The sequence below is a fragment of the Canis lupus genome, chromosome 11 (genome assembly GCF_003254725.2).
Source record: "Canis lupus dingo isolate Sandy chromosome 11, ASM325472v2, whole genome shotgun sequence".
In the NCBI taxonomy this organism is placed as follows: domain Eukaryota; kingdom Metazoa; phylum Chordata; class Mammalia; order Carnivora; family Canidae; genus Canis; species Canis lupus.
Window position 1 is genome coordinate 11,533,175 of NC_064253.1, and position 144,179 is coordinate 11,677,353.

At 41.6% G+C, this 144,179-nt stretch overlaps 2 protein-coding genes and 1 long non-coding RNA gene across 5 annotated transcripts; 2 read left to right on the plus strand and 1 right to left on the minus strand.

Moving 5' to 3' along the window:
• Positions 1–17,369: 17,369 nt before the first annotated feature.
• LOC112650535 (60S ribosomal protein L10a) lies at positions 17,370–41,405 on the plus strand. The gene is made up of 3 exons (XM_049116002.1): positions 17,370–23,666; positions 38,562–38,665; positions 41,174–41,405. The coding sequence occupies exon 1, from the start codon at positions 18,338–18,340 to the stop codon at positions 18,989–18,991; it is 654 nt and encodes a 217-aa protein (XP_048971959.1). The 5' UTR covers positions 17,370–18,337; the 3' UTR covers positions 18,992–23,666; positions 38,562–38,665; positions 41,174–41,405.
• LOC112650533 (synuclein alpha interacting protein) lies at positions 38,557–112,920 on the plus strand. 3 transcript variants are annotated; one of them, XM_035696860.2, is made up of 11 exons: positions 38,557–38,665; positions 51,419–51,491; positions 73,259–74,127; positions 75,776–75,955; positions 81,523–81,636; positions 89,460–89,585; positions 92,948–93,117; positions 98,698–98,784; positions 99,364–100,432; positions 101,713–101,783; positions 111,910–112,920. In XM_035696860.2, the coding sequence occupies exons 1-11, from the start codon at positions 38,609–38,611 to the stop codon at positions 111,992–111,994; spliced, it is 2,901 nt and encodes a 966-aa protein (XP_035552753.1). In that variant the 5' UTR covers positions 38,557–38,608; the 3' UTR covers positions 111,995–112,920. The 3 variants fall into 3 exon arrangements, with proteins under 3 accessions (XP_035552753.1, XP_035552755.1, XP_048971953.1); XM_035696862.2 differs by lacking the exon at positions 101,713–101,783; XM_049115996.1 differs by lacking the exon at positions 73,259–74,127 and having other exon boundaries at positions 38,598–38,665.
• Positions 102,521–103,961, minus strand: LOC112650536 (uncharacterized). Its single transcript, XR_003130263.3, has 3 exons — positions 103,853–103,961; positions 103,391–103,521; positions 102,521–103,248 (listed from the first exon to the last, which is right to left on the minus strand). It is a non-coding gene; the product is annotated as an uncharacterized LOC112650536 (long non-coding RNA).
• Positions 112,921–144,179: the final 31,259 nt, after the last annotated feature.

The window sequence follows — 144,179 nt, forward strand, 5'->3', positions numbered from 1 at the left end:
CAGAGAGAGACAGAGGCAGAGGGAGAAGTAGGCTCCCCAGAGGGAACTTGATGTGGGACTTGATCCCAGGACTGCAGGATCATGACCTGAGCCAAAGGCAGACGCTCAACCACTGAGCCACCCAGGTGTCCCTGTAAAACCAACTCTTGATTCAATCTTTACTCCAGTTCATAGCCACAGTAACAGATTAAACTTAATTCCTTATGATATAATTTTTTGGTGAATTTCTTTAAGATAATAACCCCGCATGATTTTTTTTCACTCTTTCTCTGAAAAAGTGGATTGGCCGTTTCCTGTTACCAATTTTCTTTTAATAATGAAAACCTCCTGCATAAAGCCACCACGCTGAGTTCTCTATCACCAGTAATTATGAGTAGAATGTGCCTTATTTGAACCTTGCCTTTAAAACCCTAATTATTTCTTTGTCTCTTCTCAGAATATTAATTTAGCACACTGGTTCTCAACTCTGGCCACACTTTAAAAATACTTGAGGAGTCTTTTAAAAATACTGATGGCCTGGCTGTGCTCCCAGAACATTTAAATAAGAACCTCTGCGGGGTGGTGCTTGAGGTAACTCTTTCGAAAATTTCCCCTGTGATTCCAGAGAGTACCACTGATAGATAGTACACTGCAAAGGTGTTACAGCTTCCAGCAGTTAGCTTTACAACCAAAGAAAAGGTAGGATATGATTTTTCTCCCCTTCCTACCTTGTTTTTATTACGTTGAAAACTTCTAAGGTTTTCCCTCCTATTTAGACGACTGGTCAAATTTGAAAAAGTAATGAGAGCATACTACATCTTTTTCTTGACAAGAAGGAGGAATATTCTTAGTGGAGGGGAACTCATTTCTGTATTTTGAAAGCTGTTTCTTTAGTTTGTCTTCTGCCTTGTGTTTGCTCTCTCTAGAGAAAGTATTCTGTCCTTCTGGTGTTTTCTGAGACATTGAGGACCCCTGCAGACTCCTCACGCCTCACCCTTCTCATCCCCTCTCCTCTGCCATCCCATCATGCAACCCAGACACACAAGTGTACTCTCTGTTTCCTAAATCGGTGGTGCTTCATCTAGCCATAATGCTTTTGATGGAACTCTTCCCTGCCCTTGACTGTCTTGCACATCTGCCTATCACAGCCCTCCTGGCCAGCCTGGAGCACACCTCCCAACTTCCAGAGCCCTTTCCACCCCCATCAGCTGAATGTTCTCTAGAAAGATCAGCTGCCTTGTATTCTTCCCCACGTGGATTTTACAATTTGCTCACACTAGAGAGACAGTAAGTTCTTCATTAGGGAAAGACAGAAAATAATGTAATGGCAGGGAGAATCTCAAAGTTGCATTCAACTGTAATAGAAGAGGACTCTAAGTGTCATCTAAGTGTCAAGTTGTGTTTTCTTATGTTGTATTTCTGCATTCAGAGCAAATTAAGAATGGCACTGTCTGAATTCAGGGGTCTATCTCAGCTGAAAGACTTGTAAATACATAAATACGTTTGCTGATTTACATGTTTTAGAGGAAGGAGATGTAACAGGTAATTGTGTAAGTTCCCATCAAACACAGAAGATAATTTCTTTTTTAATTCAGTTTCAACTGATGGATTTTTTAAAAAATCGGGCTGGCAAAAATTTTTAATACCGTTACTTTCCTTCAGTGTACTCTGGCTCTGATAGTTCAGATTGGTGCATTCCTTTCGTGCCCAAAGAATAATGCCTTACAAAGGGTTTATAAAGCTTGGAGTTTAGCTTGAATCATTGTTGATTACTAGGAAGGTCTTATAAATTATCTTTCTGTATTTCAGCTGAGATTCTGACTCACAGGTTATCATTGACTAATCTTAATTGTATGCGTTTTGGGCAACAATCACGTTATTTTAGTTTTTTTGTGCTTATGTGCACCGCAAAGCCTGGAGGGCACAAAATATGTATGACGGGGTCCCAGCCTCTCTGTGGCAAAAAAGTGGACCCCAGATGAGAATGTGGAATGAAGGGAAAGTATGAGATGAGCTCTCTTGCAGTGAAGTAGGGAGATAGATTGGGTGGTACCAAAAGATTTCGTGAGGCTTAACAGAAGCCAGAACACCAAAGACCATGTAATAGCTAAGACATTCAGTATTTATTCTTGCTTATATTGTTGAGTGCGGTTTACTTTCTTTAATCCTGAAGAGCCTTGTTAGACACATTAACTATGGGTCTAGTGCATCAATTACAGTAACCCAGATCTTATTTTACTCTATCTGTGCTATCGTGCCAACATTTTTCTACCAATTCAGCATATTTACTTGGGTGTTTTCTGGGATGCAAAGTGTTACCCTTCTTCATGTTTTGTTAGCCTGTCTAAATTCTGTTTTGTGATATCTTCTCCACTCATTTTATGTCTTCTTTTCCTGCACTAAGAGATGGACTTTTTGATTCCAGAGGGTTAGTTTAGAATGTGAACCAATTAAAGACATCTTATTTCTTCTGTAGTGGTTTTGCTCTTAACATAACCAGTGAGCAGCTTTTTATGTTTTGCACTTAATGTCATTAGGACCCAGACAGGCCTGAACAAAGGGCAGTGTGCAACATCTTCTGTCTGTTTGGACCCAGCTGTAACTGGGATGTTTGTACTGACCTCATCGAGAAAAGCTGGCTGCTTAGCAAACTTGGCCAACTGTAGTTTGAACCAAAAGAGTTTGTATACAGTATGTTGGCTGCGTACCAGAAGACCAGATGATTGCCTTGCTCAGAAAGAAGGGTCTGTCAGTGATGATGACCTCTTGTTTCCCAAAAAGCAAGACACTGTGATCTCACCTACTGATACCTTCTCAGAGGCAGGCCACATCTGATTCATCTAATGGCTCTGTTGGAAGCAACGAGATCTACAAATGATTGGCAAAGTGCAATTTTCAAAATCTTGGATGCTCATTGTTTGTTACTGATGTTTTTAGAAATATATTAAATTAGTACATTTTGTTTTCTGTGAAAGTCACTTACTATCTCGTCTCTGTTCCTCTTATCAGATTTCACCCAAACCCTTCCAGAAAAGTGAATTCCTTGTATATCCCTTCTACCTTTTTATCGAAGATTACACCACTGCCTGTAGAAAAATCTCAAAGATCTTCACAAGGTTTCTAGGGTTTTTTTTTTAAACTATATGTTTATATTAAGCCTTCTTTTTAAAAAAGGCCAAGATTTAATGGTTTCTTTTAAAATATTAAGGTTTTTATTTTTAATAGGGTTATAATCTACTTTTTTGGCTAAGTTGTCTTCTCTGATTACTGAGTTTTCTACTTCTCTTCCTGAAGGACAAATTACAAATAAGGGATTCCAGCAATTTTTTGATTTGCAAGATTCTGTTGTATAATAAACAGTAGAAACCTTCCTTCATAGTTCTCTATGGAGGTAGAAAAATAATTACCACAAAAAAGGTTGTTGGAGTACTTTTAAAAAATGCTTTTAACCTCTTTAAAATTTCAGATAGCTTTTACAAAATACATTTAGTTATTGACATTAATGCATTATATATGAATATAAACAGTATGTGTTATTGGTTTAATATTTAACCTTATGGAATCCTACTCTAATGAAAGCCAAAACTTGGAAAGTAAATATTGTTTTCCTTGGTTTATTTATTTTTTATTTTCTTCTTCCTCCTCCTTGTCTTCCTCCTCGTCGTCCTCCTCCTCCTATCCTCGTCGTCGTCGTCCTCTTCTTCATCCTGGTTTATAAGTCTAAAAACAAAGCTTCAGAGATTTGTTAAAACTTTAGATAAGTTTGCTCAATTTTGATGTCTTGGTTTCTTTGGTTTGCTAATTAATGTTCTCGTTTACAAAATCAAAGATCATTCTTCACTTTCTTTGTGATTGTGCCATATATCAAAATTTTTTTGTCTAAGAAGTACTTTATTTTGATCATATTATATCTGATCATTTAAGGAAGGTAAAGGACATTACGTTTCTCACTTTTGAAAGAGCTAAGTTTCTTATTTATCAATGTTTGATTATTTTTGAATGTTTCTTGTTACTTAGCTTAAGGAACCAAATATTATTTGAAAGTCACCCCTGATCCTATCTTAATGAAATGTATACATTTCCTTTGAGAACTTTTTGAATTTTGCTCCCCAGTTCAGATTTTAAATACAGAAAAATAAATTGGCAGGATATCTTTTACACCTAAAACAACTTTTGAGATTTCATAGTCATGGGAAATATGGCAAAGATACATACTTTCATCTTATGAAAGAGAAGTACTAGAAATAATTAGTTTGGGCAGCGCCGGGTGGCTCAGCGGTTTAGCGCAGGCTTCAGCCCAGGGCCTGATCCTGGAGACCCCGGATCCAGTCCCACTTCAGGCTCCCTGCATAGAGCCTGCTTCTCCCTCTGCCTGTGTCTCTGCCTCTCTCTCTCTCTCTCTCTCTCTCTCTCTCTCTGTGTGTGTGTCTCATGAATGAATAAATAAATAAAATCTTAAAAAACAAAGAACTAATTAGTTTTGTTTGAAATGTTACTATTGTAAAAGTTCATGGGAAGAACTGTGTAGGGACGCCTGGGTGGCTCAGGGTTGAGTGTCTGCCTTCCTCTCAGGGTGTGATCCCGGGTCCAGGGATCGAGACCCACATGGGACTGCCTGCAAGGAGCCTGCTTTTCCCTCTGCCTATGTCTCTGCCTCTCTCTGTGTGTCTCTCATGAACAAATAAATAAAGTCTTAAAAAGAAAAAGAGCTGTGTAATAAGCATAGCGTCTTAGCCTTCTCTATGTTATAACTACAAATAAGTTGTTTTTAATATAAATATTTCTGATTTTTATGCTCTCTTGGGAAGTTCCTGGATATTTGTCAATTCCCCCACTTCCCATATTTTAATAGACATTTTTTTAAGATTTTATTTATTTATTCATGAGAGATGCGGAGAGAGGCAGAGACATAGGCAAAGAAGTGGGCTCCCTGCAAGGAGCCCCAAGTGGGACGCAATCCTGGGACCCTGGGGTCACGCCCTGAGCCAAACACAGACAGTGAACCACTGAGCCACCCAGGTGCCCCCAATAGACATTTTTTAAAATTTTATTTATTTATTTATTCATGAGAGGGAGAGAGAGAGAGAGGCAGAGACACAGGCAGAGGGAGAGGCTCCATGCAGGGAGCCCGACGTGGGACTCGATTCCGGGTCTCCAGGATCAGGCCCTGGGCTGAAGGTGGCGCTAAACTGCTGAGCCACCCAGACTGCCCTAGACATTATTTTTTAGAACAGTTTTAGATTCATAGCAAAATTGAGAGGAGGGCGCAAAGATTTCCCAAATACTTGTTTTGACCCCAAAATGCATGGGGTCTCCCATGATCAGCATCCCCCACCAGAATGCTGCATTTGGCACAATTGGTCACCCCATGTGTGCATATCATTGTTATTTAAAGTCCATAGTTTACATTAGGCTTCACTCTTGGTGTTGTACAGTTTATGGGTTTGGACAAGTATATAATGACATGTCTCCACTCTCATAGTATCACACAGGATACTTCCCCTGCCTCATAAATTCTCTGTGTTTTGCCTGTTCCTTCCTCTTTCCACACAGCTTTCTCTTGTCTACTCTGAACCTTGTGGGAAAAAAAATCAAGCTTTTTAATCTTCACAGGTGTAGGACAAGAAGAAAAATCACTGTGGGCAGATGACAGAACCTAAGACAGTTTTGGGTTCCTTGAAAAGAAGCTATTAGTCCATCCTTCCAACAAATATTTCCTTTCCTTATCTTTGTTCAAATGAGTTACAGACTACTCAAAATCGCCCCACTTTACGAATAAATATTTGGTTAACTATAGCTGATATGCTGTGGCTCTAGCTGAGCAATCTATTAGAATTGTAGGCTGTTGGGAACTTTATTGTGGATGGTTCTGGCATCATCAGCCAATTCCAGTTACTCATTTTTAGTGGATACAGAAGCCCACGTCCACGGGAACTCCTTTAATACACGTGAACAAGGAGGTATAGTGTGGGCTCTGCTTTTAGCTCTTTTTTTTGTGATCAGTTGTATTGCCCTAGATGTTTTCAGAAGTTATTGTTCTTGTCTCTTGGGTTAGTAATTAGCATCAGTGGAATTTTAAAGCTGGAAGGAGTGAACAGTTACATACGACAGCGTGGATGAGTTTTCCAAACATTATGTTGAGCGAAAAAAGCCAGAATACTGTGTGGTTCCACTATGTCACGTTAACAAGGCTACTCACCTGATGATGTTGGAATTCTGGAGAGTGGTTGCCTAGGGTCAGGGAGGGGACAATAACTGTACTGGGACAAGAAGAGAGCTTCAGTTTGTGAAGATTCATTAACTTATAATTAGGATTTGTGTACTTTACAACCAAAAGCTTAAAATAATGGTAACAATCATGAGATATAATCCAGAGGCTTGGGAAGAGAAATGTATAAAGCATAGACAGTATGGGGTGGGGAGTGGTTTAAATGGGTGTCTGGTGCAACCTACCTAGCCCATTTGAGTTCCCCTAGAGACCCTACTACATTGACCAGATTACTCAGCTACTTGCTGACAACATTTATTAATTCATGCTACACATACAGAACATGTACTATGTCCCAGATAGGGGCCGAGATGCAGAGATATAGTTGGGAAGCAGACTGATGCAGCCAGACTCTGTCCTCGCAGAGTTCAGAATTCAGGTTTTCCAGCTTGACTCCATTGCATGGCTTGGCCCACCCAAGTAGACATTTGAGTTTGTACTTCCTTGATTCACGTTAATTTTCCTATTTCAGAAAACTAGATATTTCATTTCTTAAGGCTCAGACTAGAATTTCATTCCCACTTCTACTTGTTGCATGTTTCCCTGTGTTCAAGGAAGAATGTTTTGAGAATCAAGGGTCGTCCGCTCTTAACAAGAGACACTGGTCATGTACTGAGGCTGTGCTGAGAGGAGAGGGAACTCTTGCCCAGGCCTCTGGGCTTGGGGCTGGAGTCATCCCCATCATTTCTGGATGGGTAAACTCACTCCCATCACTTGGCTTCCAGGCTTGTCATTTGAGCAGGCTCTCATCTGCATGTCAATGAGGCTGAAAGCCCTTGGAAAGAATTAACTGGTCTGGGATGTTGATGCAACTTTTCAGCAAAGGCAATTGAAGGGAAAGTTGCCCTGACTGAGCTGATTGTCTTGGAGCAGATATATAGTGAAGTAATCATGTTAATATTATGTGACTCGGGTTATATGATATTTTCAATGATCAGCCTAGTAGGATTTTAAACATGAGCAAAAACACAAACTAATCAAAAACAGTAAATGAAACCTCCCTTTTAAAGCAGATCAACTGGCCTTTTAGTTATTTTTATACTTTTTTATTCAGATTAAAGCCTAGGACAAATTCATATTTCCTTCAATTTATGAGCCGTGTTTTCTATTGCAGTTTTAAACCAACAATATTAATTTCCAGTTGTATTTCTTTTCCTTTAGGACTAATTAAAGAAAACATGTTTGTTTTTCTAGGCATCACTCCCAAATCTTCAAGTGCCAGGATATAAATTCTGGTTTTATGTTCCAAAAGAATGTTTAGGTTTTGAGATCATATAATCTTTGGTAGAATGAAAGTTTGTGTGTGAGGGGGTGCATGTGTTCTTTGTTCACAAGTTTAGCCTCATACCATCGACATTTCTAGAAAGGTAAGCAAATTCCACGCAAAAACTATCCTGTTAATTCTCCACAGGTTATTAAAATAAACACCCAACAAATTCAATTTAGATTTAAAACTATGTTTTAGAGGCCATACATTTAATAGGTAAGATATCTATATTCTCTTATTTGTGTTATTGTTCTTCACGTAGAAGGTAACTTCCTCCAAAAATTCTCTACAGAGCTTGATTTCCAAGTTGTTTCAAATTGCGAGGCAGTAATAGGAGATTCTTCATGATCTTCCTTCTGAGGAAAGTTGAAGCAACTCTGTGCCAATAATAGTATACAGTGAACTCCCCCCCACCCCCCGCCTTTCTATAGACTGATTGGGTTATATACCCAGTGCATGAGGCCAAAATTATGTCTAGTCAAAATGACCCTTGAATGCCTGTTAAATTGCCCATGAAATCCACCTTCCCAGAAGCCCAGAGCTTTGTTTGAGTGTCAGACGAGGTATGACCACACTCTAGGAAAAGTAACCCTAGAGAGGCACCTGGCTTGGTAAGATCCCTACACCATGAAATACATGAGAACCCAGTCAATGGGTGGGACAGCTGATTTCCTGTCTTGAATCCCTTGTTCATTATCAGGCCTAGACTCATGGAAGTGAACAGAGAGTGGAATTTCCTACACTAGGTCAGTTGCTTTGCTTTCTTCTCTCTTTTCTCTGTGGAGTTACATGTAAGCTAAATGTGCATGTGGTGACATCACCGTATCTATGAAGCCCCTCCAGGGCTTTTCTGTGCATAATACACCAATGGCCATGTCAGTTGTAAACACTTGAGAAGAACACATGTAATAAGAGATTTCCGTGGTCTCTACCTCAGCTCTACTGCTAAATAGCATTTGATTATGGTTTCGGATAACTGCTTTTGAAGGTAGGTAGCATTTATGCATGTTTGAATATATAGAGATTGTATTTAGTACTATGCCAAAGTGTATTTTGGCAACAGTAGAATGTTGTACAAGTTGGCTTCCTTTTTAAAAGGTCATTACATAGTTTATATGCCTAACGTTCAAGAAGTTCTTTTGGATCAGCCTGAAGTCATTGGACATATTTTACTTAAAATGTTATTCACATATACAGACACACACAGAGACTTCCTCACATTCCTGATATAGGCTTTTCTGGCTTGACTAGGTCTTGGAATTGGAAGCTCCAAGATTTTTCTCCTGCTGCTCAGGGTTCAAAGGTCATTCCCTCCTCAGAGTTTGGTGATGTTGGGATAAGCTTTACAGCTGACTTGGGAATCCTCCTCCATCTCCCCTTTCTTCCTCACATAAGCCCGTACTATCATCACATGCCTCTGTCACCAAGCCAAGGCCTGTTGGCTCCACCCTCCTCGTGTGTACTGAGTCTGGCCCTGGTATGGCAACAGACAAGCCACTGGAAGGGGCCTGGCTCATGGTACTCTCCCACTTGAAACTGCTTCCAGGCTTCCCTCCACATCAGAGTAGATTCCGGACTCCTTACATCTCTGCCTGCCTCTCCAACTCGGTCCCCGGTCTCCTTGGACTTGCTCCCATGTCCTCCATACTGGCCTTCGTGGGGTTATTCTCACTTCAGGCCCTTTGTACTCTGAGTTCCCTCTCCTTGTAATCCTCTTCCCCCACATTGTGTGTGGCTCGATGCCTTCTAGTATGCAGAAAGAGCCTTTTCTTGACATACCACAATTAAAAGAGCCCAGCCTAAGGGACACCTGGGTGACTCAGTGGTTGAGCCTCTGCTTCAGTTCATGTCATGACCCCGAGGTCGGGGATTGAGTCCATCCCGTATTGGACTTTGTGCAAGGAGCCTCTGCCTGTGTCTCTGCCTCTCTGTGTCTCTCATGAATAAATAAATAAAATCTTAAAAAAAAAAAAAAACAGGCCCATCCTTCCCACAGTCACCTTCAGCCTGCATTAAAAAAAAATTTTTTTTATTGCACTCATCTAAACCTGAAAAGATTTTATGTCTACTTAGTTACTTGTATGTTGTCTGATTAATCCTTTGGAACGGTGCTGTCCCACGTGATAGCCACTGGCCACTTGTGGTCATTTCAGTTTAAATGTAAGAAATTGAAATGCAAGAAAAAGAAAGAAGAAAGAAAGAAAGAAAAGAAAAGAAAGAAATTGAAATGCAATTTGAAATTGAGTTTCTCCATTGCACTAGCCACCTGCCAAGGGCTTAGTAGCCACCTGTGGTGAGTGGCCACTGTATCAGAAAATGCAAACAGAGAACTTCCCCATCTTTACAGGAAATTCTGTTGGATGGCACTGCTTTCAAATATGAGTTCCCTGAGGGCACCAGGCCTACTTTGCTTGTTCTCTGCCAAATGCCCAATGGCTGTGTCCCATACGCAATGCTTAGTGGATGAGGGTGAAAGAAGGAAGAAGTGGGGGGAAGGGAAGAGCCTTATATTTTTCAGGAAGAGGTATCTTTGTGTCTCCAATCCTTCTGCACTCCAAAATTAAGTTGCATGATTAAAATAATTAAAATATGTTTCTTAAGGGGAAATATTTAACCATCATAATGGACCCCTTTTAGTATTCCTCTGTTTATCATGTTTCACCTAATCTTAGGGCCTCACTTTGGGGACTCCCAACTACAAATAAAGGCATGACTGCTGGGAGAAAACATATTTTTCCTCGTCTTTTTTCAGTACAGTAAACCATTTTCCTGCCTTTATCTCCAGGATGTATGTACAGTTTTTTTCCCCCCTCATTAGAGCTCCAGTTCCAAAAGTTAGAAATATGGAATGTGTCTCCCTGCAGGTTATTTGTGTGATTTATCTGAATTTACCTTTCTGAAAGTGTCTGGACAGGGTATGGACCTGCCACCCTCTGTATCATGCCAGACTGGGGAGACTGGGTGCAGTGTGAGGTGAGGCCTGTGGCTGAGTGCTGATTAAAAGCAGCACCTTCCCTCTGGCTTGCTTCAGAGCTAAGACCCTTATAAATTGTTCCTGTGAACTTTTGAACTCAGAGAAACTTCTGAATATATGTAAGAAGAAGTAAGATAATCCAGGACTAAGAATTTGTGTCTTCCTCATAACAAATCACATCTACAGAAAAATAAGGTTGATTCTTGGCTTTTTAAGATTTTCATGTAATGTAATGTTTTAAAACTTATCCAAAACCTTTAAACATACTTCAGAGAAAGTTTTTAAAATATATTTTAATACACAATTGTCTAGATAGGAAATTGTTCCATGTTGTAGACATGAAAATGATTTTCAAATAAGGATGGGTTCAAAAACAATAATTTTTCTTTTTGCTTTAAAACAGCTCATTTAAGCCCACAATAATGTACTAAATCATGTTCTGAAGCCTAGATAACCAGAAATTTAATAGATTTGAACTGTCACAATAATGTCAGAACTTTTAAATTTTTGAGCAAGTTTCATGTTGAGTGTTCTGTTGCTCTGAGTAACAACATGAGGTGTTGAATAAAACAAAAACACTTTGCAGATCTGTGCCTTTCTTCCTCCCGAAACTTCCTTCCTAACGAGTTAGTGAATACTTTCATTTAATTAGACATACAAGAGAAATATAACAGCTATTAGTTGAAAGTTGTATTTATTTTTATTGGAGAAGGTAAAGCATAATATGCCTTTAAAAGCTGAGTGCTAAGCAGTCGGAATCTACGTTTGAAGATAAAGATTTGGTCTCTAAGCTGTGTTACTGGACACAAATAATACTGCTTTCAGCCTCTCAAGAGGAGGGGGATCTCATGCTGCAAAGATCCTATGTATGGAACATGCTACAGCTTGGGAGAACCAATTGGATTTTCAGAACCTCTTTATGTACACAGGGCTGATTATTTGCCCTTGTGGTGGGGCTCTTTCATGCTGAAGTGGGGAAACGTTATTTCAAGAAGCACCTGTAACCACTTTCTCAAAGTTCTTGGATTTTAACAATTTGATGTCGGAATTGCTTTTGGCTCATTGAGTCCTAAAGATTTAGTAACATAGCCAGCCTCTCTACTCAGAAGAATATCCCACAACAGGCAAATTCATAAGAATGCTTGGAAGGGCTTCAGGTGTCTCTAGCAGTCCCTGTTGAACAGAATGTCTGGAACCACCTTGGAGCTGTGCATCTTCTGTCTTCCTGACAGGCTACACAGCTAGTCCCAGAAACATTTTCAATTTCTTTCTTGTGGAGGCTGGTAATAGGGCTGTATTAGCAACTGAATGGAAAACTGAAGCTGGTTCCCAGCAGTTCCAATATCCTGCACCAAGTATATTGTCTTCTTAGCATAAAGTGGAAATAATCTTAGGCTCTTGTGGATTGTAATTCTTTCTCCACCATTTACTTGCTCTGTGAACTGATGACTGTCACTGAACCCATGTCTGTTTTCCTGCCTCTAAAAAGGGGGTAATTGCACCAGCTTTGCAAAATTGTTATAAGTTTTAGAAGTCAGGCATGTAAAGTGCCTGGCATGTGATTAATTGCTCAGAAAACAGTGCTGTCTCTTTAGTTTCATGAAATTCATTAGCTGGAACTCTTCTTGGAGGAGAGAACTCTGTTTTTGGATTGCATTCACTTAGCACTTAACTTTTATTTTGTGATGTCTCCAAGTATACTCCATGAAAAAAAAAAAAGTATGATTATTTGTACCAGAGCTCCTCATTATCTGAGAATAGTCGGGTAGTGGAATGAAAGACTGTTTAAAGTGAAGTCACTAAAAACTGAAACATGTCTTCCTGGTAAACAGTAAAGCAAAATTAATGAGATTTAGGTTAGAATGAACTCGCAGTTGATTCTTTCAACAAAATTACACATTCATATAATATGACATCCATCGTTTTGTGTTTGGTTTTGCAGTATATAACAATGGTCATTTTTACTGAGAGAGTGTGTGTGTGTATGTGTGTGTGCGCGTGTGCGTGTCCTTGGGATTCACTGATTTATCCAAAGCTTCTCTTTATCATTTGATAGTCAACTCATTCTCTTGTGAAACATCTATTAGACCACCATCCTTATTGATGTGTTTCTGAAATTAAGACCTGCTTCAGCTTCTCTAGTGACCTGATGTAGATTTCAAAGCATTACTCCTCAGAATCCTTGTTTCTGATTTCAAGAAGTCTTTTGTAAGCTTTGCCATTTAACTTCCAATCCACTTACATTGTGTCTGTGTTGAACTGAAGGAGGGTTTAAAACCTCCCATAGCCAGTGTAGGGTCAACTTCCAAAGATGTTGATTTAATGGATACAGAGCCTTGCTACTTCTGAGCAAGGGAGGGATACTTGGGAGGAGGAGTTTTAAAAACAGTCAATTCATGAATATTTTCATGTTATGATGACTTTTGTATCACTGCACAACCCTAAAACTGTGGGAGGTTGGATAACCAAGCATCCCTGTGTAGGATGATTGTCATCCCCTGATGAAGAAGAGCTGTATCACTGACCTAAAGGTCCCCAGCATGATCTTTTTCAGCATGTTTGCTCATGCTGTCTCCTGGGTTTTCCAGAACAGCTTTTCCATCAGTACCATTTGATCTTCTGCTTCCACATAATCAGTTCCTAAGGACAGTCCAGACATAGAGAAAAGGGAAAGATCTTGCTTTCTTAGCCCTGTATCAGCACAATCAACTTTTAACCATCTATAAAACTAGCCAGTAATGATTTTTTTTAATGGCCTTTGTCACCTACTACTGGAGGATAGATGCAGTTTGGGGACAACTAAGAAGAGAATGTGTGAATGTTCTGAATTCCAGCCGCAGAGTCCTGATTTCCAAATCATGAATGACCTTGATGTGCTGAGTAATTTTGCTTATCATTGGAGATACATAGTTGATCTATAACTGAGAAATAAAAAATAAAGGCAGTTACAGCTAACATCTATTAAGCACTATTATAAGGACTTTGCCTACATGGTCTCATTTAATCTTCACAATATCCTCAAAGGTCAAATGTGCCTATTTTACAGATGAAGACACTTGGGTCCCCATCACTTAAAAGCCTGGGTGAACATTGGGTGAAGGTAGAAATCTAGCAAGAGTATGGGGTGAATATGGATGTTTTTGCCCAGCAAGGTATGAAGATATACCAGTATGGATCACCACTGTGGGGTGATGTGTTGTAAATTCAAGAATCTGGTGTTTTCTAACCCCAAAAATGGAACTTATGGTGGAGAGCCAGGTTTTTCCTTTGTTAAGCTCAGCAACATGCAGGTGAGCCAAGAACTCAGTTGGAGTTTGACAAATGAAACAGAGATCCAACTGAGGCTGAATGGAACATGAACCATACTCAGTGGCCTTGGCAATTCCTCCCCACCCCCTAATAATGTTATAGCAAACACATGCAAATAAATTAAATCACGCAGCTGCATGTGCTCCAGCTAGTTTCACCTTGCGAGGATAGACTTTGAAAAGCTTGACAAGGGTTTGTGACTCAGACAAAAGACATGTTTAAGAGGGAAGGAATCTATGTTTAAAACATTGTGTTTCCAGGTATCATGGCTTCTGTTGTTTGTTTCACTGACTTGGTTGCACAGAATGTCAGCAATCCAATTAGTCCCTGTCCATGTTGTCTTGTCTTGCCTTTTCTACCAGTTGCCATTGCTTCCCAGAAGGGTCTTGGTCAGAAGTGACAGCTCTTCCTAGACCATGTGTAAGGTGGCTGGGATTGATCAGGACCCTAATGGTTGAAACTAGCTCCCTTTGCCATACCTCACCTGGAAGAGTTAGGCCCAGGAAAAGGGAAAATAGGTATAGAACTAAAAGTAAACACAAGCATTGAAATTGAGAATCCCAACATAACTTAGATTCAGAAGGAAAAGGAAGAAATTTTACAAAATCCCAATTTTCCATAACCCCTAGAACAGTCCTGGAAACTGATGAGTTAAAAAACATTTCTTGATTATTTTAAAATGGTCTGAAGCTGAAAATTTTTGTAAAGAAACACTACATAAAATGTATCTTAAAAAAATAGGCGGCCTCTATATTCACCTTCTTATGCAGGTATTGATATAGATGTGAAACTTTTGATGCACAGTCTAAAAAATTATATTCAAAACATGTATTATTTGTACAAACATCTCCTCTGCCTCCTTGTAATGAGAATGGGTCTCCCTGTATGGGTGCATGTCTTGCTATGAAGTCATCTCAACGAGGTGCTTTGGTATGAATGTATGGTCAACAGCCAACTTTAGGTCAGGTTGCTCTAATGTCAAAAAATAAAATTTTTCCCACTAATTTCATTTCATTTATTTGTATTACTATAATTTATTTAATTTTCAATAAATTCAAAATATGCAGCAGGCAGACAATCCAGAAGATGTTTTCTCTTTCCAGCACACCATTAAAAAGTTGTACGGCATTAAGCGAATCACTGGTTCCTTTTAGATGTAACTTCCCTAATTCATAAGCTGATAAGACCATGCTAGATAATCACAATTTTTCTAAGTACTTTTTAATTTTTTTAGTTTAGTTTTATTTTTTTTAAGATTTTTATTTATTCATGAGAGACACTGAGAGAGATGAAGAGACATAGACAGAGGGAGAAGCAGGCTCCATGCAGGGAGCCCGATGGGGGACTGTATCACGCCCTGAGCGAAAGGCAGACCCTCAACCACTGAGCCACCCAGGTGTCCCTAGAATAGTTTTAGATTCACAGCAAAATTGATAGGACTGTACAGAGACTTCCTGCCCCCACACATGCCTAGCTTCCCCCATTACCAGCATCACCCACCAGAGTGATGCTTTTGTTACAGCTGATGAACCTACATTGACACTTCTTAAGCATCCAAAGTCCACAGTTTTTACCTTATACTCTTGGTGTTGTGTAGTTTATGGATTCGGACAAATATATAGACATATATCCCCAATTACAGAATCATACAGACCTTTTTCACTGCTTTATAAATCTGTGCTCTGCACATTCATCCCTCTGCCCGTACCTCATAACCCTGGCAACCACTGAACTTTGTATAGTTTTGCCTTTTTCATTGTGTCATATGAACAGGATCATACAGTATGTAGACTTTCCAATTTCTTCTTCCATTTAGTAGTATGCATTTAAAGTTCCTCCATGTCCTTTGATGGCTTGATAGATCATTTGCTTTTAGTGCTGAATTATTTCCCATTATCTGGATATACCCAATCTTATTTATCCATTCGCCTACTGAAGGACATCTTCATTCCTTCCAAGTTTTGGAACTGTGAGTAAAGCTGCTAGAAACCTCCCTGTGCATATTTTCACTTGGGCATTGTTCTCAACTCCTTTGGGTAAATATCAAGAAGCATGATTGCTAGATCTCATGGTAAGAATATGTTTAGTTTTGTAACATACCGCCAAACTCTCTTCCAGTAAGGCTGTACCATTTTGCATTCTCACCAGAAATGAATGAAAGTCCTTGTTTCTCTACACCCTCACTAGCATTTGGTGTCATCAGTGTTCTGGATTCAGTTCATTCTAGTAGATGTATCATAGTATCTCATCATTGTTTTAATGCCATTTTCCTGACACCATATGATATGAAGCATTTTTTCATATGCTTACTTGCCATCTGTATATCTTCTTTGGTGAGATGTCTTTTAAGATCTTTGTTCCATTTTTTAATTGGTTGTTTACTTTTTGTATTACTGAGTTTCAAGAGTGCTTTGGCTCTTTTGGATAGCAGTTTTTTATCGGATGTGTCTTTCACATGTATTCTCTTCCAGTCTGGCTTGCCTAATCATTCTCTGGAAACAGTCTTTCACAGAGCAGAAGTATTTGATTTTAATGAAGTCCAGTTTATCAAGTATCTCTTTTATGGATTGTGCCTTTGGTGTTTTAGCTAAAAAGTCATGACCATACCCAAGATTATCTAGGTTTTCCCCTATGTTATCCTCTAGGAGTTTGACAGTTTTGCATTTTATATTTACTGTGATCCACTTTGAATTAATTTTTATGAAGAGCATATGGTTTGTATGTTAACTTTGGGGGGGGGCATGTGGATGTCCAGTTGTCCCAGCACTGTTTGTTGAAAAGACTTTCATTTATAGATTGTATAGCCTTTCTTCTTTGTCAAAAATTAATTGACTATATTTGTGTGGACCTATTTCTGGACTCCTTACTCTGTTCTATTGATCTATATATTCCTTTTTGCCAATACCCCACTGTCATGATTACTATAGCTTAATAATAAGTCTTGAAGTCTGGTAATGTCAGTCCTCCAACTTTGTTGTTCTCCTTCAATATTATATTGGCTATTGTTCTCCTTCAATATTATATTGGCTATTCTGGGTCTTTCACCTCTCTATATAGATTTTAGAATTAGTTAATTAGTACTGACAAAATAACTTGTTGAAATTTTGTTTGTGGTTGCATAGAATCTACAGATCAAGTTGGGAAGAACTGATACCTTGACAATATTGAGTTTTCCTATCCATGAATATGGAGTCTCTCCATTTATTTATTCTTCTTTAATTTTGTTCATTAGTATTTTATAGTTTTCCTTAAATATATATTTACATACCTTATTAGATTGATACCTAAGTATTTCATTTTGAGGGTATTTGTCTTTTTAATTTCAAATTCCACTTGTTCATTGCTGATATGTGGGAAAGCTATTGACTTTTGTATATTAACCTTGTATCTTACAACCTTGCTATAAATGCTTATTCTAGGAGTTTTCTGTCAATTATTTAGATTTTTCTAATCAACAGTCATGTCATTGGTAAGCAAAAACAGTTTTATTTCTTTCCAATCTGTTTAACTTTTCCTTCCTTTTGTCTAATTGCATTAGGTAGGCTTTCAGTGTTGAAAAGTAGTGGTGAGAGAGAACATCTTGGCCTATTTCTGATATGAATAGGGAAGCTTTAAGCTTCTCATCATTAAGCATAAATCTTAACTGAGAGTTTTGTAAATATTATTTAAGTTTATGAAGTTTACTTCTATTCAGTAATTCCTAAAATAATAGTTTTCGTTGATATTCTCCAATGAAAGGAAACACAGAAGAGAATAGTAGTAAAAGAGGTACATGTAAAACATTTGGATGAGACATGTGAACTTAAAATCATTCTCAGAAGAACATTCTTTTTGGTGGTTTTCCCCCCCTTTGATTTCTGCCTGCTTTGTTGCCGACCTTGGTTAGCCTTGTTTGGTGTGTTCACTGTTGTTAAATCTCCATCTTTTACTAACTGTCTCCAATTCTCTTTTTAGACTATTTCAAAACCATGAACCGTAAATTTTTTTGGAATAATTACTTCGATTTTATGATACATGCCCTGCCCCAAAATGCAGTTAGTTATGTCTGATATTTATTTTAACTGTATTAAGCTATGATTTGTTTTGTGGTAAAACTTCCTGCAGTACTGGTACAGAAAACTTTGAATGCCTTCTGTGGCTAGACTAAAGTTAGCTTCTTACAAAAATATCCCTGCTTGGTTTCACTGGACTTTCATTCACTGGACTTTTTATTCATTCAATAAATTCCTGAGTGCCTTCCATATGCCACAATATGTGCTGTGCATGTGGCTTCTGGTGGACAAGACAAAGATCTCATCATGAAAGAGGCAGTTATATGAGCGTATAATAATATTAAGTTACTGTAAGTACACTGAATATAATTTGCTCAGGAATTTTGCACAGAGGGAAAGGCAGGTAGGTACTCTGAACTTAAGGTCAGGTGTAGATTTGGACACTTCATTAAGAGTTACTTCCTAAGTCACCCCCAAGGTAAGTCTTTAAAAGTATGTTTAAAGGATAAATACAACTCTCTTTTCCGGTTACTGCGGCGCGAGCTACCATGAGCAGCAAAGTCTCCCGCGACACCCTGTACGAGGCGGTGCGGGAGGTCCTGCACGGGAACCAGCGCAAGCGCCGGAAGTTTCTGGAGACGGTGGAGCTGCAGATCAGCCTGAAGAACTATGACCCTCAGAAGGACAAACGCTTCTCGGGCACCGTCAGGCTTAAGTCCACCCCCCGCCCCAAGTTTTCTGTGTGTGTTTTGGGGGACCAGCAACACTGTGATGAGGCCAAGGCAGTGGACATTCCCCACATGGACATTGAAGCGCTGAAGAAACTCAACAAGAATAAAAAACTAGTCAAAAAGCTGGCCAAGAAGTATGATGCCTTTTTGGCTTCAGAATCTCTGATCAAGCAGATTCCACGAATCCTGGGTCCAGGCCTGAATAAAGCTGGCAAGTTCCCTTCCTTGCTGACCCACAATGAGAACATGGTGGCCAAAGTGGATGAAGTGAAGTCCACCATCAAATTCCAGATGAAGAAGGTGCTATGTCTGGCAGTGGCTGTTGGCCACGTGAAGATGACGGACGATGAGCTTGTGTACAACATCCACTTAGCTGTCAATTTCCTGGTGTCCTTGCTCAAGAAGAATTGGCAGAACGTCCGGGCTTTGTACATCAAGAGCACCATGGGCAAACCACAGCGCCTTTACTGAGACCATTTAATAAATCCTAGTGCTACCGTTAAAAAAAAAATAAATAAATAAAATAAAGGATAAATACAGTGAATTAGTTGGCATAAAACACAATAACCAGAAACCACTCTAGATATTTCAAACAGCAGGAAATGAAAATAGGTATTAGTTACTACATTGCTGGAAGAGCTAGAACACTAAACTAAGCAAGATGAAGATCTCCAGTCCTGAGATCAGCAAAGGCAGAGAAGCCCCACCACTCCAAGGGTTGAAGGGGGCAAAAGAAGGAGGTCTGTTACATTTTCAATTTAGGGTAGTTATGCCTTCTATCACAATTCAGAATGATGCTAATAATGCCTGCCTTGTAGGAGCTGATGACATGTAGGAGACACTGCCTATTGGAGGGTGTGTGTGTGTGTGAGAGAGAGAGAGAGAGAGAGTAAGAGAGAAAGACAGATAGACACCAAATTCCTTCTCTCTACCCTCTAATCTTTTGCCTAGGCTTGCCCTTGGCCAGACCTACCAGGAAGCCAGTCAGCTGGCAAAAGAGCTTAGGAAACACAACAATCTGAGAGAATGGATCTGAGAATAAATAGGCATATGATTGCACTATTCATTGGCAGATGAAAAGGCAGAGGTGGGGATTTGGACGTTTTGAGGTGGTCCCAAGAGGAGGAGGATATACACAGAGTTTTCAACATAAGCCCAGGATGTGGAACAGCATGGGATATGCACAGAATTTCAATGTCCTTAAGATTTCCAATGTGAGTCAGAGATTCATAGGAGGCCCCCAACATGATTGGCTCCTTGTGACTGGTAGAAGAACTGGCTGGCTGTCTCCTAGGCAGTGGGAAGACACTCAACTGTTTTCAGTAGGCCATCTTTATGTTTTAAGTCACTTGGACAGTTGTGTAGACACAGAGAATGATTTTGAAGAATGAAAGTGTACTAATATTTTTGCCTTTACCTTTGTCATTCTCTATTCAAGCAAGAAACAGTGAGAGAAAGCTATAGTAAGAAATAGAAGAATGGAAAGGATCAAAATGTAATTGACAGGATGATTGAATGTCAAGAGAGGGAATGGGAAGGACCAGGGATGATATCCAAGTCTCTAACCTTAGCTGAGCAGAGGGTGATGGTGTCCCAAGTAAGGCTGTTTGAGTTAGAGGCCTGTGGGACATCCAAAGAGGGATACCAAGGAGCAGGTGGCTGGCTGTACACTAGGGGTCAGCAGTTGAGCAGGAAGTGGACCAAGACTTTGGACCCACAGGGAGAAAAATATTGGACCTGTAAAGGAAAAAGAGAAAGAATGTAAGGCAGGTCCAAAGGTTATTGAATTTAGTATTTAGGAGTTGATCGTGTTCTAAGTCATCTTTAGAGAAAAAAGCAGTACAAACTCAATTGTGGTGAGTTAAGTCAAAGGACACAGGAAAGTGATAAGTGTAAAAATAGATGTCTCTTGCGAGAAGTTTGGATGAGAGGGGAGAAAAGATGGAGTGGAACCCAAAGCCAGTTATGAGTTTTATCTGTAGTGTTGGTGAGACTTGCGGATGTGTGGTCAGGTGCATACAGCCAGAGATAGGCTTTTTCTTCAAAGGACTGAGTAGAGATAGAGACACGGGGTCTCAGGGCTGGAGTCAGGCCTGGAGAAGGTTGGGGGATTTTTCCACAGCTGCTTGCCAAGGAATTGAGCCCTGTGCTGCAAAAACCATGCATTTAGAAGCCCGGCCTTTGGCAAAAAGCCCATGTAGCACCTTCTACTTACAAGAAGAAAGCACCTCTGTGACTGCATGATTTTAGGACATAAATATTCACTGAACTAGTGGTTGTAAAACACTTTGCCACCTTCACCTTCAGACTTGGTTCACAATTTCACTGAACCTATGATCTCATACCCATGTATGTAAACAAAAATGTACACATGCATACAGAGATGTATACATTTGTATGCACTTGTATACGTACGCGTGCGTGCATACACACACACACACACACACACACACACAGCTAGATATATTTCAGTGTCCCTTGAAAACTCCATATTAGGAGCCTGAGACTCAGAGCAGATTTGCCTCGAAAAAGCTTTTGCGATCCATACATGATTGAACTCAGGGCTTCTGGCCTCAGATTCCTAGGGACAGCCTTTGTCATTCATAGATTGGCCTGGATATTGACAGATAGAGTCACTGCCGCCTCCACTCTACTTTCTGGTTGACTGGGCCTTTCGGCCTCAGATATCTGGGGACTTCTTCTCTGGCCCCTCTGGTGAGGTGCTGAGAGCTTTCTCCATGCACCATTAAGCTGCTTCTCTTATGTTGGCAGCTTCTCTTATGTTGGCAGCTCCTCTACTGCCCGCCTTCTGTACTCTGATGTCATGCCTTCCCCAGATTCTGCTCACAGAACTTTTCTACCCTTGGTTCTTTTTCCTTCTCATACACAGCAAGGAAAGGTACCACCGGGCAGGTGGACTTTTTCATCAAGGCCTAGTTCTCAAATTCTCTCATCTTTCACTGCGACCAGATTTCTTCAATCATTTGAATCCAGTATTTCTCCCCATTCTGACTCGAGGCCCTGCCAACCCATTGCTCTTTGGAGCCACACCACCCTGGGATGGATTCCTGATTCAGTTACGTATCAGCTGGAACCAACTGGGCCAGTTACTTAGGATTATTGGAGCTAATAATACCTTGTAGGTTATTGTGAGGATTTCAGGAGAAAAATGTGTATGAAGGATCCAGCTCAGTGCCAGGCTTAATCAATCTTCACTTGCTTTCCCCACCCCAGTGGCCTGGAGCTCTTACCCACATTTCCCAGCACTTAGCACACTAATATAATTAGCAACATTAATGTATCTAAAAGGCAATTACCATTTAATTGCTCTGACCCCAACCAGCCTGAAGTTCCATTCCATTCACTCTAATTTGGAGCTAGGGGTTTTTAGTCCTACTGGGGCTGGTCACAAAAATCACTGCCTTATAGAGAATTGAAAATAACTTCAGGCAGCCATTGATGACAAGGCACAAGATTTGGTAATTCTCTCCATTATGCTCTATATAAAAATGCAAATATCAATTTGCTCCTGGCCAGTGAACAAATCAGACAACTTCAAGCAGCAGCTCTCTGTGACTTGGTGAATTATGCTGCTTGGTTAGATCAGCCCTGCTTTCCAGAAGGCATGCCCTGCCCCATATGTGCTATATGGATCTTCATTGAGAGAAATCAGTGCCCTTGTGGAGATTCAGACTTAGAATCAAGTTTCAGGCATCTCTTCTTAGAAGACATTTATTTATATTACATACTCAATTTAAAGGAATAAATGCCCTTCCCTCAGCCTGCAAAGTTTGTTTATCTTAGCGCTACTGTGAGAACCTAACGTCCAATTGAAGGCGGCATGCTTTTTTCTCCTTCTCTGACCCAGCATTGCCTAAAGTAACAGCAGTCTCTAATCAAGGGGAACCCAAAGTACTTTGAGACTTTTGAATCCCATCTTTAATATTAGAGCTGCACATGTGCATTTGAGGAAACCTAGATTGCCCTAAGCCACACGGAAAGCATTTACATCTGAACCACTTTACATGTGATTGCGAACCCCAGGAAAATCTAAATAACTTTAGCAGTTGGCGATTTGGAAAACAGCCTGGGCCGTATAAATTTCCCCTTAGTTCTTTTCTGTTAAATCTTATGCCAAAGTAAATGGGAGCCGTGGAGAACCTTTGAACTCCTCAGGTCTCAAATGACCTCAGTGAAGCTGGATTGGCAGAAGCAGCGGTGCATTTCCAAGGCAGATCTTTCTCTTTCCCTCCAAGGAGTGAACACGAGACAGTTACCTTCCTAGGTGGAGGGTGCGGGATCGTGGGGCGTGGGCCTTCTCGCCTCTGCACCCCATCAGACCAGCTGGTGCCTCTGAGAAGTGGGCTTTATGCCGGGCAGGAGCACCTCGCTGCAGCTCTTGGGGATCCCTGGAGCTGGCACACAGGCTTCTTAGCACCTCCGCTTCACAATTTGGGCAGCTCTTTCCCCTTCTTGTCCCTTGCAGAAAGAGCTGTTGGAAGCAAGATAGATCCGAGTGCAGGACCACCAGGAGGCTTCCCATTTTCCCATTTCCTCTTTTGTGAATTGGAGATTAAAAATAGCCCTGCCCCTGTGAGCCCCATTTCTCTGAATGTTTCATCCTTGTCCCCCTGACCAGTTTATATTTATATCGTTATATTAATAACGATTAATAATTATTTATTTAAATGTCTTATGATTAATGTCCTAACAAATAGTATGTGTAATAGGACAGCATATATATGTAACATGTATTATACAGGAGTGTGTCCTTAGGACTAGACCATATTTTGCCTCTCGAAGGCAGAGGCAGTGGCAGTGGACCTTCCTCCCTAGAGTCCAGTGCCATGCTGGGCACAGGATACATTGTCAGTAATGTGAGTCCTATGATGGTAGTAGCTCTTCAGCCCTACTGTGCCCTACGTAGAGAAAAATACTGTCAGTCAAGACAATATTCACAAAAATTAATTTTACTTCCCTTGTATTTTTTTTCTTTATTTATTCATTAAAGACACACAGAAGGAAGCAAAGACACAAGCAGAGGAAGAAGCAGGTTCCCCATGGGGAGCCCGATGTGGGACTCGATCCCAGGACCCTGGGATCACCCCTGAGCTGAAGGCAGATGCTCAACTGCTGAGCCACCCAGGTGCCCATTCTCCTTGTATTTTAATGGATGTTTTTTCTCTAGAAATAACCCTGAAGGAAAAAAATAACACGTATTTTACACTTTTGCCCTAATGATGTTTGCTAATCCTTTGAAAGACAAAAAATATTTATGTCAGCATTTACTTTTTGGGGGAAGGGGGTGAAAGGCCTGGGGGGTTTCTAAAACATATTTTTACCCTTAGCCCTCAGCTCTGAAAAGTCAGTGTTATTTGCCATAAATTGTTACTATTTGGGCATATTTGAGAAATCGCGTCACATAGTTTCTTCATGTGTTATCCCCAAATCAAATCTTGAATTATGATTATAGGCTCATGATTTTATTTTGTCTGCTAGTTTAGGGTGGTTCTTCCTCGCTCTCCAAATTCATTCCAGGCATTCATTGTGCATCTTTAAACATGGTCAGGAATGGGTGGGACGCTCACTCCTTCTGGAGACAGCCTTTCTCTGCTCGCAGTCAGGCAAGAAGATGGAATATGTGGTGTGTTTAAAGATCTTTATGGATGTGGAAGTCTAAGTGCCCAAAGTGTGTGTCTTTGGAGGAGGGAGGACATTTACATCCAAAAATTTGCATGACTTGTGTCTTAGAAACCCAAGGAAATTCTTCTCAAAAGGAGTTTGTTAGAGGCTCTGCCTGTTGGATATTAGGGGAAGATGGAGAAGAGTCAACAGAAAATCCAGAACCTGACAGCACACATGTGGAGGCAGTGACTTAGAACCAGTGGTTTGGGAATCTGTGATATGTGGGTTTGATTCCCATCTCCTTTACTCGGTAGCTTTGAGCAACTTACTTGCCAGATTGGTCTTCAGTTGACTCAGTGAAATGAGAATAGTATTAGATATCAAATAAGATTAAATTTATAAAGGAACACACCAATGAAACGCAGTGTCTGTCCTGAATTGGTTTAAAATAAATGGTAGCTGATGTGAGCATTATTATTGTGTTATTACTGTTATTTTTATCACTGTTATTATCACTTGTATTATAAGAAACTCAAGAGTGTCTATTTGACAGATGCAAATAACTACTGAAGTAATGGATGTTTCAGGGAAGAAGGTGGTAGATTCTGAAGTGGCTACTGTCTTAGTAGGCAGTTAGGGACAAGGGGTTTATTTATATTTTTTAAAAGATTTTATTTATCTATTCATGAGAGACACAAAGAGACAGACACAGTCAGAGGCAGAAGCAGGCTCCCTGTGGGGAGCCCGATGTGGGACTTGATCCCAGGACCCTGGGATTATGCCCTGAGCCAAAGGCATACACACTCAACCACTAAACCATCCAGGTGTCCCAGGATAAGGGGTTTGATACACCCTCCACACTCCACTTCCTCCCCCACTCGCACCCCCTGAAAGCTTTCTCACTTGCTAACACTGCTGTAAGCCTCTTACACACACCCTTACTAAAGGGCTTGGTGTGTTCCAAATACTGATCTTATCCTTATGTAGATACAACATCTGCCAATTTCTTCTCTCTCTGAGCTGTATTTTACTCGGGCTAGTGTTGTCCTTGTATAGTATGGATACAGGGCATATATAATTCTTTCCCCTCACCGAAAGCCCTGATTCACAGCATTTGATAATATGCGTGGTGTCGATTCTCCCAGCATACCCAGTTTCAGGGTCCCAACATGAAGCCACTGAACACAGAGTTGGGAAGAGCTGTGCATGGTTGCTCAAGTCAGGGCAGGCTGTGTCCAGTACAGCACCGAGGCAGCCTGAAGCATAAGCCGTGACAGCATAGAGTGGGATGCTCAGCAGCAGAACCTAGACATAAATGCAGTAGAGGGAAAGTAGTTTGTCCCCGGGATGGATCATTATGATGTACTTGGCCAACAGAATTCATCCAGAAAGTGAATTAATGCCAGATTACCTGAATGACTTGTTTCAGGGCCAATTTTCTGTACTTGCTCTGTTATTCTCCAAACATTCTCAGGACAGAAATCTTTTCCTAGTTCTTCTGCATTCTGGGGGATGAGGAGGTAGGAGGTCATCACCTCCCTCCTTTTCCCACTCCCTCCCTCCCTTCTTTATTACCTCCCCTACTGCCTTTGAGAGTGTTTCCTTTCATCTCTTTTGTAATGTCAACAATGCCACCAGAGCTTCAGAAAAGATAATAGTATTCCTGCTTTGTGGAAATGGTAGAGGTAGTAGAAAGCTGCCGTACTTCATCAATCTGCCTCTCGTTACCGTCACTTGTAATTTGTCATCTTGTCATTTGGAAATCCTCTCTATTATTCAGACACCCCACTTCTTTGTTTATTTGTTTATTTTTCCCCATTAGTGGAGGCAGTAATTTCATCCACTGGCCACCTTACCTTTGCTGTCACAAGTTCCATTTTATTCTCTCCCCCAAGGGGAGAGAGTTGGAAACTGTACCACCTTGTATCTAGGAAATTGCATGATGGTGGCTATAAATAGATTTCCGAGAATTTTTAATTAAGTGATGATACCTAGAGCTTTTTCATCATACTTTGGTCCCTGGAGATGATAAAACAGACTCCTCTAGGGAAGCTGTTCTGTTTTTTGCCACACATTGTTGGAGCAAGCAGGACTCAGTTATAGGCCACCTCAGAACTGTTAGAATGATACCAGTTGATGTTTTACCAGCGACCAGTTTTGTCAACGTGGTGGATAAAAAGACCCAGGTCTCCTCGCTAAGAAGCTTTCTAAATGTCTAATGACTTCAACCGAAGATAACCGGTTTGTCACTTACCATGAGGCTGTCTGCAGACATGCTTGAGATCATTGCTTGTACCATCCTAATCCTTGTGAGCGTTGTTGGAAACGTGTGTTTATTTTATTCTACGAGGAAATGTATCACTGGGTGTTTCCAGACCTCCTTTCTTCTGATTTTCTGCCTTGTATTTGTCCACCTCCTTAAAAACTTGGTGGTGAATGTCATGAAAATTGTTTATTCTTCTGGTTTCATGTTGGATTCGGCTGGCTGCAAAGTTGTGCACTTTACAGCTGCCCTGACAACCTCGCTGGCCATCTGGTTCGTGTTATACTTTGCCTTGGTCTACCACCGGAAGCTCTACCACACTGTCCACCCCTTGAGTAAGGCTCCCAACCTGGATCATCAGGGGCATTCTGCGAAGGCGGTGTGTGCGCTTGCGGTGGCTGGGGTGGCAGTGTACATCCCGGTTTTGCTTTGCACTACAAAGTCGGAACACCGGAGGGTGGGAAATCAGACAGCCCCTTGGTCTCCTAACAGGCTTTACGTGAGTTGCTTCCTTTACTTTGGAAATAAGCAGATGGAGTTTTACTATGGGAAAATATTTTTGGTTCTGATCGATATTCTGCCTCTAGCCACCTTAGTCTTTGTCTGTTTCTGGATGTCTGTTCTCCTTTTGGAAAGAAAGAAAATGACATATGGCAACATCTGGATTGGAGATGATGATTCAGAAATTGAAATCCTTAGAGGGGCCAAGTTCAGTATTTTATTAATGTGGCTGGTCACTCCACTTTGGATTTCTCACTTTATCTTAGTCTATTTCTTAAAAGACTTGGCAGCCTGTGTCTTTTTTCCAGCTGTTCTCACAGCCCTTTCTTCGGGCTTCTCGGCTCTGAGTCCTTTCCTGCTCATGTTGGTAAACTACAAAGTGAAGTTGGTGTCCTTCTGTGGTGCCAGAGAGGAAAAACCCACACCTCAGCCTGCAGAGGTCATTCTTTCTCCATATGCTTAATGACAAAGAACTCAGGTTTTTTTTTTTTTTTAATTCAGTTTTTATTTTAATTCCAGCACAGGTAAAGTACAGTGTTCTGTTAGTTTCAAGTGTACAATACAGTGATCCAACAGTTCCATACACCCCCCCCTGTGCTCTTCACAAGTGTGCTCCTTAATCCCCATCATCTATTTCACCCATCACCGCCCCCCCACCCCATCCGCTCTGGTAACCATTGGTTTAAAGAACTTGCTTTGAATCCCTGGGAAAAAGGCCTTGATCCGGGAAGGTGCAGCTGAGGCTTCCCTAACCCTCCTTGCTAGGCGGTTTTTGCAAGGGGGCAAGAAGATCCCCTACTCTCTGAAAATAGAGCTCTGGGAGAAATGGCAAGAAGATAACTCGAACATGAAATTATTAAAAGCTAAAGAAAAACAGTCATTGGAACTCTTGTCATTTGGGACGATCCCAAGGTTTTTAATGTAGAAATTCCAAAGTGACTGAACAAGGGTCACAGTCTGGAAATAAACTCAATGTAACAAACGTATTAAGTATTTACTCTGTACGAGGTGGTGTATTCCAAAACAGCATATTGTTGAAACTGAGGATAATACTTCCTAGCTGAGTTGCTTGCTGATGGTACTTGACACTAATCTTGTGTTTTCATCTTCTGTTTTCCTTAACATGCTTTGCCACACATTGAAAATCATTACTTAAGTATGCAGTGTTCGGTTTTTGCACTATTAGTCATCTACGTGGGAAGCAGACTGTTAACTTTCCTTCCTCTAAGTGTCTTTAGTAAATTAGGAATAGATGAAAGCATTGGATCAAAGAATTAGTGCTTGCTTCATCATACTCTGCGTTTATGCCTAGATGTACAAATATTTGGTTACCGAGCTATTCTTGTTTAATTACCTGCATCTCAAGCTATGTTCTTCTTCAGAAAAAAGTCATTTATTTTATAGTTTATTTCCTCTTTTGGTTATTAAGTTGGTAAGTTTTAATTGAAGGAATTCTCTGACTTCTGGATTTGGATTCAATAAAAATAAACACATGATAATCATTATTAAAAATACATGGCCAGTGGGGCACCTGGGTGGCTCAGTCAGTTAAGGTCTGCCTTCAGCTCAGGTCATTATTCCAGGGTCCTGGGATCAATCGAGCCCCACACACTGGGCTTCCTGCTCATTGGAGTGTCTGCTTCTCCCTTTGCCTCCCCCCTGCTTGGGTTCATGCTCTCTCTCTCATAAATAAATAAAGTATTTCTTTTAAAAAGCCTACATGGCCAGGATTTTTTTTTTCACAGTTAGCCAGTATAGCCAGTTGGACTGCCTAAGTTTCAGTGAGTAATTATTTTAAATATTTTATAATGCATACATGTGTAAGCATTAGATTTTAAGTTAATTCTCATTAGATTCTACTTTTTTCCAGTTTCCTTCTTTATTAGTAGGCATGGAATTTATTGTGCTGTACTTTGAGTGACTGGATATCCCTGTATTGAGATTCTTGCTCTAAAAAGCCTGCATCTAAAATTATAAACCTGGATTTCATTAACAGGAGAAACTTAGAACATCTCTATTGCCATGAAGTGCCATGGAGAAAAGAAATTTTAAAGTAACCAAGGCCTAAATTTTCTAGGGTTTTGTAGGCGGGCGTCTGTCCCTTGTGTAGCACTGGGAATTAAAACACACACACACACACACACACACACACACAGAGGCTTAAGGCCTTCTAGTTTTCTGGGTGGTCTTCATGGGAAATGCTTAGTGGAGTCCACGGAGGCAGTTTAATCAGGAGGGCACTAGGCATGGATCCTGTATAATGAAGTTAACATCTGTGGACATGGAGGATGTGGGGAAGAGGTCACCATCTTTTAATTAAGTGCAGATGTAGCCAGGGCTGGGATGAGCTATTGATCTTAGTTCGCAGTTCTCAAATGTGGTTCTGGGACCAGCAGAATCAGCATCACCTGGCAAGTTATGAGAAATGTACATTCCCAGGCCTCTACCCAACCTATTGAATTGGAACTTCTTAGGATTGGACCCAGCAATCTGCTTTAATAATCCTTCTGAGTGATTTTCATGTGGGTTGAACTTTGAGAACACCAGTCTAAGGTTGCTCGAAAGTTTAATCTCTACAAACACGCAGAGGTAGGAGAACGAAGCCAAGATGGTAGACTCCTGATGGAGCCTTTAATGCTCTCTGTGCAGATTTCTGTTATGTCTACCTCTGTCGAAAAGGAGATCAAGATTGTCATCTGTATTCCATACATTCTCAATAATAATTTCCAAGCAAATCCACTGTAGAAATCAAACAATCTTTGCAAAATCAGGAGTAAAGCATGACCACTTCAGGTGCGCCAAAAATTTGAAACTTGGATTTGGATAGTTTCCTGTATGTATCTGAGTAAGAGATGCAGTTCCAAAATTACTCCATAGTTCCTTTCCAGAAGCGGGTGCAAGATGCAACTGGCTAAGGTCCAGGCTCAACTTCCCAGTGGTAGAAATGTTTCCCGTTCCTTCCCAGGTATTTACTTTTTGTTTGAGCCTCATTAGGTCATAGTTTTGTCCTTGTAGAATTGATAAGTTTTCATCTACATTGTAGAGTAAATCATATTTTCACTGAATGAACAACATCCCAGTTCTCTTTATAAATTATTTTCTTTTTTACTCTCTGTCAATTTCCACTTTCCTTTACTTGTGGGATCAGGGTGGCAGATGAGACAGGACTGGGAGGTCCAATGGAGATGGTCACAGCAGAACCCTGGAGAGGGGTCCGAGTAGGGTTAGGACTGTCCTGAGGTCCCGGCCCAGTTTCAGGGATGTTCCCACTGCCATCTCACACCACAGAAAATGTTTGTGTTAAGAGGCCAAGTCTTCCTCCTTGCAAATGCAGGGGTCCCATCTTTTGCACTCAAAAGATCCCTCCAAACCTCTAGATGAACAATTTATTGCTGGCGTGGTTGTGATCTCATGAAGCAACCTGTTCGATTTAAGCCCGTTCCAGTTGCCATTAGTAGGAAGTCTGCAGGGATTGGTATCTCTAAAACTTCCTCTTAGATCTACTCTTGGAGTCGAGTCTTGCTTTTACATGGTGGCTCTTTGTGGTCATGGAGGGAAAGGAGATTCAGTTCTCTACGTTAGATGGTTCCTTAGCTGTGCCACATGAGACGGAGCTTTCCAACCACCAGCTGTCCTGACTGCCTTACTTTGTCTTGGTACAGAACTGTTTGCCTTTGACCTTCTTAAGAAGTGACATCCAGAACTGGACCCAGTATAATATCTTTGTGTTTGGGAGTATGTCTATTTTTTCCTGTTATACATCCTTTTGTCTTGTGCAGCTGCTATAAGCATGGATTCTTTTCAAAAAGAATTTCAAACATTAAATTTATTTTAAATCTCTCTTTCTCTCACATATACACATACAAATTTAAAAGTACCTCTACCTCTCGGCTGAACTACTAAGGTCTTTTCAAGCTCTGAAGTCCTAGTGTAAGTTGGTTTGTTGTCAGCATGTAGATTATAGAAATAATGAAATGACTCCCAAATCATTTGCAAGAATTTTAAACTACAAGCAAGAGCTCAAAACTACCAAAAGACCAACCTTTGTAGGGATTTGTCAGAGCAGTCCTGACCTCCAGAATGGGGTTTTCTAGTACAGTGCTATCTTACTTGCATTTTTAATAAGACCTAAAGGAAAGATGGCCATAAGCATTTGTGTTCTTTGAAGTGACATCAAAGTATTAAACCAACTGGCTGTGGAACATAATATTTTATGGACCAGTTCAGGGATCTCTCTGGGTAAGGGGTGTTAGGTACACAAAGATCTGTACATTTTTCTCTCATGATGATGATCATGCCTACCATTTTTTCTGTTTAGACTCTGCTGGAGAGGGGAAAGAACAATTTGTTTGGCATTACAGTTTGTAACCACCCAAAGCGATTCAATTAAGGACTAAGGATGTCTATGGAGTTCTGACCCAAATGGTTCAAAGACATGCCCATGTTTCAGAGCAATCTGGAGGGCAAAGCAGAGGAGTCTCAGAATTAGTGGCAAGTCGCTGTCTGAGCTGCTTTTCTCCTTTTTCTCCTCCTTAGAAGTATTTAATTTGGGCCAAACATTCCTGCATTTTCCCATCTGTAAAGTAGAAAGGAGATGACTGCAAATCATGGTACACACACTCTGCTTCCTCACAGACTTATAATAAATAAAGTTATATAAAAACAATTAAAGATGACTTGAAAAAAATCAAATGTCTAATACAGGCAAAGCATTACTTTTACCTCTGTAGTTTTGACAAGCTGGAATAAGGGAAAGAAGCAAACTTAACATCAAAAGCTCTGGCTGTGTGTCTGTGAGGCAATTCCAGATCCTCTCTGAGCCTAAATTTTCTGATCTCCACAAAAGAATCATGAAGAGATTTGTCTTTCAGGACCTTTGTGAAATATAAATGGGAGAGTGTATGTAGAAAGAAGCACATAGGGCCTGGATATAAAGTTTGTTCCAGATGGGGCACCCAACCCAGACCCCAGGACAGAGCTTCCTTTGCTTCACTACTGTACTGTGGGCAAACAGGAAGTGCAGTACCCCTTCCCCAAGAGCTGGGGTAGGGTCAGTGTTGTCTCTTGTTGGATAGCAAACATTCACTTGTGTTTTCTCCAAACATGCCAGAAAATGTGATATTCCAAGAAAATGTGCTGTATTTACACTCTGACTTTGGAAATAATCCCGTGACCACCCCCAGTTTACCACTCTGGCCTTCACCCTTCCCAACTCCCTTTTTGCACAAAAGCAGCAGTAGGTGCAAAATCAGTGTTATCTATCTTACTGGCATAATTCTTGGCCTTGGCCCATGCTGTCACCACTGCCTGGGAGACCCCACACACACACACCCTGGGCCTCCAGCTCCCCTCACCATTCACACCCTTGTCCCTCAGCATTCATCTGAGACCTTATCCTTCGCAGGCAGGCCGCCTCATCTCCAAGGTCTAGATTGTGTGTCTCAGGCTCCTGTGTTTTCATTCCTCTGAACGAGGACCACATTTTATTGTGATGGCTTGTTTTCTTTTTCTTTTTTTTTTTTTTTTAAGATTTTATTTATTTATGAGAGACACAGAGAGAGAGAGAGGCAGAGACACTGGCAGAGGGAGAAGCAGGCTCCCTGAGGGGAGCCTGATGTGGGACTCGATCCCAGGACCCCAGGATCACACCCTGAGCCAAAGGGAGATGCTCAACTGCTAAGCCACCCAGACCTCCCCCTGCTTCCTTTTTAAAGAGATGGCTTGTTTTATTAACCTGTGTCCCCTTATACTATATGCCCCACACTGGTGTGGAGAGTGTGCACATGGAGGTAGTCCCTAAATGAGGAAGCAAGAAGTGGGTGAAATCTCCAGAGCATGTGCTCCCTCCCCTCCCTACCTTGTATTCTTCTTGTCTCTTCTCCACTTGCCTCTTTCTAGTAGAAATGTCTTGCCTCTGTCATTTTTCTGCTTCAGGACTAGGCATTTAGCAACTGCCATGCTTCTGGCCACTGTTGAATCAAAGAGTAAAAGAAACTGAATCCAACATTTGGAATGAGTTGCTTCCTTGCCAGCCAAGCTACCGAGCCAACTGGGGACGGCATTTCATATATTTCACTTTTTTCCACCCGTGCCTTGCAGTCCTTAGTTAGTGATTTTTTTTTTTTGGAGCTCTTGTTATATTAAAGGAAGTAAATCCAGTATCTGTGTGCAAGCTTGCAAACTGAAAATGTATCCCAGTACAGATTTGGCTCTTGGTGTGTGTGCGTGTGTGCGTGCACAGGGGGGTAGGCTGCTCTGTTTTCCCAAGTACTAGTGAATTAAAGAGCAAAGAAAGAAACTGTGATGCAAATCGATTGAGGTTACCTCATCGCCGAAAGTACTCTGCTCATTTATTTTGACAAGCCCAGCTCCAGTTTAATTACCAGGCCTTCGTAGTCAACTGGTAAACGGAGCACTAGTGACTTTGGCAGGAGAGGAGAGATCTGTGTAACACGAGCCTTCGGAGTGAGTCCATGCCGACTCCTTGTAAAATGGAGCGAGGCCCTACGTTTCAGGAGAATTTCAGGAGAGCAGGTTAAGTAATGTGTGACTGTACTCACAAATCCGTGGGCCTTTTATGAGCCAAGCACCCCGGAATGTGTACATTAAGTGAGTGTAGCTTCTTACAGAAGGTTTGTTGGCCATTCCAAGCTTTTTCCACTTAATGATGCCATTAGCCACAGATTTTGGGAAGTCTTCATGTGGAATTACGTTTAGAGTCAATTTTCAAGTCAAAACAGAAAAATTATAAATGTCACCTGAAGATGATCAGTATAATACAAGAATGGGGTAAGGCTATTTCTTGCAATTGCTTGCTTCCTTTTTATTATCCATTTGGACCCATAGTTCCTTTGAGCTCTTTCCCCAGACTGAATCTTCCCTGGAAGGAAGTGGTTGGGCCATCACTGAGGTCCCTTATGAGAGGGTGACATGGTGTTGATAGACCCATTAGGGCCATGAGCCCCTTCTGTACAGTTTAATAGGCACTGGGGGGACTTCTGTTTTTGGCAGTTTATCAAAACTCCATGAGGGTAGAAAAAAGTCCTGCAGACATTGTGTACAATTGGTGCTCGTTGTCCTTTATCTCCTCTAGCTGAGCATCTGCTCAGAGTTTGGGTGATGTTTCTCCCGATACCTCAGGCACATCAAAAAAGAAGGGAAGGTGTCACCAACAGCTTCTGCACAGCATACAGGTCCCAGTCACCTAGCCCTGTGTCCCCACAGTCTAATATGTTCTTTCTTTTCTTTCCTATAAATTTTCCTACTGAGATTGGTAGCACTCAACCATTAGAAAATATTTTCTTTATTTCTCTATCCTCCCACTCACTATCTAGCTTAGATCTTCATTTCTCCCCGCCCTTAAAAAAAGTTAAACACAGAATGTACCTGCCTAAGCAATTAACAACTTGAAAATTGCTAACATCCATGAGGACAAAGGAAAAGCCCTGCTGAGCCTGAAATGGAATTTTAGTGAGTCACCAGTACCAAAGGTAGACAGATCTTGGAAGAAGGTCTGTTGGGGTGAAGGGGGCAGTAATACAAAAGAAAGCCCTTGTGACCTCAGAGAACCTGGTGCAAGTGACTACAGCTTGCAGGGGCAGGGCTGATGGGGATGCAAGCACAGCACAAATTTATAAATGACGGGGTTTTGAGATCCCAAGGCCAACTATAAGGCATAGCAATAAAAATCTCATGTAAAGGATTTGCAGCAAGACCACCCTTTTTGGGGAGGCTGAGAAGTATTTTTCACCTCAGTGTAAACCCACTCTGTGGGCTGTGCGTGAAGTTAGCCGTCATGTGTCCAAGCTGCTAGTCTGGCCAGAGGGAGGATGACCTTGGTTGTCTACTGGCCTTGCACTTGACAGCACTTGTGCCCTTCCCTCTGGTCACAAGAGCAAAGGGAAAATCTACAGCAGCCGTCACAATGAAGCAAGAACCCTTCCTTCCTCCACTTGTAAAATAAAGGAAACGTAATCCCCACCTTGCAACATTTTATGACTTTTGTGAAGGTTTTCTTTTCTGAATCCTAGGAGAGAACATGGAGGCTGTGTGAAAGTATAAATTATAATGAGCTGGTAATTTATTTGGAAGAAATTTTATTGTTCCTGTTGTGGCATGAGAATTTAAAACAATCTTAGAATACAAATTTGATCTCGGAATACAGACGAAGTAAACATTATTTGGCAGGAGGCACGAGTAACAAAAAGAGGTGACTATGATACTTATTGTTTAATGCTGAATTTCTTTGAAGGCTCAAACACTCACATTCCCCCGAAGGTGGGGCAGGGCTCCTCAGTGAGGAGAGCCAAAGAAGGGGAGCTGGTGAACTGGGAGCCCATGCCCATCTATGAAGCTGCTTAGCTCCAGCCAGTTGTCACAGGGAATGTAGATCTGTGTTGGCCAGAGCTTCAGATATTTTTTAAAGCAAAGCAAGTAATCCAGAATTTTATGTGAAATCACCCAAGGTCTACAAATTGGCAACTAACTCAGTTTTTTTGAAAAACACTGCTAGGGCCAGACACATCACATCTGTGGGCCAGACTCCACTCATGGGCCTCCAGTGTGTGCCCTCTCTGGCCGTGTGTATTCCCTTCAAGCATGTGGTCAAGAAAGGGGGCCCTCTGGCTTCCAGTGTGAGGTGGGATGTGGGGCAGGATGGTGCCACTGGGGCAGGATGAAAAAACCACCTGCAACCCAGCTCAGTTTCCTTATCCTGTTGGATGATTTTCAGCGGATGTGGAAGCCATGTAATGACCACTGGGACAGCTGGGGTCTCACTCTCTACTGAAAAGGAGCAATGAATATTGGGACTGTGGCCAGATTGGTGAACCATAGGGATTGCTGCACTCTGTAACTGGGGAGGTTAACTCTTCCAGGGTGGCACCTTGAGAGAGAGAAGCCCTGAAACCAGACAAGAGGAATTGAGTGGTAGAGAGAATAAAGCATTTCCAGGAGATGGCTGCATGGGAAAGCCCGTTAGGAGAGGAAGGTTGTGGATGCTATGGACCCCTTTGTCTGAGGCTGGACCCCCCAACCCACTGCAATAAACATGGGCAGTGGCCCAGCTCTTCATGAGCTGGAACCACTGTAACTCTTGTCTTCTGGTCTATGGAATAAAGACTCTCACTACTATCTCAAAGTCTAAACACGAAGATCATCTGCTTTAATGTCATGCTTTATATTATCCACTGGCTATGTCCCATTAGAATGACTGTGCTAGAGTGGATATTGTTGTTTATGTTATCAGAACACCTCAAAAAGGGGCTTGATGATTACTTGTTAATTTGTCTCGTTAAGATGTGTTCATGTGCATTTTATATTTCATCTGTATGTCTATATATTTAAAGATCCGCTCGATCTTCAGTTTCAATACTTTTTCTTGCTTCGTGATTCTTTGTTTCCGGTGATGTTGTTTTTGCCTGCACCCCATCCAGACACCCACATCATCTTGTGCTCACCAAAACCACAGGAATAGAGTCTGTAGGTCAACAATTCATCGTGGAGTATGGATGTAGTGAAAAGAAACTAGATTAGAAGAAAGTTGGCCAGTTGATGAGCTAGAATCCATGTAGTCTAGATTGTCTCAGAATCAACCAGAATGGAAGAGAAAGTCATTTTGTGTAATTTGCAAGTATGAGTGTGCATTTTTTTCTCTGAAAATCTTTGTGAGGATTAGAGGAAAAGTTACATGTTTTTGTACCAAGCAATTTGCTTAAGAATCTACTTTTAAATTTCCATAAATAATAAAAGTCCTGGATGTATATGTATATCTAAAAAGTATATAACAAATACAATAATATGTAAATATATAAAACATTAATATTATTCAACATCATTTATTATTAAAATGATTATAATTACATTAATTATAATTATATATTAATCATATGTAATTAGTATGATTATGTAATAATATTATGTTAACTTTAATACACAATGTAATCTTGATATATAATATTATATATAACAAATACAAATTGATTTCATTTCATTTTAAACCTTAATGTGATTTCAAAAATTACTTTTTTTTTTTTTTTTTAGAGAGAGGGAGAAGGGGGAGGGAGGGGCAGAGAGAATCGTAAGCAGTCTCCAAGCCCAGTGCAGAGTTCGACTCAGGGCTCTATCTCACAACGTGGAGATTATGACTCAAGCCAAAATCAAAAGTCAGACGCTCAACTGACTGAGCCACTCAGGCGCCCCTGAGAGAGCTTTTAATATTTATTCTAAGTGGATAATCTCATTTGAACATGGTGGTAGCATCCTAATCTTTTCTTGGATCATTTCTATATCCACTATAATTAAAAATATATAAAAATGGTACATGCTGTGGGAAGAGGAAGAGAAGAAACACTGGAAATTAAGTGATGGTTTTTTTTTTTTTAAGTGACGGTTTTGAGGTATGAAGGGCAAGTGATTTTTCTCTCATTTTTAGTAATTAAGTGATTTGTGCAGCTTAAAAAAAAGAAAAGATCTCAAAATGGCAAAGCAGTGCCTCCAGAGTAAGAGTTTCCTTTTCAAAAATAGTCATTTTTAAACTCTTGATCTTATATTAATTACACCCAGTTTCATCATTAATTAAACTCATTTTCCTCAGCCTGGACTTCTTTTCACTTTCCAGTAATGTATTCCTTAGTCTTCTTATTTCTCTGTCTAATCAAGATAACCCTTGATTAGAGAACTGAAAGGGGAAAGAATAAATTATTTCAGATGCTCAATTCTGAGCACCTCAGACAGTTTCTATAATAAGAAAGACCAGTTAGGGTAAGGGGACCCTTGTTGGCTCTGTGAGTCAGCTCTGCAGGAGATGCTGTGCACTCAGGCACTGCCCGGAGATCTATATCTCTGTTCTTGACATCTGTAGGTGCCACTGCCACCACCAATGGTGATGATGATAAGTGATGGGAAAGCAAGCTGGGAGGTGATGTATCTTCCTTGACAGATTTAAAGGGTTGCTACAGGCAGCCCTGAGGCAAGTGCTGACGGAGGACATTCTGGCGCCGGCCTCAGGTCACAGTCAGGCAGAGCTGTGAGAAGCCCGGAGCCATGTGGAAACTCTGTGGTTTACATCTATGCCTGGATCCTTCTTTTTGAAGATGGGAGAAGCTGGGGGAAAGGGTGAACTGGACGTTGGCCTACAAAATCTGAAGTAGCCATTACAGTTGGTTAGTTGGTCTCTGTCTTGTACTTGGGTTATGTTTGTGGGGATCCAGTGCTTACTGCTCCATGCTCGGCTTCCAAGGATATGCCCATAGTAAACATCGGGATATGATGAATATCCTAGATTTTGAGGCGTGCTCCCCATCACCAAAGCCCTGCTTTCACCCAGGGCGTGGTAAGTGCTAGGTGTGGGCTGGGTGCATCCTAATACTGGTCACTGGGGAAGCAGCTGATCTCAGTCACTGCCTTGGCACAAACAAGTGAACACAGATGAAGTGAAGCAAAGGACCTGGGGTGCTCCCCAGAGAGCCCGAGGAACTGAGCTCCCTGCTTCCAGAAAGCCAGGCAGGGACATCAGACAAGCAAACGTATGCTTGAAGGCAGCACTAGCCCCCAGTTACCCCACTCATTTTTGTTTATTTAACTATAGATGGGAGTTTGGGTTATAAGACAGCTAACTCATTTGCTTTTCTTTTTTGCTTTTGTCTTTTCCAGGACTTTTATAAGTATTTGACTTTACCCAAAATGTGCAAAGAGGAATAATGGAAGCACCTGAATACCTTGATTTGGATGAAATTGACTTCAGTGATGATATATCTGTAAGTAGCACTTCTTGCAAGCGATGCTTCAGGAGATACTGCTTTCACCTACATGGGCTGCTTTTTTATAATCTGTATATCCTAAACTCTCCCAATCATGTTTAGCAGTTGACAGCCAAAATCCCATGTGGCAGACAGTGTGGTTTGGGGGTCTACTGGACTAAGAAGTGAATCTCACTTGATTGTGTGTGTGTGTGTGTGTGTGTGTGTGTGTGTGTGTGTGTGGTGGGGGAGGGGTGGAGTGGGAAAGACGGTTGGCCTTACTGAGCCTCCCCTTCCTAATAGGTTTCCTTGTTGTCAAAATTATTCATTGAGTAAACATATAAAGTGCCTGTGGATAGCCCGTGATTAACCCTATCAGTGATAATTCCCTTTATGTGATTGGCTTTGCCACAGCCAGCGTTCTCTGGAGTTCACAAGGACACGGAAGGCCAAATTATTAACTGATGAACAATAAGAGGAATCCTTCCAGTCATTTTAGGTATCAGTGCACAGGTTGGATGCTTTTGGGAAATGCTGAGAGAGTCCTGTGTTGATAAGGACTGGACCACCTGCTCTCTGAGGCCCTGCTTAATCCTGTAAAGCTATGGGCTGGTGAGCTGCTTCATTCCCACAATAGCCACCAACTTCCTGCTGCCTCCAGCTTACCCCACCGTGGCTCTGAGGGGTCCTCTCTGTACAAAGCCTGGCTAGAGCTGATTGTGATTTACCCTGGGCCACACAGTTAATTCTGCCACAGGGGCCAACTGGCAGCCAGGTTGGTTTCTCAGCCCTCAGCTGGATTGGAATGATGGGAAGGTTAATGTTTCTGAACGAGCCGTATAACTTTTCTTCCCAGCACCTCCATGGTCTGGAAGCTACTTTCCATCACTCTCTCAGGGCATGGAGCTTTGGGTCACCACTAGAAATGGTCTCAAAAAGCTAAGCTTCTTTTCACACACCTCTGGCAATGGAGTAATTTCTCTACTTTGGTATTCATTTTGAAGTAAAATTTGCATTATCTGTAAGCACTGGATTACTAGGGTGAGTCTGATGAATGACCTGCTTTATCTGACCCTGGATGAGTTTTTGGGTACCAGGGGAATGTAAATCTAGCCTCTCCTTGTTTTAGCTTCCAGACAGTCCTTATTGATCCTCATTATAAGAAGAGGAAACATGCATTATGATTAGGAGTTCAGAGTAGCTCTCTTAGCTTTGATAATGAAAAATTTTTAGGAGCATAGGCTTTGGGAGGCAGCAGTCAGCTCCCTCCTTTGCTCTGGCCTTTGCTGACTGTGCATGATAACTTCGCCTCTCCCAAGATACCCACCTAACATTTAAGGCTGTTTTGAGGATTGAGTGACCCAATAATATACATGGAGCACTTTGCTTGGCATACAGTAAGTTGCTTGTAAAGTAGCTTGTGTTATTATTTCAGTGAATAATAACAATAATATTTACATGACCAACGGTGAAGAAAGAACTCAAGGGAGAGAACCAGGCATCACGTCAGGACTTTTTTTTCTTTTAAAATACAATAGAGCATTTGTATTTACAGAAGAATCATCTGGCGGCAGCCTATAATTTTGATGAATTAGGGATCTCCGCTTGAAAGATAATAAAGCGTGTTAAGCAATAGCTGGCACCGTTTAGCAAGTCAGGGATACAGAATTATGTAAGAGTCCAGCTTCCACAACTTGACCACTTCGGAAACATAAATAAAGATAGTCCATTTGTAATTGCGTAGCTGCCCTCAAGCCTTTCCCCCATCCACTTTCAATAGGTTTCTATTGTTTGGATCTTTAACCTGCCTTCACAATTAAATCAGAAGGAAAGAAATGGCAGCCATGGAATGGTTGAAACAGTAATGGGTGCGCACTTACTGATCGCTCCCTTGAGGAGAGGCAGGATCTTGTTGAATCCATGCAACAGTCCTGGGAGGTAGAAATGTATCATGATCTTCATTTTACAGGTGAGCATACCAAAGCATGGAAGTGTTGCCCATCTTGTCCAGGGCCACCCAGCTCACTGGAAGCACTCTGTCTCTGGAACACCTGCTCTGGGTGCAGTACTTGACTGCCTCCCTGGATGAATATAGTCTACTGCAGTGGTCTTCAGGGTTGAAGATTTTACCCACTCCCCAGGGGATCATTTGGCAATGCCCAGGAACATTTTTGGTTGTCATGGTTGGGGAGGGGTCCCACTGGCATCTAGTGGGTAGACACCAGGGATGCTTCTGAACAATCTAAAATGCACAGGAAAATCCCCTGTAACAAATACCTGACCTACAATGCCGGTAGTACTGAGGGTAAGCAATCCTGTTGCGTTTTTTTTTTTTTTAACCACATGAAATTTTAAAAAGCTCTAATATGGCAACCTCTATAACATAGCAGATTATTTTATAATAGCTCTGTTGGATCCAGGCTCAGTCCTTTAAATGTGCCAGGACTGTATTCTTAGATACTAACTTTTTGGAGAAAGCAGTGATGACCTCTTTAATATTGAAATGATTGTTCTCTGCCTGTTTAGGTAAACTAGCAGCAATAAATGTTACAACTGCTTTAAGAGCCAAATGGAGGGACGTCTGGGTGGCTCAGCGGTTGAGCATCTGCCTTCGGCTCGGGGTGTGATCCCGGTCCCAGGATCGAGTCCCACATCGAGCCTCCCTGCGAGGAGCCTGCTTCTCCCTCTGCCTGTGTCTCTGCCTCTCTCTCTGTTCTCTCATGAATAAATAAATAAAATCTTTTTTAAAAAAGCCAAATGGAGGCTATTTAGAAGCTGACGTTTGTAAAAGTAGGTGTGTTCAATTTGCTCATTCACTGGCATAAAAAGAATGTAGTCAGTCCCCCATAAACATGCCATTACTTTCAGGATTCCATAATCTCCATCTCTGACAGCCCTGACGTCTCTTCCCTGGTTGAGTGGTGGCAGGAGTGGGGAGGAAAATGCACAATACATTTGAAAAAAGATGTTTACCAAAAAGATGCCCAAGCTCACAACTGCTCTTCTTCCTCTCTAGCTGTGGCCCTCTGACATCATCTGTTGTCTCTGTCTCATCTTTTTCCCCTCTGGTCATGAGCCTGGTTCTTGTTTTAATTAAAGCACAAGCTGTATGTTGGTTCAAAATAGCAACTAAAACTTTTTTGCCTTTACCTAATGAGACAAAACCCAGAAGGCAATCAAATTATTTTGAAGCTTCCCAGACTCCAAAATAACATTCATCCTTCACAAACAGTGGGGTTTAAACTACACGTTCTTGTAACCCTGCCATCTCAACAGAGAGAACATTGCACAATCCCGGCAGGTCTGGGAGGGAGATGACGACACATAGAAACGCCACAGTGCAAAGCAGGGCTTTCCTGTCTCTGCAAATGGGTTTGCAGATTTCTTTCTTAACTCCTATGGAAGCTAGACCGCTCTCTTAGAGAAAGAAAAATGCGCCTGAATATTATTTTACCACAGGGTTCTTTGTAGTCATGGTGTATATGTTTTATTAAGAAAGGCCAGGGACACCCGGGTGACTCAGTGGTTGAGCGTCTGCCTTTGGCTCAGAGCATGATCCCGGGAGTCCTGGGATCAAGTCCCACATCGGGCTCCCCCCTGGATGCCTGCTTCTCCCTCTTCCTGTGTCTCTGCCTTTCTCTCTGTCTCTCATAAATAAATAAATAAATAAAATCCTAGAAACAAAAAATACAAAACTGTATGACCACTTTTCCTTCCCCTTTCTGAGCGACTTGGAGTAGGGACTCTGGACCAGTCCACAAGATGCCATCAGGTTTCCACATTTGGTACCAATGTGATTGCAAATTGCTGTTCAAAAATAATGGCATTGGTATATGTTATAAATAAAATATAAAACAAGCTAAAGAAAACACAGACAGTTCTCTTAATTTTATTGCACTTGGGCTTTCCCATCTGTAAATGGTAATAATGAACTACCTGTTGCCCTGAATCTTATGGAGAAAATATGAAATTTTATATATGTATGTATATAAATACATACACACATATTTATATAATACACACATAGCTCTACACATACTTATATGTGCATACGCACATACACATGTAAATACACACACAAGTAAGGATATACTCTCTTCCTCTATTCAGGAATTTTTTTTTGCCACTTTTCCTCACCACCAGGACTCCAACTTTGGTGAAAGATCACATTTTGTGACAGCCTATTTTGTGTGTGTGTGTGTGTGTGTGTGTGTGCGCGCAAGTCACATGAGATCAAGACAAACAAGTGTCCTTGCTCTTCACCATCCCCTTTAAGCCAACCCGGAGTAATAGCACAGAATTATGTGGATTCATCTCCCTAAAGAGACTGAATCATTGTCTGATAGGAAAATAACTTCTTTTTTTTAAAGATTTTATTTATTTATTCATGAGAGACGCAGAGAGAGGCAGAGACATAGGCAGAGGGAGAAGCAGGCTCCCTGTGTGGAGCCTGAAGTGGGACTCGATCCCAGGACCCTAGGATCATGCCTTGAGCTGAAGACAGATGCTCAACCATTGAGCCACCCAGGTGTCTGGGAAAGTAACTCCTATGGCAAACAACTCTCCTTTCAGTGGGTTTTCACATTTTTCCATCCTTGCACTAAAATACCTGCCACCCTCTGGTTTGTGTGCACCACATTTTACTCAATGTAAAATACTAATGCTTCCCAATATTTCATTCCATTTCCACAAAGTAATTTCGTAGCAGCAGGAGGCCCCAAGAAAGGGCATGGGGAGCTTATCAAGTAGACTTAGGCAGAGAGTTGAGTGGGTCAAGAATACAGCTTTTGCCCCGACTTTCAGAGCGAGAAAGAATGTGAAGTTAATCAAGGTAGAAAGAACCTGGCTTGTCTCTCTTCTCTAGCAAGAAGTCTACCTGAGTTAGATCCTATCATGATTGCTTCTGTGCTTCCTAGAAGGTGACCAAGATGCTCTCACGCGGCCTTGGCCCCCTTTTTACCATCCTGTCCCTCAGCCCTGCCCTTCTTGGCACTCACTTGCTCTTATCCACACTAAAACTTTTCTTAGGGCTTCTTGGTACAATCTAGTTTTATTAGGGGTCCACATGTTCTTTTTGCAAATGTCCTGTGTTCAAGTCTAGATTACCTTTCACTCCTCCCTTTTGCAGCCTCTATTACCAAAAGCCTCCTGCCTTGTTCTGCTATCACATGTCATCTGTGTTCTCTTGTATCCTAACACCTGCCAGCAAAGGAATTAAGAATAATCTAATCCAGACAAGATGAATTACATGCTCATGTCCCATAGGTAGTATAAGAGCCCAAGACCGGAACCTGGGCCCCCAGACTCCACATCTTGGACCTGATACCTCTTCCTGAGAAGGTGGAAAGCAGCCTTATAGAGTGATTTCCAAGAATGAGCAATTGCCAGATTTTTTTTTTTTTTGCTCTTCCCTTACTCTGCAGATAGCCCTCAAAGATCTTATCTTTCCTGCTAGTGAGAGCATGTATTAGATTCACAGTACAGTTAATTTACACAGACTATTTACCTCTTATGTATGGCTAAATTTTATGCTGATCCACTCAACAACGTGCATTAAACGTTTACAGTGTGCCAGGAGCAGTTCTAGGTGTGGATGAATGACACAGGCTTGATCTATGTTCTCAGAGTTTACAGGACCCTATCATAACAATTGAGCCTATTATGAAATGTCAGGTTAACTTAATAGAAGGTCAGATTTAATTACAATTTCAAGCTCCATTCTTGACAGTCTTTATATTCCTCTGATGATTGATTATTGGCTCACAATTAAAACTAGACCATCACTGAATCATAACGAGGATTATAGCCAGCCCTATGTCCTGCTTCCAGTTAGATTTCTTTTAATCTTTCTTTTGTAATTTTTAATGTTTGCCTCAGTAGTTGCCATTGCTTTGCCTTAGCTTCTAAATGCTCATTTTTTGTACTTTTTAATGTAAATAATAGTAATAGCATTTATTGAACACTTACTATGCATCAGACACAATTACTTGTGTTTTACATGATAGCTCATAATCTTCACAGCCATGCTCTGATAGAAGTAGCATTATTATCCTGTTTTACAGATGAAGAAACTGATAGAGGCTAAGTAATTACTATTAATTAGTGGGAAAATGGTGAAGCTAGGATATAATGTGGGCAGTTTGGCTCTATAAACCATGTGGGTAACTTCTGTTGAAATGACTTCTGCTGGGCCCTTTGGTCACCTCTGGTTGGCTCTGTTCATCCAGCTCTCTTCTCATCCATGATCACTTCTCCTAGCAGAAGGGGATCATTCAGTATTATGCTATCTCACCACCTTTGCCAGTGTGGACCTTCATCTTTTGCCTGACTGCATGTTAGAACTATAATGCTATATGTGGTATACTCTGAAAATGGTCAAAATAGCTACTGAGTCTTCCGAAATACCAACTGTAAAAAAATCTCAGCATAAAAGAATTTGATTATTAATTAAAAAAAAAACCTCTCTTGATGGAATAAAAACAAGGAACCAGAACAAAAATGCATTTGAAAATAGGATTATTTCTATTCTTCTCTGACAAAGCCTAAATGTAGAAAGAAATGTATTTAAAGCAGTCTGAAAAAACGAAAGAAAGAAAGAAAGAAAGAAAGAAAGAAAGAAAAGAAAGAAAGAAAGAAAGAAAGAAAGAAAGAAAGAAAGAAAGAAAGAAAGAAAGAAAGAGAAAGAAAGCAGTCTGGGATGAATTATATGAAAATGTAGCTCACCAGTACCTGCATTGTGTAGAAATGGAGGCTAAAACTGTGGACATCAGTATGGTCACTGTGAAATATGGAAATGTGGAAAGAATATTCCAAGGACACAGAACTGTGCAGAAGTTTGTTCCACATGGTATGGAGAAAAAGAGGCTTCTACAAAAGAGACTGGAAAACAGTTTTCAGAAATAGAGGAGGAATATTAAGGGAGCTTTGAAGGGAGAGAGGGATCTAAAGAATTTAAGGAAGCAAGTGGCCAATTGTGGGAAATAGGCCATTATAAAGAGAGGGATAGATTTTCCAGTGAAGACCCATTGGTGGCCATAATAAGAGTGGGGCCTTTGGGGTGGTAGAGTGGAAGCCATGTCACGGTGGCTAGAGGGGTAAATGTAAGAGACAAGGAAGGGGAGAAAATAACCACAGCAATTCTTTTAGAAAAGATGGCAGTGAACACAAGAGCAAGAAAGCCTGTGGTCAACTGGGGAGGCAGTGTGTCTTGAGGTGGCAGGGGTACTTTTTTGTTTTTATAGGATTAGGGGAAAGAGCCAAAGACGGTGGCTGAGAAGGAGAGAAGAGGGATGATGGCAAAGCCCGAGCTCTGAAGACATGGGAGAGGAAGAGGCCTGAGCACAAGTGGAGGGTTAGTGGGGAAGGGGTGGACTGTTAGTGCCACATGGTTGCCATCATCTGTGGGGAGAGCGTGAAGTCAGGACATGCCTTCCTGAACTGGAAAGGCAGGCCACCAGAAAGAAGGCCTAAAGTGCAGAAAAATACTACGCCTCTGAAAATCGCACTTCAGGGTGTGTCTGCTTTCACCGCCAGCTTTGTGTCTACACATGGTTGCTGTTTCGTTGTGTGCCTATTGAGATGCCTGCCTAAATTTTGGAAAGCTTTGTGAGGAATCGTGAATTTCAGGATGGTTGTTTGGATGACTGGCTTAATTGTTTCTTTTGGAAACGTAATGAGACCTTAGTTGTTTAAAGTCTCTAACTTCAAAAGGTGCTGGGGATTTTCATTCTTTTATTCTCTGTGGCTCATTACCATTTGAGTCATGTCTGCTTGTTCACCCAACTGGCTCCAGCTTTGTGGAGTAAGGGCCAAAGCCTTTTAGTCCTGAACAATATCTAGGGTGGTCAGAGATCCTCATGGCTCAGTGTAGAAATAATGCATGGTTATTATGAATCCCATGCATGTTCAAGCTATTTTGCATGGCAGAATGACAAAAGTGACTGGCGCAGGCTGGGATGTGTAGGATCGTCTTGCGTCATCTTGACTCTCTAGTTTGCGAAGCTAAGCTTCAGTGTCAGCCCTTGGCTGTGGACTCTTTTGGAGGAGGAAAGACCAAAGAGAGGCCAAATAACTTACTGGGACAAGCTGGGCTCTCCTCCTTTCTAATCCCAGCTCATCTCCCTCTTCGGGTCTCTTTAGTTGCCATATCTTGATCTGCTGAGCTTAAAATCAGGAGGGGAATGAAGATGGTGAGGGAAGAAGGGCCATATACACACATGGAAAACAGGTTGGAGAAAAAGATAAAAACATTCAGCATCATTTTAGTGCTTGCAAACTGACTTGACTTGGCTTTGGCATTATCTCACATGATTACCTGTGTTCTACATGTTAAGAAAGTGAACCCCAGAGATATGAAATGATTTATTTGTCCAGAGCCCCAGTTAATAAATATCAGAACTGGAGCTTAAAACTAGGTCTTCTGGTTCCAAATCCATTGTCCTTCATGCAGAAGGCTGAGACATCAGCCACTACCCATCCTATTAATCTATTAGAATTATTTTTCTTGTAACTATACTACGATTGCATCCCTAGGCTGGTAATAATGGGTCTTTCTAGGAAGGTGAGTGCCATATAAATATTAACTGCTACTATTATTCTTTTTATTATTGCCACTAAAATTGTGGTTACATAGGGGAATTCATTTTATTCAGTTCAGTAAGTGCCCAGTATCTTTGGTAAATAAAATATTGTCCATATCCTCAGGAAGCAGAGAAAGCAATGATGGGAATATATAGGTGAAATATCATGTGATAGAATCTGTAATGGATGTGTACCTAAAATATACATATAAAGCCATTGTTCTTGAATGTTAGCATGCATCAGAATCATCAGGTTCACTTGTGAAAATAAAGATTGCTGGGCTCTGCCGTCAGAGTTCCTAGGATGGGGCTCAAGAATGTGAATTTCTAATAAGTTCCTAGATAGGGTTGATGCCATTGGTCCAGACACCACACTTTGAAAGCTGGAATTACTTCCATCTGGGAGGGTGGGAGAAAATTTTGTAAAAGTGACTCCCAGACAAAGCTTGAAGAATTAAAAAGGGTTTGCCTAGTGAAATTGGTGGAATGGCATTCCAAGTAGATAGAATATCATGCATAAAGGTATAGACAGGTAGAACAATAGATCAGAGATCCATAAGAAATTTCACTTTGCCATAATCACAAGAGAAGTGGACGGTGCTAAGACAGAAGCCTGAGCTCATGGAGGGTTTCACATGCCATGCTAAGGCTTTGCCCTGTAGCCCATGCAGAGCCCCTGAAGGATATGAAACAGAGAAGCAGCTTAGTCAAATTTGCATTTTAGAAAGCTAATTAATTCTAGTGCAAGTATGGAAGCATGGAGGAAATACCTAAATATGAAAAAGCTACTTTGAACATCTATAATATGCCCAGGGATTAATCAGACATGTGCTTGTCTTGATATTTCAGTCAAGTAGTTAATAAGACCCTGTGTGCCATGCTCACATGCAAGTCCAAGTCACCGTCCTTTCTCTCTGGCACTTTTGGGAGCCAATATAACACTTAGGAAACAACAGCCCATAAAGCAAGGCAGTATTTTACCAAGGGCAAGGAAGAGTCTTTTAGGGCTAAAGCAGTTAGCCAAGGTTTCATGCAGAAAGCAGAGTGCAAGCTGGCCTTGCAGAATGCTGGCTTTTCCCTGGCCAGAGGAAGGCTTTGCAGGCAAAGAGGACCCTAGAGTAGAGAGGTACAGAAGGTGGCAGTAAACTTCTAATGCACCCAGATATTGAAGAAACAGAGACAGCTGGTCAACCCGTGGCTTTTCCTAGGACATGATAGAGGAATGGAAATGAAGTTCAGTTCACAAAGCCTAGTTCTATGGGAATAACCTCTGCAAGGTTTTCTTTAAAAAAAGAAAAAAAAAATAAATTAAGCAACAGAGAGCTAGGAAATGTAGTGCTTTTCAGCCATCTGCAAGCCCCCTCTCTCTTATCATCAAGGATAATATCATCAAGGATAATAATAGGTATCAGGGGAACAGAATACAAAGGCAGGGAGTAGGGGCAAGAGACAGGGAAATACATTGGGCTTTGGTTCTGATAGGGCCAGAATGACAGTGGTTGTTGCCCAGGGAGTTGGCCATTGTCCGGGGAATGAGGTGGGTTGGCAATCAGACAGCTCCTTATAAAAGGCCATCTGTCCTTTGCACTCAGATGAGGGCCTGGGAAGCCCTCCCTTTCAGCTCCCCGATGGTAGTACAATGAGCTCGTGCAAGGGAGACTTCCTGGGTCATTTGCTTATTCAAGAATGTGCACCTATGAAAATGCTTTTGCATATTAGTGTTGCAAGTTGTGTGTTTCCTCTGCTCCTCTTCCCATCATGACCTAACTGTACAACATTCTCTTAAGCTCTATCTTCTATCCAAAGAGCAGTATTGGTGCTTACTGAAACAAATACACAAACTAATGTTTTCCTTGTGTCTTTATAAAGGATGGTGGATTTGTTCACAGTGTAGGTTGGAGTCTTTGCTGAACTGGCCATTCCATATACCCTTACAGTTATCCAAAACTGATTTTCTGGCCAACACGTCATCCTTTTCTGAGATTGCTGTACTTGCGATTTTCATTACCAGGAGCAGCATATGACTTTTTCTTCAAGGTCATTATTCCCAAAGGCTTAAGATGTATGCCTTCACAGATGTGACTTTCTGTATGCCAGAGGTGGACACGCAAAGCTGCGGCGTGGGATGTAGGCTGAGGCAGTGGGTGGGCCTCAGCGAGGCTAGTCCTCTGCCTGTAGCTCAGTACCCACCCCAACCAGGCAAATTTAAACCCTATTACATTAAGAATTGCTGCACTCTTCAGACCTTTGAGATCACATAGGAAGAGCTGAAGATATAGCTAATAATTCAGAGATCCTGACATGCCTGACTTTGGGGTGAGAGGTAGCAGTTAGAATGCATGCGGCTGAAAATACAGAAAGCAGCACACCCAGTTCAATCAAATGTATATCATTAAGCCAAGTGAGCAACCTTATTGAATTTATCATTAACTATATTTAAACACAATCCATCTTAAATTCCCCATTTCTAAAATTTTGTCTTGGAGATAAAACAGGAGAGGGGGTGAGACTGCCAAAGGGTGCTTTTCTTGGGCACATGGCAGCTGAAACAAAAGCCCCAATTTTAATTGAATTATAAACTGTGTAATTATTTAACCTGTACCAGCTGGTCTCAAGAAGCTACCAGATTCCTTAGAGACCTTGTACTTGGCGAAGAACATAAGGTACCTTATTGGTAACAAGAAAAATGCCTTCTGTACCTGTGTTACCCCCATCCCCCAAAGAACGTACTGTTAAAGGGGAAGAATGCTTAAAGTTCAGTTTTGGTTTAAGAGCCAGTCCTCCCTCCTTCTGAGTATGTGAGGGGATTGACTAAAGCACCTGTGGCCTCTAAGGAATGGCCACCATAAACAGGATGTTATTGCATCAGACAGGTAAGAGTAATTTCTCTAATTAGTCATTTGAGATTTCATTTTTCACTTGGAAGAACTGGAAATTTAATTTGTTTGTGACATGCAATTGGCAAACTGACAGTAGCTACAATTGCCCCTCCCTCTGTCTTGCTGTCCTGACATCATGTGAAAAGCACTGGGGGGGGGGGGGGTGGTCTCGATGTAGACACTTCACTTCATCTATCAACATCAAGCTAACTAAAGTACCTTCCTATTGACAAATGTTCGCCAATTACACATTCCTCACTTGTAATGCTAGAATAATCCTAATGAGTTTCCCATGATCATTTTTCTTTCAGATTAAAGGTTTCTTCTCAATCCTCCCAAATTTTGCAGCAGTGAGGTCATTCATAGTATATTTTCATTTCCATAAGAACCTTGTTCCTAATGGTACAGAGCAAAATAATTTTAGGGAGCTATATTTTATGAATTAATGTATGATCAAAGATGGTCTGTTTGATTAAAGAAATAGTTCATCCCATCTATTTTTGTTCTAAAACATCCTTTTCTAAAAGGAAGATTGAGTGGCATCAAACATAGTCCCCATACATCATACCTATTGATTTCACATTTGTTTTCACTCTTCTGGTTTTATGCCCCCCTCGTGTTGTAATTTGTTATCCTGGGAGCTGGCCCCTGAGTCGCTACTGGGTTGGTGCTGGGAGGTGATTTCAGTTCAGACTACTCTGTACATGAAACAGTTGAGCTTTCAGACACAGAACCACGCTCCTCTTGCTTTTTATAACGTTCCCCCCTCCACCCCCGGTATTTCCCATGGAGCTCACAGATGCCACAGAGTAAAATCTCTGACAAGTGGCAACGTGAGAGATGTTGGTAAGGTCCAGCCAGCATGGCCACAGGTAAGGCTCCTGGCAGCCCTGGGTGCTGCAGGAAGCTAAGGCCTTTACCCTTGGCTCTTAACACCTGGACTCAAAATGCAAAGATTATAGACACCTTCTGGAAATCCCTGAGGCCACAAAATTCTTCCATCTTCTACAGACAAGTAGCAAAAGTAACAGGAGATAGAATGCCTGCTCGGCTCCCACCTTCCATGTGAAAAGCAGGACCATATAGCCCCTCTTAATGCATATCTGCTTAGATGCTTCTAGGCAGAGCTTGGGATGCCCCTGAGTCACCAAGCAGCCCATCTGGGATAAAATCAGACGGACTTTCTGGATACACGCATGTTGTACTCAAGTATCACTTCCCATGTTGTGCTTTTTCTGGCCAATTTGAATGAATGTCATACTCTTGTTTTAAACTCTTGCTTTCTTCCCTTTCTGCTCTGGCTGCCCATCCAGTACTCAGTCACATCACTGAAGACCATCCCTGAACTGTGCCGAAGATGTGATTCACAAAGTGAAGACAGATCAGGTGAGTCTCTCACCTCCTCCCTCTCCTGCTCCTGACTCTCAGAGCCTGGAGGGCTCCAGGAAGCTGTTTCCCCTCACCCTGCCTGTTCCTGCCTCCTGCCTTGTGAGGCTTCTCCCTTCATGCCCCTACACACACACACACACACACACACACACACACATACCCTCTGCAAACAGATGTTAGGTCATCCTCCAAAGGCTAACGGGACAGGGAGGCTCTAGTAAGGACTCGGCTGTATACAAATAAATGTAGCCCGTCATTTCAACAGCTCCAAACCACAGTAGACGCAGCAATTTACTAAAAACCCGAGAAACCATTGGTGACAAAACATAATGATGCAGGCGCCAATGAAAAAATGTTGGATGCATTCACTACCCATATGGCAAGGACCAGCTTGGGATGGTGCTTCGCCAGAGTCTGAAACCCTATCAGGGATGCGACATGATAGGATCTGCAAGAAGGCATACTGTAACAGTTAAGATTAAAGCGAAGCTTTGGAGTTTAATAGTGTAAACTAAACAGAGAATTATGGCATATAGATGAAAACCAGCTGGTTGACCTTTCTCCTTGCACACGCCCCCACCCCTAGGAAAAAAAAAAGGACATTCAGGGTTGTTTTTCCCTCTGTAAATCAAATTAAGCCTCCCTCCTTTTCTCTCTGTGATGGGCGAAAATGAAAATTAAAAAGGATGTCGATGGGGACGATACCGTGGCATTGAACTATGAAAGGATGTTCATTGTTTTTCGAAGTAATTGCTGTAAGGCATCACCATTAATTGTGCCAAAGCTGGAGCTCCTCTGATAATAGCTTGAATCCTGAGAACCATAGGCTATGGAAGGCCCAAGATAATCCTGAGATTGTATGTATCATGTTTCAGAATAAATAGATGGCCCTTACCTGGACAGCTACTAGAGTATTCTAGTAGCTTTCTCACTGAAAGGACTTGCACAAAACTAATTTACTTGTCTCCTGGAAATCTCATTTACTTTGACATTTTGCTCAGATGAGATGGAGCAAACAGTCTTTCAAGGTTTATTTATCTCTGTTTTGTTGTTGTTGTTTTGAGTAAAAGTAATGTTTCAATGTTTGGGTCAGAAACACAGAGGATAGTTCTAAGTTCCCATAAAAGTTCTCACTTACCTTTAGTTTTGGGAGGTTTTTTTTTGTTTTTGTTTTTTTTTTAATTTCAAACACAGTCAGGTTTCTGTCAGATTTAATAGAGGCTTTGGCCACAAGGCTTTAGGGATATGCCTCCTTACAAGGCATCCTCAGGTTCCAGGCTGGATTGCTGACTGGTGCACCAGGGCCATGACTTGGGTTCATGTTAGGGTTCAGTTATTTATCAGCTATAAGCCTAGAGCCTGAGACTGATCAGCTACAAAATAAAGAAGAAAAAAAATCTTTAAAAAAAGGTGGGGAAGGGGGGCACCTGGATGGCTGAGTGGTTGAGCATCTGTCTTGGCTCAGGTCATGATCCCAGGGTCCTGGGATGGAGTCCCGCATCCGGCTCCCTGAATGGAGCCTGCTTCTCCCTCTGCTTAGGTCTCTGCCTCTCCCTCTGTGTCTCTCATGAATAAATAAATAAATAATCTTTTAAAAAAGCAAGAAGTTTTTGCTTCTTGCCAACTGTTAGGATCAAAATTAGGTGACATGTCTGAAGTTACTTTGTAGATATACAGGATTTTCTTCTTTAATTAGAGCTGGGGAGTAAAGAGAAGAAATCCTAGCAATCACGTGTTCAGTGCTCAGTGTGTGAGGTCCTATTATAATCCCTTTACTCACATTAACTTAATCTTAAAATCCCCATGAGCTGGGTACTTATGATGTTTATATTATAGGTAGGGAAACTGAGACAGCAGAGAAGTTAAATATCTTGACTAGAGTCACACAGCAATTAAGTTGCAGAGCTGGGATCCCCCCCACAGCAAGTCTGCCTCTGTCTGGAGTGGGTTCTCTTGTCCACTACATATACATATACTTCTCTTCAGACAGCTTGATTGAACAGCATTCATTTAATTTTAGGATATTATCCTTTTAAAACTTAAAAAAAAATCAGCATTTTCCCTCATTGATGAAGTAGTTAATTTCTCTTCTCAGTTCAGTAGCAGTTCTTGCTAACCAAGGTAAGTGAATTAATGAAAGCTGTTAAAAATAATTTTTCCTGAGGCTGGTTCATCCCGTTTTCTCCAGGTCGTGACTCCTCACCACTTGCACAATAGGTGATGTTGGACATCTCTTCTCTGGTTGAGGAGGAGGCCAGTTTCAAGTTTAGAAGCCTTTAAACTTCACCCAGAGCTAAGACCCAGTGCTCAAGGTCATTGGCAATAATTAGACCTGACAGGAAATGGGTGCATGTGGGCAAGACTAGGGCCTCTTAATGGAATCACGTGTGTACCTCCAGTGGAATCACATGTACACCTTGTTTGAAGACTATCAAACTAATAGAGCAAGAGTAATCCTAAAAAAAAAAGAACACGTAGAAAAATCCATCTCTCCATAGCATCACTGGAGATGATCTGTGAGCTCCTTTGAAAGAAATCTCAACATAGTGAAGATTTTTCACAGCTAGTTTCTGAGAGAATTGAGCCATTACCAACTAATTCCAAGGGCACCCAGCTGTAGAAATACCCTTTGCCCCCTTTTCGTCTTCCTGTGTCAGCCACCTAGAAGGAGCTTGCACCAGGAGGGCTTGCAGATTTTCATTTTTATGGTAATCTTTTCAAACAGATGGCAGCAGAAAGCACACTGGCCTCTGAGAAGAGTCCACACCTTCTTTTGGATGGGGCACCCTCTGGAAAAACTTTCCGCTCAACCTCCTGTCAGTTAGAATATAATCTACCAGATAAAGGCTCTTTGTCTTTCTCAAGTTTATTAAGCAATTTCCATTTTGTGTAGGTTGTCACATGTAACCATCCATCCTTGAATTAACAAGCCCTTGATCAGATGTTCTCAGGCCCATTTGTTCTTTTATTTATTCCTCCAGCAGATAACTGAATATTCCCCATCATAGGCACTCAGGACGAGGTAACAAATAAGACGTAGATAAGGCACCCGTTCTCAAGATGTTTATGCTCTAGGCGGTGACCAAAAAAAGGCAAACAAACAAATAAATAAACCAGATCATTTCACACAGTGATAAGAAGTGACTCAAAGCAATATGATAGAGTAACTTCGAGGATTTGGAGGAGGGCACTTGTAGGTGTCTGGAAATGTTAGAAGGACCCAGCCAGTGACAACCAGTAAAGATCTTTGAAGGCAGAGAAAGTAGCAAGTACAAAGACCCTGAGCCAGGAATGAGCTTAGCCTGCATGAGGAAGAAAAAGAACAACCAATCTGCAATCGGGTGATCAAAATGAACGTAATGTCTGGGAGAAGGTCAGGGTCAGAGTCTGTATGGCCCTGTCAGTCATGTATGCGGGCATGGGTTTTATGCTAAATGCTGTGAAAAGCACTGCCCGCAAGATTTCAATTTGTCTAAAATCTTACTACTTGGAGCCTCGGGGTGCAAAATCATTAACTCACAACAGAAGAGGGACCCAAAAATCATCTAGTCAGAGAGCGCGAGAGAGCATGTGGGAGTACAAATATTACAGCAAATGGGTAAAGTGTTGATGAATAAAGGATAAGATATATACAGGCGCTCTTTGTGCTGGTTTTATTTTTTAACACTTATAAGTTTACTTACAAATGGAAATAATTATTATAAATAAGTTTTTTAAAAGGAAAAAAAAAAACACTTACTTAAAGTCCATCAGATCTTCAGAGGGGATCCTTATTATCCTGCCTGCACTTCACAGCTCCAGTGACAGAGAGTTCGCAGTGTCAGGAGGCTACCCACCGTAATGACTCATTTTTTCATTCAGTTGAAATCAGTGTTCTTCAAATTATCATCCCTCATCCCTGGTTCTTCCTTTGGATCCATAGTGATGGGCAACCTGTCCTGGACAAGGTGCCACTAAGTATTTAAAGATGACCTTTGTCTCATCTTCTCCAGGTTGACATTTCCCTCCATGGTTTTAAGTCTATCCTGCTCATCCTTGCTCTCTCGTGGATGACTACAAATGACCAGCATCCTTCTTAACATGGAGCTCTCAGAACTGAACCCAAGGTGGCTCCCCGTGTGGTCTGAGGAGAGCCTGCCAGCCCCTCATGTCAGCATCCAGGACTCCCCACCTACCTGTCCTGCCTTCCCAAGGTTGCTCCAGAGACAACACTCATACTTGTCCTCTCTGCCTGTTTCTCAAGTGTTCTGAGAGGAGCAGGAATGTCAGAGGAGCCTGTTGGTGGCTTTGGAAGCCCCTCTGTGAGACTTATGGCTCGGAGTTCACCCCTCTTTCTCCCTAGACCCAGGGTCACCCCCATGGTAGGGTCTGAGAAAGGCAAATGGCAGTGTCCTCAGATTCCTGGGGCAGCCTCCCACTACCTTCCACTAGTTGTGCAATGCACACAAGCATGCCCTAGAGGTGCTTTCCTTTAGCTGAAGGCTTTGACTCCTATCGAAATCTGCACTTTCAGATTTCTGAAAGGAATAATATTTGACAGGAATAATATTTTCAACTATCCTCTGTGAATCACAGTGCACAATGACTGAGCTTCAAATTTCTGTAAAAAAAGTTTCGAAAAAAACATGTGAAAATATTACAGATACCACAAGAAGGTAAGAGGGAGGTGAAGAGCTAGAAATAGGACCTTTGAGAACAGACTTGGCCTCTCTTCGGAGCTGCTCTTGAGATTCCTAGGTGTTCAGTATTCCAAGTCCTCCATAAACAGCTTATTTGTCCTCAGAATAATTCTCTGAGGGAGGACCATTATTATACCCAATTTCTTGATGAGGAAACCAAGACTCCTAGAGGATAGTTTGCCCAAAGTTCTGGAGCTGGCAAATCTAAAACCAGCTGTGCTGACTCCAGAGCCCTATGAAGTTGAGTCAACTGAGTAATTATCGTCTGAGGAGTCACATGTGGCTACTAGGGTGAAGCAAGGATTAGCAGCAAGGAAGTCATGTGTGAAAAACTTGTCCTTCTAAAAGGAAGTTATTTGCGAAACATTTGCACATTTTCTCTGCTTAATCCCCACTGTTCTCGAGTAGAAGGGGATGGCACAAGGCAGTGGGTGTTAACTCTGCCCTCCAGTTTTCTCCAACAAGGACTAAAATATGTCGACATATGGTATTCAAATCAGACATACTCAGTTTCATTGACTTTGAGTTTTCTTTTATTAATTGAACATTCAAATACATGTTTGTTTCAATTCATGGTGCTTTAAGTGTCTTGTGATTCTCTCGAAACATGTATCTGCTAAGCTCATTGGATCATTTTCTCATGGAAGAAGGCAGATAAATGTTAATGCAGTTCTGGGTCCAAGAGCAAGACACAATGAGGATTGAAAACTCAGTTATATGACAGTAATAAATGGCCCCGGGATGGGTTGAGAAGAGATTCTGAAAGAATTTTCATACCTACATAACCTGGACTATAATTTGCCTGATAGTGAGTAAAGGAGAGCCATTCTTTTTAAACTTCATATCTGATACCTATCTGGTAAAAAAAAAAAAAAAAAAAGGCATTTTGGTTGTAGACTTAAAAGCCTTGCAGATTTGCTATATTTTCAGCCCCTCTGAGTGCAGATTTTGTGACAAACTCTGAACCTCTGAAAATATGTGGTTTTCTAAGATTTTTAAGGCATTCAGCCAACACCAAAAATAGTAAATAGACATGAAATTTATCCCCTTGACCCTTCTGTAACATAGCAGATGATGCTAAATATGTAAACCCCCTATTCTCCATTTTATTAAGGTTTAATGCTAAAAGCTTGCAAGCGAAGGTCGATGGGGTGGTTTAAATTGTAAAGCCTGCTGATGACTCCATCTCACATGACCAAAATGGACTCCAAAGAACAGGGCAACGCATTTCAAAGATCTCGCTTAAAAAAACACAAACACTTCAACCCAGCACAGCAAAGAATCCAACACCTCTGACAAAACCCTCAGTTTATCTCACCACAGTGAAAATGTACATACAAGCAAAGCATCTAGATGAGAATGCTATCAAGTGAAACACTTATTTTTATTTCTCTTTAACAAAATTATGCTTCCCAAGGTGATAACCATCCATTATAAAAAATGAAAAGTAAAAACTACAGCTAATCCTGTTGTCAAAACAAAATGTGACTATATTTCTTTTTAGCATTTCTTTCCTCGAGGCCTAGTTTTTGTTAGAGTTATAATCATCATGCAGGGAAAGTTTGCTGCTCTTTTCTGCGGCTATAGCATGCGTGTAGCTATTGTGTCAAATAAAGCCCAGGACTTAACCTGTGAAGGTAGACCTGTCCCCTCTGTCCGGAGGGAGAGACCATCTCTGGCCTTTAATCCATTAACATGTAGCTTCTGTTTCTGAGAGACAGGGCATAAGTTAGTGTGAGGCAAGATAGGAGCAGAGGAGGTGATAGTATAGTTAAAAGGAATACTCTGGTCGTGTTGCGAGTAATAAAGGTGCTAGAAGGAGCAGAACTTAAATACATCACACCCTTGGCTCTTCATCTCTTCATTTGAACATGTCTTGGCTTAGCTGGATCTACAAGCACCACAGCTCCCTGGTTTTCTAAAACTTTATAAGTATTGTGGAAATAGGAAAGAAATGAGACAATATCAAAGGGAGAGGAACCTTAGGGGGAGGAGACCCAGTCTCCTCTCCCCTGATTTAGTTCATTTTTAATGGGCTCTGAGAAACATGTCTCGCACCCTCAAAATTGAAACAGAGATCTTGGTAGAAGTAACTTCAGGAGTGTCTGCAGGAAGAAAGGATGAAACTTTGGAAGCAGGGATAAGCATCATTTGGGGGGGGGGGCGGAGGGAAAGACATGAAACCAAGGGATGAGGAAAAAAGTGATACAGAAGCCAAATGCCCTTGTACCTTGCGTGGCCTCCAAAGTTCATTCCTGTCATAAGAGAGAATGGTTTCCCTGTCCCGGCTACCTCCGTTGCCCTAATTCCTCCCTTAAACAAATAAAAGTCACAAAAGAAATTCAAGTCATAGAAACAACTCTAGAATCTCATTGTTGAAGGATCCTTGGAGAGAGTAAAGAGGCATCTACAAAAGTCCAGATCCTTCTAGGGTGCAATCACCATCCACATGGGAACTTGTTGGAGAGGCAGGCTCTCAGACCCCCTGATCAGAATCTGCATTTTTTAACAAGCTTTCCAAGTGATGTGTGCATATTCAAGTTTGAGGAGCAATGAGTTAGGATGCCTTGGTAATGGATGCTAATCCAGGGTCCATGATGAGTGTCACTCCATGCTCAAAACTGAGCAGTAGATCCTTGAGGTGGTTTTCCAGACACAATGGGAAACTCCCTGCTGTGGCCTTCGGGTCCTGAGTCATCATATCCTGATCCAGCAAGCTTCCTCGCATGCCCTTCTCCCCCCACTCTGTCTGCACATCACAGAACCTTCTTCAGTTCTTCCAGCGTGTGTGTTTTTCATGTTACATTTCCTGCTTCCGCCTCCGGGGTCACCTCTCCAGGGCCCCGTTACCCGACTCCTAGACCACCATGTTCCAACAGAAATATAATGCAGGCCACTTACATAATTTAAATTTGTTCCAATAACCACATTTTAAAACTATAAACAGATGAGATTAATTTAATATCTTTAATTTAACCCAATAAATCAAAATGTTATTTCAGCATGGACCACTGGCCACATTTTAACTGCTTAGTAGCCACAGGTGTCTAGTGGCTCCCTTTTGGGACAATTTGAGCCTAGATTATATTAGCACTGCTCTCCCAACTTACTCTATGATTTCCTAGCTCCCTATAGTTTCCTCCTTTTTAAATATCTGTGTTTCAAAAAATTATTAACAATATGATGCTAGTTTAATGTCAGTTTTCTCTAGAAGACTAAATGCATTTTCTCTTGTTTATTAGGGAATCCCCAGTGCCTGGCACTGAAGCCATGTGTATATCTGAGATATGGGTGGGCAAGTGAATGCGTGAAGAGGCAAAAGAAACCCTCCCTTCTTTGGGTTCTGTACCATAACTGAGGTATGGGCCAGCTCATCATTTGCTTCTCTTCATTTGGTGTGACACCTTAATCCTTCAGCCTCCTCTTTTATCTGAACTATCAGTATCTTTCTCTCTATAGGGTCATTTCCCTCATCATACAAACACTTTTCTGATCACCTCCTGTCTTAAAAAGCAAACAAACAGGGGGTGCCTGGATGACTTAGTTAAGGATCAGACTCTTGATTTCAGCTCAGGTCATGATCTCAGGATTGTAAGATCGAACCCCACGTAGGGCTCCACACTGGGCAAGGATCTTGTTTATCGTTCTTTTTCTCCTACCCCTGCAGGCATCCTCTCTCTCTCTCTCTCTCAAAAAAAAAAAAAAAAAAAAAAGGCAAATAAGCAGTACCCCCCTTTCGTGGCTCCCACTCTGGTTCTCTGTTCCTTTCTCTCCCCACTTTTTCTCACCCCCTTCCAAATACAACCAACTTGCTTTAAAGAGTTAAGGAAACCCCCATCTCCAGCCCTCTTTTGGTCCTTCACTTGAAGTATCTCCAATATGACCTCTACCTCCCTAGGGAAGGCCATGACTTCCACATTGTCACGTCTGTTTACATGGATACACGCCTCTTTGTTGGCCCCTACAAATTATTTGAGACTATTGGCTTCTCCTTTCTGGAAACATTCTCCTTTCTTGGCTTTGTGATACCACTTCTCTCCTTCTTTTTCTCCCAACACTCTGAAATCTCCTTATCTCTTTGCGAGTCCTCCTTCTCTACTTGAACTTTAAATATACAAGTGGGTTCTGTATTCAGTAGGACCCTCTGTCCTCTCAGTCTCCAAGTCTCTCTGGGTTGGGGGCTCATCCACTATAATGGCTTCAAAAGTCACTTAACATGCTTGCCTGGGCTTCTAGCCATGCCCTTACTTGCCAACGGTATGTCTTATGTTGGATGTCTCATGGAATCTAAAGAGGAACCTTCGAATGCCATTCCCCAACTTCCTCCTCAGATGCTCCCTCAGTACTGGGGATTCAGTTTACAGATACACCCGCTCAGTAACTGTGGCCAGAATCCTTCCTCTTCCTCACATTCCACACCAGCCTGTCACCAGATCCTGAGTCATCTGTGTTCAAAATATATGCCCATCTATCCCCTTCTTTCCATCTCCTCAGCCACTACCTAGGCCAAGCCACTTTTATGTGTCATTTAGGTTAACAGTATGAACTCGTCTCACCCATTTCTTCACCACCAACCCTTGCCCATCCTGTTTCCCACAGAGTGGACTGAACGTATATTTTAAAATGTGAAGTGGATCATTTCACTTCTCTGTGAAATCCCCCCAGGACACCCTATTTCTGTTAAAATTATTTGTTGTGACCAGGCAACCCCCAAATCGGTTTGGCCCCTGGCAGCCTTCCCCAATATCACCTTAGATAGCTTTCACCCTGGTTCACTCTCCTCTAGATGTAAGACCTATAGAACCTACCAGATTCTTCCTGCTTTAGGCATTTGAAAATATGCTTCCTTCTCCACAGATCTCCACAAAATTATCTCATCTCTTGTATTTTCCCTCAGATTTTCACATAGTTGGCAACTTCTCCTTCCCCTGGTTGTAGCCTAAATGTCACCTCCACGATGAGGCTTCTCAGCTGCTCTCTACTCTAATATGCTATGTGTTCCCTTCAAAGAACCTTTCATTTTGTAATTTCTTATTCATCTGTATACTTGCTTTACTGTCTGGTTCCCTCATTAGGACAGAGATTATGCCTATTTCATTCACCTCTGTACCCCTAGAACCACATACACAGAACCATGTGCAAATGTGTGTTTTGAATGAATGGACCCTATATGAGTATTTTAGCATTCTGTCAATTTGACATTTCTGAACAAGCTTTATTATATTCCTGTATCTCTTGCTTACATGCTGGACTGCTACATTCAACCAGTTGAAGGAATTGTCAGCTGAAAGAACAAGCACTTCTTGGAACAAGAGCTTCCAAGCACTTCTGATCAGCACTCTCTGCTGCTTAATCCAGGGCCACACCACCCTGAATGCACCTGACCTCATCTTGATCTCCAAAAGCTAAGCAGGGTCCAGCCTGCTTAGTACTTGGATAGGAGACCCTTATTGCTTAAAAATCTGTATGGTCCCCATTATTCAGAGAAAATCAAAATATCCTGGCACTCTAGGCATTTCTATTTCACATGATAACTGGTATTCAAAAATGATACTTAAATGCCAACCTTCGTGCTCAGGCCTTGATATGCATTATCTTGAATGTGTGGTCTGTGCTATATCTGCATTTGACAGGGTCGGAGAGGCCTGAAATCTCCCAGCAAGCCATGCTAGAACCCCTATTTTAACAACACTACACAACCCCTACCCCATACCTGACCCCTCCTACCAGCACCCCTTCCCCCCAGGCCCAGTGAACAGGGTCAAGCGGCCTTCCCCCATCCATTTCACTTGGATATGCCCCCTCCAGCTGATAGGCCACTGTGGCCTCTTCTAAGACTTTTGACCCCCCTTCCCACCCCGGAATCTCAAGAGGTCACCTGTTCCTTTCCTCTGGCACTGTGCCCTTACACCCTGTACCGACAACTCCTCGTTTCTCCCTCTAACCAACTTCATGGAAAGAGGTAAAAAAAAAAAAAAAAAATCTTATCAGTGATAAGATGACTCCAAATTTAGGCTAATGCCACTAATGATAAACAAAGTAAGGAAATTCTTCCACTCAACTGTTTCTAAGAAAAGTTGTTAAGAAAAACTATTTTCTTAACTTTGCTCCCACCCAGAAGCTTCTTAGTAAGTGGTTACCAAAACCTAGGCAGGGAGCAGAGATTGGGATTTAGATCCACATGAATCTGAAATAAGTACAACCAGATTTTGCCACTGGTTGCTGGAATTCCACTTACCTATATGTGACCCAAATAGAGAAAATATGGGGGCACCTGGGTGGCTCAGTCAGTTAAGCCTTTGGCACAGGTCATGATCCAAGGATCTTGGGATTGATCCCCACCTCAGGCTCCCTGCTCCTGCTTCTCCCTCTCCCCCTCCCCCCCTTCATGCTTGGGTGCACACATGCACATATGCACTCTCTCGTGCTCTCTGAAATAAATAAAATCTTTAGAAGAAAATATGAGCTGCATGTTTAAGGAATAATTGTAGTTTTAATAAGGCAGTTATGCCCTTCATGAAAGGAAAGCTGGAGTTAGGAAACCTAAGTTTTGGTGGAAGAGTCAGCACGCTATGTGATTTGCAACATAACTCTTAAAACTTACAGAGTTCTCATTTATTTCAAGTGAGAATATGTGAGAACTGCTCATCCATCCTGTAAGAGTCGTTGCATAAACCTCTAATGAAATCACATACAGAAACGATTTGTTGTACTCAATCATAGAAAGCTTTATGCAAATATATGGTATTAGCAATTTTAAAATGTTAAACAGAGTATATTTCAGGAACATTCCAATTAAAAAACATCATTTTGAGAAATTCTTAAAATACGCAGAAGGTTTTTCCCCCATTGTTTATAGCAGTGCTTGTAAAGTGCATACAGAGCTGTACCAGAAGACAGAACAAAGTAGCTCTGCCATTCATTCATCCTGGGGAAAGCTTCTGTCTGCACTCGGCTTTTGTTCCACTGTACCTGCTCTTTCTCTCCGAGGCCTTGTAACTAATAACTGGGGTCCAGGTGGGAGCTCTTGTGAACAGACCCCAGGAGGGCTGTCAAGAGGAAGAGGGGGCCTCAGGCCAACTCTAGGCCTTGCTCCCATTTCTCCTCCCCTCCAGACTTTAAACTCTGTTCCTCTCAAAATGAGACCGTGTTACACTGACTTAACCACTTGGCTTCTCATGGAAAATAGAATCAATTTAACTTTTCACCAGGGAACAGTAGGGAATACTCTTTCTTACACTCTGAAGACACACCCCCTTCTTTTTCCTTCCTTGGGCCTGAAGCTCTATTTTTAATGTAAATACCTCGTTCCATCTTTAGAAATAAAAGAATCAGGCATTGGGGGAGTCACCAGTTGGAGATGGAGAATAGTGAGACAGGGAGCAGAGGGTAAAGAGTAAGGACTTTCCAATCCTCGCCCACCTCCATCTGCCTCCTCTTCTCCCTCACAGAAGAGCAGTAACTTGGTGTTCTTTGTCCTGGACAGTAGATCAATCCAGTAAAACATCGCCACCTTCAGTTAAAACTGGTGTGTGTCTGCACTTTGCAGTAAGCACGCTGAGCTTCCAGATGCCACAGAGAGCAAGCTCTCCCCCGTTTCAGTGCTGCTCTGCTTGCTGAGTGTGGACATGGTCCCTGGACCTGTGTCTCTCCCTACAGTTCAGCGCAACAAGGGAGAGAAGGAAAGAAAGGAGCCTGGAACGTGGGCCTGGAGTGAATACAAGACTTAATGCACTCGAAGGGTTTTGCTCATAGCAGAATGAAGGTCAGCATACTTTCTAGATGACAGAATGACTCTGAAACCATGCACTTTCTTCAGACCCACCAATTGCTATTCTACATAAACTGTGCTTTTGAAGCTCAAAGGTTTAGGGTTGTCAAAATTTTGAGCCTGATTTCATGATGGAATGTGCCTCTTTTTGAAGTATATTTTCTCTCTAGTGTAGTAAGGGCCTGAATATTTCTGTGAGTTTTCACAGAAAAAACAAACAAATAAAAAATGGGTACAGATAGGGCACAAAATTATATGAGCAAGTCTGGACAATTCTGGGCAGAGCTGGAAATAATGAAACACAGATCTGACACTTTCAACAGCTGCTTGACACCAACAGCCACTTAAAGTCAGAACTTTAGAACCAAAGCTGTGAATCTTTTCCAGTAGTATTTAATGTCTTAATGTGAATAAATCAGGTGATATTTTTATAATGAGAAAGTGCTCTGTTTTCCCCCTTCTTATTCATAAAACCCACAGTAAAGGGTTTCTGGCATCAATGAAAGAGATGAACAAGCAATTCCATGGAACATTCCAGAAACGTGCATTCCTCACACATGTTCTTCCCAATATAATGGCCTTGAACAATTCTCCAAATCCAGAGTTAACCAGCTCTTGTTTTGGATCAAGTTACAGTGTAGTCTCCAAGGATGGTGTAGAAGAGCACCCAGTAGGTCATCTACCCTCAGACTCCAGACCCTTCTTCCAACTGTCATGAGATGGTATAAGTTACCTGTCACCATTCTTTATAGACCTGAGATGTTTGCAGTAAGTGGGCCCACTATTTATTGCAAAGTGTAAGTTTATGGTGGGTTAAGGAAACTCATGAGTAGTGCTGACACTCCCGATCTTTCCTAATGTCCCTCCCTTAAATGCAAAAAATAGAAGGAAATGGAATGTTGGAGAACTTAACAGGTATGTCCTTGAAGGTGGCTAGACTCCTGGTAGCTGTAGACATGGAGCATATTGTTATGTACATTTTAAGGCAATTAAAAGTAAAACTGACCATTTTATTTCTCATGAAAAATATAATTCATTTACCTTTTACAGTAAATAGTAGCGAAACACTATTTTATCCTAAAGACATACCCCTTTTCTTTCTCTTTTTGATGTCTACAGCTGATTTTCTAATACAGACACATAACTCCATATATAGAAGTAAAATAAATAGGCATCTGGGGAGCCAGAATTGATATTCAGTCTTAAAAATTGGATCCACCATTGCAACAGCAAACTGTACATTATCTTCCTAAGAAAATACTAATTTATCAGTCCCAAGAGCCAACGAGTTGTTCTGTGTCAGCAATCAGCTTAGCCTCATAATTATAAATTTGTAAGATCTGTTGAAAGACATGGATCCAGAAGAATTATAGTGTTTCATAGTGAGTCACTTAGAATAGAGAGCCCTGTTATTTGTAGACATTCCATATAGTCATAGAAATTTAGAGATGGACCAGGTCTTAGCAATCATATAGCCTAACCCTTTTATTTTACACATGAAAAAATCAAGGCTTGGAACTTATTGTAGGAAATATATGAAAATATTTCGATATGCAGCACATCTAAATGTCTGACTATCTTCAATACGTTACTAACCTGCCTTTGAAATATTCAACGCAATGTGCCCAAAATGGAACGAGTGACTCATTGTTACAAGACTCATATTTATGTATTGTACTTTGCAAATTGAGTCTAACATATTCCTTTCTTCCTTTCCTCCCACCCTCCCCCCTTCATTCATTCGTTAATTAAAAGATAAGCCACTGGGCCCCAATATCTGTGAGATGCTATCCTAGACAGATGGCTGGTTATAAACACAAGGAGTTTCATGAGCAATCTTTGCCTTAGAGGAACTTTCAAGACAGACAATGAGACAGATGCATGTGTGAAGAGTTGCAAAAGAGCTTCACAAATATACAACTCTAGGGATGGGCAAGGATATCTCAATTGTTTGCCGGGAGAGTTGGAGGAAGTGCACCATGGAGGCAACCCCCAAGAGGATGCTCATCAGATGAGTCTTGTCTCAGGCAGAGAAGGCAGTAAGGGCATTGCCAGAGAGGGGAATCTTGCCTAATGGCAAGATGTGGCAATGATGAGTGCTTAAAATGAGAAGATCAATTTGAAAATAAATACAGGCATAGCTCCTTTTATTGTGTTTCATTTTTCTCGTGCTTTTTAAATATTGTATTTTTTTCTTACAAATTGAAGGTTTGTGGTCATGCCGTGTCAAGCACATCTGTCTGCGCCATTTTTCCAACAGCATTTGCTCACTTCGTGTCTGTGTCACGTTTTAGTCATTCTCACAGTTTTTCAACTTCTTTCATTCTTACTGCATTTGTTAGGTTGATCTATAATCAGTGGTCTTTGCTGTCACTCTGACGATTGTTTCTTGAAGCCCTAGGAGCCACACCCTAGCAGATGGCAAACTTCATTAACAAAGGTTGTGTGTGTTCTGACTGCCCCACCAAGCGGCCATTTCCCATCTCTCTCCTTGGGCCTCTCTGTTCCGTGAGACATACCAACGTTGAAATTAGGCCAGTTAAGGAGGCTAATTGATTGGGTGGCTCAGTAATTGAGCGTCTGTCTTTGGCTCAGGGTGTGATCCCAGGGTCCTGGGATGGAGTCCCACATTGGGTTCCCCACAGGGGGCCTGCCTCTCCCTCTGCCTCTGTCTCTGCCTCGGTGTGTCTCTCATGAATAAATAAAATCTTTAAAAATATTTAAAAAGAAAAAAGAAATTAGGCCAGTTAATAATCCTCCAAGGGCCTCTAAGGTTCCAATGAAGGGAAGAGTTGCATGCCTCTACTTCAAACCAAAAGCTACAAGTGATTAAGCTTAGTGAGAAAGGCATGATCAAGAGCCAGGACAGGCTGAAAGCTAAGCCTCTTGCACCAGTCCGGTTGTGAAGGCAAAGAAAAAATTCTTTAAGGAAATGAAAAGTGCTGCTCCAGTGAGCACACGAATGATCAGAGCACAAAACAGCCTTATTGCTGATACAGAGAGAGTTTTAGTAGTCCCATTAAACCAGCCACAAAATTTCCTTAAGCCAAAATTTCCAAAATTTCATCTAGAGCAAGCTCTAACTCTCTTCAATTGAATGAAGGCCAAGAGGTGAGGATGTTGCAGAAGAAAAGTTTGAAACTAGCAGAGGTTGGTTCATGAAGTTTAGGAAAAGAAGGTGTTTCTGTAACAGCAAAGTGCAAGGGGAAGCAGCTCATGCTGCTGTAGAAGCTGTGGCAAGTTATCTAGAAGATCCAGCTAAGATCATTCATGAAGATGGCTACGCTGAACAGCATATTTTCAATGTCAATGGAACAGCCCTCTTGTTGGAAGAAGATGCCATCTAGGACTTTTATAGCAAGAGAGGAGAAGGCAGGTCCTGGCTTCAAGGGACACATGACTCTCTCGTTAGGGGCACTGTAGCTGGAAACATGAAGTTGAAGCCAGTGCTTATTTGCCAGTCTGAAGATCCTGGGTCCTTAAGAATTATGCTAGATTTACTCTGCCCATGCTCTGCAAATGGAACAACAAAACCTGGATGATGGCACATCTGTTTACAACATGGTTTGCTGAATATTTTAAGCCCACTGTTGAGACCTATCACTCAGAAAAAAAAAAAAAAAAAGATTCCGTTCAAAATGTGACTGCTCGTTGATAATGCACTTGGTCACTCAAGAGCTCTGATGGAGATGTGCAATGAAATGAATGTTGTTTTTGTGCTGGCTAATAGAACATTCATTCTGCAGTGCATGAATCAGGGAGTCATTTTGACTCTCAAGTCTTGTCGTTGGAGAAATATATTTTTGTAAGGCTAAAGCTGCCATAAATTTTGATTGCTCTGATGGCTCTGGGCAAAGTAAATTGAAAACCTTCTGGAAAGGATTCACCATTCTAGATAACCTGAAGCACACCTGTGATCCATGAAAAAAGGTCATAATACTGTCATTCACAGGAATTTGAAAGAAGTTTATCCTGCCTCTCATGACTTTGAGGGGTTCAAGATTTCAGCAGAGGAAGTCACTGCAGATGTGGAAACAGCAAGAGAACTAGAATTGGAAGTAGAACCTGAAGATGTGATTTAATTGCTGCCATCTCATGATAAAACTTGAGTGAATGATAAGTTGCTTGTTACGGATGAGCAAAGAAATCAGTTTCTTGAGGTGGAATCTACTCTTGGGGAAGATGCCATGAAGAATGTTGAAATGACAACAAAGGATTTAGAATACGACATTCACTTAAGCAGTGGCAAGGTTTGGGAGGATTGTGTGCAATTTTGAAAGAAATCCGACTGTTGGGTAAATGCTATCAAACAGCATCATATGCTACAGAGAAATCATTAGTGAGTCTATCAATGTGATAAACATCATTGTTGTTTTACTTTAAGAAATCGCCACAGCCAACCCAGCACCCATTACCATGATGGGTCAGCAGCCATCTACATAAAGGCAAGACCCTCCATCAGCAAAAAGATGACTTGCTGATGGTTAGATGGTTAGCATTTTTCAGCAATAAAGTATTTTTAGTTAAGGTATGTACATTGTTTTTTGGACCTAATGCAGTTACACACCTAGCACCTAGCATGGCTATAACTTTTATACACACTGAGGAGCCAGAAGATGCATTTGACTTGCTTTATTGCAATATTCCCTTTATCATAGAGGTCTGGAATTGAACCCACAATATCTCTGAGGTACACCAATAAAAACAAAACAAAACAAAACAACAAAAATACCCTGCTACATCCTATGCTAAGGAATTTAGTTACTATTCTGAAAGCCAGTTTCCCAAAATTTAGTAATTCAAGTACTGTTTCCACAATATGTGTTATGTCCAAAGCCGCCTTATGTTATTTTTGCTCTTCCTGTAAACTACTTGTACTATTATTTGTTTAACATTTTCCTCAAATGTTTTATTTAAATCATACCTGTTTTCAAAAGAAATTGCACATCAGTATTGTAAGTAGAAAACCAGTGTCACTTGCAGTTAATTCAAGGTCATTATTAAAATGAATGTGATGAAAATAAAACATTCCTGTTAACTCTTTTTTTCTGAAGGTCTCCTAGCCTGGGGTCTGCAGTCTCATTATCTTAAAGGGAGATGGTAAGTTTTGGAAAGGAGTTAAATTCACTGTAGCACTAACTTGAGACTCCTTGAATTAGTTAGTGGAAGAAAGAAAGTAGAATGGCATATAGCTTCCTTACTCTGTAAGTCAGAAGTATTCAGCATGGCCATTTTAGATACTGCAGAGATATGCATGCTATGTAGACATACAGGGCCACCTGAGGATTTTGAGCTAAGTGACAAAATCCAACCTATATAAAGAGGGATAACTTGACTATAAAAGGAGACCAGAGAAGTAGCTAGAACTTTGTAAAGGACATGCAAAGTTTCCAAAGTGGTCCAGTCAGTATAACAGGATGGAAAAGAGGAACCAGATTTGAGAAAAATCTGTGATTCTCTGATCAGGCCACAGCAGGAGTTGGTGCCTGGAGGGATGAGAGATGCAAGTAAAGGAAAGAGAAGAGCCAGCGATGCTCCACAGAGGGATTGCTTGGCAGACTGTGTGAGTGGTCATGTGACCCAGGCCAAGTTCACAAAGAAGACATAGTAGAGTGTGTGTGCTGGATGAGTAGGAGAAAGGGAGGAAGCAATAAGGAAGGAGGTATGCCTCCATTACATGCTCCAAAGACCTCTGCTTTGGAACATGCTGCCTGTGACAAATAGAGCACACCCATCCTAGGCTCACATTAAATGCTTGTTGAAGATACAGGGGAAATGTGGATGGTCAGCAGGCAATTGGAAACCAGCTTGTTGGAGCTCAGAGACATTCCCAATGCCAGTTAGATTGGAAGAGATCCCCATGGCCTATAAATCAGCCTGAGAAACATTTGCATTTACCAACCGACCATTTCAGAAAATTTGTGACATAATCAGGTAGACAGGTTTAAGGTATACTAGACGTGTTTACTTGCGTAAGATGTTAAAATGAATCCATTCAACCAAAAAGTCATTAAAGAACTTTGAAAAGACCCTGTTTATGTAAAGTAATCTGAGTGTTTTGAGTGATAGATAAATTGGACACAGACCCTGTTCTCATAGAGCTTGTATAGATCTAATAAGATAATAGATAAAATTTTCAGGGATTTAAAACTTAAGCTATGAGGCCTTTGTTCGTGACTTCCAGAAAAGAAGTTTAGCCCCAAAATCTCTCTAGTAACTATAGCATAGTATGAACTTTGTTTCCATGTGTTAAAAGAAATTGATGACAGTGTTGGGGTGGAACAACAGTATAAATGAAATTTGGGTAGACTTACAGATTTGAAAGTTATAATCTTGTCAATCACTAGTAGCCCCTTTTCTAACGTTCTGCTTAAAATGCTCATTTTTCCAACTTAGAAATAATCTAAAGTTTTGTCATATGTCTTATAAAAATTGCCCTTCCTTCTCAGATGAGTACTATGTAGTAATAAATTGGAGCATTCTCATGAGACTCTCTAGAACAATCAATTTCACAAAACTGGTACTTTTTTTTCCGGTCAAGAAGACACAGACTAGAAAGCATAGACTTCATTCGGAGCCTTAAAAAAGTGCCCGAGGTTTGAAGAAGAGGAAGGACAACAAGCCTAATGTTGATGCCCCTTCCTCAGTTTCTAGGCCCTTCTGTGGAAAGAAGTGTTTTCACAAGACTCAGACAGAATTCATTTCCATAGAGCGTTCTTAATGGCTCCTGTCAGTACGAAACAGCTGGGAAACATATGGTATCCATTTCCCTGTATCACTTGGAAAAAATTTCACATGTAAATAAAGCCAACATAAAAGAGAAGCCCTTTGAACTCACGACCTTATCCAATACATAAATATATTGGTACAATGCACTCGTTGTACTGGTCTACTAAGTTATGTGACTTTAAATTTTTTTTTACAACCTGAGATACACATTTTCAAGAAGTTCCAAAGGAATCAAGGTAATTGGCAAAATATTAGCAAACACGATACTTAATAATGAGTATCTCTGAAATGCCAAGGAATACACACACACACACACACACACACACGCACGCACATGTTGGCCACTGTATTTTAAGCTTTTCAGAAAAGTTGATGGATAAAATTAAAGGCATATTTACACATTATAAACTTTATGTCTGCTATCTCTCTGCTGTTTTAAATAAGTAACCATGTGTTCTTGCAAGGAAGAGAGAAAAGCTTGGCAGAAATTTCTGGCAGACAATTTTTCATAGCTTCACATTTTTAGGGGAAAATGGACCTATAAAGGATAAGAAACCTTTTAAATTTATAATGGACCAACTGGAATTAGTCTTTGCCTTTGCATATTTACGTTTCATAAATAACTTTAGAAAATCCAGCTCTTATTGGTGATTATCACTCCTCTGAGTTTATTAACAGGACTTTTGTCCCCTGTGATATGAAGCCGTAAATCCCTGAGAAGGATGCGCTTTGGGCATTTACAAGGAGATTTAATGCGTTGTGCAAAGTGAGATTCAAATTCAAATACTAGCATTTGTTAATTGTCTGCTCTGTGCCAAGTACTGTGTACAACTTAGAGCCAGAGCCAGTGAAAGGGAAGAGAAGCAGCAGCTTAACAGTATCTAGGTACCTTCCTTCCCTTCTGGAACATTCCTTCTGAATACCTGTTCCCTACTGGACAGAATCCAGGTTTCCCTCCACAGCTCATAGTATTTTCTTTGTAGATTTTAAAAGTCTCGGAACTAGACCAATTAGTGCAGATTCTCTGAAACCCTGTGCCAAATTGGGGTCTGTTTGGGGGGAAAGACCCCACCCATCAATAGTTACAGAGCATTCAGGCTCAGAACAGTTACTCTCACCTCCTTAGCTTGCTTCCTTTTAGAACACATTGCACTAGGAACAATAATGACCAGTGATCTAAATTTGAGGAATCTTTAATAACTTGTACACTCTTTTCACCCCCAGAAGTAGTGGTAGGGACTGTCCTAGAAGTTACAGACCTGAATACACCCCATCTCTTGTATCTTTTGCTTGTGTCCCAGTAGCCAAGTATGCACACAAACATATGCTTTTGGATTAAATACTTCCTACCTAATGTTGTTCCGGAAGAGGAGAGAGAGATGGGAGGCCCCTAGTTGGAGGGCATATCCTGAAACCTCTTCGTTTTGAAGGGGGATGGTGTGAATGTAAGTGAAAGGGGGAGGAGTCTATAAATCAGTGCCTACAAGTTTCCAAGGGTGCTGGGTCATCTGTCTAGTCAGGAGAGTATCCCAGAGAGGAAGCATGATCATCATGATGGAGGAGAAGACCCATGTTCTATCATCCTGCTCCAGGAGAAGGCACATGGTAGCCTTCCATGAGGCTAATCAGGAGAGATGGTGGTCTTATCTGTAGCCTCCAGATGCATTGCTGTTTCACAGTATCATCCTCCATCTCTACCAGACAGTTACTCAAATGCAAACCAATATTAAAGCTTTGCAGAAAAATGAGAAGAAAGAGAAAGAAAGAAGAAAGAAAGAAAGAAAGAAAGAAGAAAAGAAAAAAAAAGAAAAAAGAAAAGAAAAGAAAAAGAAAAAGAAAAAAAAGAAAAGAAAAGAAAAGAAAAAAGAAAGAAAAGAAGCAAGCCTAACCTACGCATCTCACTCTCCTTTTGCAACCTTCCCCTCCTGGTGGTTCCCAGCATTGCCAACACTGGAAGGGCAGCCTGGAATCTTACAGCAGGGTCCCTTTGTGAAGTGTTAATACATTGTGTTGCTCTGTCACATGCCAGAGAGCACTGGGAAATGCCCCTGAGCGATGGTTCAGTGGGAGACACATCTGTGGTAGACAATCACTCAATGGGTCACAATTTCAGTTTGCCTAGTATGAAATAATTTACCCCATCTTTATGTGGGACTTCTTAATCTTTAGTACACAGATACATATGTATGCATGTGCTCGTGTGTGCGTACATCCCTCCCCTCCCCAAACTAGTTTGGAAGTTCATTTAACACAGAGGATCCAACCTCCCATTTCTGTTTTCCAGGGTGGTGACAAGTATCATAATCCTTCCAAAGAAGAATAGTTATCCAGAGAATGAACCTAAAAATCTGTTTTTTGCTTTTTTCCATGATTACTCCTTTAATAAATTTTCAGCAATTAGGCCATAATTTTTATCACTCACTATTTTCCAGTGGTAAGGATAAACTGGTTTATGTGTGCGTTTCCTCTTAAGTCGTACCCTTAGGGGCTTTCTATGAACATAATGTGAGTGGATTACACCTGCCTGCGTGACCAAGATATCTTCAGTGTTTCCATTTAATATTCTCTTATTTATTTCTAAACAGTTTCTAGCTCGAGCTGGAATTGCAACGTGTCAGCACTGATTACAAACACGCAAAAGCCCACAGGAATCGCGGATGTGTACAGTAAGTTCCGTCCTGTGAAGCGAGTTTCCCCACTGAAACATCAACCAGAGACTCTGGAGAACAATGAAAGTGATGACCAGAAGAACCAGAAGGTGGAGTACCAGAAAGGGGGTGATCCTGACCCAGGCCCCCAACCTGAGGAGCTCAGCCCTGGAGATGGAGAAAATGGTCCCCAGAATAAGAGCAGCGAGCCCAGCACCTTGCTGGGGGAACTGGAGCATTATGACCTTGACATGGATGAGATTCTGGATGTGCCTTACATTAAATCCAGTCAACAGCTTGCCTCTTTCACCAAGGTGACTTCAGATAAGAGAATTTTGGGTTTGTGCACAACCATCAATGGCCTTTCTGGCAAAGCCTGCTCTCCTGGAAGTGCTGAGAGCTCACCATCCAACATGACACCATTCTGTGTTCTTTCTCCTGTGAAAAGCCCTCACTTGAGAAAAGCATCCTCTGTCATCAGAGACCAGCCAAAGCTCTCCACAGAGGAGTCTGAGAGCTCGCCACCTCTGGTAAAGTGTGGCTCTGCATATGAGCCTGAAAACCAGAGTAAGGACTTCCTAAACAAGACCTTTAGTGATCCTCATGGTCGAAAACGCGAGAAGGCAACGCCAGACTGCCAGCTCAGGGCCTTCCATTTGCAGTCCTCAGCCACAGAACCCAAACTAGAAGAGCAGATTGGGGGTGGGAACTGGACCAGCTCCCAAGGCCCGGAAGAAAGGAGTGAATATCTGAAAAAAGTGAAAAGCATCTTGAACATTGTTAAGGAAGGACAGATATCTCTCCTGGTAAGTACGATCTAATTCAGATCTAGAGACTCCAGTTTTACCGGCTCCATTCATGAGTAACAGAATGATGATGTTTTGTTCCCATTCTTGCTTCATCTTTACTCACAGCTTCAGCTAAATGATGTGTCTTTTGGATTCTAAAAATGCAAAGTTAGGAGATTAACACAGGGGGAAACAAATGGCTATAGAGGGAGTGTTACTCTGCTTTAACTATGCACGAATTTGACTGGAATAGGACTCATAATCTAAAACAAAAACAAAACTGAGCCCAGCCCTTGCTTTAACGTGAATCGTCATGTCTTTCTGTTCCCTATTCTAATGGTTCCCAGTGCGCTCACTCAGGTACCTGTGGGTATGTCAGTTCCTTGTTGATGGTGGACCTGCCAGATACATGAACAGAGGGTCTTCTGTTCTATCCCGATCATTATTCAGAAGAGTTGGACCAGGAAGTTGAAAGCATTTGCAGATAGAAGCTTACCCTAGAGCTTGGCTGCCCTCTGACCTACATTGAGTTTTTACTAGATTCCAGCTCTGTGTGTCTAGGGAGCATGAAGAAGCTTTTCCAAAGGCTCTGGTCACAAAGTTAACGTGATGTAAGAAAAGTCTGTTCTGCTTAGGCTCAGAGAGAGCTCAACTGAAATCACACTCCATCTGCCTGCATTGTTCTTTTCTGGCTTCCAGACTTGGATCAAACAGTAGCAAGCCTGGGCTGATACTATGATGTTAATTAAGGTCTCACTCAAGAAAATCATTACATCTTGGCAGTGCGATTCCACTTAGGGTAAAGCCATGCAGAGATAAGTACAATGTGCCTGGTCTATTATCACAAATCTTAACTATTGTCGTAGGATGAGAAGATTAAACAATTTTACTTTTAAAAAGTAATAAAGCATTTTTTTTTCTCCTGAAAATAGCTTTTCCATTTCTCTTAGTTCTTCTTCTCTTTTCTCTCTCTGGTTCATTCTTTTCTTCTGTCCATCCCATGTTTTCACGTTTCCCAAATGGTAACACCTCACAACTCACCCAGCAGTCTCTATCCACCGTGTCATATGCAGGGAACTAAGCTTCACTAGAGGTGAGAACTCTAATGGTTGGGTTTGGCCTCAGGGTACCCCAGGGTCTGTTTGGGGTGAAAGTATTCTGGAAATACCCCATGGTAGCTCTGATTGTGGCAACCATCAGATAGCTTGCAATCAAAGCCAATTCTCAGTTGTTCAAGGCAAACCAGATGGTTGAGAGAAGTAGTTCCTTCATTCAACAAACCTACAACAGAGGATAAAACACAGTCTGGCTGTCAGCACTTAGCAGTCGAGTGGAGTAGACAGAGAGGGAACTTGCCAATTACCATAAATGTCATTGTAGTTGTTTAGAAAGCCAGCTTGGAGCCTCTGCAAGCTTACTGACCTAGCCCTTACCAGGTCTCCCAGGAAGATAAGCCCCTTGAGAATTCATGTTCTAAAGGACAATATAGCAAAAAACTGTAATGGAGAGTCATTAAAATTAACAGTAGGGAATTCTGACTTATTAAACACTCAGGATTGCCACCAGAACTTCTGGAAGCTCATCTCTTCCTCCCAGTGCCCACAGCAAAACCCCCACAGCATATTCTGATTATTGACTTAAGTGTTCTAACCTTACTGTTGTACAGCCACACCTCGCTGCCGACAACCTAGACAAAATTCACGACGAAAGTGGCAACAATCTCCTACATGTGGCCGCATCACAGGGACATGCAGAATGTCTCCAGCACCTCACGTCTTTGATGGGAGAAGATTGCCTCAGTGAGCGAAATGCAGAGAAGCTGACTCCAGCGGGCCTGGCCATCAAGGTGATTGGTTGGGGGCTGGGACCAGCCACAGCTAAAAGTTGGATTTCTGTTTTTGAAGATTCCTAGTGAGCTAAGTTGCAGAAATGCGTATAGGGAGAGAGTAGCATGATATACCAAGCAAATGGCAAATGAGCATACTACATTTAAAGAGAGTAATCATTTCGGTTACAACTGCTTTGAGCTTTGGAGACTACATTCCAATTTATCGTGCAATGAGGGTAAGCTTCAAATCAGCTAATAAAGGGAAAGGAAAATGATCTATTGTGGTTCTCAGAACTTTTGTTATTCATAGTGACTGCAATTTAGATTTTTAACCACACCTGGATTTATCTGAGGCTGTTTCATTTTTTCCTAATGTGAGTATAATGAGAGAGACAAATGAGGAAAAGGTGTATTTTAAGGAATGATAGCTCTCAGGAGTATTTCAGATCCTAAAGCAGGCTTCTAATGGATCACATCTGAAGTTTAAATGTCTTCAGTACCAAGAGTTGTTCAGAATGTCAGAGCTGAGTTTTGAGCTTAATGTCGACTGGGATAGAGTTAAAACTTAGAAACTGTGAGTCAGGGAAACATGGACTTTTATAGCACTGCAGTGAGGGCCTCTGTAAAACATAACACATCACTAGAAGTTTAGCTATTAAACTACAATTACTTTTAAGATCTTTGGCAAATAAATGTAAAATTCAGTCATATTTATGAAGAAGCCAGAAGTTCAGGGAAATATAATACATCTTGTGCTTCTGCATATGTGCTCTGCTTTACATAATAGTTATGTCTTCTACAGGCTGAATAATCATAATTTTTAGAAATGGAATTATTTTGAAATTTACTAGAGGAACTTGCTAGTTAAAGAAATGTACTTATGAATTCACTGAAGAACACGCTACATTTGAAAAAATGATTGCTCTCCTACCCCTAACGTATCTTTTATGCAAATCTGAATTTTTGCATCTTTAATTTATTTACCATTCAGTGAATTTTTTAAAGATTTTATTTATTCATTTGAGAGAGAGAGAGCATGCACACACACCCAAGCAGGGGGAGAGGGCAAGGGGAGAGGAAAAAGCAGAGTCCCTGCTGAGCAGACAGCCCGATGTGGGCCTTGATTTCGGGACCCTGAGATCATGATATGAAGGCAGATGCTTAACCCACTGATCCACCAAGGTGCTTCATCATTCAGTAAAGTTTAATGTATTAAAAGTTGCTTTCTGTTTTATTTAATTTTACTCAACTATAATGTATTATTTCCAAGATAGTATAGAAAATAATACTTTTTTGATAAAATAAGAAATTTATGACCCTGGTAGATATCACTTTCCTTTAGTGATTGTTCCTATGGCACATTAAGAGCTGAACTGCCCGCAGCAATCATGAAGAAAGAGATATTAGATGCAAAGTCAAAGTGCAGTGTAGTTGAGTTCAACAATGTGTACCAAGTCCACCAGGTACTGGGTTAGGTGATGGCAATACACATTTGAATGAGACATAATCCCTTTTCTTCAGGAGCTGATAGCCAAGTAGGTAGGGCAGGTAAGTTACCAGTAATTCAAGAGCAGGATGGCAAATTCAGGATCTCGTCTTATATCAGTCCTGTGGGAAGATAGGGGTTAGATCTGGTCATCAGTAGGTGTGGGTCAGTGATAAAATATTCTTACAATGCCAATAAATGTTGACATTTGTATTGCTATTTTAGTGTTTATAAAATATAATTCTCATTAGCTTTCCTAACTGCTGTTAGATTATGGAGTATATTGTAGCTGTGTAGTTGGATGAGGAAATTTTTTCTTCATTTATATGCCCTAGTACTTGTTTTCATAGATTAAGAATCTTCAGGGTAGGACAGTACATAAGAAACTTGGTGGTCATTAGGCCAACCCTGGGTATAAACTCCTTCTACGGTATCCATATTGGTAATTCATTCTTAAATTCCTCTAGTCAGCATACTGCTATCACATAATCAGCATGTAAACTTGAACTTCAGTGTTTTTGGTTTGTTTTAATGAAGAATGCATATCAAGCCCATAAGAGTCAAAAGTTCTTATGGATTTGGGGTCTCAGATTTTTCACATTTTTAATTCTGAACACAATGATATAAGAAATGGAAATCTTCTGTTTCTTCATTTAATCTAGAATTTACAAAAGAAGTTAACACAAATATTTTATAGTAAGTGCCACCCCCCTTTGGAAATCTGTCCTGACCCCAATCCTGCTTCAGTCCATTCAATGTAATTTGATAGACATTGGTGAAGTCGAGGGAGTTCTAAGAAGTCATCATTCTTCGGTTTTAGGACCTTGTTTTGAACACCAGTGACCAACTGATGGCGTTTCACCTCATTAAGCATAGTTCTGAGAGCCCAGCTGTCAGTAAAGACAACAAACTTGGTTCAAACAGGCAGAAGTTGCTGAGATAATGTGACTTGGCTGACAGGAAGCAGAGTCAGAGATAGGGTATCAAATAAAAAGATTACCTGAGAAAAGGGGCTTTGAAGGCTTAGGAACACCTCTCCCCTACCCTTAAACTTCTTAAATGGAACATTATAAATTCTTATCAGTTACACTGCAGAATTTATTGAGGGTTTTCTGGGGAACCCAACCTGAGGTACTGTGGCAGTCCAGGGCATTTTACTAAGTGCCCTTTGGGAACAGTTAAGGAAAGTAACTGGAAAGAAATCTAAGGTGAGAGCAGTGTGTTTCTAAAATGAGGCAAACACAATCCATTGTTTTAGGAGCTAAACAGACTTGAAGTGAAATAACCTTAGTTTGTTTTTCATTTCTCATTCAGTGCTTCTGATTAAGCTCAAAGATAACATGTTGGTCTGATGAGAAAATGACTTCAAAGCCATAACCTACTGATGTGACTTTTTTTTTAACATTTAGGGAGTGATCCCAGATTCAGGCAAAAATCTCCTGCTAGAATTTAATAACATTTGTTTTGTTTTGTATTTCTATTTATGGAAAGAGATGTGTTCAAAATCATGGTAGTGATATATTTCCTTCTGCCTTTACAGCAGCATTTTATTATTTAATATACTTATTCAGACATTCCCTTCTTGAATAACTAGACCTAACCGACATCTAACAGAACATTCTATATCCAACAACAGCAGAATACACATTCTCCCCAAATACAGATGGAACATTCTCCAGAATAGGCCATATGTTGGGCCACAGAACAGGTTCAATGAAGCTGAAAGGAGTGGAATCATACAAAGTATGTCCTTTAACTATAATGAAATGCAATTAGAAATCAGTAACAGAAGGAAATTAGAGATACAAGTATCTGGAACTAACACACTCCAAAATAATCATTTATCAAAGAAGAAATTACAAGGGAAACTGAAAAATATTTGGAGATGAATTTAAATTACAGTATATTATCACTTAAGATACAACTAAAGCAATGCTAAGAGGGAAATTTATAGCCATAAATGCCAGTATTAAAAAAAAAGGAATAAGAAAGATCTAAAGTTAATAGCTTAACCTTCTACCTTAAATTTGAAAAAGAAAAGCAAACTACATTCAAAACAAGCAGAGGGAAATAAATTTAAAAATTCAAGGAGAAATAAATGCAGTGGAAAGCAGAAAAAAAGAAATAGAGAAAGTCAGCAAAACCAAATCTGGTTCTAGGAATAGATTTTTAAAGATCAGTAAACTTTTAGTTAGATTGACCGAGAAAAAAAAAGAGGACTCAAGTCATTAAAATCAGGAATATTGCCTTATATTTCTGTGTAAATGCCAGTCGATAAGAACTGTCTTCCCTAGTAGTTGCTCAGTCCAGTTCCCATTCCTTTCTTTATTCAGAGAGAATGAAGCACATTGTATCACAGTTTTATTTTAATCCTGGTAGGAAACAGTTGGCATGCTCAAATTATGCAATTTGAAGAACATCTTTAATGAAGGATTCAAATACCAAAGGATGATGGGTGAGGTGTAAGGAGCCCAAGAAGAAAAGTGCAGTATCCTGGAGATCAGAGCAGAGCACTATTACCACCTGAGAGCCTGAGGGGCCAGGGAGGGTCACGAGCAATAGAGAGGGCCGAATGGAAGAACTGGCTGATTTTTTACCTTTGACTGGTAGAGGGACACAGCAGCCAACGGCACCCCTGTGGGAGTTGGGAAAGCCAGAAAAAGAGGGGACCTTAAACTCATTCTCCTTTCTTGGTGTCCTGCCCAACATTCTCCATCAGTCAAACCTAGGGGGCAAGGGAGGCAGCCCATACAGACCAACCTCCCCTGGCAACAAATAGGGCAGAGGAGGGAGGAGACAAATCCAGTGTAGTACCTGGAAGCTATTGAGCACCCACCTGATCCTGGTGGATTCCCCCAATGGAAGAATAGTTTCAGCTTGTGAACAGTTGAGAGCTGACTGCTTGAAATCCCACTATCCAAATAAGCGTAGATAAAAAATGAGCAGATTACCTCTTACATCTCATGTCTAGAATAGACTTCCCAGACTCCATGGCATGGTAGCTCTTTTCTCCTGGGCTAAGGCCCCACACTTTGTAAACCAGGAAGGCAGCTGAACGTCTCATTTGTGTTACAAAGGATGTAAGAGAGTGCACTACAGTAAAAGGTAACAAGTGTTGTATGCTGATTAAGTTCACATGCTTTGTCTTATCTGCTGCTCTCAGTAACTTGATGAGGTAGTTACTACTATCCCTGCCATTTTACAGATGAGAAGACTGAGTATCAGAGAGGAAGCAACTTAGTCAAGGTCTTGTAACTAAGTAGTGTATTAAGGATTTAAATCCATTCAAGTCTGGGTCCTAATGACTGTTATTTATACATGTCACAGGTGCTTTCCTGGTTTGTACAGTATGGGATTTCAGCATAGGAGGAAAGAGCTGGTGTGGGGACAGAGTCACCGAAGGCTTCGGTGAAAGTAGCAGTTGAGCCAGTATAATGTTATTTGCTCTTTCTTTATTTTGGAATCCTACCATTTCAGATTCTCAGGGTTTATAAAAGACTATTCTAAGAGCTAATGAATAAAGAAATACTGATATATTCATACAATAGAATACTTGTCAGCAACAAGAAAGAACAAAACTTTCATACAAGCAGAAGCTTAGATGAATCTCAAAAGAATGAATACTGAGTGACATAAGTAAGACCCAGAAGATTACATACTCTGTCTGTTGTGATAGAAATCCCATCACTGGGGCAAAAGTGAAGACCTAAGACCAGAGGAGTCCTAGAAATTTGGGGGAAGGGGAGAATGAAATGTTCTGTATCTTGATTGGAGCAGTAGTCACAAGAGAGTATATATTTGTCAAAAGTCCTCAAACTCTGTACTTAAAAAGGATAGAGTATATTTTATAGTATACAAATTGTGCCTCAATTTGCCTGATTACAATTATGAACATGCATTTTAATAAAATTCCCCCAACTGATTTTGAACCATAAGCACAGACCAGAGATAAAACAGATGATTTACTGCAAATAAATGGAGCCAAATACAAGAACCAAAATTCATGCGATTTCTTCCCTTGGCAAAATTACCATCTATGAGGTGTTTTTCAAACCTGCATTACCTTGAATTTCTTTCTTTCTTCTTCTTTCCAACCTAGAATGGTCAGTTGGAGTGTGTCCGCTGGATGGTGAGTGAAACCGAAGCCATCGCTGAGCTGAGCTGTTCTAAGGATTTCCCAAGCCTTATTCATTACGCAGGTTGCTTTGGCCAGGTAGGAAGAATTTTTAATGATCAGATTTATAAGCCATTATTTCCTTGTAATATATTTTAATGAAAAACATGTTTAAATAACCTAAATATTCCATAATTAAGGTATTGGATAAATAATGAAGCTACATACCTATGATGAAATTTTATGAGAAAACATGGTCATTATATAATATTAAAATGTATGATACAAAACCATTCATAAAATTTGGTTACCAGCTTTGAATTCTGGAGAGAGAAGAAGAGAAGCAGGTGATAAGACTACAGAAAAAACTGTCACAACATGTTTATAGTAGATATCACTTAGGGTAGAATTAGAAGTGGCTTTTATCTTCTTTTTTGTATTTTTCAGTATTTTCCAAGTTTTCTACAATAAGTGAATTTAATTTTTGTCAAAAGGGAAAATGATAAATTTTCTTGTACCCAACATTAAAGGGGAAATCTTCAGTAAGTCAATAATTAAGGAAGTCTCCCTCTATTAAAAATAAACAAACACAGTAACTATAAATGCGTCTCAGTTACAACCAGTTTCTACAATAGGAAATCCTGGTATGAGTAATTGATGTACACAGATCACAGTCCAGGGTATGGAGTAAAATAAAATAACCAGTAACTCCCTTTGAGAAGGGTAAGTATAAATTATATATGTATTTTAAATTGGAACCACAAAATGCCAATCTCAGTCTTAAAAAAATAAATAAAGTCAGCACTGTATTAAAATAGATTTAATCATATTTGTTTGTGGCAAAGAAAATTGCTTCTCGTGCATATAACCATATCCCCTTTGGCTTCATAAACTTTCCCAATGGCAGTAAATTGTGGTATTGTCAACAAGAGATTATGCTTTTTCGAGCATGACAATCTCAAGTTCAAAAAATACCCTTGGAGAATATCACTACAGTCTTTCTCTAGTGGGAGTCCACATTAGGTGCTAGCTATTTGGTGCCATGGTGACTTCAGTTATATACATACATATTAATATGTAATGTTTCCAGTATGTGCCAGGCACCAGGCCATTGGGTTTTGCAAACATTATCTGACTTGTTCCTTAAAACAATGCTGTTGGATCTATTGTTCTTAGCCATTCTGTAGATGAGAGTGAAGAAAGAAATTTAAGTAACTTGCACATGCCTAGGAAGCAGAGATTGCATCTCAGCTGAGACCCTGTGACTAGAAAACCAGATCCTGTTTTGTATCGCTGACGTAGATAATTTGTTTAGCCTGTTTACAGCGGCATTGATCTAGTTGAGGAAGACTTTTTCACAATGTTAGCTAACAACACACTGTGATACACAGCTCATCAAAAAAGGGAGTACCTGGCACTAAATTTATGAGATGAAGAAAGAAGCAGGAGGAACATTTAAAATCTGTCAAAGTTAGGCTGATCTGGAAAAAAAAAATTTTTTTTTCAAAGCCATATCTTTGAAATAATCACTCCATTCTCTCTGTGTAGTGTCCTTGCAAGCCCCAGCCACGGAATTCTACCAACAACCATAATAGTTAATGAGCATTTGCTAAGGATGCCCTTTTTTGTTGTTTATACTGGCAAAGGGGAGAATAGAATTTTCAAGTGACCAGAAGAATGTCATCACTGATGATCTTCATAAATCATTTTTGGTCTAAAATGGAATGTTATTTATTCCCAGACTGCCTGCATAAATGTTTCATATCTCCGATTTCATTTCGCTCTTCTAAAGCCTCACAAAGAATTTCAGATACCAGTGGAAAGACTACCTGCACTTTTGGTAGGGCTTGCCAAAGAAAAGGAGGAAAGGATTGCATCACCGTGCTGAGACTCTAAGTAAATAATTGGGCTCCCAGCATTCTTTGTCTTGGGAAATGCTGCTTAATGCATGCCACTTTCTCCGTTCAGCTCTCGCAGTGGGTTTCTCATAATTGTGAACCTACTGGGACAGAACCAAGAGCAGGTGCCCTTTCTGGGACTGGTGGGTGATGGCATGGCCTACTTGACCAGACTCGAGGAAAATACAGAAATGGGTGACCTAATTGAAGAGCCATGTCAGACATTTGCCTCATGCTAGTGTCAGCATCCAGGTGGTTATTTCAAGCTGATAAGCATTGTTAATGACCTTGAGTCCAGTGTGGAGCAAGGCCAGCCCACCAGTGCCCTTAGGAGAGCATTCCTATCCATGTGGAAAGCCTAGAAGCCCTTTAGAGCTGTGAATTCTCTTCTGTCCAGCCATTCTGTGTCCTTCCCACAGGCACTTATGTAACAGATAACCTGTGGAGATGCTGAACTTGGAACCAGGACAAGGCTAATATTTTCACAAGGAAGACTATTACCAAAAAGTTTTCTAATGGATTCAGCACATGCAAGTTTTTCGATATCAGGCAGGCACTTGAGCGTGTTCTGGTCTTGTTTCTTGAGTAAATACCTCTGGAAAGGATAGTGCAGAGCAAAATTCCTCTCCTGGTTTATTTTCAGTTGCCCTCTGCCCCTCATATAGATTCTGAAAGACCGGGCTCTCTCTGACTCCCAATTTGTGTCCTTTTTCTTGTAAAAATGACCTTAAAAACTCCAGTACCACAGGGCAGCCAGCAGTTTTTAGTGGTCTCCTGGAGTGATAGATCTTTGGGTGATTTAATCGATTTTCCTCATCCTGACACATGAAATCTCAGAGGATGCAATTATTTCATGGCCTGATTGTCCAGAGCAGAGGCAGCCATGGGGAGCGCCAAGGCAAAAGCTGTGGAAGAAACTCAAAGATAAAGCAGGAATGGCCTCCAGTCAGCCTGCTTTGCTGTCCCAGGAGAGAGATGTTGCTGGCGAAACAAGTGAGCCAGAATGGTCTCAAGACAGAGCCACCAGCTGTGAAACTGGGGCTGGGTTCTTTCACCATGGAGGTTCCAGCATGCTCATGCCTGCCCCCAGCAAAGCTGTTGCCCTTCACTGCGTGGGGATTCCAGCCCATTCTGCCCTGGACATTATTGGCTCAGTGGACTCTGTGTTACCTTCAAGCATCAAATCTTGTGATTGTTTCAGTCCTGAGTCTTTCCTATGACTTTTGGTAAGGAGATCCTGCTACAGAAACAAGGTCCATCATAGCATTTGGCATATACCAAGGGCACCTTTGCCTGCGCTGCGTGTGTTCCCCATTTAAAATGTTGGCCCTAACATGGGTGGGTGGGCAGGTACTTTTTGGAAAAAGAAAAGGCTCAGCAGTTCCTATGAATGGTCACAAACAGTGATAGGCATGCTGGCAAGAGGGATTCTTCAACAGGCTACATGTTACTGTTCCTCTGCAATCAAAAAGGCAAGCTATTCTCTTGACTTCTTTCTTTCACCATCCTGGGGTAGAAATCAGGAAACCATGTGGACAGTGCTGTAATTGCAGATGAAAGCAAAATAGAAAAGTCTTTGATTAGCATGAGCATCTATCTGCTCTCCAAGGCCAGATCTCTGAAACAGCCTCGGTGACACAGAGCTCCGTGAACCCACAGGATGATGGGCTGTTAACTGTGCTTTCTGTGACCCAAGGGGGTGCCAAATAAGCATGTCCATTACAGAATCAGGGGTCATGGATCAGTGAGTGGTTGTGGATGTTCATATTCAGTAGAGAGAAAGCAGAGACCTGAAGAACACTGACTCTGTATCTGGGTTTAAATCGTAGCTCTACCACTTACTAGTTTGGTGGCCTTGGAGACATTTATTTTTTTTAAAAAAGGAACTATCTCTCTGGATGTCAGTTTCTTCATCTCTAACGTGGAGATAAAAGAACCTGCTTCACCAGGCAGCTCTGAAGACTAAGTAGAAAAAAGCTACATGAAGCGCTGCCCATTGCTGGCACAGAGCAGACATAAATGTTGGTTCTTAGGATTATTGGATGTCTTCCAATTTCCTATTTTTATTGATATCAATATTGTTCAGTTTATGTATTTTACCATAAGTAAAGCATAAGGGAAACTTGGCAAAAAGAATTATTTAGACCTTAACCTATTTAAGAAATCCTTGGATATATTCTTTTTTTCTCACATTTTATTATCTCTGGATTCTCCATTTATCTTATCATAAATGACATCATGAAATTATGGCTTGTCACTTTTTTATACTTCAACATCTCAAAAACCAGACTGAATCCTAGAATTGATAGCATATTAGATTTGATGATATACGATTGCAGAAAAAGCTGCCTCCTTTAGGACTTAGTTATAACGAAAACTGTAGAGACTATATTGATGCTAGTAATAAACCTGTGGCACCCTTTTCAATTACAGTTTTTATTAGACTTTGTCCAGAAAATCTTGTAAATTACATGTTTTAATTGCCTCATTAAACTAATTGCATTGCTGTTAAGAACACAGAAAATACACCAATAAACAGGTCACTGAAAGAGCAGAAAATCCCCAGAAGAGGAAACCAGGACATGAAGGAAGTTTTTAGTCAAGAGATGAAAACTGAATGTATCAATGAGTGTGTGAGTAAATGGGTAGAATGTTAAGTTGGAGAGGCATTCTGTAAAACAGAAATAACACAGAACAGCCTCTCCATCCGTATGACTGCATTGGATGATCTCTGAAAGCAGTACTTATGAAAAAAATAAAAATCAGAAATTACATTCTTGGAGCACCTGAGTGACTCAGTCAGTCAAGAGTCTGCCTTTTGCTCAGGTCATGATCCCAGGGTCCTGGGATGGAGCCCCACATCAAGTTCTCTGCTCAGCAGGGAGTCTTCTCCATCTCCCTCTGCAGCCGCCCCCACCCCCAGCTCTCTCTCACACTATCTAAAATAAATCAATAAAATACAAAAAAAAAAAAAAGAAATTACATTCTTCTTTGAACATCTCCCTGACGCACACATACACGCACGCACATGCGCATGCACGCACAGGAAGAGAGCACTGAATGTCTAAGAAAGAAGGTAGACTCACTGCATATATATTTAATACACATACGCATTCATAAAGACCCTTCTTAGTTGGAGAAGATAGTTGTATTTATTCTCTTTATTGGCTATTTCTCCAATAAGCCGCTGTTTGATTTATAAGACCATCGATTTCTGCTGGCATGTTCTCCAGAATCAGAGCAGAAAGCAACATTTCTCTGAGAGCGGATGCTAAATGTGCTTTTACCAGAACCCGAGAATTCAAGAGTTTTTGTTTCCATGAAGTTTATCAGTGAACAGATGGATTATGTCGCTTCTTATTAAAGTACATTGCCGGGGCAGCCTGGGTGGCTCAGAGGTTTAGCGCCGCCTTCGGCCCAGGGCCTGATCCTGGAGACCCAGGATCGAGTCCCACGTCAGGCTCCTTGTATGGAGCCTGCTTCTCCCTCTGCCTGTGTCTCTCCTCTGTCTCTCTCATGAATAAATAAATAAAGTCTTTTTAAAAAATAAAAAATAATAAAAAATACATTGCCAACTTCAGAACACAAAACTGAATTTGGGGTGCTGGGCAAAGACCTTCCTTGTTCTGAACAATAGAATAATGGTTCTTCCTTTATATAAATCTAGCATATTGAATTGGGTAAGATCTCTAATTATAAGGAAGAGTTTTTCATGCCATCAGAAGAAAAGAAGGCAGGTTCTTGAACAATACGAATTGACTTGGAAGACCATTGGGAGCCAACGCAGCTCTTGCCTCATACAAACCTTGGCCTGTTTGACCAGATTTTCAAGCCACTGCAAAGTCCAGGTCTCTAGATTCTTCTCCATGTTTCTACAAGGGAAAAATTCCTACTCTTTTGAAATGCAGTATTCTGCTTCTGACAACCCTGTTATTAAAAGTCAAAACACTGAATGATGGCAAAGGGCATCTTCTGTAGAGGTGGAACAGACTTATCCACTCTAATATTAATTGAATCTGAAAAATGTGAAAATATGCCTGACAAGAAGGTATATATAGAATATTTCAAAGGATCTTGCAATCCTCTGAACTTGACTTGCTGAAGAAAGGGGCTGCTAGAACATCAGAGAATATATACTTGTCTTCTTTGGCTTTTGGATTTGTCAAACAAGGGTGTTTGAATTGGATAATTCCCTGAAGTCTCTCCCACTCTGCAATTTTAAGATTCCATGACTTAATACTATAGAGCAAGCCAAGTGACCACACGCTTCAGAACAACCCACTGAGGTGGCAGTACTGTCCTTTTTACCCATCGAGTCATGGCAACCTGCCCTCTTGATGTTTCCAGATCTTCACCATTGGCTTCAAACCAGTTGGTTGTGTTTTCTCATCCCGCAGTATGTCCAGTCACCCAGATCTTTTAAGGAGTTAAGATCACACAGTAGAATCATCTGACTCCAAATCAAAGTCATACTGTTTTTTCTCTTCCTAATTAGAAAAAGTAAAGGAAGTTGTTCCGCCCTGTACAGATGAAACATCACCCATGCTGGTCCAAATATCAGCCCCAACTTTCTTCAGTTTGCCTCTGAAGAAAAGGACAAACATATCTGCATACCCTTGTCCAGATTGTAGCTCCCAGCCCTGGTCTCCAGGCTCTGCTCCACCTCATTCTCTACAGATGTTGAGGGTTTCATGTTGTACAGCGTCTGTCTGCTTTTGCAGCTGACACTCCATCTGCTTTTCCTGGGTGCCTTCTTGGTAGGTTATAGGTATTGATTACATGTTTCCCTTCTTGTTTTTTAGGGGTCTTACTCCTTGCTCACTCACATGAAAAGAGGAGTAAGGTGCAGATGTTTGTCCTGTCCCTGATGTTGCCAGTGCCTTCATAAACAGTGCCCTGCACCTCCCCAACGAGGGCTGAAGCATTAGAGTTGGCTATTTTTATCCAACATTCCTTTAGCAGATTAGTTGGCATGTTCAGAAGGTGAAGGTAAATTTAATACAGAAAAGTATAAAAGTTCATGACCAGTCTGAGCAAGGAACTGGAAAAAGAGGGAAAAAAAAAAAAAGAAAAATAGAAAAAAAAAAACCCTTTCAAAGGCTAAGGAGAGGTTCAAGGCTATTTCAAACACATGATCATTTTTTTAAATGTCAAATTCCACTCACTAAACTTCATGCTGTTGTTTTTACCACTCTTATATTTTTTTAACATTATATTTAATTCTTCTATTTTAAAACAGTGAAATCCCATCCCCCTGCTTTCTCCTGAGGCCAAACATAACATGAAAATACCACAAAATACTCAGTGGGCAAAATGCAAACGGATTTTGACAACATGCTGAGCGCACTGTGTCCTTGCTCTTGAAAGGTTGTATTCAGAGCATTGAGTGCTCTCCACTTAACAGGGAATAAGGGAAACCTTTCCTTTTGAAATTTCACTAACATTTGGTCAGAAAAATCAAGAGCGTCCTGGTTTTCTTTCAGTGAGGTTATCTTATGCTTAACAACTTAAGCTTTTGTTTCTCCTTGTCAGTCTGTTGATTGCAGGAGGTCTGGGATCATGAAGGCGTGGTTGAAACATTATCAGCTTCAGAGGAGAAGCTGGTTCTCCTAATGTAATATTCTGGAACCCTAAAGACAGCATAACAAAGTAGCAAAAACATTGCCTTAGCATGGAAAGACTCAGATCCTGGTCCCCACTTTTGATCTGTCTAGCTGTGTGACTTGGAGGAAGTACTCAAAACTTTCTGTAAATCAATTTTGCATCTCTTGAGTAAGTAAGTAAAACAAGAGCATTTTTGACATAATTTTCCACTCTTCAACTTCTCTGAGCGTTCCTCTTTCATGGACTTGAGCCAGAGGGATGCTTGGATTTTCAGTTCAGAATGAAGGGTATGTTCTGCTGATATGATAAACCTAGGTGTATGAAAACAAAAAAAAGTTTTGTTTTCCTTTGTCTTTTTTTCAGACTTGCTACATGATATTCATGATATTCCATTAATAGCAACTGTCTTTGTGTTTATAGGAAAAAATTCTTCTTTGGCTTCTTCAGTTTATGCAAGAACAGGGCATCTCATTGGATGAAGTGGACCAAGATGGCAACAGCGCGGTCCATGTAGCCTCCCAGCATGGCTACCTCGGGTGCATACAGGTACACAGACTCTGCTGCTTTGAGGAGACAAATGAGTTCATCAAGTAATGAAACAAAAAATGGAAATTTTGTTTGCTGGAAGAAATGTGTAGATTAAGTCAGCTTTTTCTGCTATAGTAGATAATAAGGAATTAAGTTGATATATTCGTATATCCAGAAATCCACAGAAATGTTGGCATAAAGAGTCCTACAGGTTTCTCCTTGAGTGTTGCAGGATGTCAAAAGGGACTGGAGAAGGAGGGCTGTGGTTCCCCCTTTCTCTGGGGCAGGGTGGAGCTTTTCAAATGCCTTCAGAAAGCCCCAGAACTGATTACAGGGAGGCCTCAGATATACCATTATGGTTCCCCTCACCCCTCAGGCAGGCTAGGTAGTTTGGCAGCCTCTCCACCCAATAGCCTCAGGTGGCTTCATCCTTGTAGTCCTACCTGCCTCACACATGTTACCATGGTCTGGGTGTGTAAGAGTGTAAGATTGAGGAGCAGAGCCACAGAAGAGGTGGGGAGGTTCCTCCCTGTGCCCCCAGCCACCTGAGAGAGTATACAGGAGGATTGCTTAGAGCATGTGGAGTTGCCACAAGAAGACAAGTCAGAACCGCACCTCTCTGCCGAATGTTTTGGTGTACGAGGCTGAGCCAAACCTAGTGCCGCCGTCATAGTAACACATGGCTGAAAGCCCAGTGAGGGTCCTCAGAAGGTTGAGGCATGTGTGAATGTAAAAACCAGATAGATCCAAAAATAAAAAAATAAAATAATAAAATAAATAAATAAACCAGATAAATCCCTTGACTTAAAAAAAATGCTAAGGCCCTCAGTGACAAAGCAGAGAGAAGGGGACCAACGAGAAGGAGGAGGAGCAAGGGATGACCTTGTGAAGGAGGGAAAGGCTTTACATTGAAATGAAATTTATTTAGATTCAGCCTGGAATTTAATTTATGAATCATATAATGCATCATTACCAGCCTCAGACCAATCTCATCATTCTTATCATGGAAATTGACCCAGCATCTTTGGATGTGTCCCACACCTGCCCAAGATGTAGGAAAGCCGTTTCCTGACTGACACATACTGCTGAGGGCCATGCTGAAAGAAGACACTTGACCTCACTGAGCTCACATGGTCCTAGATAAGCTGTGTGTACGTAGCACCTCTAAGAAGGCAGCATCCTTCTTTGCCTTATTATGTGTGGTTTCTTTTATTGCAACTCAGTGTGCTGACTCAACAGGAACTTCTTGGCTTCCTGCTGTATGTGGGTAGACTGTATCCAAAAGAGAAACCCGGGCAGAGAACGAGTTGCTTGGGAAAGTGGGGACCCTGGAAATGACAGGGGAAGATCTGGAAATGCTGTCACTGGGAAAGGCAAGGGAGTAATAAAAGCAAAAGGCAAGAGGTATCTAGAGCATCTGCCCTTTGGAGAACAAAGTTGATGGGAAATATTCCAGGGCTCTGGAAGTTTCTCCATTAAGGTCGGCAACATGTGCCTCTTCTCCTTGAAGGCATCACTCTGTAGAAGCAGGGATGAGAAAAGAGAGCAGAGAAAGAAAGAAATGTTTTTAAATGATTACCAGTATCTACAGAAGATGATAGGGATGTCGTGACTTTTTGTGGTGGAAAAATAATTGAATATAACTGAAAACTTCAATTTTGTCCGTTTCACAGAACACCCTACTATGTCATAGTCTTGAACTTTTTTTTTTATCTGCTAATAAGTGGCTGAAAGCCAAAGAAAACCAGCTGATAGCACTAATTCTGTTTAAGATTTTGCTTATTTTTCTTTTCTATGTGAAGAGAGGCTGTCTGTGCTTGCGGACCATTCATCTTTCCACTTCACACAAATGATATTTTTGGCACTAGACACTGTGGCTGTGGAAACTTGGATAATCTTGGAAGCGGGTCTATCCACTGGGTGTGAGATTAAAAAAAAGACACAGACCAAGGGTAGAACAGAGGGTGAGCCCCTTTGAGGGGAGGCAGAAACTGAGTATAGGAAGCTCAGGGAGGGAACTGGCAGAGGCCAGAGTCAAGGGAGTGGGAGCAGTGAGTGCTGACAGGGATGCTCTGGGTGGGCTGCGCCACCGCTGTCAGGTCCATGGCAGTGGCTTCGTGGTAGATCGGTCTTTCATGGTGCTGGTCATAAACCAGAAGATGATGCTCCTCGTGATCTCATGTGGCATCTCATGTCACCAGTAGAACTAAAAAAGAATTTTGATTTTTTTTTTAAATTAATGATGTCAGCCACGGTCCATCAAGTCTCTCTTCTTTCCTAACTGATGCCTTGGCCAGATTCCATAAGTCTTGGTGTCACTTCTGATTCAAAGTATTCTGCTCTCCAACCTGAATAAGACTCAGGCTTCAAGGGAGACAGTACGAGGACAGAGGCATGCTTCACTTTGTACACATCACATTAGCTCCTGTTCCCCTCTCTCTGCTGGGCTCAGTGTTGGAGACCAGGAGGTAGGAGAGAAAAGTTAACTGTCTCTTTGCGTAACTGGCAGGGGTCATGGCATGCTCCCCGAAAATCATTGTTGCTTCTTTGGCGCACTGTGGTGGGCCATTCATGTCCTCCCTGGCAGCCTTCAGATGCTGACCCTCTGCTGGGCATGTTGGATGAGGTCTTCAGAGGGCTCTCTGGAGCCTCCCCACAGATACCTGACCCCAGCTTCACATCCTCCTCATCCCATACACTTCCCTCTGCCTGTGTCAACTCACTGCTCTTGCTGCTGGAGACCTCTCCTGTAGTGGGGTGATAACAAGCTTACCCCAAGCCCCCGTGCACAATGTCTGCTCAATCCATGGGTCATATTCTTGCCAGCTGCATGGAGGGAGTGTGAGCTGCTTCACAACCTCTGCTGGTCATCTCTCCAGTTCTTTTATTTTTGATGGGGTAGGCTCAGCAACAGATCACATATGCTCCCCAAGCAAATGGGAACAGGTAAACAAAATTCCACTCTCTCCTTACAGGCATCCCCAACTTAATGGACCTGCCCACTGAAAGGGACAAAGCAGCTCACCCCAGCCACTGCCTCCTCAGGGGACAGACCCCTCAAGACAGCAGCAGGCTCTGCCCCTCACAGATCCCAAGGCTGGGTGGGATTGGTAGTGGTAGGACTGGTTCTGTTGCCAGTTTGTAGGCTCCAAGGGAGGTGTCTGATATCAACCCCTGCAAGCTCACCAGAGGCTTCTTGTACAGAATGATACCCTTCACCCCCTTCCCTACCCTGCTATGGGCTCTGATAACTGGTGTTGGGTTAATAGGAAAAGCTCCATTCACCTTTCTCTTACAGTCAGTAAAAAATGTTGCATGGGGGAAAATAATGTGGCAGGGGAGGTTTTGTCACAATCACATGTCTCTGCATTTTCTAATAGACACTGGTTGAATATGGAGCAAATGTCACCATGCAAAACCATGCTGGGGAAAAGCCCTCCCAGAGCGCCGAGCGTCATGGGCACACGCTGTGCTCCCGGTACCTGGTGGTGGTGGAGACCTGCATGTCGCTGGCCTCTCAGGTGGTGAAGCTAACCAAGCAGCTGAAAGAGTAAGTGGCCCGTGCTTTCCGTGCAAACCAAGTCTGGCTTGTCCTCACTTGGCTTCATTTTGAGCCAGGAGCCTTGGGAATCTCCCCTTGTGCCCAGTGTCCGGGAAATTCCTAGTCTTCTTTCCATCTTCTTTTCTTCTTCCGTCCCAAGTCCTGCCAGCCAGCATTCCTGCTATGGGTACCATCTCTGCAGAGGCAAAATGATACTTAAGCAAACAAACAATGCAGAGGAGACTTCCCAAGCAGGGAATTTGAGGCACATCAGATGAGCGATGGCCTCTTTCTGTGTGCACATGCACGGCCTGATTACTTAGCAAGCATAGAAAGTACATACGCACATCATCCCCAAACTCTGTCCTTCACATTCTAGGAAATCACAAAAAGCTGAGAGAAAAGAAATAAACAAGCTAGAACATGGGCCAGTTTCTCAGTCTTTCAAAAGAAAAATGTAGATTTAGGGAATTACAGACAGATAATCTGGCAACTGTCACCAGTATATTTATTACAAAAATGAAGTGGACAATTTGTGAATCCTCAACGTAAAATAGCATCTGGTCAGCGTGGTGTTATGCAAAACCCTCTTGGTCTAGATGGAGCCAGTTCTGTTCTTGATGAGATTATCAAACTGGTTCCCATTGCCTACGTGGATGGCAGAAAGCATTTCTGGGAGATTATCATGATATGTCTGAAGAAATGGGAATAGAAGAGAAGCCATCAGGTAGGTCTCTAGTGATACAAAGAATCAAGGAACTGACACCACCTGAGTAGGCTAAGGTCAGCCCTTGGAAAACACCAGCCAAAGCACAGTTGCCTGCGGCACCTGGGTGATTCAGTGGTTGAATGACTGCCTTTGGCTCAGGTCATGATCCTGGGGTCCTGGGATAGAGTCCCACATCGGGCTCCCTACGTGGAGCCTGCCTCTCCCTCTGCCGATATATCTGCCTGTCTCTCATGGATAAGTACATAAAATCTTTAAAAAACAACAACAACAACAACAACTACAGTTGCCTTACTGGGGAGGGATTTCCTGAAAGCCAGAATCCGTATTCCAAGTCATGTTGACAGATTAGGAGGATAAACCCAAAAAATTAGATTTTAGAAGCAGAATATGAAGTGTTTTAAATTATTTTTGAAACTACTCTTTTTCCTTTTCTACCTTCTGAAAAGAGACCTTTGGTAGACGGGAGGCCTTCGAGTGTATTGCAGGTGTAATCATGCAGCAGTATGACATGCAGCAGTCCTCAGACCTGCTGGCTCTTCTCTGAGCTGAGAGAAACCATCTGTCTACTTTTACCCTCTTGCCTCAGAAACCAGGTCTACGTACCCTTCAGGCCATCCCCTACTAGAATACTCTCTTTAATGACCTGGTAAGGATTTTACTAGACACGAATAAGATTTCAAAATTAAATATTAAAGGGGTTGTCTCCAAGTGTCCTCTGTCCAGTTACACAAAACTCCCCTAGGGTAGGTGAGCTAAGTGAGCTTCAAGGACTTAATGCAGTTGAAGGGAAAATACATGCCACCTCACAACTCAGTAGGTTACCTTTCCACAGTGAACATACTCGTGCATATGTCTTTCTGTGCATGTGTAAGCATCTCTAAAGCTAAGTTCCTAGAAAGGCAATTGCTAAAATGCAGGACATACACATTTAAAATGTGGATAGATGTTGCCTAATACCCTTCCAGAAACGTTGTAGCAGTATCCATCCCCCCCCCCCCCCCCCGTGTAGTGTATGGACGTTCAGAGGAGCTTTAAAAAATCCAATAGAATGGGGTTTTTTCCCTAAATATTCATACTCAGAAGAAAAATCACAAAACACTGTCCTCAGTCTCTGTACCATGGAGCCTGCAAGCTCCTCATGAGCTGCTTTATTGGTGAATTATTCAAGGTCAGGGTCTTGGCTGCCCTCTCTGTTGATGAGCCCAGAATAAAGTACACATGTACACTAATAGATAACAGTTCTTCCGTTGTCTCCAGAGCTAAATGCTGTAGACAGTTACAGGTTGCGCTGGAGACCCTGGTCTTTGACTTACTGTGTGCCTCCAAGGATATTGGCAGAATTAGAAGTGAATGGAGAAGTCCACTTAGGATAACCACCTGACCCTGTGTCCTTCAGACTGCAGGGCACAGACAACACAGAAAGGTCCAGGAGCAGGGATGAAAAACGTGAGTTCTTCCAGTCCAAAATTCTGAGAGGCAGTCCAGAGTGCCTTTTCCTATTAGAGTACCTTTACTGAATCTTTATAGTTAATAAACATAATTACTGGGGTGCCTGGATGGCTCAGTCAGTTAAGCATCTTCCTTCAGCTCAGATCATGATCCTGGGGACCTGGGATTGAGCCCCCACATCAGGCTCCCTGCTGAGGGGTTGTCTGCTTCTCCCTCTGCCCCTACCCCCTGCTCATGCTCTGTCTGTGTCTCTCTAATAAATACATAAATCTTTTAAAAAAACTTGTTAATAAATGTAATTACTGTTTAAAAAATGGCAACCTTTAGCTCCATTAGCAGTCCTAATGTATAAGCCAAGATATTACAGATTGAATTATTGCCCCCCACCCCAGCAAGAGTAGTTTGGAGTACATCAGAATATCCGCTTATTTGGAGATAAAGTCTTTATAGAAGGAGTCAAATTAAAGTGAGGTCGTTCAGGCGTGCCCAAATCCAGTATCACTGGCATTGTTGTAAGGGGGAAATTTAAATGTAGATACACACACACACACACACACAGGGGGAACACCATGTGAACATGAAGTCAGGGATCAGAGTGATGCATCTACAAGCCAAAGAATGCTAAAGATTGCCAGCAAACCATGGGCAACAAGGAGAGAAGCACGGAACAGCCTCCCTCACAGCCCTCAGAGAGAACCAGCATTGCCCACACCTTGGTCTCAGACTTCTAGCCTCCAGAGCTATGAGAAAATAAATCTCGGTTGTCTAAGCCCCCAGCTGTGGTGATACTTGGCTATGGTGGCCCTAGCAGACTAGACATATGCCCACATATGTTCACACGGTCTGTATACTTTTAAAAATTCGTATTTCACATGATCACACATTTAAAATTGGGCAGTCCTTGCTGAGGGCCTCTGTAGAATCTAGAGAGAGTAGAGTCCTTTTTTTATTCCCCATTCATACCTGGAATTCTGATCTGCAGTTAACCCAATTGGCACCAAATAGTTTTCTTAACAGTATCATAATTCACTTTGACACCTAATAAATCCTTTTACTGTAAACCATAATCTTGCTTGATCTGCTCTAGCCCCTCACTATTTTTTTAAAAAAAACTTGACTTGTAATACCAGCTTGCAAAGTGAGAAAAGTAGAATGTTCTTATTCTTTAGGGTTAGCAGACTATAGACTATGGGCCAAATCTGGCCCACTGTCTGATTATTTTAAATAGTTTTATTGGAACCCAGCAACACACACATTCATTTACCTATCACGTACGGTTGATTTCACTCTACAAAAGCAGAGTTGAGTAGTTATGACACAGATCGTATGACTTGTCCTGGCTCAGGAGAGGGCCTACTGTTTTATGCATATGACTCATATGATCATAAGCCTAAAATATTTACTATTTGACCCTTTAGGGAAAAGTTTGCTGTCTCCTTCTGTAGATAAGTTTTCAGCAGGTGAGTCACAGAATGAGTGAGATAAATTGTAATCACAGACTTTTCTTATCTTAGGGATTAAATGTTAGGAGTAAGACTGACCACGTCTGAAAAACAGAGTATTTGGGGGAGATGGAAGGGTGTCATCCCAGTGTGACCTCACAGAATTAGATTTAGACAGCCAATGGTTGTTGAATATGTATGGTGACACTTGGTGAGAAGAACACTGGGCTTCTTCAGGCCTGGATTTAAGGTCTGGCAGTCATTTGAAGAACCCTTGTGACTCAGGGCACTTGGGTGGTTCAGTTGGTTAAGTGTCCAATTCTTGATTTCAGCTCAGGTCATGATCTCAGGGTTGTGAGATCAAGCCCGTGTTGGGCTCATGCTCAGTGGGGAGCCTTTTTGAAATTCCCTCTCTCCCTCTGCTCCTCCCCCACCCCTGCAACCCACTCAGGCACCACATGTTTGTTGACACACACTGTCTCTGTAAAACAAACAAACAGAACACTTGCAAGTCATTCATTTAGTTCTATGTCCTGGCTCAGGAGAGGGCCTACTGTTTTGCTGCTAATTGTATTAGTTTTCTATTCCTGTAACAAATTACCACACACCTAGCAGCTTAAAATAACACAAATGCATCTTACAGCTCTATGGGTACAAAGGCCAGAATGGGTCTCCAGATTAAAATTGAGATGTCCACATGGAACACTCCTTCTGGAGGCTCTAGGGTAGGGTGGTTGCAGAATCAGTTCCTTATGATCATAAGATCAAGGTCCCCTTCTTTTGCGGCTGTCAGCAAAGGATCACTGCCAACCCCTAGAGGCCAGTGTATTTCTTGGCCCATGGCCCCTTCCTTCATCTTCAGAGCCAGCAACCACAGATCAAGTCTTCACACTTTGAGTTGTCTCTGACCTCATCTTCTACCTCCCCCTCAATGTTAAAGATTTGTGATTAGATTGCATAACCCATAATAGTAATAACCCAGGATAATCTCCCTGTTTTTTTTATCAGCTGGTAAACCTTAATTCTACCTGCAACACTAATTCACTTTTGCCACAAAGGGTAGCATAGTCCTACCTTCCAGGGATTAGAACATGATAGATATCTTTGAGGGGGGATCACCACCCTGATACTAGAGGTCAGTAAATACTGCTTATTCCTCTATGAGTCAGAATCAGTTGGCTTTGATTTTCTCAAATCCTGTAATATGCTTTCTAAACAGATTTCAATTTCTCTAACCTGTGGCTTTTAATTTATTTTCTTAAATTTAAAGCACATTGTATTCACATACTTTAATCTCCAGAACAAATTGAGTGTTGCTATACTGTGCTTCCCTTCATGTAAGAAAATACCAAGTTATTTAATTGTTTTTACCTAGTACAGAAATAGTTGTGTTGTTTTATTTTGCTCTTTTCTGATCACTAAATTAATTCAATTAAAGACTTAAACAATTTAGAAAGAGTACATAATATATATAAATATAATAGAAGTATATATGTTACAAATAATATATATGTGTTATATAGAAAGATTTCTTTAAAATATTATATTACACACAGTATTTTGTAACTCCTTTTTTACTTAATATATGTATGTATATGTATACATAAAGTGTACTTTATATATGCACATATAATAGGGAAGCATTTTCTATGTTGTAGATACTGAAATGTATTATCATTTTAATAGCTGCCTTTGTGGAAATAACTAAATTATTCACTTAGTCTTGTTGATGAGCATTTAGGTTGCTTACAGTTTTTTGCTAATATAAATAATAAGCATCCTTTTGGGTACTCTGTTGTTTCCCTAGGAAAATTTTTGCACTCTAAGGATGAAAAATATGCACATATGTGTAAGATTTTGGGATTTGTTGCTATTCATTGCAAGCAATCATGTAAAGGTTTATACCTACTCATTTATAGTATTGGCTGGGTGTCAAAGAACTTATATGTTTCTGTTTGTTTTTCCTAGACAGACAGTGGAACGTGTCACACTGCAGAACCAGCTCCAGCAACTTCTAGAAGCCCAGAAATCAGAATCACTCCTTTCCTCACCCAGGTAATATCAGGAGTAGGAATGGTGAGAGTTCTTAGTGATCTTTAATCTCTGAGCCTTCTTTTGGAGTTGTAGAAAAAATATCTTTATGAAGACAACAGTATTGTATTTTTATAAAGAGGAAAGGAATTGAGACCATACAGGGGGAGAAGGCTTTGGACCTAAAGTCAGAAGACCTCGGTTCATCTCTGGCTCTGCCATTTCTTCATTCCTGATTGTAGGCAAGTCACGTGCATCCTGGAATGAAGGGATCTTTCAGATCCCTTCATTTCTTCATCTGTGAGATAGGAATAAGGATGTATGTAGGTTTATAAGATCGTTGAAAATGAGAAAAATGGATAAAATTTGCACAAAATTGCTGCATAAACAATCAAATGGTAGACAAATTTAGCGTCATGGCATTAGGTGCGAAGCACTATACGTTGGCCATGGTTGGCACTACAGAGTATTTGCAGATTGATCTGCACAGACATTCAGGGATTATTCGTAGTCCTGCCCTGTTGATTTGTTGTAAGTCGTTTGTGGCAGTGAAGGAAATCAGTGATAGAAAATAAACCTCATATGTTCTTCATCATCTTTTAGTTCACCATCCTCCCCAGCTTCCAGAAGGTCCCAGTGGAAACCTCCAGATGTGGATGATGAGTCTGTAGCCAAAGGCAAACCAGGAGTCCAAGAAGGGATTCAGGTTCTCGGAAGCCTGTCAGCATCCAGTCGAGCTAGAGCCAAGGTGAAAGATGAGGATTCTGACAAAATTCTCCGCCAGTTACTGGGAAAAGATATCTCAGAGAGTGTCTGCACCCAGGAAAAGCTGTCCTTAGAATTCCAGGATGCACAAGCTTCCTCCAGAAACTCAAAGAAGATCCCAGCAGAGAAGAGGGAACTGAAATTAGCTCGGCTAAGGCAGCTGATGCAGCGCTCCCTGAGTGAGTCTGACACGGATTCCAACACCTCTGAGGACCCCAAGAGCACGCCTGTGAGGAAGGCTGACAGGCCCCGACCGCAGCCCATCGTGGGAAGCGTGGAGAGTGTGGACAGCGCAGAAAGCTTACACCTGATGATAAAGAAACACACCTCGGCGTCGGGACGTAGGTTTCCTTTTGGCATCAAGGCCTCCAAGTCTCTGGATGGTCATAGCCCATCTCCCACCTCAGAGAGCAGCGAACCTGATGTGGAAGCCCAGTGTCCCGGCTCAGGGACCACTCCCCCAAGCCAGTCCCCGGGAGACCCTACTCAGCCCAGCCCTGACAGCACTGCTGCCCAGAAAGTGGCCACGAGCCCCAAGAGTGCCCTCAAGTCTCCATCTTCCAAGCGCCGGACATCCCAGAACTTGAAACTCAGAGTTACCTTTGAGGAGCCTGTGGTGCAGATGGGACAACCTAGCCTTGAGCTAAATGGGGAGAAAGACAAAGACAAAGGCAGGACCCTCCAGAGGACCTCCACAAGTAGTGAATCAGGGGACCAACTGAAAAGGCCTTTTGGAACCTTCCGATCTATCATGGAGACACTCAGTGGCAACCAGAACAATAATAATAACTACCAGGCAGCCAACCAGCTGAAAACATCCACGCTGCCCTTAACCTCACTTGGAAGGAAGACCACAGATGCCAAGGGAAATCCTGTGAGCTCTGCTAGCAAAGGAAAGAATAAGGCGGTGAGTGCTATTTGGAGAATATCTCTTTTTTTTTGCTTTTGAATTCACTGTGCTATTCCTAACGCTACAGATTGTTGACCTTTGCCACCTTGAGGGAATCCCCAGAAAAATCCCAAAGGGATGCGTGGAAAACCAACTGCATGTGTTTTCTGATGAGATGTGTCACATTACGGTATATATGCTTTGCTCTTCCTTTGGAAAACACTCTGAGAAAGAAAGATTACATCATAGGACATCATATTCTGGTCCCCTGGTTGCCCTAAATAGTTTGATCCTTGAGGGTTAGGACTCCTAAACTGAGAGGCATGTCTACAAGGTCAGACCACCAGTCGATGTGAAATCTTCCTTGGCACTGATTCTTCCCTGGCAAGAGTTTATTCCCAAAGGCAGTTAAAGAGCACATAAAGAGATACTCTGTTTCTAAAGATTTAAGTACTCAACTTTGGAATGACCTTTGAAATGAATACACCACAGGGACCTCCGCATTGGCATTTTACAACACAAACCCCTAAGCGTTGATCAGGATAATGCTATAGTGGTCTGAAGCGCTCAGTACATGAGGGATGGCAGAGTGGGCCATGAAACTACATTTTATAATTGCATTTTCTGGAAAACCATGCACTATAATCTGTGGTTTAGAACCAGTGAATAAGAGATACGAACATCTGTATAGGCAATGTTTCCTGTGTGCTCTCTGTATCCCATGTGATCCTCCCCCCGCCCCCCAAAAAAACAGTGTAGCAACCAAAATGTGCAACTCTGAGGAATGGAAGGACCCAGAATATCCATCCTTGCAATCTAGGCAGTCACAACCTGCATAAGCAGTTATTTGCCATAAAGTAAAATTCCATTACAGGGAGGCTTAAGATCTGTCCAGATTCCTTTTTAATATCAAACTGGAGCATTAGTTAATAATCTCTCTGATTAATGCCAGTTTTAACTCCACGGTGATTTCCAGCATGAATTGTCTTTGTTGTAAAGGACTTCAGCGGGTATGCATTTCAGCCAGAAAAGTCACACCCGTGCCCCCAAACGCCAGCCCCTTTGGGTGTCACATGTCCAGCCTTACCTGCTCAAATAAGACTTTCCCAGGTAACTTAATGGGTGCTGTCACTTAGGAGGGCAAGAATGATCTCAGCAGCTCCCTGTGCCTCTTAAACTATGTGTGAAGCTTCTGTCTGCTAATCTGCTTCCTTGCGTGCCTCCTGTTGACTGAGTCGTGTGCATGCGCCGAGCTTTTGTTGCATGTTTTCAGATGATGTTTAATTGCACCTCTCTAGGAGATGTACGGCAGCTGCGTCACCCTCTCTTCTAACCTGCTGACCGAAGAGCCTCGGCGTAACCATGCACGGTACGTGGTGCTAGCGGGTGCCTCGGCAGCGGCATGCCTGTGCTTCCAGTAGCCTCACCTTTTTAAATCACAGTACCAGAGCAGCCTTGGCAGGAGCTGATACCAAGAAAGAAGAAAATGCCCCTTTCCCCACCACCACCCCCCCCCCCCAGTAGAAGCAGCCAGTCTTATAATGGGGCCTTAGAAAGGGACCAAGCGCCCGATTGGCGGGGCTTTATTCCAGCAGCAGAGGAGTCTACTCAGCTTACAAACAGGCTGCGTCTCCGGGTTGACTTTGGCTTTCAGGCTTTGTTTTAATGGAGTCAAGTACCAAGTAAGTATAGACATTAAATTTCCTGTCCCGGGCAGACGGAGTCGATCTCTGATCAGAATCGGAGCTGTGAAGCAGAGTTGAGGTTTTCTTTCGTTGCTGATCCCAGACTGAAAGCTCCTTTCATCACCGAGCGCAGGAGAAGCAGGGCCCTGCCATCCTGAAGTTGCTCTAGCTGAACGCAGGCACCCCCATGCCCCGCGGCGCACCCGGCCCGGGGCCGCCCCAGACAGAATGGTTATGCTTCAAAATGCATGGGCTGTGCACAGGAAAGGATCATCTTCAAAGGTCCCCAGTGGCCCAGGCGCCTCCCTGGGCAAAGTCCTTCTGCTTTCTTTCCTCCCCTGCCCCCCAGGGAAATGTGAATGGCTCGCCCCAACACCCCCAGAAGCAGGAAAAGGAAGGAGTGGAGGGCGAGTTCCCGCTCTCAATGCTCCAAGACTGGCATCTTGCTGAAGAAACCCCCCAGAATACATTTTAAGGGAGACTGTCTCTTTTAAGTCATTCGAGCTTGCTTTATTTTTTTTTTAAGATTTTATTTATTTATTCATGAGAGACACACACAGAGAGAGAGAGAGAGAGAGGCAGAGACACAGGCAGAAGGAAAAGCAGGCTCCATTCAGGGAGCCCGATGTGGGCCTCGATCCTGGGACTCCAGGGCCGGAGGCAGATGCACTGAGCCACCCAGGTGTCCCTCAGGCTTGCTTTAATATAAGTATTTAAATTAAAAGAAAAATATAGCACACCTTGCGGCACCCTCCCCCAAATCCTCTGCAGTGTTTTTGCAAATGTGTATATGTTTGTCTGTAATGATAAACACACCCCAACGGGGGAGGGGGGTAGTGTTGTGAGCATCAACTTCAGTCCAGAATACTAAGGAGCAAGAAACGTCACTCTTCCCCCCTCCCCCCATCCCTGTAAGTCAAATTTAATCTGCTCCAGCTCTCTGGTCAGCCTAGAGGAAAGCATATCTCAGTCACTTCAGGGAGTACCCCGGAGGTCTCATTAATTCAGTACATCCAAGGAAGCACCTTGGAACTTAGGTATTTACTGGTCACCAGCATTCAGCTTGGGTCAGGCTTGCATGGTGCTGGAGTCTGGGCTACTTCTGGCCACCCCAGGGCAGGGAATCTTGGCCAGTTCTGGGTCCAACACCTGAGGTAGGAAGGAAATAGAAAAAAAAAAAATGTTCTTTCCCGTCCCAGATATGGGTACAGGTCCTCCCTCTCTTTCTCTCAACCTCCCCAGCCCCCTACCCTTCTCAGTCTCAGGTGAGCTTGGGTGTGTCCTCTGGTACCTGGAAAATTCTGGGTTTTTGTCCTTAAACAGAAGTCACCAACAGTACCTTCAGGAAAGACAGACCAAAGACTTGGCAGACTCTTGGGAGGGAGAAGAACGCCTCTCATCTCTCGAAGGTTCTCGCGGTACCTGGAAGTAAGACAGCAAGCATCACAGTAGATTGTCCTGCCAGAAATACTTCATCCTGTCTTTTCACAAGCAAAAGAACAAAGCTGAACAGTCCTCTATAAAATAATTATAAAAGAGACCAATTGAGGCTTTAGGGCTACTGAGCTATCCAACCCTCGGTTAATACTTTCTACTCAGTTTAGGGAGCAGTCCTTCGGAAGGCTAAGCTTTGAACCTCAGAGTCACTGGCTTTATGGATTAACAGAGTTTGATTTCAGCGGTAAACAGAAACCCGAAATTAAAAATACTCAGTGTATTTAAATAAGCAATCCTGAACCCTTCCCCTCCCTACCTTATAATTAACCCCTGCTTGATCATGGTTTCAGCTTAACATGTGTTCCAGAGAAAGTGAAGAGTCATCGTTTGCTCACGCTAGAGAGGGGAGGTTTCTCAGATTCACTCACAATTACACAGAGGCAGAGAGAACTGGCCCACGTTCACTCCTTAGATAAGATAAGGAGGGATGGCTGTCATGGAAATGAAGCTCCCTCGGAAAAATCAACACTAGCTGGAGATCATGGGTGTGAAAAACATCTCATTGACTCTAGTGCTTGCTTCCTTTTGCCTAGAGGACCCAGAGAAGGAACATCCCACAGAGAGATACAATATAAAAAGGAACCTAGGTGTTCATCCCTCAGTGATGCCTCCATATCTTAGCCCAAGCATTTACATGAATGCTAAAGGCTTGGACAGCAGAGTTTCCCCAGGATTATGTACCTTTGGAAACCAAGAGCAATCATTGGGTTGGAGTTAGCATAATGGCTAAACATTATGCCACCGAAAGGCCCGATCACTATGGCCCTGGGAGAAAGAGTGGAGCCCTGGAACAAAGTGCAGGCATATGCTGGAGTCACATTTTAGTTCCTAAGAAGTGTTTATTTTTCCTGGTAAGGGAAAAATATGGGCAAAAAATACATTTTAAAGAATATCACCTCTGTGTGGGGGTTCTGTTTGCTATTTATTTTCCTAAATTGGTCACAGCTTGATAGCAAAGAATCTAAATTTCTTTTCAATGCCCTTTAAAATTAGATCCAACTCCATTACTTTGGACAGCTTTCCCAGCGTGTTCTGAGTGCAGAGGACGACTTTGTTTATAACAAGCAGATTTATCTTTACTTTTTCTTATCAAGGACAAGTTGGTTTTGAGTTATTACAACTCTAAGGGAATGTTTGCAATTCCTTGTCTTAAAATGCCAATAAGACATTAATTTCCCAGAGTTTAAGTCTAAGCAAGACCTGTAACATGAAGTGGGCTTTGAATCCAGCTACTAAGAGGCAGAGGGCATTATCCCCCTGGGTACCACTAGTCACACCCTCCCTGATCACTATGACCCTGTGGCCTGAAACCCGAGTCCTAGCACCCACACGAGAGAAGACTTCTTAAAAAGACATCAAGTAATAAACACCATAAGTGTGGGTTTTATTGCCAAGGAATTAGCCACATGGGAAATTATACATCCAGAGCCAAGAGTTAGTATTAGATATTTTGCATAGATGTCAAGGTTGTTCAATAACCACTTTAATAGGAGTGGTATATTTGGCCCGAGGTGATATGAGGTGACCCCAGTAGGGCGTCGAGTTCAGGGTGCCCAGTGCCCACCCCCACCAGCACGCATGTACATGCACACACACACACACACACACACAAACACATTTATGTGCTTACTGTCAGGATATCACACTAACCCTAATCTTGTCTCTAATTGTTTACCTTCGAGTATTAATTTTTAACCCATATGCTTTTTAAGCATTCTTGAAGGAATGTGTAATTACTTGGTCGTCATTATGTTATCACGGCTCTCTGATACATGTTGATGACTTAGTTCTAGAGGGACCTCCCCAGGGCCAACACAGTCCTCCTCCAATGTAACAGTTCAGAAGAGTTCAGAAAAGTTGGTTTAAGTGCTAATACGAAAAGGGGATTTAGTGATTACAGACATTAGCATTATTGCCAATTAAAACTATAGTTTCGACTTCTAAGCCCTGATCTCAAGTGTATGTTCCTCTCTAATATACTGGGGTCTAGAGCCAGTCCATCAGTAGGAGTTGATACCAGTCCCCCGAGGTGCCTTCCTCTACTCCAGAAACCCCTAGAACCCACCTGGTCTCCTTTCCCTCCACTTCTCCCTTGTGTCTCCAGGTCCTATGTTCCCTGCACAACTCTCGTCCCTCCCACTCTCACTTCTGCCTCCTTAATGTTCATATTAGTTTCAGAGGGAAACCCCATATTTCATACTGGAGCTTTTTGTCCCTAGGACTTGGAGGGGAGAGGAGACCCCAATCGTGAACATTTCTCCAAGGGCAGGCTCTCCTCCACAGAGGCCACAGTTTTGCATTGTCGTTGGCTCTTGCATAGTAGAATTTTGTGTAAAGAGGAAAATACTCATGTTATGGGAGGTAGTTAAGAGGATCAGACTCTCCCAGTGTCTCAGCCCAACTTAGCAAACTCTTTATAAAATCTGCCATGGTTCGTTCCCAAGGTTGACCAGAGCATGATTCGCAAATGGAGTTTCTTTTCATATCCTCCATATACCCACTGGAAAAGGAGAAAGCATATTCTGCTGCAGGAAGACAGTGAAACATAGCTTAGTCTCAAAGTATGATGAGTTGAGACACGGAAAAAGCCATGACAACTAAGATCTCACATTCAATCTTAAAGCACAGCCCTTGGAAGGCTGGAAATGAACGTGTGGAACAGCCATAACCTCTAAGGAGGAGGGTATGGAGGAAAGACCTTCCTTCGAAACCAGACGCATCCCACCATTCTTTCAACATGTGAATCCTGGTTTCAGTGTAATCACAAAATTGAAGAACAAACAACTCGTTTGCCCCACCCCCGTCCTCTTTACCTCCCTCCCCCCACAGCCCAGGTTTGAACTGTATAATGTCACAGGGGATACTGTCCTGTTACTGTCATATGTGCACCACCTCTGCCTCCACAGGGGTGTCTCTGAACATTAAAAGAGCAGTGCCTGTCTATAAACTCTTACTGAGGCTGCAGTTGCCAAGAAGCAGCTATTCATTTGAGGTTTAAAAGTCCCGGATAGAGACTTTACCCAGACAACTTGCAGTACCTTCACCAAGCATCCCCACTCCAACCACAGTCATTTGGGATTTTCCTCCCCACGCTGAGAACAGTGCAGATACATTATGCTTCCCGAACACCACATCCCTGGTTTGCCAGTGCACGCACTGCACCAACGTCTTTCACTCTAAGCCAGGCATTTTGCTGTGCCAGCACGGGGCATGCTGACTTCATAAAGGAGATCAGAATCCAGAGAGAATTAAAAAAGGATACAGTTAAGGCACACTATGCTCCATGAAACGTAGAGGAACTTCATGAGAATGGGAACCCTTGACAGCCTCCCCACACGCCCCATCTGTACCCGCAGTGTCTAGCCTGGTACCTGGCACATGCTAGAGACTTCATAAATATTTAGTGAGATGGAGAGTGGAGAGAGGAAAAGAGAAACAAAACAAAAACGACTGATCCTGTCATCCCAAGAAAGAACAGTGCCCTCCATATAAATCTAGGCCCTTTGATTACAAGCCCACCTACACCTGCAGTGAGTTTTAGTGGGAGTACTTTGAGGGCCAATGTTCATTCTCTGAACCAGAATCCCATTTTGTAGTAGATGGGACTTACAGATTTGCTCTCAGGAAAGTCCTGAAGGAGGTCACAAAAGTAACAAAGTCTCCCCGTTTTGGTTATCAGTGAAAATGCAATGCTTGCCCATGGACCATTTTAAACTAATCCTCTAAGTAAATAGCTGTCTGGTCACGATGGGCTATGGAAATGTGGAATCTATGCCTAGATGAATCAGCAAGTCAGATTACTTGCAAAACTGTTATTTAAATTTAAGCCTTTTTTTCTTCCCAATTTTGGTCACTGAGAATGTGATTTCATATCCAAAAATGAAATCAAGGAACAGCTAATTATCTGAATAATTCATGCCAGAATTACCCAAACACTTTTGTTCTTTTGAATACTGGTAATTCAGGACTAGGTAATTGAAGGATTCAGGGAGGCTTGAATTTTCCTGATATTATTCAAATAAATGCCTGAAATATACACTCAGCTCTAATCATGCTGGGTTTTATCCTGCAGAAAGTGTTCTTTTTTAGTGGTCTTGACCACAGCACTCCTTATATTTAAGTAGAAATACTCTGTTAATGTCTAGATGATATTATCCTTAGACTACAGCCTAAGCTTTCTTTGTAACTTTTATTTATTTTTCATTTAATTTTTTGTCAAAACTCTATAGGTATATATGATAGTCATGCTAAAATTCTAACAAAAATTGGCTCTCCTCTGCCCAGCCTACCCTGTTCTGTATTCCCACTCCCCTGAATCAACAACTTGGCTTACCTTCAGATGTATTCTCTAGTATTTGGTATTGCTAAATCATATGCTCATACAGATATTCTCTCTGTTATCTATCAGCACTCTACTCTAGAAAGTAAAATGATAGCTAACACAAAGCATTTACAGTGTACCAAAGAATATTCCAGGTGCCATATGCATATTAACTGTTTTAACCTTCACAGTGACACAATATGGGAGATACTGTTATTATTAAATTTTGCAGATTTGAAACCAAGGCACAGGGAGATTATGCATCTTGCCCAAGTTTACACAGTAATGATAATAAATTATGGAGCCAATATTCCAAAAATCTATATTCTCTATGATGAACCAAACTTGTCTAGCTCTATTTTAGCACCCAGCACTGCCCTCTCCCCCAACACACACACACACACACACACACACACACACACCTATTTCCTCTTCCCACTATTATTAATACAATTGTATCACTCTTTGGGATTAAATCGTATTTGGTGTTTATTATTACTATGGCTGTCTAAATATTAATCACACTAGGTCCATGCAGTATGTGGTACCGCATTTCCTTTCTAATTATAACCTTAAATTTTTTTAGGAGAAAATAATTTTGACTTCACAGTTCACAATTTATTTCCAAACACTGTGCTAGAGGCAGAAACCTTCCTTCAGTGAATTCAGGCAAATTAGGTGCCTCTCAGTTTGTTCATGGAGTCAACCTCTCTCCTCTTGCGCAGTCTGGATGGCTGCTCTGTGGAAGTCCCATACAGCTGTCTTCCTGGAGTTTCCCACATACATTATTCTGGGAATTCCTTCTGCTTCTCCTATGTAGAACCTTATTTCCTGAATTGGTCTTTTCCCACTTTGGGTTTATGCTCTTGTTTTGGTAAACACATCTTCCCACCCTAGGGAGATGAATGGGTGCAAAATTTCTTGAGACCTTGCCTGTATGAAATCATTTCCACCTTGCCCTCAGACTGGATTAGGTGTGTTTGGCTGGGTATAGAATCCTAGGTAGGAAATTATTTTCTTTCAGAATCTCAAACACGTTTCATTTTCTTCTTGCTTCTAATGTATCTGTTGAGAAGCTCCATTCCTCGCTCATTGCTAATCCCTTGGAAGCTATTATAATTTTCTCTTTATTCCCAGTATTTTGATTTCTTGATACTTTGTCATAATGCTATTTTCATTCCTAACATGTGGGCACTCAGCAGGCTTTTTCAATCTGGCAACCGATATGTTTCAGTTCTGGGAAATGTTTTTGTACAATTTCTTTGAGAGTTTTCTCCATTGCAATTTCTCTGTTCACTCTTTCTGGAAACTGTATCATTGTAATGTTGGATGCACTGGATCAACCCTCAGATTTTCTAACTATTTTTTAATCTTTATCCATATTTTTGCTTTTTCTACTTCTTTTAGGAAAGAGCTGACTTGGACCTTCCAATCTTTCTAATTTTTTATTTTTGCTGTAATCGTGTTAATTCCTAAAAGTATCTTGCTGGTTTTCTTTTTATTTCCTTTTTGTAGCATTGCACATGCAGTACTTACTTAAATTTTACAATCAAATTCAAATGTATATATTTTTTTTCTTTTCTTCCGTTTTGTAGTAAAGGTGGTGTGCAATACACACAGTCTTGCTCCTTTCTTACCTTCACCTAACACACAACACCTAACACCTTCACCTTTATGTATTAGTATATAAAGAGTTTCTTTATTCTTTTACATAGCTACATATTATTTCACTGTATGAATGTACTATTTTTAATCCTTCATTTTATTGAGATTCTGGTCTTCTTCTTTGAGTTATAGCAGCTCTTTATATTTTACACATTAGGAAGACTAACCCTTTGTAATATGGGTTGCAGACATTTTCCCAGTTTTTCTTTTCTTGTTAAAAATGTCTATAAAGTTTTCATTGTCTCCATATGTTATCTCTATTCACTTTGACTTCCATTTCTCTGTTTACTTTGGTCCCTATCTTTTATAATAGCACCTTGCTCAGATATCTGATGATCCCTGACTTTATATTCACTAAATCTGAATAAAAGATCTAACTTTATGGGTGAGGCTTGTTGACTGGTAGATGTTTCTTCACATGCACTGATGAGGGTGACTTTTGTTGGGAAAGTCCCTGTCAGTATTTGCAGGTCTTTTCTCTTGGCCAGTTGATTTCTCAAGTTAAGGAAACTCCCATCTCCTGCTGGGGCCCGTAATCTGAGTGCCAAGAATCCATGAATCAGACTAGTAGGAGATGGGTTGAGAATTCTATTATCACTTTCTCACTTAGGGAGAGTTTCATTTAATCTTGTAGTTTCCACCTCCTTGAGCTGAATTCAGTCTCTCTGGCTGATGGCTTGCAAATAGTAACCTCCAGTCTTCTTTCACATTGAGAAAGAGATAGTCACCTGCTACATTAGGTCAAAGAGGTAAGCTGATATATATACTGCTACTTCTAAAAATTTTTCAGATAATCCCCATTTTCAACACCCACTCAGCACCTACTGTCACCTTCAGAAATACATGGTGCTTCTAGTTTCTGCATCTTGAAGCACAAATCAGTTTGTTGGGTTCCCTGCCCATAGGCTTAGATTTCTGCATCTCTGCTAAATCAATTCCACATGCCCATCCACCTTCCTGTTTCTTAAATAGTGTTAGTATTTTGTCTATTATCATCCCCTCACACTTCCCTTATTCATTTAGGTTTATGCCTTTTTTATTTCTTTTTTAAAAATTCAATTAGCCAACATATAGTACATCATTATGCCTTTTGTGTTTCTCTATTTTCATTTTAGTGTTGTTTTGTAAGAAAAGGGTGATGAATGTGTGTATTTAATCCACCATGTTTAACTGGAAGTCCCTGGAACATCTTTTAACCAACCAGGTTTTTATTTCCTTCTTCCCTTTCTTGCTCATGAAAACTCTTTAAAATTCTATTCAGGGGTACCAGGTTGGCTCAGTTGGTAGAACATATGATTCTTGATCTCTAGGTTGTAAGCTTGAGCCCCACATTGGATGTAGAGATTACTAAAAAATAAAATCTTAACAAAAATAAAGTTCTATTCAGAGGAATAAGTAAAGTGAGAATTAGAACTTCCAGATGGTGATGAGGATCAAATATTTACCAGAATACTGAGAATAGACTACATGGTCTTTGTAAGCAAGCATGATTTTGAGGCACTAAAATCCCACTTGAGGCTCTCCAACCAAATATATCTTCATGTTAGCAAATAGCATTACCGGAAATGCTTTGTTTTTGTCTGATATAGCAACAAGAAGGCTATAATAATATATAATATATAATATATAAGGTATTAATGTGTAGGCTCATTCACCTTCAGGAGATGACTTCTCACTGGATGATTTTTATACCCAGAATGTGAGTAATATCCCTTAAAAATGAATGCATCTACCCAGAGGGGAATTCACTTCAAAAGCACAACCATTCTAAGGCTTAAGCTTGTGCTTCTTTCCACAGGCTTACTGAGGTATCAAGTATTGAGGGGGGTGGGGAGGAACCAGCATTGCTGTTCTCTAGTTTTTTCTTTTTCCCATAGACTTACCTATTTATGATCTTCCAACAGTAATCACACACCCAATAAAGCATATTCTTTAGACGATTAAGACTCAAGCTTATTGGATGTTAAAGATGTCAACAGTGAATCCATGTCAATAAAATATAAACATCTCTTGTTTCCACTTGACCAGCACTACTATCCTTACTATTATATTTGACAAACTTTGACCTGAATTGGATAAAATTCACTTGACTAGAATTTTGCCTGAATTCTAATCAGCATGTTTGAGAAACTACTCCAGAGCCGAATTAAAAAGTTTTCACAAAGTGTGTGTTATTACATGACTATCACTTTTATTGTTTAAAGTGTTCTTCAGTGTGGTTTGTATGAGGATAATTTCCATTTTGGGTAAGCTGTTTAGTGGTGGTGTCTTGTAACTTGACCATAGTTTTATCTAATTCTAGCCTTTATGGTTTTTCTTCTGCTTAGGCATAATGACATCAGTAGAAAAATGAAGAAATCCTACAGCATACAGCACAATGCTGAGCCAGAGCCAAAAGAACTCTTCTTGTAAATCACTTTTTTCTTATCTCTCATTGCCACCCTTTGGACACCATTGGAAATTTCTGGACTATCCACTGTGGAAATAGAATCATGAGAACAATGTCTCACCAGCAGAAGAACAATATCAGGATGCCTTAAATTTATAGTAGCAGACTATATAATACACATTTTTGGGTGATATTTGTATATATATCTTGTTTCTAAAGAAATGCTGCTTAAAAGCATGATTGGGCCAATGTATGTTTTTTAAGATTGGATTGGTTCAGCTTACCCACACGACGTCCGCCAAGCCACTGGCGCCATCTTGTCTTTCATCAGTTGCATGGGTGTTTGCTAATGTTGACTGAACTTTTGCTTTCCCAATACAGTGGGCAGTTTGGGCTCCACTCTTCAATGAGACCAGGTCAGTGGTATTGTTTTCTGTCAAGAGTGTTTTTTTCTGTCATTTCTACTTTTTGTATAAAGGAAATAAAACAATGTTAACAGCACCTAGAAGCTTGGGGTACCTACGTTCCAATAAGCCTGTGATGTTCTGCTTTCCAAGGGACCTTGAGCGTATTTTGATTGCTGATATTTTATTTCAGGAACAACCTGCCTGATTTAGCTGTTTTCCCATAGGGGTGAAATAAAACATTCTAGTTTTCATTAAGTACTAAAGGATCAGACAAGTATATAAAGTAAGTCAATTCCTTCTGTCTTCTCAAATCCCGGCGTTGACATGAGAAAATACTAATGACAGCTAAGGATTCAGCCCCTGCTTGGGTCACTTTTTCTGTCTAGAACACATTATGAGACCTGTCTAATCCCTTTAGGAGACAGTGTGGAGCCTGCCTGGGTTTATAACAACCCTATTGTTGATACAGCCCTTTCAATCCATGTAAGCAGTAAGTTCCAGATGGTTTTGTCCTATCATATAAAAATATATTTCTGTTGAAACTTCAAGAGTTTTATTTTCAAAGTGTTGGCATTGCCCCTAAAAGGCCTGTCAGATTTTAGTTTGGAAGTCAAGTGTGTTCTTACCAGTAGGAGGGAGCCCTGTATGCTATTCACAGCTACTGACAGTGTTAACTGCCATCAAATGCAAACCATTCTGTATCCTGGTGGACAGAAGAGGCCAAGGTACTGAGTTAGCAGGTAATCTTGCATATGTGGGTCATCTGCACATGTGGGCTTGACAAGATGCAATGAGATGCAGAAGGGGGACCTAATATTCAAGTGCCTTTTATGTACCAGCCGTGCTTATGTGGAGATATTACTATTACCATTTCATAGCTTAGCAAATTAAATTTCAGAAAGCATAAGTCCTACATCCAAAGTAATACTACATGTAAATAGCAGAATTGGCTCTCATGCATCATTCTCACTGGACTATCCTCTCTGTCCTGCACTGTGCCATCTCTCTAGTGCATTACCCACTAGACTAGTACACAGGAATCATGAGTTGTGACGTTGGCTCTACTTCTCAATAACTCTTTGGTCTTGGGCAAGAAACACTGCCTCCTTAATAAGTCTAGAAAAGGGGGAGACTGGCCTATATACATATCTAGGAGGTAAGTTCCTTCTGACCTACACAGCAACATGTCTAGGAATTCAACCAATTTGTTCTGTTCTTGTTTGAGTCTTCCGGGTTCCTGTCCTTAGAGCCTGGTGCCCTGTGTGGTTCTGTGTTGCTCATATTGTCTGCTCCTCAAATGAGATGCCCTATTCTGTTTTTGGTCCCTTGGCCTCAAGGACCTTCTCTGCTTTTTCATATTTCATTGCTGGGTCCTAGTGTTGCAATTCTAATAGAGAATATATGGCCAGCATGTGTAAAGCCTAGATTCCTGTGCTCTCTGCTCGGTGCAGAAGAGGTGACCATGGTGTCACACATGAGCCAAGCTTTAGGACTTAGTCCTAGAATGAGGCTTGCAAAGGAAAGGGACCCAGAGAGTGCCCTCTCCATTCCCCAGAAGCCCTAGCTTTGCTCTGAGACTAGGTTTTTAAACTCAAAAGTTGAAAGGGGGGGGGGGGGTGGGCATTCTGCAGATTTTAAGAGTCAGAAAAGAGTTCCCAGTTAAATGTAGCAGAAAAAAACAAGAGTTTGAAAGAAAGAGATGCCACCTTGACCTAGAAAACTGGCAATTCTGTTGTTTATTGACACAAGCATTTCAGATACCACAGTACTAAGCCCAGAAGCACAGAGAATTTTTTAAAGGCAAAATAGGAAAGTCAAGTAGATTCAGATGAGCCAAACTGCCAAGACAATGCATTCTGTGTTTATCGATGTTGTTAGGACACTAGAAATGCTGATCCTTAAATCACGCATGTATACTATCTTTACCATCCAAGTTCTTTATGAAATGGATAAATTATGTTTGCTTGAAATAAATAGAAATGATGTGTTCCTTACCACAAGCTCAGTTGTGTGCACAATTTGTAAAATGAAAACACAGACTCTTATTTCTTTACAGAAATGGAGACACACTTACATGTTAAAGAGAGAGTGTGTTTCCTTTAAGCAAGCGGAACTTTGGGGCCTCCACCCCCCTCCCTCCCCCTGGGCTAGTAAAATGAGTGAAGCTCTATCTGCCTGCCTAATTACATGCAGCAGAGCTGGAAACTCAGCCCCACTGTAAAAAAACTCTCTCAGCATCTGTCAGCGTCTTTTAAAGACTGGCTGCTTTTATGTCACTAAAGGGACTCATTTTGCCAAAAGTTCAACACATCGAATTAAGAATGTTTCTTAGAAAAGATAACAAGATACCAAACCTTCACCACTTTGAATGGATTGAATGCCTATTCCTTATTCTCATAAAACATTAGTATCAAGACCTCAACTCTGAAGAACCTTCTAGATGTGCATCATGGGGTTAGGAGTGGGGATGAGGACTCTCCAAGGGTATCTATCTTCAAGGAAATTTTGAAAGTTAATTTTTTTTCTCAAAGTGAATATTCACAGGCAGCATACTGGATGGCACAATCTAGAGAAAATAACTATAAAATATTTAAATAATTCCCTGAAAGGCTCCCTGATACTAAATGGGTTAAAGGTAATCTATTCAGAAGCCACCTATGAGAATAATCTGACTTAAGCTGATATGGCCAAATAAGAGTAAGTGATCCATGGCAAAAGGGCTGATACCATTTCCCCACATGAAAATGGAGTTCATGCTGTCTGCTGCCTTGAAACTCTGATTTGTTGATGGATCTCTCTATAAGTCCTGTGTTATCTCTAGTATTATTTCCCTTTATTCCTCATTACATAGTTTAATGTAATCAAGGAACGCTTGATTCCTTTCTCCTAATGAGATCCTATGTTCATTGATCTCCACAAGAATCTTTGTCACCTCTCCTAGATGGTGGTTAATAATTACCTACTGGCAATTTTTGTCACTATTTTTCAACTACTGCCACCAGTATATCCATCTTTGTTTCTTCTCATTTCTTCCCCATTCTTCTTCCAGCCTTTCCTCCTCTTCCTCTTCTTTTTCTCTCTCTCCCTCCTGCCCTCACTCTCTTTCCTCTGCCAACATCTCCATGCCCCATGTTTTCCCTTTGTTTGCCCTAGGTCCCCAAGATTTGGAAACCCCTTTTATGGGCTCTTCCTTGGAAGAAGCCTGGTGAAATAACTGCAGTAAGTAGAAATGTGCTGGACCCAGATTTACAACGACGAGTAAATCATCTCTCCCTTCTTGCCGTAGTGTGTGACTAGAATGGCATCTTTCTATATGCTGATTTGGTCAGAAAACTCTGATTGAGCCCATGCCAAGAGTAGGGCCCCGTGCTAGGCACTCTCTTAGAATAAAAAATAACTAGAAGTTGGTATTAACCATGGTGGGGGCACACAAGGATATGTAAGTTAACAAATGGTGTAATTGGAGGGACACGTGGAAAAAAAGTATTGTGATTGGTTCATAGCTTATAGTTCTCAAACTTTCCTGCATATTGGAACCACCTGGGGGAGCTTTTAAAAACTTGTAGTCCAGGGGCACCTGGGTGACTCAGTCGGTTAAGTATCCAACTCTTGATTTCAGCTCAGGTCATGATCTCTGGGTTGTGGGATCAAGCCCTGAATTGGGCTCTGCACTCAGGGCAAAGTCTGCTTGGGATTCTACTTCTCCCTCTGCCCTTATCCCCCACCCCAACCCCCACTAAAAAAATAAAAAATAAAATGTGGTGTCTAAGCCAACACTATAGTAAATAAATCTAACCCTCTGGGTGGCACCCAGACATCAGTATTTGTAAATACTCCCCCCACAATTCGAATCACACAACCAAGATTTTTTTTTACTTATATATTGATGAGAGACACAGAGAGAGAGGCAGAGACACAGGCAGAGGGAGAAGCAGGCTCCCTGTGGGGAGCCTGATGCAAGACTCGATCCCTGGACCCCAAGATCACCACCTGAGCCAAAGGCAGACACTCAATCACTGAGCCACCAACACCTCACCACTCAAAGTATAGCCAGGGAACATTAACACTGGCATCAACTGGGAGCATATCAGAAATGCAGGATCATCTGATACTCACCAGGGCCTCTGCTTCTAATTTTGTGATGCTATGAACTGTCAATTGAGACAATATTTGAGAAGACAGAAAAAGACTCTTCCTCCAGGAGAGAGGAAGAATGATGAGCCCTAAACCTAGAGTCAGATATGAAGAGAGTACTAGGTGTTTTTTTTTTTTTTTTTAAGATTTTATTTATTCATGAACGACAGAGAGAGAGGTGGGGGTGGGGGGGCAGAGACAGAGACACAGGCAGAGGGAGAAGCAGGCTCCATGCAGGGAGCCCGACGTGGGACTTGATCCCAGGTCTCCAGGATCACACCCTGGGCTGAAGGTGGCGCTAAACCACTGAGCTGGGGCTGCCCGAGTATTAGGTGTTTTAGGGAAATATCACCGGAGTCATCATACTCTTCTGTTTAGTGTGTCCATATGTCTGATGTGTATATATGGAAACCCTATTCCATACGATAATCTCATATGCAGAAAGTTACAAATCATATAATTATAGAAATGAGGCTTCTTTTCCTGGTTGGGCCAGGTGGAAGAGAGGACAATCATTTTTCAACAAAAGATGAGGTCATTGCACTTTTTAAATCCTACTGGGGGAAGCTTTTCTATTGTTATTTCTCAAAATTTTCCAAAATCTGTATGTGATCAAATCATCAGAAATCTACCCACCTGGCCATGGCAAAACGAAGACAAAAGCCCAGTAAAGCAGGATAAAACCACTCCAGGTACTACCACTTAGCCACGACTGCAGGGGCTTCCCATGTATGCCAGAAAGACGCAGGGTATATTTTATGACTTCATGACACAGTACAGTGCCACATTGTATGCCAGAGACATACATCCCTTTGTTTACACAACACCCAGACACACACACGAACACACACACAGTGTATGTCTAACATGTGCACAGCTCTGTCCCAAGTGGTAGAAAGGCAACCATAAATCTAGAGCAATAAATGCTTATTCCTTTTTGATGAAATATGGAGAGTCCGCTTTCAACCGGATCAATTGGGAAAGCAGAGCAATCTGCTGTGATGTTGTGCTCATATGCACATTAGTATTTTATAACTCTTTTTTCTTTCTATGGAATTTCTGTGGAATTCTATGAAACTTGTTCCTACGGTTGTTCTGCCCACTAGGAACAAGGAAGAATTTAAATTCTATTATTTGTGGTCAGTGGTGCTAGTTGTCTTCTCAACATCCTTTCTCTCTCTCTTCCCAATTAAGAGAGGCCAGTGAAATGTTCTCAGGTGAAATTACTTTACCAGACGCCCTGGATATTAGCAGTGGTCATGTGACTCAGTTCTGGCTCAGGAACAGGCAGTAGAAATCACAGAGTGCTTCAGAAAATGTCGGGGAGGAAGAAGTTTGCCTGCTGTTTATCTTTTGTGGCTTATGCCTTCTCCTCTGGGGCAGAGCAGTGCCTCTTGCAGCCACAAGAACAAAAACTACATGCCAAAAAGGGGCTAAAAGAAGAGAGAAGGAACCTGGTTCTGGGAGCAGCTGTGCTGGACTGTCCCCCAAACTATTTGAGTAAAATAAAACTCTTTTCCCTTCTCTCTGGCTTCTGGTAGGAGCAGCCAAATATAACACCCAACTGAGGTACTCATCCTACAGAATAAGGAGTATATACATCCAGGTTCTTGGAATAAAGCAGCATTTCACAAATTATATTCTGTTGACCACTAGCTCTGGGAGATAGTTTAGCTGTGCTTCAGGATTAAAGTATGTTGTGCAAGTTGGGTAAATGATGAGTAGAAAATCCCGGTAGACTGTGCTGGACCACCTTTGGAAGTCTGGGACTTCCACACCCACTCATGGGCGGCTGCTGGCCCAGAGCCCTCGTGGGTTAGCCTTCTCAGGGAATTGCCCTCGGCCAAAGAAAGCACTGGGCCCAAGAGCCCACCCCTTCTGAGGACAACTTGTATCCAGTGAGTGGTTGCCGTGGAGGTTACAGCCCCAGCCCCTCACCCAACGGGAGACAACACCAAAAAGCTGTCCCAGGTCCAGCGCTCCCCATGGCTTTCACCCAACTTCCTCTTCTGCTTTGTCCTGTGCTTCTCCTCCTCATCCCCACCTCTCCTCTTGTCCGCCTTAGGTGTTGAACCCAGGAGGCATCTGTAAAAACTTCCTACACACTAATCTCCAGGTCAGAGTCTGTCTACCAGGGAGCTCAATCTGTGACAGCCTGTTAGCCTGTGCAAGTCTTGAAGAATCTCAGAGTACAAAAGCAACTCATTTAATTGTGTTTGGTGCTTCAATGGATCTGTAAACCAGAGGATTTTTCTCTTTGCAACACTTGTCACATTCTCCGTGATTTCTCTTAATAGGAGTTCAGGTCCTAGTGGGATCAATTTTAGATCTTTGTATATCTAGGAAATTTATTATGATAAAGGCTGAGGGCAGATCAAAATGCATGTGTCAGGGCACAACTATTTAGCCAAATTAAAAAAATATATAGCCAATATTATGATCTATTCTAACATAACTTCATTTGTTTGCTAAGAATCTCACATTGATACTTAGCCCATAGACCTTACAACTGGATCACAACGTTCCCAGGGTCCTTCCAGAGGCCTCAAGCCTAGACATCATCCATCAACCTCATTTCACTGCTGGGGGCTGGGCTCCATCCTAAGTCCCCAAAGAAATGTTGTCTCTGAGCTATGACATTTATCAAAAATCAATATAAGAAATGGCCATACAGAAAAAAAGAGGTTTCTATGTATTTTTTATAAAACTGTTATTGAAACCATCATATATTTTCAAAGTCAATGGCTTTATAAGAGACCATAAAAGAAATTCTTTTTAAAGTTAGTGCTGGGGGGAAAAATCTGCTTGTATAAAAAAGCTGGCATGCTTCTTTTTATTAGCTAATAAGAACCTTATATAACTTGTGTTTTCCTTTTTGTCTTCCCTGCCAGGAAAAGGTCAAAAGCAAAGTTTGCATTCAATCTCAGTAGCAGTCCTTAGCTTGTTTTTTCTAGCTGTACCTGTGCCAACTTTACCCCCTTCCTTTGTCCTCATTTCTTTATGCTTTTGTTTTTTGAAATATATCTGACCTATAGTATGGTATAAATTGAAAGCATTGTATACATGTACCTTTTTCATGGTTGTAACACATCTGATTCTTCTATTATAAGTCATTGCTAGGCCTGAAAGTAAGTTGACTGAACTAAATTTGTTGCTTTGGTTTTTTTTTTTTTTCCCACCTTACCCTCCCCCCGCTGGCTGATCATTCCCTTATTTACCCAATGATAAAACCCAAAACAACTATGCGTACAAGACTATGCTGACTCAAAATGTAAGACAACTGTTAGGTTCAAGTTGTGCATCACTTTGCAAGGATGGGAAAAGTCATATACACACATATGTAAAGTGCAAGCCAGAAACAATATGTGTGGTGAGGGCTAGGGAACAATGTTGCTAAGAGGTGAGAGGAATCCAGGAATCACTAAGAGTTTGGCTGAGGCCAGGCAGGTGCCCTGTAAGGTTTGCATTCAATAAAGGCAGGAAAATACACTCAGATATAGTGATGGGCTACTCTGGTCCCCATGCAATGCTATTATCAAAATGAGACTCATAGATCTGAACGCAACATTACGTATCCACAGCCAAGTGGCCTGATTGGTAGCCTGTCCAGTTGAGAATCTTGGCTGCTGTTCATTCTGCCCTGAACTTGACTAAGGAATACTTTCTAACCTTCAGGCAGGTGGGCAGAGATTCAGAAGTGAGTTCTCTGTATAATTCCTCTAGTCTTCTTGCTCTAACCCAGATGCAGGGCCGTGGTTCTAGACCCTTAGAGCCTTTACCCTTCCTCTGTCAGCACCATGTGTCCCTCCTTGTGAGGGCCATGAAGTTAGCCCTGCTGAGCTGCTTCTAGAGAAGCTGCTGTGGGATGTGCCTCTTGCTCCATTGTGTCACTCACCCCAGGGCCATAATTTTCCCCAGGTTCTCTGGGACAGTGACTGAGCACAGCAGGAGTATTGGAACTCGGGCACATCTTCCTGCCTGGGGACTCTTCTAAGGGATGGTGGTGGCCTGGGGCTCCCCGTAACCTTTCCCTCATTTTCTCCACAATATGCTGTGGTCTGAGGTCCTTCCTACATGATACCCCACCCCCTTCCTTCTCTCCTTCCACATGTGTCATCCCGCATCCCAGTCTGAAGGCTCTCCCTGGCTCCTCCTGCCCCCTCTCCTTTATTGTTCACAGGCGGGTCCCTCAAGGAACCTCTTCCACATCTCCATTTTGGTGGCTGTTTCTTTGATGACCTTAACTGACACATTCCTTGACCTTCCTCCTATGTCTTCCTCCCTTTACTCTCCCTTACCCTCCATTCAAATCTCACTCTCCTCTTGGCTTTAGGGTTCAGCCCAGGCTCTCCTTCTCTCCTTCCCTGCTAGGCAGGGTGAAGGGTGGGGTGGGGATGGTGCCTAGGATTTTACAGGTGGAGGTAGGTAGGGCGATGGGTCTTCTCATAGCAAAGATGAACTTGGTGCTCCTATGGATGTTGCCTGTAACTTACACTGAGTCTTCCATAACTTGAGTTTATCACAAAAAGCCACATTCTGTTTCCTTAGGCTCCATAGATTCTGGATGGAAGGACTAGGTCTTGGCTTGGTGGGAGAAAGAGAGGGGCTGGTGGAGCAGGGAAAAGTAGTATGTGATGGAGGAAAACTCACCTGACAAGTAAAGCATGTCATCTGAGTTCAAAGAAAAGAAGAGTCCATGAAAGGTGAAGAGAACTTTTTTTTAAGATTTTATTTATTTTATTTATTTATTTATTCATGAGAGACACAGAGAGAGACAGAGACATAGGCAGAGGGAGAAGCAGGCTTCCTGTGGGGAGCTATATGCAGGACTTGATCCCAGGACCCCAGGATCATGACCTGAGCCACAGGTAGATGCTCAACCACTGAACCACCCAGGTGCCCCAAGAGAACTTCTATTTTACATTAAGCTCCCCTCCTCAGTGCTTTTTGGTTTTGTTCCTTTTGCATCTATTGACCATTGCTCAAAAAAATCTTGCTTTTCAGGGGTGCCTGGGTAGTTCAGTTGGTTAAGCATCTGACTCATGATTTTGGCTCAGGTCATGATCTCAGGGTCATGAGATCAAGCCCTAGGTCAGGCTCCATGCTCAGCATAGAGTCTGCTTAAGATTCTCTCTGTCTCTCTCTCTCTCTTAAATAAATAAATAAATAAATAAATAAATAAATAAATAAATAAATAAATAAATAAATAAAATCTTTTTTAAAAATCTTGCTTTTCATGGGTGACTAACCCATACTCCCTTTTCTTGCCTTACATCATTGGTCCCCCTATGTACATTAATTCAGCACAAAGAACACATAAGCGAATTGCTAAAGTTACTCATCACTAGGATTTATTTCCCTTGCATTCATCTCTATCAAAAGAGGTGTATTTTTAAACATAAATATATTTAAAATTTTCATAAACTTGCTCCAGGCAGTAAATTACAGGCACAGGGAGTAAATACACAGTTCAATTGAGAAGTTACTGGTCATTCTGTTACTGAGGGTTGGGTGCCTTCTTCAACCCACGTGCAAGATGTATAGTCACAGCCAATTTGCAAAACATGTAGAGACTTCGAGGAGAAAAGCACCATTCTATTCGTGCCTTATCTAGATAGACTCCTGGTATCCTGGCTGCAGACCTCTAGGTTTATCTGGATCTGCACACACATCTGCGAGAAAAACCCTGTGATGTCACATCACCAGCAGTTGCTGGATTGTAATAAGTCTCCAGCAGGAAGCACTTTATCCTAAAGTTTCAGAATGGTCAGGAGAGAATGGAAAGCCCTTCTTTCTGCGTGTATCTACAAGAGCAGCTTTCCAAGGGAATTCCTAGCTATTGTTCCTTCCCAGACTCACATTGTGACAACTAGGAAAAAAATCACACCTCTAATTTCAGCACCACTTTGCTAGAATTTATCTTGGCCCAGCGGACCCTTAAAAATAGTTACTTGACTTGAATATCCTTCAGCCTCCTTGTAGACAAGCTTAAAAGGCGGAGCTCCCTCTCCTGTGCCCCTTTTGTTTTCCAGACACACGACAGACTCTAAGGAGCACACAGCCTGCCCTACACAAAATGTTCAGCAACAGAGTCGGCTACCTCATTAAGTAAATCTCCTTGCCTGGAGGAAACGAAGTTAAAATAACATTGAGGCGCATCCCCAAGCCCGCAAAAGAGAAAAAATGTTAAAAAACCAGGGCCGAGAACATCCTCTCTTGTGCAATGAGTATTGCAGAACAGCCGTCAAATGGAGTTTCTAACATATATTCGCATTTTCCTAAACACAGTCTGGATCCCACAGTCTCCTTATATGTTGTAGGTCCGGCTGACATTCACCCCCGGAGGGTTATGCTGGTGGAAACCATCACTCAGGAAGTGGCTTTGCCAACCCCGCTTGTGATGATATCGTCTTACTGAAAGGCAAGAGCACCATTTCTTCTGCTTTTCAGTAATAAACACCTGGAAAGGAAAAACATGGTACTCTGAGCAGAGACCTGAGAGGTCGGCTGCCTCCCAGCACTTGCTGGACCCCGTGCACACCCGCCACCCCAGGTGAGGGAAACGTGGGCTGTGCTTATTAACCCTCCAGAGAATGAGATCCCACCATACCCCTCGGCAACTTCTCTGAGTTAAATTCGTGCCAGCTGTTTCTTCCAGGCCTACTCGTTGCAGTGGGCCTAGCTTCCGAGAAAAGCTCCCATTCAGACTGACTGCGGTGACCATGACGAGTACCCAGGAAAGTGCAAAAAAAGAGAAAGAGGGAGAAAGAATCAGCCCTAGAAGGAGAGGACTGGAAGAGAGAAATTAGATAACAATTTGGGTGTTGAGTATAAGCATGGGCACTTCATTTTACAGCCATGAAAGTACTAAAAAATACCCCCTCAGAAAGCCATGTCTTACTAGTACATGTGGGGTTCAATAAGATGAGAGCCACTTTAAAGGTAATAAATTTATCATATTCCTCTTGACCCAGGGAATAATAATAATGAAGGACAGAGTTCTTGGGGTTATACATCATTTTGTCGGTGTGTTTGTCATAATTCAATGTCTAAGGCATCACACCTACTTAGCCAATTCTTACTGACAAATTTGTACTCACCAGGCGTCATTTTCAGACTACTGGTGTCGGATCCTCTTGAATGAATTTAGTATAGTACCCCTAAAATCCTAGTTTAGGTACTCTTCTCTCCCTCCTAGTTGCCACAAATATCTATTACATCGGAATTACCTGGTTTGTTTCCATATTAGTGTGCAGCATCGAATATGGCTTGTTAGCATGGTTTACCATATTTTCTGGGCATAAGTGTTTACGGGAAAAACTTGAGATGTGTACAAGGTTTTGGACATGTGACTCATATAAACTGGAATAAGAGCGTTGTTGCTAAAACCTAGGGTTTGCTTTGAAGCCTCATCACAATGTTCCTGGGAAACCATTAAGCAAAATGCCCTGAAGGATAGGAAAAATCGCATTGAGCAATAAAATGTCAACAAACTGCAGAATTTGAACATCAAGCACTTTCATCTAAACATGCCCTTCTCTCCTTTCACTTGGCAGGGGTTTGGTTTTTAAAAAGTAATAAACTCTAGCACTCCAGTTGACCTGGGGATGTGTTTAAGAAATCCAACCCTAGAGCCAGAAGCATTATGACCTTTAATGTGGACTCCCCACCTCAGAAAAACCATAGAATGAGAAATATAAACAGAAAAGGAGAGCAGAAATCTATGTCTCAATTGTCTAGGTCTCAGATTTTTTTTAGAAGAGGGTACACAACTAAACTCCTGGCCAGAAGGAACAACCTTAAATCTGTTTAAACAGGTGTCTAGTACTTAGTGTCTCACGAACAGCAAATTAATATAACCATAGCACAGTGTAAGAAGGATACAAACAAGGAAAACCTACCCACAAGGCTGTGTAACCTCATAAACCTGGGGCAAACACAGTTTGGTCTCAGAACAGGACTGCACTCAAGAAAACAGCTTCCCACAACCAAACGTAATTTCAATAACTCAAACCCTTTCCTTGGGATTCCTGAGAATCATAAAGGGGATCCGGATTCAAAGACCATAATATTTATGAAAAACCCTCTTTCTTTTTCTTCCTTCTCCCCCTCATGCTAGATGCCAATCCTGGGCCCTTCCATTCACAATTCCCCATAATTCCTCTCAACACATCACTCTCCTCTTTCTACCTATCCTCACTATTTTCTGTAACACTTTATCATATATACGGTCCTTACCCCTCTTGTAGCAGAAAAAAAAAAAAAAAAACTCCTACTTGTAGGAATAAAAACAATCATAATCCATCATTTGGCTGGATGGGGAGGGGAATAGATGGCGATCATCCATCATTCATAATTTCATCCCAACAAAACTGTGTCATGAGTAAAGACTACTGGTGGGGCAGGTCTGTATCTTCAGTATACCTTAAAATTGAGACCCAAAAATATCTGAAAGGCATAATGTGGGTACATTATGTTTACAGAATTCTGTAGAATATGTTCACCTAGAAAAACTCAGGTGTATTCAAGCACAGAGAAGAAGATCTCTGTTCTCTAACTCAGAAAAAAGGAATTTCGTTTTGGAAAGAAAAATATGATAGGTTACCAAATAGAGGTCTAGAAGTTCTCAGAGAAAGAAGCCCAAGAAAGCATCAGGTGCCCTGGGAAATGTCACACAGTTTGGAGTAGTATATCGGCATTTGCTTGTACATGACTGGCATGAGTTTTCTCATAGGTACTATGCTACCAAATCAAGGGTAGTGAACCCAAATCCTAGAAGACTCAAGCTGTGACCTAATCAAGCGAAACTGACTAAGTAAGAACTATGACAGCATGGAAAGAGCCTTCCCTATCTTAAGTAATTACTCTTTTCCCACTAATTCTCATCACATAGGAATGTTGGCTTAGTGTTGCCAGATTCCCACTTGCCCAGGAGAACCTGAAAATCCAGATGCTATATGTAAGACCCTCCCCCTGCAATCTTGGATGTTGGCAGTCGACTATTTTTCATCTCTGTGTTTGCCAAATCACCATGCCTAAGGGCTGATGCAGCAGCACAGACCACAGCAACTCTGGGGGAAGAAATTAACTGTGTAAACAATGTAGGCTCAGGTCTAAGAAGTCAGTATCAAAATGGAAATTACCTTGAAAGAGGATCCTCTTTACATAACAATCCCACTTTGTTAGAAAGCCATACAATGAAAAAAACTCTTAGTTACACAAAAACTAACATGTGAGGATACTTATCACAACAATTTGTAACTGAAAAAAAGGGAAACAACTAAGTTATCCAACAGTAGGGGCTTAGTTTAAATAAATTTTATGTGATATATCCATAATGTGCTAAACTCTGCATGAAAAAATGATGCTGCAGAAATTATCAGAAAGATGTTCCTGATATTACTGTTAAGTCAAAAAGCAGAGTATAGAGTATAATTCCATTTCCTTATGTGCTTATATGTTTGTGTGTATATATCCTGCTCAAAGAAGAATTTACAAAGGAAATTAGAAAAAGGCTTTAAAGTGAAAAATAGTGAAAACACAATATATCAACATTTGTGGGATGCAGTGACAGCAATGCTAGGTGGCAAACTTTTAGATTTTTATGCTTATATTAGAAAAGAAGTTTAAAATCATTTATATAAGTTTCTACATTAAGAAGAGAAGCATTTAAACCCCAGGTAAATAGAATGAAGAAAATATTGAAAATAAGAGCAGAAATCAAATAAATAAATTTTGAAAATATTTTTAAAATAAAAAGAGAAAAGTTTATTAAATTTTTTTAAAAGAGCAGAAATCAGTGAAAAACAAAATAAACCATAGAGAAAAATCTGTGGGGGAAAAAAAATCTAGTTATTTGAAAAGATTTGTAGAATTGGTAAACCTCAGACTGATCAAGGAAAAAAAATATCAGCAATGAGTCATTTTCACTATAGACCCCATAGCCTTTTATAATGATAATAAGAAAATATTGCAAATAATTATATGACAATAAATTTGGCACCTTTTAGAAAAAATGAACAAATTTCTTGGAAGACATAAATTGCCAAAAATTGACACAAGAAGAAATGGAAAAATCTGAGTAACTATTTATATCATAGAATCCTGTATCTAATATATAAATTGAATTAATGTTTTTTTTTAAACTTTAGGAAAACTTCAAAACTTCAAGATAGCTTCACTGGTTGACTCTATCACACATTTAAGAAATGATGCCAATCTCATAGAAACTCAGAAGCCAAGGAGGGGAAAAGATTTCCTAATTTATTTTTTTCCCTGATTTCAAAACCAGAAAAATACATGAAAAGAAAAGAACCTATAGATAAATATTCCTTATGAAAATAGAAAACAAAAATCTTCAATAAAATTTTAGCAAACTGAAGCTAACAATACAGAGAAGAATAATAATACTTCCTTACCCACTGGGGTTTAATTCAGGAATACCCACTGGGGTTTATTTCAGGAATGCAAGGTTGTTTTTTTTTTTTTAAGATTTTATTAATTTATTTGACAGAGAGACAGAGAGAGAGAATACACAAGCAGGAGGAGTGGCAGGCAGAGGGAGAGAGAGAAACAGTCTCCCCCGCAGAGCAGAAAGTCCAATGGGGTACTCAATCCCTAGACCCTAGGGATAATGACCTGAGCCAAAGGCAGTTGTTTAACCAACTGAGCCACCCAGGTGCCCCACAAGGTTGATTTTTATAATTTTTAAATCATTCAATACGATGTACCACAATACAACAATGAAATAGTATATGATTAATAGATACAGTAGAAGTATTTGACAAAACTTAATATCCATTCATGAGTAAAACCTTTTAGCCATTGAGGACAAAAGAAACATTTTTAACACAATAAGCATGTTAGAAAAGCCTACATTCTACATATTGGTGAAAATTTTTCTATTTTCCTTGAGATTAAGATTAGAAATAAAGCAATTTAATTGCTGCAATTCAAATTATAATGGAAATCCTGAACAACAAATGTTGGAAAGGATGTGGAGAAAGGGGAACCCTCTTGCACTGTTGGTGGAAATGTGAACTGGTGCAGCCACTCTGGAAAACTGTGTGGAGGTTCCTCAAAGAGTTAAAAAATAGATCTGCCCTAGGACCCAGCAATTGTACTGCTGGCGATTTACCCCAAAGATACAGATGCAATGAAACGCCGGGACACCTGCACCCCGATGTTCATAGCAGCAATGTCCACAATAGCCAAACTGTGGAAGGAGCCTCGGTGTCCATCAACAGATGAATGGATAAAGAAGATGTGGTCTATGCATACAATGGAATATCACGCAGCCATTAGAAAGGACGAATACCCACCATTTGCTTCAACGTGGATGGAACTGGAGGGTATTATGCTGAGTGAAGTAAGTCAATTGGAGAAGGACAAACATTATAAGGTCTCATTCATTTGGGGAATATAAAAAATAATGAAAGGGAATAAAGGGGAAAGGAGAGAAAATGAGTGGGAAATATCAGTGAGGGTGACAGGACATGAGAGACTCCTAACTCTGGGAAACGAACAAGAGGTAGTGGAAGGGGAGGTGGGCAGGGGGTTGGGGTGATTGGGTGATGGGCACTGAGGGGGGCACTTGATGGGATGAGCACTGGGTGTTATGCTATATGTTGGCAAATTGAACTCCAATAAAAAAAATTAAAAAAAAAAAATATATATATATAATGGGAATCCTGGCCGGTGTATTAATGTAAGGAAAAGCAATAAAATGCTTGCAACTTGGAAAAGAATAAAATTGTCTTTATTCACATATCACTTGATTGTATACATAGAAAATCCAAAGGAATCTACAAAGTAAGCTACAAGAATTAATCAGTCAGTGTTGCACAGTCTCAGGATACAAGGTCAATAAACATAAATAAGTTGTATTTCTATGTATTAGCAGTGAATAATTGCAAAGTGAATTTTAAAAATATTTTACAATAGCATCAAAAAATAAGAGACTAGAAGAAAATTGAACAAACTACATGTAAGACTTGTACACTGAAAACTACAGAATTTGCTGAGATAAATTGAAGACCTAAAAACACAGGAATAAACTTCATTTATGGATTTAAAAATTAAATATTGTAAAAAAAAAAAAAAAAATTAAATATTGTTAAGATGTCAGTTGTCCCAAATTGGCCTATTGTTTCTATACAATCTCAATCAAATTTATGAAAGGATTTTATTTTTTCAGAAATTGGCATATTGATTTCAAAATATATAAAGAAAAAAAATAAAGAAAATAAACAAAACAAAACGTATAAAGAAATGCAAAGGACCTAAAAAAGCCACAATAACTTTGAAGAAGATGAGGATTTATACTCCTGGAGTTCAAGATTTGCTTCAGAACTACAAAAATAAGACCATTGTGTTGGCATATGGATGAATATATAGATCAGTGAAGCAGATCAGAGTCACAAAATAGACCCACATAAAAATGCTCAATTGATTTTTGACAAAATTCTCAAGGTAATTCAGTGGGAAAAGGATAGAATTTTCAAGGGGCCCCAGGACAATTGGATATCCGTGTGGATGTGAGGGTTAATTTTATGTGTCAGTTTTGGCTGGGTCACAGTGCCCAAGTATGTAGTCAAACATTATTCTGGATGTTAGGGTTTTTGTTTTCATTTTTTGGATGAGATTAATATTTAAATTGGTGACTGTGTGAAGCGGACTGCCCTCCCGAATGTGGGTGGGCCTTATCCAATTGGTTGAAAGCTTTACTAGAACAAAAATGTGCCCTGAGCAAAAAGGAATCCTACCAGCAGATGTTCTTTGGACTGGAGCTCTAACTCTTCCCTCAGCCTCCAGCCTCTGCTTCAGATATTGAACTTTCCAAGCCTCCACAACCACATGAACCCATTCCTTAAAATCTCTCTCTCTCTCTCTCTCTCCTTTTCTCCTCCTCCCTCTAGACATCCCTGACCAATACAGTTGATAAAAGAAACCTGAATGCTAGAGCATAATAAAAATGAACTCAAAAAGGATCATAGACCTATATATAAAAGTCTAATGTTTGAGGGGTGCCTAGGTGGCTCAGTTGGTTGTGTCCGACTCTCGATTTTGCTTTAGGTCATGATCTCAGGGTTGTGGGATTGAGCCTCACATCAGGCTTTACCCTTGGCAAGGAGTCTGCTTGAGATTCTTTCCCTCTGTCCCACCCCATGCTTGCGTGCTCTCTTGCTCTTTCTCTCTAAAATAAATTAATCTTAAAAAATGTTTTTAATAAAAGTCAAATATTTAAAGAATGAAGCATGGGAAAAATACTTGTGACCTTGGATTATAAGCAAAGCTTTTTCTAGATAGAAAAAAAAATGTCACTCGGAATTAAGCAAAGTAAAAATTTTCACTCAGCAAAATACACCACTAAGATAATAAAAGGTAAGCTATAGATAGCATAAAATATCCCACAGTACATATTTCTGAAAAGGGATTTAAACCCAGAGTATATAAAGTACTGTTACTTGATTTTAAGATCAGCAAAGTATCTGAACCAGTACTGCACAAAAAAGGCAAACAGGTGACAAACACACACTTGAAAAAGTGCTCACCATCATCAGTCATTAGGGAAATACAAAACAAAGCAAAATTAGACACCACGGATAGAAACATCATCTAGTCACAAGAATGGCTAAAATGAAAAACACCGACAATAATGCCAAGTGTTGCCAAGGCCGTCAAGCCCTGAAACTCTCTTACACTGATGGCAGGAACACAAAATGGTATAATGTGAAACATAGACCAACTACATTTACTCAAGAGAAGTAAAAACATACCCACAAAAAGCTTATGCCAAAATGTTTACAGGGCACCTGGGTGGCTCAGTGGTTTGAGCGTCTGCCTTCAGTTTAGTCGTGATCCTGGAGTCGGGCATCGAGTCCTGCATTAGGCTCCTCGCAGGGAGCCTGCTTCTCCCTCTGCCTATGTCTCTGCCTCTCTCTGTGTGTGTCTCATGAATAAATAAAATCTAAAAAAAAAATAAGTTTACAGAAACTTTATTCATAATAGCACACAACTGAAAAAAAGCCCAAATGTCCATCAACAGTTGAACGGTTAAACAAATCTTCATACATTCATACGATGGAATACTACTTAACAATAGAAAGGAGCAAATCTGGGCAACATACAGTTATCTCAAAAGCATTTTGCTGAGCAAGAGGAGCCTAACACAAAAGGACATATACTGTGTGATTGCTTTACACAAATTTCAAGAATAGCCAACTAATCTATATTGATGCAAAAAGAGTACTGTTGTCTGGTGGATGGATCTGGGCGGTACGGGGGGATGCAGGAAAGTAGCATGCAGGAAATTTTACATGTGCTGGAAATGTTCTGCATCGTGGCTAGGGTGGTAGTTTCACAAATGTGTATTTCTTTTAAAATTCATCAAACTGTAGAGTAAAGATGGATACATTTTATTGCATGTAAATTATACTTTAATAAATCGATAAAGTAGATTTTTAAAAAACATTTGCTTATGGGGTGCCTGGGTGACTAGCTAGTTAAGCATCTGCCTTCAGCTCAGGTCACGGTCTCGGGGTTCTGGGATTAAGCCCTGTGTCAGGCTCCCTGCTCAGCTCAGAGTCTGCTTGAGACTCTCTCTCTCCCTCTCCTTCTGCTGCTCTGCTCTGCTTGTGTTCTCTCTCAAGTAAATAAATAAAATCTTCCTTAAAAAAATTTGCTTAAGACTGTCCCACTCCTGAGATGCCTGGGTGGCTCAGTGGTTGAGCATCTGCCTTTACCTCAGGTCCTGGGATCAAGTCCCGCATCAGGCTCCCCGCAGGGAGTCTGCTTTTCCCTCTGCCTATGTCTCTGCCTCTCCCTCTGTGTCTCTCATGAAGAAATAAATTTAAAATCTTTAAAAAGAGATAAGTGTCCCACTCCTGCCACACAGCTGTTCAAGACCACTTGCACACTGCAATCTCCACCTGCAAACTCGTGGAGAGCTCTTCTCTATTTTCTAGAGATCTATTTGCTATGATTCTAAGGGATAAGCACACACATCCTTCAGCCCTTGTCTACTCCATTAGAAGAGGCATCTATACAGGAAGTATCTCAGGTCTGGACGGCTAGCCTCACAGTCACCTGGAGTATCCCTTAAGAATACAGGTTCCTGGGCCCTATCCCTGTGGAGTTTGATCATAGGCCTACTTTATTTTTTTTTTTTTAATTTTTATTTATTTATGATAGTCACAGAGAGAGAGAGAGAGGCAGAGACACAGGCAGAGGGAGAAGCAGGCTCCGTGCACCGGGAGCCCGATGTGGGATTCGATCCCCGGTCTTCAGGATCGCGCCCCGGGCCAAAGGCAGGCGCTAAACCGCTACGCCACCCAGGGATCCCCCATAGGCCTACTTTAAATCCAAGGCAAATGCCACGGTGCTGTCCTGTGTTCATTGCTTGCATTTCCAGCCGCACTAGATTTGAGTCTAGTCTATAGGCTCTGTTGAAATCCAATTCCCCCTCATGTCCAGACTCACCCTACTGGACACTGGCCCCTTTTAATAACACCCCTCTCAAGCTTCAACATTGTAGGGGACAAAATGATGTCAGTCTGATCATTTATACAGCAAATTATGAGGGCTCCAAGACAAGTTAAGAGCTCAGTCTTTTTGTAGGGTCCTTGGGTTCTTTCAGCCCCAAGACTCTCCAGGGGAGGAGGTTCCATGGACACAGGAATCAGCCCTACTTGTCACTAACTGCTTGTCAGAGCGCTGAGAACCCACACTTCCCCCTGGGATCTGGATTAAGGATAAAATCCTTTAATGGCACAGTGAAAATGAAGGTCTCAGCTCTGGCTCCATGTCAAGGTGACTCTAAGGGATTCTTACTACTCAACTGTTGTGTTAAATCAGAGGAGGTTTTTCTACAGCCTGTGCCACAAGACCCCTGGTTAGAAAATCTCTTTGCCTGAAAACCATTATTATTTGCCTGAAAACTAAACCTGCAAACCCACAAATATCAGGATAGGCATCAGGCTCTTCACTTAGGATTTTTACCGAAACAAGGTTTTGTTTGCTGCCTCCCAGCTTCCAGGGTAACTTTACAGGGAAATAGGGTGTGTGTGTGTGTGTGTGTGTGTGTGTGTGTGTGTGAGAGAGAGAGAGAGAGAGAGAGACAGAGAGACAGAGAGAGAGAGCTCTCATGCACATATGATATGCATGCCCACAGAAGAACATATCTGAGACTACAGTTTTAATTCCATGCATTTCAGTTCCTAGAAAACCAGGTAAGACCCTGGACCATTTTTTCAAACTACAGATGTTCTGTATGCCTCATGGACTCTTTAAAATAAGTGTATTTAATCATTTGGGCTCCCATGAGAACCCAGGGGATGGGAACTCTAGCTGGCTGAGAATGAAACCAGATAAATCTCTGTGCAGAGCTATAGAGAGCTTAGGGAGGGGAAAGATTTAGAAGGCAAATGGCAGCATGAGGAAATTCAATAGCTAGAGTCCAGTAACTGGGGTGAAAAGTGAACTCAGAAAGAAAGAGGTGGGTTGGAATACAGAATGCAAGCTTGACCTTCTCTGCAGCTTTGCCTGGGGCCCTGGTGACAGCTGTTCACTCTCAACCTTCTCTACCTGTTTGCCAACAAGGGCGCTTTGGAAAGCACAGAGCACACCTTCCATGATTTAACCTAGTTTCCACTGTTGAAACACTCTGAATCTCTATTATGTCTTTCTGATTCTCTCCAGTGGAAAAGAAAAAAAGAGACAAGCCAACTACTTTGCCAGACATTCCCTCTTGTCAGAATGATCTAGACAGAATTCCCCCTGGTTTAGGATCTCTTAGGAAGCCCTAAGGCATCGTATTTTACTAAATTGATGATACTTGTAGGATTTTGTAAACTCATACAATTTTAGAATTAGAGAGGCCATTGGAAATTGTGCAGTCCCAACTCTTAATTTGAGGCATTTAATAATTTATGAAAAAATACATATTGTTATGCCCCCTACTCTAGAGGCAGGAATCAAGAATCAGAAAGAGTCTGAGGGGCAGCCCGGGTGTGTGGCTCAGCGGTTTAGTGCTGTCTTCAGCTCAGAGCGTGATCCTGGAGACCCGGGATCGAGTCCCACGTTGGGCTCCCTGCATGGAGCCTGCTTCTCCCTCTGCCTGTGTCTCTGCTTCTCTCTCTCTCTCTCTCTTTCTCTCTCTCTCTCTCCTCTCTCTCATGAATAAATTTTAAAAATCTTCTTTAAAAAAAAAAAAAAAGAGTCTGAGACCTGCCCTCAAACACCACCATGCCCCTCATTTACCCCCTCTAATTGGTGGCTTTGAATTTCCCTCAATTTGGGGTTGTCAATTCTTTAGGTAACTACCTGCAATGTTCCTTATCTTAATTCTTTGCATTGTTCATCTCTTTTGGACTTTAGAGATAGGTCTTAGTGATATGCGTAAAACAGGTAAAAATCCTGCCCCAGGTGAGTTCATATTCTAGTGGAGGAAATAGTCAACAAAATTAAAGACATACGGGCTATCACATCAGATACTGATGATAAAAGAAGAAAAATAAGATTATGACTGAGAGGCTGGTGGCACGCTTAGATGAAGTGGGTAGTTAGGAAAGGCCTCTACACTTGGTGACACTTGAATACACATGTGAGTGAACTAAGAGAATGAACCCGGTAGAAATCTGGGAATGGTATTCCAGGCCCCAGAAAACCTCTGCAGTTCAAATGAGTTTGGCATATTTAAGAAACAGCAAAATACCCCCTAGAGCTAACATAGAGTGAATGAGGCAGGTAGGAGGTGAAGTCAGAGATAAAAAGAGGATGGATCATGTACAGGTGCAGAGCCTGGAAGGCAGCAGAGAAACAACCTCAGTGATTTTTCCAAGGGCAGAGATGCAATTGGTCCTGCCCCTACCAGACCAAAGGTGACTTTAAGTCACTATAAATTTCTGAAGTCAAAATCTGTCTTTATGGTATCATACAGTCCCAGGCGCCAGACATGATACAGCAGACCACCAGAGGAAAAGCAGGTTGAGAGCAGGATGAGTCATCCCCAAAAGGAATATGATGACTGATATACTTTGAACAGAAAGGTACACGTTGAGAAATACAGCTGGGATTTTTCAAACCATGAAAGATGTGAGAGGGTCCTAATGGAATTAATTATCTTTAGCACTTTTTAAATAGGTTTGTCTACTAAAGGTATAGTCGATTTTTTTTTCTTTTACAGATGTGTAAAAAGAAGCCTCTGGAAGGCCAGTCAGTCATGAGCAATTCTCAAGTGGTGAGCCCTCCAGGAATGGTCAGAGGAGAGCCCAGGGTAGCTGGCAGAGATAACCCACAGAGGCGGCACCTAGTCTATCATCCAGAGGGGGTCCAGTGGCAGGCCAGCTGGGCAGAATAAACCAGAAACCTGACACCTCTTAACTCGGGTTGCTATCCAGATTATAGTTCACACTGGTAAAAAATACATAGGTCCTGTTTTCCACAAAGTAGACAACTTCTCAAGCGAACTTTACAAACCACTCCTCCCAAAGGGCTGTCTGCCCGGTACTACTGCACAAGAGTGCTGCTCGCTGAGAAGAAGTAATTTCTTTTTTTTTTTTTTTACTCTGAAGCTAAAATAATTTAATATGCTTCCCAAGAAATTAGTCCAGAATAGGGAAATTCCAAGACAATTACAAATAAGTAAAAAGGGGGTGAAAAGTAATTTTACATATTTTACATGTAATCAAGTCTTAATTGAGCACTAAGAAAGAGGTATATAACTTTTATGAACAAAAAATCAGTATCTCCTCACCCCTACTACATAAAGATTAAACAAATATATCCCTTTGCAGGGATCCCAAATGATATACCTTACATGGGGCCTCATATTTCCAGGTCCAGCTTCGCTGTCATCTCATTTTCACAAATGTGATGAGGTCTAGGAATGCCTGCCCCTCTCTTGCCCTAAATGGAAATGCGTATTTGATCCCAGTTGATCCTAAAAACATATTTGGATAAGAACCAACAGTGCTGGCCAATAGGTAAATGGAAGACAGAGTTGGAGATGTTTTTCCTCATATGGGACCTGGAATATTTAGGGATTCAGAGATGAATATGAGGGTTTAAGGGAGGTAAGGTTAGGAGCAATCTAAGAAATTTCTACTTATATAGCAGGGAGTTAAAGGACTTATAACCCTGCATGGAGAGAAATGCACGACCACCAGTTTAGAGGGGGTAAACAATGCATGGAGGTCTCTTGGTCTTCCTGGTTCCATTAGGAGGGGAGCTGAGCCCATCTCTAGGCATAATGCCTTGGTCTCTCTATCAGACACAGAGTACCCACTACATAGGCAAATCTTTGGCTTATGTTCTAAGAATACATGGTTTAAGACACTAAGAGGTGGTGGTTTTTAGGGTCTTCTATTATCTTGGTAATTCAAGAAGCTCAGAAGAAAATTCTAGCAATTCAAAAGAATTCACATATCATAGATGGTTGCCTGAGAAGTGTTCAGCTCTTAGAAACATTTGTTGTTGGCTAAATGGAGACCTCTGTTTCTACTCAACTACTTGATATATCATATGCCTCTCCACATGATTCAAGGAGTTTTCTCAGACTAGCCCATGGCCTGGAATCTTCTCTAAATTCCTAAAAAGTTATCTGTGCCCCTCATTTGTCATTTAATACATACTCTTCTGTAGGATCCTCCCTCTTCCCTCCCTTGCTCTCTGTCTCATTTCCTCCTTCCCTTGCTCACTCTCTCCCTTCCTCTCTCCCCGCTCCCTCTACCTCTCTTCCTCTTCATTCCGTCCCTCCCTCCCTTCCTTCCACTCTGCCTTCTCCTAAAATGTATTGACTACCTACTCTGTGAGCATTGTTCTCATCTCCTTTTAGTCAATTTTCTTTCTTTTTCAAAATATTTTATTTATTTATTTGAGAGAGAGCACAATTGAGGAGAGTGCAGAAGGAGAGAGCTCCCTGCTGAATAGGGAGCCCCCCCTCAGGACTTAACTGGGGCTTGATCTCAGGCCCCCGAGATCATGACCTGAGCCAAAGGCAGACGCTTAACCAACTGAGCCACCCAGGTACCCCCTTAGTCAATTTTCTAATATCCTCTCAGCAACAACTCTATTACCTAATTTCTCCCAATTAGATTCTCTAATTCTTGGGTATAAATATTGTCTTATTCCTCTTTGGATCCAAAGTTCCTAACACTCATTCATCCAAAATAATAGGAATAATTGACCTAAATCTGTATATTAGAGTCCACTTAAGTTTGACATGTCTCTCATTCCAGTATAACTAAAAAATGATTTTTTCCATTCTTCATCAGTTCAGTTATTATGTCGCAGGTCTATAAGTATCATCAATGCATGGCTGGTCTTAAATTAAAAATAAAGATTTTTATAGAAACAAGGAAGGGAGAGAGAGAGAGAGAGAGAGAATGAGAAGAAGAGAGCTTGGAGAAGGCCTGACAGGATACCTCATACTTTGGTAAACTGCACAATAGGTCTCTCTTTATCTGCTCTTCCCCTTCTGCATTCTTCTAAACCAGCCAAGAGAAGATGGTCAATTTCTTGAAGAATGCTTTCCTATGCAATTATACAAAGATGTTCCTATGTCCAAGAATGTAAGTGTTGGGGTGGTGGAACTGAAGGAGAACATTTCATAAACCCTGAACGGCAACCTAAAAAGGCCATTTCCTCAAAATTATAAATTTCCAAGAACCAGTTGCCTCTTTACAAACTATTTAAAAACCCTACTACTAAATTAGTTTGGATCAGTTCTAAGGCTTGAATCCCAAAGGCTGGGGATTCAAACCTTGGCTTCAGAAACCATCAGTGACCTACATTCCCATAATGAGACATGAACAAGTCTGTTCAAACCCCAGAAATGGTCAGTAAGAAGGCCTAAATCCCTAAGCTACTAAGGCTGCTGATCCCATTCTACAGGAATGTTAAAAACACCAGCTTTCCCGGAGAGAGACCCCAAACTATACTTTTAGGTGATGCAATCCAAGCCAAGCTTCCTTACGTGGCCAGAGACAGAGCCAAGGACATTTCTGTCAGTTTTACTTCTTGAACTCTCTGGTCACCACAAATCTGAAATTACTACAACAACAAAAATTATCTAGGGAAATTCACAGAGTACTGACATGGTAATAATGGTTGCCCTTTGAATACCTACCACACGCCAGGAATTAACCAACTGTACATTTTTCTAATTCTTATATTGACCATGGGAGATATTTTATGGACAGGGATATTGGGACTCACAGAGGCTGAGTAACTGAATAAACATCAGAACCACCATTAGAGCCCAGGCCTATCTTGGAATCTCCCAGCAAGGGGCAGTTCTGCCCCCCTGGGGAACTTTTGATAATGTCTAGGGGTGTATTTGGTTGACATAGGTAGGGGGGTGCTCATGGCAACTCCTGGGCAGAGGGATGGTGCTAAACATCCTGCAGGGCACAGGACAGCCCCTACCACATGGGATTGTCCAGCCCAAAATGTCAGTCGAGAGACTGAGAACTCCCTAGATCCCTGATTCTAAGGCTGACTTTGTGCTTGGCATCTAAATGTACGGGAAAGCACAGATGGGGCTGTGAGTATGTGGCTGAGAACAAAAGAGGATAAAGAGAAGGCATTGACTTGAGGTGGAGATTTCCATTCATTGGTTATGGAGACAGGGGTAGTGAGCAGGGGAAAGAACTCAAGCGAAGAAATTTCCCATCATTTAAGTGAACTGTCCCCTTTGTCAGCCGATGGGCACCGGGCAGCATGGTAGATGATACAGAAGATCAGCCGACGGATCTGGACAAAACCAAGCATTCCAGTCCAGGGAGCCATGACTGTGGCTGCCTCCTGGCCATGGTCTGCCTGCCTGCCTGGAGATGGACAGAGTAACCAAGGCAACCCGTCGGTCCTTGGCTGTTGGGGAGTGAGCCCCCCATGTCTACTTTACCATGGCCCGGGCTCTGACTGTCTGCTCCTGGAGCTGGAGGAGCAGGGGCCGGTAGCGTAGCTGGTACTGGCCACCCAGACCCATTCTCTGTCCTCCCTCTAATAAATGGCATTCCCGATCCGCCACTGCACAGACCACAGAATCCCTACTAGCAAGACAGCCGTCTTTCTACGCCTACTTGGAACATGAAAAGCAGAGGTTTCTCAGATTATAGTTTAGCATAGAGGTTCTATCTTGCGTTTTCTTCACCAATAACCAGTCATAAATCAGTCTTGTGAGCAACTTCTGTACCTCTCTATGTAGATTTCCTCAACCATTCCTAGATTGGGGCTGAGGAATTGCATAGGGAGATCCTCAGGTGGAAGAGCCTCACCTCCTGCCTGGCATGCCTCCCCACCACTCCCAGGACAAGATGTGGCTTTGTCCAGGCCCCAAGGCTCTCGTCCATCTCCAGCAGCACCCCTCTCTGTGTGTCTAGGGGCTCCTAGCTGGCCTGTGAGCTTGGTCCCAGCTCTGTCACCTGCTGTCACACTGTCAGCCGAGCAGTGGGCCTAGTAGTGACAGCTGGATCAGATTGCATTAGTGAAATGAATAAGTGGGGGTCATATCTGGGCATAGCTCCTTTGTAGTAGTCATCTTATTGTGCTATCACTTTCATGTGTCTGGCTGGTCTACCAAATGGAAGATTCCCTGAGAGCCAGGACTATGTCTTTGCTCCTTTGTACTCCCACTGCCTGGTACATAACAGAAGCTAAAATAGTTCAGTGAGTGAAAAAAGTAAAATGAAGCCACTAAGGAATCTAGGTTTGAGAGTGTCCTCTATTTGATTTCCAGTGTCAAAACAGGGCACCAGAGATACCACGACAGTCTATGTTTGATAAACCCACAAAACTGAGCGTAAAATGGGGCGAAGTGTTACTGTGTATAAATTAATTTTTTTAATGAGAAAAAATATAAGACATGGACCAGGTAAAATAAATCCCTTTGCTATGTCTTGGTGACCATTATGAAATTTAAAAGCAATTCTCTCTCTTGAAAGTGTTAAGATGTTTAAACCAAACATTCAAAACCAAAAAAAAAGATGCACGTTACCCCCAGAAGCAGCACTTCGCTGGCATATAAAAAGGAATATTTCGGGATCCCTGGGTGGCGCAGCAGTTTGGCGCCTGCCTTTGGCCCAGGGCGCGATCCTGGAGACCCGGGATTGAATCCCACGTCGGGCTCCCGGTGCATGGAGCCTGCTTCTCCCTCTGCCTGTGTCTCTGCCTCATTCTCTCTCTCTCTCTCTCTGTGACTATCACAAATAAATAAAAATTTAAAAAAATATTTAAAAAAATAAAAAAAAAAGGAATATTTCACAACTGTCTTTGCAATGTCAGTGTAATCTTATTTCATATACAAGCTCTTGGTGAAAATGAGGCATTTCCAGTTCCTGAAGGCAACATTCAGCTACAAATATGTCTTTAGAGAGTAAATGTTCTTTTAGTAGAATGTAACTCAACTAGATTCTTTATATGCTGTGTGTGAAAACTCCTGAGTTGTAAAAATTGTGTATAGCCAGAAGGATTGATTTATTTCTATCCCAACATATTACATCATAAAGTAGATGCATAAACTGCCGGGAACAGCTTTCTAGGGACACAGAGACTTAATACAGCTCTATATTAACTATTTTTGGAATTAAAAATATTCCATAATTTAAGAAAAAAAATGTGTTAGAATGGAAAAATAAATCATAAAGAGGGCACCAGAGAACATATCTTTGGTACAAAGCAACAGAATCGTCAAGGTCCTTCTCACGGTCTTCTGCGGCTCTCCAGCTTCTGCCTGAATCACCCACTTCTCAGTTCTGTGGGCTCTTTCTGTTGATATTTGTTGAGACTGAGATCATCAGCCTAAGGCAGATTCCATCGAGGCCACATGGAGAACGAATACAGTAAGAGTTTTGTGTGTGCACGTTATTTTGTTTGACTTGCAGTTTTATAAAGTTTCGAGTGTGTTAGCGTTTCCAAAAATTGGTCGCTTTCTTGTATGAATCCAGTGTTCTACATTCTCTTGAGGGATCAGAAAGATCTGGTAATGCTCCACCCCCATTCCCATGTGGCCGGAGACAAGTGGCGGCTCTCTGTAGAAAGAGGTAGGTGCTTTGTGCTTTGCCAGGGTCTCTACAGTCCTTTGTGGGACCTCTCTGGCCTCTCTGGATTTGGACTATGAACCCAGCCCCAGAGCATGGCCAAGTGTATGCCACATTGGTGCAGACCTCTTGGACGTGGGTAAGCAGGCCAAGGCAATTGCTGAGAACCTCCTAAACAGTGCTGGATCAGAGAGCCTGGCTGCGAGTGTGGCCAAAGCCATGACGCTGCAGGGAAGGCTCCCAGGCTGAGAGAATCAAGCTATGTCTATAGGGGTTGCAGATGGCTGGAGGATGGTCTGGCTGACCATGGACAGGGATCCTCCCAGGAGGAGAAACTGTCCTGTGTCAGCAACATGCTGGTATCATCTGGGACCCACAGGCCACGACCTTTGACAGGCCCCACCTTGGCAATTTCCTTCTACAAAGTTTCCTTCTGCAGAACCACAGGACGGCAGGAATCCCAGAGGAGTTCTTCATGCTTCATGGGGTAAGGGTTCTCATCAGTGTCACTGCTGTCTTCTGAGGCTGACATTCTGGCCTCGGAAGCCTTCACAGAGGCCTCATTTTGACAAGCACTCTTATCCTATCCGCTCTTGGCTTTCAGCGTATGTTTTACTTCTTCAATAAGCTAGTCACTTGTGAGTGGGTGAAATGCCTTACATTTCGCCTGTTACCACCCAAGACAAAGTACTGTGTGTCAGCCAAACGGCTCATGCTCCTTACTTGTTCTGACTTGAACCAACTCACTGTCTTCAGTGCATGAGCAAGATCATGAGGACAAAATGGCCGAGCGGTAGTGGCGGAAACACAGCCGCGGCCATATAGCAGCTTGGCCTTCCTTGGCTCTCCACGGGAACTGGGACCTCTCTGGCCCCTGCTAAGCTAGAGATTCCACAAAGAGAAGAGACTCTTTAAGATGCATGTCCGGAAGCATTCCAAAATAACTATCAGACAGGAATGGAAGAAGGCTTACGTCTCACCCGATTATACCTGAGAACAAGTAATGCACAGCTGCAATATTCTCCATCGGATTTTGAGGGTAGGTCTTCCTCTGAACATTGTAGTCTCAAACAACTCTCACCTAACTATCAAAAGGGATTTGTACCTATACTTATATAGGATCCTAATAGAAATGAGCTCAAAGAACCACAAGAAGGAAGAGTCTTCTGTTGGTGTAAACACTGGTTTATCAGCCTTGCTTCTCATTAGCATACACCCTGCCTTGTAATTATGCCCTAATTTGTACTGTGCAAACATCTAACAGTCCCTCCACCAACAGCTTTTCTAATTAGTCAGAAAATCAGTGGCAGATGTGAAACTCATGGGATGCCGAATGTAAAATGTTAATTAATTTTAAAAACTTTGAAGCCTCTTGAAAAACCTTTTCTGAGAAAACTTTGTATGAGGGCCTCATTAACAGAGACCCTCACATGGTTTTTCTCATTTATCCTGCTACATTTTGAATCTGATTTGTACCATTTCTAGACTCTTCTCTGGACTAAAGCTATTTAGGGAATGCGTTAAACCTTCAATCATTGCTTAAGTAGATGTGGAACTGGTTACTCTAACACCTTTAACCAAATATTTAACTGGCCTTTCTGACTCTGGCGATCAGCAGGAAGGGACCTGCCCACTCACTCCAGAGCAGTAGGAGACAAGTCATAGAGTCTGTAGGTTTGTCACAGCAACGGATGAGGGCCTGAGTGTATCCTCATGGGTTTCATCCTATCTCACGTTCAGATAGGTCCCAGGATCCCTGGGGTTGCTTTTGAATTTTTGTGCAGTACGATTGCCCCGAAGGTAGTACAATGTGAGGGCTCTCTCTGCCTCCAGATTTTTTTTTTAAGATTTTATTTATTTATTCATGAGAGACACACAGAGAGAGGCAGAGACACAGGCAGAGAAAGAAGCAGTTTCCCCATGGGGAGCCCGATATGGGACTTGATCCCAGGACCCCAGGATCACCACGTGAACCAAAGGCAGATGCTCAACCACTGACCCACCAGGCATCCCTCTGCCTCCAGATTTAATAGACCCCAGGCTTCAGGGAACAGCTGGCGACCATCTGGTCAGTAACTAATATCCATCTTAGTGAAAATGGGGCTAGAAGACCTAACAATGGACAGTTGTAGGGGTGACTACAACAAAGCTGAGCAACTAATTCCTAGCCCTGCTCCCCAGAGTAGCTGGGGCATTCTCCTTCAGCACATAAAGTTCAGCTTGAGGCCAAAAGTTTTTGGCTCTGCTTGTGTTTTTCCCACAGTGTCCCTGGCTGTCACTTCACAGGACACCAGCTGGCTCTGGCCTGACTGGTGTTCTCTTCTGAGCTTGGTTTTAGCCATGGCATCCTCCTGACACATCCACCAACCGATGCTATAGAAGGGTCTTGGTTGTAGGGCTATAAAAATTCTCCCCAAAGCAAAAAAATGACAACGATTTTTTTGTATGCCCCTTCCATGGCAGCCATCTGTTTTAGTCAGATTCTCCTTTTGGACGACTTAAAAAAATATTTCTTCAGAGCTAGATTGGAAATCATAAAAATACTAATGCTTGCTATGTTCCTTGGCATGTCCTAAACACCTTCCAAATCACTTCACGTTGATGACTTAGCCCTCTCGTCACCTCTGTGAACTGAGTGCTATTATTGCTGCCATTTTACAGATGGGAAAACTGAGGCCTTGCAAGGGTAAGCAGCACACTGGGGTCACAGAGTAAGTGGCAAAACTGGGATTCAAACTCAGGTTAGCTGGCTCCAGAGTCCATGCTCCTTAAGAGAAGGGACACCTCACAGTTGTACTCGAAAGCTTCCCTCCATTTAACTGCTCACTGCTGTCCCCAGATTCATTAGATATGTGTCCCTCTGTCCCCCCTCAGGGTGGATGTCTCCCCGGGTGGCTGCGCTGGCTCAGATGGAAAGCTGTACTCCTCCTGCCACCCCCAAACCCCCACTCACCTGAGAGGCTCACCTGAGACCAACGCTTAGCATTGGGGTCGCCAGTCAGGCCAGAGCCAGCTGGTGTCCTGTGAAGTGGCAGCCACCTGAGGGCTGGCTGATGGCCACTGCCTGACCCTACGTTATTCTCAGATGGGCTCCAAGCCTCAAACACGTAGAACTCCAGGGCTTCCCACTCAGTCCTGGGCTGCAGATATAAAGGCACATTCTTCCCACTGACCCCCACCCCACCCCCTCCACAGACCCTTCCCTTAAAGCTTCCCCCGCTGTTGGCTGTTGACTCAGGTTCATGTGTGCGTAGAGCTGACCCCAGGGTTAAGCTCTCCAGGGCACAGCAGTGGACTTCCATCCTGTGTGTAAGTGAGGGGGATTTCAAGAGAATGGGGATATGTTTATGGTCCTAAAGAGCCTCACGATTTACAAAAATACTTGGTGGGACTTAACCTGTCTGTTCCCATTGTTTGACCTAATCCTTGAAAGTCAGTCAAGCTGCTCTAACTTCAAAAATACTCTGTTCTTGGGATGCCTGGGTGGTTCAGTGGTTGAGCTTCTGCCTGTGGCTCAGATCATGATCCTGAGGTCCTGGGATCGAGTCCCACATCAGGCTCCCCACAGGGAGCCTGCTTCTCCCTCTGCCTATGTCTCTGCTTCTCTCTCTGTGTCTCTCATGAATAAA

Excerpts from the sequence above, each read along its gene's own strand:
- LOC112650535 (XM_049116002.1), top strand. The coding sequence starts at position 18,338 with ATGAGCAGCAAAGTCTCCCGCGACACCCTGTACGAGGCGGTGCGGGAG.
- LOC112650533 (XM_035696860.2), top strand. The coding sequence starts at position 38,609 with ATGGAAGCACCTGAATACCTTGATTTGGATGAAATTGACTTCAGTGAT. Across the intron at positions 81,637-89,459 it reads ACGCAGGTTGCTTTGGCCAG|GAAAAAATTCTTCTTTGGCT; the intron begins GTAGGAAGAATT and ends TTGTGTTTATAG. Across the intron at positions 89,586-92,947 it reads GCTACCTCGGGTGCATACAG|ACACTGGTTGAATATGGAGC; the intron begins GTACACAGACTC and ends ATTTTCTAATAG.